The sequence below is a fragment of the Leucoraja erinacea genome, unplaced genomic scaffold, assembly GCF_028641065.1.
Source record: "Leucoraja erinacea ecotype New England unplaced genomic scaffold, Leri_hhj_1 Leri_538S, whole genome shotgun sequence".
NCBI classification, from domain to species: Eukaryota; Metazoa; Chordata; class Chondrichthyes; order Rajiformes; family Rajidae; genus Leucoraja; species Leucoraja erinaceus.
In genome coordinates this window covers 1-100947 of record NW_026576441.1, presented here as the reverse complement: position 1 = coordinate 100947, position 100947 = coordinate 1, and the positions used below count along the sequence as shown (strand labels likewise).

The 100947-nt window shown below is 50.4% G+C and overlaps 3 protein-coding genes and 1 long non-coding RNA gene across 5 annotated transcripts; 3 read left to right on the top strand and 1 right to left on the bottom strand.

Moving 5' to 3' along the window:
• The first annotated feature begins 17586 nt into the window (after positions 1–17586).
• On the top strand, positions 17587–21920 carry LOC129694083 (uncharacterized). Of its 2 annotated transcripts, none has more exons than XR_008722952.1 (3): positions 17587–17693; positions 18921–18991; positions 21713–21920. It is a non-coding gene; the product is annotated as an uncharacterized LOC129694083 (long non-coding RNA). The 2 variants fall into 2 exon arrangements; XR_008722951.1 differs by lacking the exon at positions 17587–17693 and adding an exon at positions 18465–18535.
• Positions 21921–33288: 11368 nt separating this feature from the next.
• LOC129694085 (mucin-5AC-like) lies at positions 33289–51656 on the top strand. The gene is made up of 9 exons (XM_055630811.1): positions 33289–33626; positions 37739–37834; positions 41989–42084; positions 43123–43218; positions 43805–43900; positions 44969–45061; positions 45597–45692; positions 50554–51322; positions 51458–51656. The coding sequence occupies exons 1-9, from the start codon at positions 33473–33475 to the stop codon at positions 51654–51656; spliced, it is 1695 nt and encodes a 564-aa protein (XP_055486786.1). The 5' UTR covers positions 33289–33472.
• An 8585-nt stretch (positions 51657–60241) lies between these two features.
• LOC129694084 (zinc finger protein 335-like) lies at positions 60242–90905 on the bottom strand. The gene is given in 10 exon segments (XM_055630809.1): positions 60242–62140; positions 65456–65743; positions 73403–73504; positions 73935–74040; positions 77932–77975; positions 78757–79029; positions 83056–83164; positions 84085–84195; positions 84197–85617; positions 90767–90905. Coding segments are annotated over 9 exon segments (3681 nt in total). The 5' UTR covers positions 85495–85617; positions 90767–90905; the 3' UTR covers positions 60242–60790.
• Positions 65743–82377, top strand: LOC129694082 (zinc finger protein 239-like). Its single transcript, XM_055630808.1, has 3 exons — positions 65743–65900; positions 72894–74132; positions 78651–82377. Exon 2 carries the CDS (start codon positions 73005–73007, stop codon positions 74091–74093), a length of 1089 nt encoding a protein of 362 aa, XP_055486783.1. The 5' UTR covers positions 65743–65900; positions 72894–73004; the 3' UTR covers positions 74094–74132; positions 78651–82377.
• Positions 90906–100947: the final 10042 nt, after the last annotated feature.

Below are 100947 nucleotides of genomic sequence, written 5' to 3'. Positions count from 1 at the left end.
TATCTCCTCTTCTCTCCTCTCCTCCATTCACCACTTCCGCATCCTCTCCAAGTCCCCTCCCCTTCTCCATCCATTCTTCTCTCCCCCTCTTCACTCTCTATCCCTCTCCCCTCCTTCCTCTCCCTCCTCACCCCAGCCTCCATGTCTCTACCCCTCTTCTCTCCCTCTCTATCCTATCCTCTCCCCTCACCTACCCCCTCCCCATCCCTCCCTCTATCTCCAGGACAAGGGTCTCCTGTGAGGCAGCCGGGCCGGCCAGTGATGGCGTTCTCAGGAGCCCTGGGGCTGGGCCTCTTTCTTTAAAACTCCCCTCACGATAAGTTCAGATGCCTACATGGTCGACACGAGGTCCAAGGAGGTCTTTGTAACTCTCCTTCGTGCTCGAGAGTAGTCCCCGCGCGTATCGAGGCCTCAGCTAGGTCACGGCGAATTTTTCAACATGCTGAGTTAAAAAAGGTGGCCATGGAAAACATCGTGGCTTTAGTCAAAGTAGGTCGTAGTAGGTCGGCATGTTGTTCGTAGGTAATCGAGGGTAGTCGAAGGTAGTCGTAGATAGTCTTCAACAGTCGAAGAGGTCGAAGGAGGTCATCTTCACTCTCCACTATTCAGTGTCCAATTTTCCCGAAGCTAATCCAAGCTGGTCTTCAACATACTCGAAGAGGTTGAAGGAGGTCTTCCACATAGTTGAAGGATGTCTTCAGCGTGAAAATGTTTCAAACTTTCCTAAACTCTTCTAAACTCACCAATTAGGTTGCCGCAGTGGGACAGGCCCTTTACTGACATGAGACAACATGAATCTGTATTGAGTTACTACCCATCAAACACTACAATACCCTCTCCTCTCCTCCACTCTCCTCCCCTCCCCTCTCCTCACGTCTCCTCGCCTCTCCTCCACTCTCCTCCCCTCCCCTCTCCTCTCCTCACATCTCCTCTCCTCTCCCCCCTTTCTCCTCCCATCTCACCCGCTCTCTCCTCTCCTCTCCCCCCTTTCTCCTCCCATCTCACCCGCTCTCTCCTCTCCTCTCCCCCTTTCTCCTCCCCTCTCCTCTCCCCTGCTCTCTCCTCTCCTCTCCACTACTCTCTTCTCCTCCCCTCTCCTCTCCTCTGCTCTCTCAGTTTCAGATCAGATCAGATTCAGATTTAGATTCAAAGATTCAGATTCAACTTTAATTGTCATTGTCAGTGTACAGTACAGAGACAACGAAATGCAGTTAGCATCTCCCTGGAAGAGCGACATAGAATATGATTTCAATATATGGGTGGGTGATTGGCAGTCACCGAGGTACGTTGTTGAGTAGAGTGACAGCCGCCAGGAAGAAGCTGTTCCTCGACCTGCTGGTTCGGCAACGGAGAGACCTGTAGCGCCTCCCGGATGGTAGGAGGGTAAACAGTCCATGGTTGGGGTGAGAGCAGTCCTTGGCGATGCTGAGCGCCCTCCGCAGACAGCGCTTGCTTTGGACAGACTCAATGGAGGGGGGAGCGTGGAACCGGTGATGCGTTGGGCAATTTTCACCACCCTCTGCAATGCCTTCCGGTCGGAGACAGAGCAGTTGCTATACCATACTGTGATGCAGTTGGTAAGGATGCTCTCGATTGTGCTGTCCTCTCCTGTCCTCTCCTCTCCTCTCCTCCCTTTCCCCTTCCTTCCTCACTTATCTTCTATCCCCCATATCTCTCCCCTTCTCCTCTGCTCCACTCCCTTCCTCTTCATCTGCTGTCCTCTCCTCCACTCCCTTCCTCTTCATCTGCTGTCCTCGACCCTCCTCCCATCTCCCCCATCTCCTCTCCTCTCCTCCCATCCTCTCAGCTCTCTCCCTCTCCCACTCCTCCCCCCTACTCCTGCCCTGTCCCCACTGTCCCCCTGTCCTCCCCTCCCTTTTCTTCTAGACACTAGCACCTAGAAGCCTAACCAGCAGAACAGCAACTGTGTCTGCTTACCAGTGCCGTGCAGCCCCCGGACAAGCCCAGCAACCGCCACCATCAACGAGAAGCCGAGTCTGCGAGATCCAGCGCCGGTGATAACTTCAGGACAGACACATCGGTAAATGGTGCAGATCTGATGCGGTCAACTTAACTAGCCGGAGGTCTACCATGTGTCCATGCGTCCATGTCTACCATGCGGTCAACTTAACTAGCCGGAGGTCTACCATGTCACTAGTCATACGTCATGTAACCAGCAAAGCCAGACCGTGAAGCCAGTTGGGTGAGTGGGCAAATGCATGGCAGATGCAGTATAATGTGGATAAATGTGAGGTTATCCACTTTGGTGGCAAAAACGGGAAAGTAGACTATTATCTGAATGGTGGCCGATTAGGAAAAGGGGAGATGCAGCGAGACCTGGGTGTCATGGTACACCAGTCATTGAAAGTAGGCATGCAGGTGCAGCAGGCAGTGAAGAATGCGAATGGTATGTGGGCGTTCATAGCAAAAGGATTTGAGTATAGGAGCAGGGAGGTTCTACTGCAGTTGTACAGGGTCTTGGTGAGACCACACCTGGAGTATTGCGTACAGTTCTGGTCTCCTAATCTGAGGAAGGAGATTCTTGCCATAGAGGAAGTGCAGAGAAGGTTCACCAGACTGATTCCTGGGATGTCAGGACTTTCATATTGAATATTGAATTGAATATGTATTCCATGTTATTTGAACCTCAGTGAGGCTCAAACGAAACTTAGTTTCCACAGCCATACAAACAGAGACAATTTATACAGGCATACAAACAATTGAATTTACACAAACGTACATCACAGTGAACCTCCTCCTCACAGTGAGGGAAGGCAAAGTCTTTTCACTCCCCTGCACCATGTGTCTCCAGATTTTGAAGACCCAGGCGGACGATGATGTCCCACGACCATTAAGGCCGCGTGGGGTGATGTACGGTCCCACTCCGGGTCTAAATGTCACAAAGCTGGAGCCCCCTGCGGCTGCTGGAATGTTCCGGGTCGTTCCAACCCCGCGACATGGGCCGGAGAAGTCGCGTTGCGGGAGAAAAGCGGTCTCTCACCCGGACCCACGCGAGCTCCCGATGTTCCACCGGACCCACGAGCTCCCGATGTTCCACCGGACCCACGAGCTCCCGATGTTCCACCGGACCCACGAGCTCCCGATGTTCCACCGGACCCACGAGCTCCCGATGTTCCAGTCCACCGGACCCACGAGCTCCCGATGTTCCACCGGGCCCACGAGCTCCCGATGTTCCCCCGGACCCGCGAGCTCCCGAGGTTCCAGTCCACCGGACCCACGAGCTCCCGATGTTCCAGTTCCACCGGACCCACGAGCTCCCGATGTTCCAGAGTGGGCGGAAAGATGGCAGGTGGATGTTCAATGCTGATAACGATGTTGACAGTCCACCGGACCCAAAATAGAGTCCACCGGGGACCACGAGCTCCTGATGTTCCATCCACCGGACCCGTCCCGATGTCCCACCGGACCCACGAGCTCCCGATGTTCCAGTCCACCGGACACACAAGCTCTCGATGTTCCAGTCCACCCGGACACGCGAGCTCCCGATGTTCCAGTCCACCAGATCCGTGAGGTCCCGATGTTCCAGTCCACCAGACCCGCGAGCTCTCGACCCACGAGCTCCCGATGTTCCACCAGACCCACCACCCCCCCACCCGACGTTCCAGTCCACCCGACCCACGAGCTCCCGATGTTCAAATCCACCGGACCCACGCGCTCCCGATGTTCCACCGTACCCACGAGCTCCCGATGTTCACCGGACCCACGAGCTCCCGATGTTCCACCGGACCCACGAGCTCCCGATGTTCCACCGGACCCACGAGCTCCCGATGTCCACGGACCCGACGAGTTCCCGATGCTGTTCCCCACCGGACCCACGAGCTCCCGATGTTCCAGTCCACCGGACCCACGAGCTCCCGATGTTCCACCGGACCCACGAGCTCCCGATGTTCCAGTCCACCAGACCCACGAGCTCCCGATGTTCCAGTCCACCACCGGACCCGGACCCACGAGCTCCCGATGTTCCACCGGACCCACGAGCTCCCGATGTTCCACCGGACCCGCGAGCTCCCGATGTTCCAGTCCACCGGACCTGCGGATGCAGCTGGAGCCTCTGAGCACCGGGGTCGTGCCGCAGCATTGAGCCACCACCGCTCCCCGATGCCGGCCAGCCCCACGATGATGAGTCTGCAGCTCTGCGACAGGAGCCCCCAGGTTGTTCCGGCTGGAGGCCGCTCCACGGTGCTAGGCCCCAACGACAACGGAGACCCCTACAGGAAAATGGTTGGGTCTCCCGTGCAGGGAAGAAAATTATCCCCCCCCCCACCCCCCCCCCATACACAGTTAAAAACAGGATTAAAAAAACAAAAACTATATTTAGCTCGACAAAAAATTTAAAAAGACAGACAGGCTGAAGGGGCCGCTGGAACACGGAGTCTCCCCGCCACAAGTCTGTTCGTATTGGTGGAAATGTCCCAGCCTCGATAACAATCAGCATGGGAGCACCTCAAGGCTGCGTGCTCAGCCCCCTGCTGTACTCACTCTATACCCATGACTGCGTAGTGAACCACAGTGCGAACTCCATCATCAAGTTCGCTGACAACACCACTATTGTGGGGCGTATCACTGATGGGGATGAGTCAGAATATAGAAGAGAGATCGAGCAACTGTCCATATGGTGCCAGCACAATAACCTGGCCCTCAACACCTGCAAAACCAAGGAACTGATTGTGGAATTTGGAAGGGGGAGGATGGGGACCCACAGCCCCATTTATATCAAAGGGTCAATGGTTGAAAGGGTCAAGAGCTTCAAATTCCTGGGCGTGCACATCTCTGAAGATCTTTCCTGGTCCGAGAACACTAACGCGATTATCAAAACAGCTCATCAGCGCCTCTACTTCCTGAGAAGATTACGGAGAGTCTGTTTGTCAAGGAGGACTCTCTCTAACTTCTACAGGTGCACAGTAGAGAGGCATGCTGACCGGTTGCATCGTGGCTTGGTTCTGCAAATTGAGCGCTCTGGAGAGGAAAAGACTACAAAAAGTAGTAAACACTGCCCAGTCCATCATCGGCTCGGACCTTCCTTCCATCGAGGGGATTTATCGCAGTCGCTGCCTCAAAAAGGCTGGCAGTATCATCAAAGACCCACACCATCCTGGCCACACACTCATCTCCCTGCTACCTTCAGGTAGAAGGTACAGGAGCCTGAAGACTGCAACAACCAGGTTCAGGAATAGCTACTTCCCCACAGCCATCAGGCTATTAAACCTGACTCGGACAAAACTCTGATTATTAATAACCACTTTCTGTTATTTACACTTTATCAGTTTATTAATTCATGTGTGTATATATTTATATTACGGTATATGGACACATTTATCTGTTTTGTAGTAAATGCCTACTATTTTCTGTGTGCTGAAGCAAAGCAAGAATTTCATTGTCCTATACAGGGACACATGACAATAAACTCACTTTGAACTTGAACATGAACCGTCTTATGAAGAAAGACTGGATAGACTCGGCTTGTACTCGCTAGAATTCAGAAGATTGAAGGGAGGTCTTATGGAAACTTACAAAATTCTTAAGTGTAGACAAAAAAGCTGGAGAAACTCAGCGGGTGCAGCAGCATCTATGGAGCGAAGGAAATAGGCAATGTTTCGGGCCGAAACCCTTCTTCAGACCGAAAAGGTTGCCTATTTCCTTCGCTCCATAGATGCTGCTGCACCCGCTGAGTTTCTCCAGCTTTTTTGTGCACCTTCGATTCTCCAAGATCTGCAGTTCCTTCTTAAAATTCTTAAGGGGTTGGACAGGCTAGATGCAGGAAGATTGATCCCGATGTTGGGGAAGTCCAGAACAAGGAGTCACAGTTTAAGGATAAGGGGAAAGTCTTTTAGGACCGAGATGAGAAAAACATTTTTTTTCACACACAGAGTGTTGAATCTGTGGAATTCTCTGCCACAGAGGGTAGTCGAGGCCAGTTCATTGGCTATATTTAAGAGGGAGTTAGATGTGGCCCTTGTGGCTAAAGGGGTCAGGGGGTATGGAGAGAAGGCAGGTACAGGATACTGAGTTGGATGATCCGTCATGATCATATTGAATGGCGAATGGTGCAGGCTCGAAGGGCCGAATGGCCAACTTCTGCACCTATTGTCTATGTTTCTGTGTTTCTATGTTTCAAAGCCAGCCCGTGAAGCCAGCTGGAGAGGTCACCCACCGATGCACCGGAGTCCAGAGACAGTCAAGTCAGAATGGGGAATCCATCGCAGAAAATGCTGGACTTTATGAATTTACTGCATTGTTTATTGATAACTATAATTTAGAGCAGTGGTTCTCAAATGGGGGTACGTGTACCCCTGGGGGTACGTGAAGGCACTCCAGGGGGTACGTGAGATTTTAAAATATAGGCCTACATATACAGGGCGGGGCCCAATTGGGAACAATTTTGTTGGGCCCCAGGTTCCCAGCCAAGGTGTGTCAGCCCAGTTATTTAGTATATATTATGAAATTGTACACTAGGTGCTATGGATTATACACTGTGTGAATCTCTCCTGCTCCCACCTGTTTGACTGTCAGTAGCTCCACTGGCTGCCAACCTAATTACCATTAAACTGCATTATGTGATTGGACACAATGCCCTTGGAGACAGCGGCTGATTGGACGGGAGGAGACCTATTTGTTGATTGGACGGGTATTTTAAAGCAAGCTGGTTGGTGATTGGATGCAACCCCCTTAGAGACAGCGATTGATTGGCCGCCAAATAAAATGGTCAAATCTGTAACAAAAATCGCTGGTCGGTGCGAACTCAGTGACTATGTGGTTGTATCTCCAAACTAAACAGTATAACATACAGGTACAGTGGACTGTCTGGTTGTATCTCCAAACTAAACAGTATAACATACAGGTACAGTGGACTGTCTGGTTGTATCTCCAAACTAAACAGTATAACATACAGGTACAGTGGACTGTCTGGTTGTATCTCCAAACTAAACAGAATGAACAGTATAACATACAGGTACAGTGGACTGTCTGGTTGTATCTCCAAACTAAACAGTATAACATGCAGGTACAGTGGACTGTCTGGTTGTATCTCCAAACTAAACAGTATAACATACAGGTACAGTGGACTGACTGGTTGTATCTCCAAACTAAACAGTATAACATACAGGTACAGTGGACTGTCTGGTTGTATCTCCAAACTAAACAGTATAACATACAGGTACAGTGGACTGTCTGGTTGTATCTCCAAACTAAACAGTATAACATACAGGTACAGTGGACTGTCTGGTTGTATCTCCAAACTAAACAGTATAACATACAGGTACAGTGGACTGACTGGTTGTATCTCCAAACTAAACAGTATAACATACAGGTACAGTGGACTGTCTGGTTGTATCTCCAAACTAAACAGTATAACATACAGGTACAGTGGACTGTCTGGTTGTATCTCCAAACTAAACAGTATACAGTGGAGGATTGTATACATACAGGTACAGTAGTCTGTCTGGTTCTATCTCCAAACTAAACAGAATAAATAACATAGCAAGGTGTGGTGGACTGGCTGGTTGACAAAACCAAAAAATCTAAACCCACTTATAACATACAGGTACAGTGGACTGTGTGTAAAAAAACATCTCCAAACTAAACAGTGTAACATCATACAGAGGACAGTGTACTGTGGATGAGTTGTATCTCCAGAAAGCTAAACAGTATACATTACAGGTACAGTGGACTGTCTGGTTGTATCTCCAAACTAAACAGTATAACATACAGGTACTGTGGACTGTCTGGTTGTATCTCCAAACTAAAACAGTATAACATGGGGTACAGTGGACTGATTAGAGAGGGGATTAATCAAATGGAAAGGAATAACATACAGGTAGGAGTGGACTGGTATGGTTGTATCTCCAAACTAAACAGTATAACAAACAGCTACAGTGGACTGTCTGGTTGTACAGGCAAACTAAACAGTATAACATACAGGTTGGAGATGGATCAAACTGGAAATTGTATCTCCAAACTAAAACAGTATAACATGACTTCAATCTACAGTGGACTGTCTGGTTGAATCAAATTGGCAAACAGTATGACATACAGGATACAGTGGACTGTGGATGCGGTTGTATCTCCAAACTAAACAGTATAGGATACAGGTACTGTGCACTGTTTGGGTTGTATCTCCAAACTAAACAGTAGTAACATACAGGTACCATAATGGTTGAGTTCTGTCTGGACATGTATCTCCAAAAACTAAACAGTATAAAAGGTACAGGTACAGTGGACTGTCTGGTTGTATCTCCAAACCTAAACAGTAAAATACAGGTACAGTGTGAAATGCTGGTTGTATCTCCAAACTAAACAGTATAACATACAGGTACACTGGCAAAAGTTGGTTGTATCTCCAAAGAAGAAATCAGTAGGTAACACATACAGGTACAGTGGACTGTCAGGGATGTATCTCCAAACTAAACAGGATATGCGACAAACAGCAGTACAGTGGCATGTGGTTGTATCTCCAAACTAAACCAGTATAACATACAGGTTAGTTAGGACTGTCTGGATGTATCTCCAAAACTAAACAGTATAACATACAGGTACTGACTGGACTAGCTGGTTGTATCTCCAAACTAAACAGTTATTAAAACATATAGGTCCCTTGCAGTGGACAGTCTGGTTGTATCTCATGGGGAAACAGGATATGGCATACAGGTACTGTGGACTGACTGGTTGTATCTCCAAACTAAACAGTATAATATGGCAGTACAGTGGACTGACTGGTTGTATCTCCAAACTAAACAGTATAACATACAGGTACAGTGGACTGGTGTGGTTGTATCTCCAAAATTAAACAGCTATAACCCGACCAGGTAGGCTGTGGACTGTCTGGTTGTAGCTCCAAACTAAACAGTATAACATACAGGTACAGTGGGTAGATTCTGGTTGTATCCTGAAGATTGGCGGGCAGTATAACATACAGGTTTACAAGGGACTGAGAGACGAAATGGGGAATTACAGACCAAACTAAACAGTATAGGGGAAACAGGTAGAGTGGTGTCTGGATGGGATCTCCAAACTTGGACAGTATAAATCATTGGACAGGTACAGTGGACTGTCTGAAAGTAATCTCCAAACTAAACAGTATAATTTTCAGGTACAGTGGAACTGTAGCGTGGATCTCCAAACTAAACAGTGGAACATGTGGTACAGTGGACTGTCAGGTTGTATCTCCAAACTAAACAGTATTAGGATACAAACTACAGGGACAACATTGGGGGTTCAGTATTGATGTGGATAGAACAAAAAACAGGAATCTCCAGTACTAAACAGTATAACAAACAGGAAGCAAAGAGTAGGAGTAAACGGGTCATTTTTCACAATACAGGTACAGTGGGTACCCCACTGTCTGGTTGCTATCTCCAATACTAAATGAGTATAAGGGATACAGGCAATACTCCAAGTTTGGATGACTAAGCTGGGGGGCAGTGTTAGTGTGAGGAGGATGCAAGACTGCAGGGTGACTTGTAGTGGGTGAGTGGGCAAATGTTTGGCAGATGCAGTATAATGTGGATAAATGTGAGGTCTGGTTTGTATCTCCAAACAGGAAAGCAGTATATTATACAAATGTGGCCGATTGGACTGGGGGGATGCAGCGAGAGAAACTAAACAGTGGTACACCATCAGGTACAGTGGGCATGTCTGGTGCAGCTCCAAAAGAAACAGAATGGTATGTTAGCTTTACATTGCACTGTCTGGTTGAGTATAGGAGCAGAGAGTATCTACTACAGTTGTACAGGGTCTGTGGTTGTATCTCCAAACTGGAGTATTGCGTACAGTTTGTGGTCTCCAAAATCTAAAGGAAGGACATTATTGCCCAGTGGACTGTCGGAGTGCAGTATCTCCAAACTAAACAGTATAACATACAGGTACTGTGGACTAGTCTGGTTATATCTCCAAACTAAACAGTATAACATACAGGTACAGTGGACTGATTGGTTGGATCTCCAAACTAAACAGTATAACATACAGGTACTGTGGTTTATACTCTCTAGATTTTAGAAGATTGTAGAGGGGATCTTATAGAAAGTTACAAAATTCTTAAGGGGTTGACAGTGGACTAGATGTAGGAAGATTGTTCCCCAAACTAAACAGTATAACACACAGGTACAGCTTAAGGATGGTTGTAAATCCAAACTAAAACAGTATGACATACAGGTTTTTCACAGGACTGTGAATCTCTGGAACTCTCTGCCACAAGGGTAAACAGTATTCAACATATAGGTACAGTGAGTTTGTGTGGTTTGTGGCTAAGGGGAACAGGGTAACATGGAGAGAGGTACAGGGATAACGGGATACTGAGTTGTATCTCAGCAAACTGAATGGCGGTGCAGGGCTCGAAGGGCCAAATGGCCTACTCCTGGTTGTATCTCTAAACTTTCAGTATAACATACAGGTACAGTGGACTGTCTGGTTGTATCTCCAAACTAAACAGTATAACATACAGGTACAGTGGACTGTCTGGTTGTATCTCCAAACTAAACAGTATACACCGCGGGGCTTGTTTTCACAGAGGCCCAGGGAGCCGTTGGTGAGAGGGGAGGAGTACCTGCGCTGGAACCAAATCGCCAACGTTCCAGAGAAGGAGTCTGGGGGAAGCCTCTGATTGGTTTATATTTTTACATTTCTGCCTTTAGGTTAAGGATTCTGGGAGTTAAGGGTACAGTATTTATTAGTAAAGTTTAAAGGATAAAGTGCTGTGTTTTTTTTTAATATTTAATATAGTTAAATTGGGAGTGGGATATGTCAGTGGAGATTGGCCCCGTGGTTTGCTCAGCCTGCAACATGTGGGAAATCAGGGATATGGTCGGTGTCCCTGGTGACTACGTTTGCAGGAAGTGTGTACAGCTGCAGCTCCTGGCAGACCGCATTGAACGATTGGAACTGCGGCTGGATTCATACTGGAGCATCCACGATGCTGAGAAAGTCGTCGACAGCACGTACAGCGAGTTGGTCACACCGCAGGTAAAAGGTAAGAGGACAGAAAGGGAACGGGTGGCCAATAGTCAGCAAAGCAGTAGGCAGGTAGTGCAGGAGTCCCCTGCGGTCATCTCCCTCCTAAACAGTTATACCATTTTGGATACTGTTGAGGGAGATTGCTCATCAGGGGAATGCAGCAGCAGCCAAGTTCATGGCACCATGGGTGGCTCTGCGGCACATGAGGGGGTTGAAAGAGTGGAAGGGCAATAGTAATAGGGGATTCAATTGTCAGGGGAATAGATAGGCGTTTCTGCGGCCGCAAACGAGACTCCAGGATGGTATGTTGCCTCCCTGGTGCAAGGGTCAGGGATGTCACTGAACGGCTGCAGAACATTCTGGAGGGGGAGGGTGAACAGCCAGTTGTCGTGGTGCATATTGGCACCAACGATATAGGTAAAAAAAAAGGGATGAGGTCCTACAGGATGAATTTAGGGAGCTAGGAGATAAGCTTAAAAGTAGGACCTCAAAGGTAATAATCTCTGGATTACTACCAGTACCACGGGCCAGTCAGAGCAGAAATAGGAGGATATTGCAGATGAATACATGGCTTGAAAAATGGTGCAAGGGGGAGGGATTCAAATTTTTAGGGCATTGGAACCAGTTCTGGGGGAGGTGGGACCAGTACAAACAGGACGGTCTGCACCTGGGCTGGAATGGAACCAATGTCCTTGGGGGGGTGTTTGCTAGTGCTGTCGGGGAGGATTTAAACATATGGCTGGGGGATGGGTGCAGGAGCAGAGAGACAGAGGGGGGGGGGTAAAATGAAGGTAGAAGCAAGAGGTAGCAAGGTGAAAAGTAAAAGTGGCAGGCAGACAAAACCAGGGCAAAAATCAAAAAGGGCCACTTTTCAACATAATTGTATAAGGGGTAAGAGCATTGTAAAAACAAGCCTGAAGGCTTTGTGTCTCAATGCAAGGAGTATTTGTAATAAGGTGGATGAGTTGAACGTGCAGATAGCCATTAATGACTATGATATAGTTGGGATCACGGAGACATGGCTCCAGGGTGACCAAGGCTGGGAGCTGAACATCCAGGGATATTCAATATTCAGGAGGGATAGAGAGAAAGGAAAAGGAGGTGGGGTAGTGTTGCTGGTTAGAGAGGAGATTAACGCAATGGAAAGGAAGGACATTAGTTTGGAGGATGTGGAATCGGTATGGGTAGAGCTGTGAAACACTAAGGGGCAGAAAACGCTGGTGGGTGTTGTGTACAGGCCACCTAACAGTAGTAGTGGAGTTGGAGATGGTATCAAACAGGAAATTAGAAATGCTTGCAACAAAGGCAAGCAGTTATAATGGGTGACTTCAATCTACATATAGATTGGGTGAATCAAATTGGCAGGGTGCTGAGGAATAGGATTTCTTGGAATGTATGCGGGATAGTTATCTAAATCAACATGTAGAGGAACCAACGAGAGAGCTGGCTATTTTAGACTGGGTATTGAGTAATGAGGAAGGGTTAGTTAGTAGTCTTGTTGTGCGTGGCCCCTTGGAAAAGAGTGACCATAATATGGTTGAGTTCTTCATTAGGATGGAGAGTGACATTGTTAATTCAGATACAATGGTTTTGAACTTAAAGAAAGGTAACTTTGAGGGTATGAGACGTGAATTGGCCAAGATTGACTGGCAAATAATTCTAAAAAAGTTGACGGTGGATATGCAATGGAAGACATTTAAAGACTGCATGCGTGAACTACAAAAATTGTTCATCCCAGTTTGGCAAAAGAATAAATCTGGGAAGGTAGTGCAGCCGTGGATAACAAGGGAAATCAGGGATAGTATCAAAGCAAAGGATGATGCGTACAAACTAGCCAGAAAAAGCAGCATACCGGAGGACTGGGAGAAATTCAAAGACCAGCAGAGGAGGACAAAGGGCTTAATTAGGAAAGGGAAAATAGATTATGAAAGAAAACTGGCAGGGAACATAAAAACTGACTGCAAAAGTTTTTATAGATATGTGAAAAGAAAGAGATTAGTTAAAACAAATGTAGGTCCCTTGCAGTCAGAAACAGGTCAGTTGATCATGGGGAACAAGGATATGGCGGACCAATTGAATAACTACTTTGGTTCCGTCTTCACTAAGGAAGACATAAATGATATGCCGGAAATAGCAGGGGCCCGCGGGTCAAAGGAGGTGGAGGAATTGAGTGAAATCCAGGTTAGTCGGGAAGTGGTGTTAGGTAAATTGAATGGATTAAAGGCCGATAAATCCCAAGGGCCAGATAGGCTGCATCCCAGAGTACTTAAGGAAGTAGCTCCAGAAATAGTGGATGCATTAGTAATAATCTTTCAAAACTCTTTAGATTCTGGAGTAGTTCCAGAGGATTGGCGGGTAGCAAACGTAACCCCACTTTTTAAGAAGGGAGGGAGAGAGAAAACGGGGAATTACAGACCAGTTAGTCTAACATCGGTAGTGGGGAAACTGCTAGAGTCAGTTATTAAAGATGGGATAGCAGCACATTTGGAAAGTGGTGAAATCATTGGACAAAGTCAGCATAGATTTACGAAAGGTAAATCATGTCTGACGAATCTTATAGAATTTTTCGAGGATGTAACTAGTAGCGTGGATAGGGGAGAACCAGTGGATGTGGTGTATCTGGACTTCCAGAAGGCTTTCGACAAGGTCCCACATAAGAGATTAGTATACAAACTTAAAGCAAATGGCATTGGGGTTTCAGTATTGATGTGGATAGAGAACTGGCTGGCAAACAGGAAGCAAAGAGTAGGAGTAAACGGGTCCTTTTCACAATGGCAGGCAGTGACTAGTGGGGTACCGCAAGGCTCAGTACTCGGACCCCAGCTATTTACAATATACATTAATGATCTGGATGAGGGAATTGAAGGCAATATCTCCAAGTTTGCGGATGACACTAAGCTGGGGGGCAGTGTTAGCTGTGAGGGGGATGCTAGGAGACTGCAAGGTGACTTGGATAGGCTGGGTGAGTGGGCAAATGTTTGGCAGATGCAGTATAATGTGGATAAATGTGAGGTTATCCATTTTGGTGGCAAAAACGGGAAAGCAGACTATTATCTAAATGGTGGCCGATTGGGAAAGGGGGAGATGCAGCGAGACCTGGGTGTCATGGTACACCAGTCATTGAAGGTAGGCATGCAGGTGCAGCAGGCAGTAAAGAAAGCGAATGGTATGTTGGCTTTCATGGCAAAAGGATTTGAGTATAGGAGCAGGGATGTTCTACTGCAGTTTGTACAGGGTCTTGGTGAGACCACACCTGGAGTATTGCGTACAGTTTTGGTCTCCAAATCTGAGGAAGGACATTATTGCCATAGAGGGAGTGCAGAGAAGGTTCACCAGACTGATTCCTGGGATGTCAGGACTGTCTTATGAAGAAAGACTGGATAGACTTGGTTTATACTCTCTAGAATTTAGGAGATTGAGAGGGGATCTTATAGAAACGTACAAAATTCTTAAGGGGTTGGACAGGCTAGATGCAGGAAGATTGTTCCCGATGTTGGGGAAGTCCAGGACAAGGGGTCACAGCTTAAGGATAAGGGGGAAATCCTTTAAAACCGAGATGAGGAGAACTTTTTTCACACAGAGAGTGGTGAATCTCTGGAACTCTCTGCCACAGAGGGTAGTTGAGGCCAGTTCATTGGCTATATTTAAGAGGGAGTTAGATGTGGCCCTTGTGGCCAAAGGGATCAGGGGGTATGGAGAGAAGGCAGGTACGGGATACTGAGTTGGATGATCAGCCATGATCATATTGAATGGCGGTGCAGGCTCAAAGGGCCGAATGGCCTACTCCTGCACCTAATTTCTATGTTTCTATGTTTCTATAACATACAGGTACAGTGGACTGTCTGGTTGTATCTCCAAACTAAACAGTATAACATACAGGTACAGTGGACTGTCTGGTTGTATCTCCAAACTAAACAGTATAACATACAGGTACAGTGGATTATCTGGTTGTATCTCCAAACTAAACAGTATAACATGCAGGTACATTCATTTAAAATTAAAGTCAGTGATGATTTCACATGATTTCTTACTGTGTAAAGCTCAATATCTGACCAATTTCTGTTTAACACGTTTGGTCTGCCGTGAGCATTTTTCTCTCCCAAAACAGTTCATATCTAGCAAACCGATGATAAATATTTGTATTTTTAATTTTTAGCAATTTCTGCTTTTATTTAAAATTAAGTTAATGATTTCTTTTTGAGCACAGATCTTTACTATGATCCCAAAAGAGGACATTTTATGTTGATAATTATTTTTATGTGCACAAATCTTCATTTAAAATTAAGTTAATTATTTATTTCTTTTTTTTAGTTATATCTTTTTTATTTCCAAATAGTTCAAGAGAGACCACTAAAATGAGCAGTGTTTTGCACATTTATGGAGTTTTAAATGGTTCATTTTATAGTTTTAAATGGTTATATGGTCACTGTTTTCACTACATTAGTTTGAATCACTACATTTTAGTGATGAGAAATATTTGCAATAAATTTAGTCATGGATTATTAACATTTAAAATGTTCGAAATAGTTTTTTTTCAAATGTTTGAATTTTGTATGTGTTTATCAGTTCCAAAGTTTAATAAATCAGACACTGATGGCACAGTGCTCTGTTTTAAGTCTTTTTTCTTCAACCAAAAATGCTTTGCGCTGGTTAGGGGGTACTTGGCTGAAAACATATTTCACAGGGGGTACATCACTGAAAAAAGGTTGAGAACCACTGATTTAGAGGATATATGCGTGCATTGCATGTATATGGCTGGAAATGTATTAGTATATTATTATATTAGTATATTATTAATATTAGTGTGTTGGTATAAATCGATTATTATATTAGTATATTATTATATTGGTATATTAGTATAAATCGATTAGTATAAGAGAATTATTGGTAGTGAATTTACTTGAAAACTGCTCAGTGATACTGTAAAGGAATTAAGTCAATTGCAGAGAACATTGTGTAAGAGGATGGCACATTGTGTACCTGAGTTGCAACAGTTTAACCATGGCTAATACAATAGTTGGGAATGTGCCTCAGTTACAATCTGGTTTTACTTTTTAGGAATGGAGGATTGGTTTACTTCAAACAATGTCACTTCAGAAGAGAAGAAAAGAGCATTGTTCCTTACAGGTTTAGGAAGCAAGTGTTATCACACCCTACGTGTGTTTCTGCAGCCAGTAAAGCCCGCTAGTAAAACGTACGAGGAATGTAAGCAGCCGTTAATTGTTCATTTCTCACCAAAACCAACATAAATAGTGTAAATATATCGGTTTTATATATGTACACAAGCAAATGAAACAATCCCTCAGTTCCTAGCAAGGCTTCGGCAGTTCAGTGATGGGTGTAATTTTAAGGAACTGGAGAATATGCTAAGGGATAGATTGGTGGTAGGATGGGTTCACCAAAATTAACCTTTGAGAACTCAGTCAATATGACGACAGCGATGGAGGTTGCTAAACAAGATGTAGAACAGATCAAGAAGATCGGAAGGCCTCAAGATGATGCTATCACCGTCCATCAGCTTCAAAGGAAGGAGCCTGGACTAAAGTAGACAAGGAGTCCACCAAGGGCATCCAGAGTCAAGGTTCAATTCTCCAAGAAGTGCTGGAGATGTGGGGGAAGCCATGAGCCAGCGACGTGTACATTTAGAGATGGGAGGTGCTCCATGTGCTTGGGAACGAGTCACTCCAACAGCCAGTGTGATGCTGTTAGAGTTTACCAGCAGAGGAGGGGACAATTCCAGAAAAAGGCAAAACAAAAGGCTGAGCATCTTGGAAGATGAATTGATCAACAAGTTGACAAACTCTGACCCGGATACAGCCACTGTGATAGTGAACGGCAGCGAGGTACAACTAGAAGTTGACACTGGAGGTCCATGGACTCTCGTACCAGAAACAGTCTTCAGAAAACTCAGTCAGGACCCCAGAAGATGGGGGTGGATTCCACATTTATCTCCTGGATATACAACTACCTGACGGGTCGACCACAGTTTGTGAAGCTGGGGGACAGTGTCTCTGGCACAGTGGTGTGCAATGTTGGAGCCCCACAGGGAGCGGTCTGGCCCCATTCCTCTTCACCCTCTATACAGCAGACTTTAACTATAAGTCTGGCACATCAAGAGTCAAGAGTCAAGAGAGTCAATTTAATTGTCATTTGGACCCCTAGAGGTCCAAACGAAATGCCGTTTCTGCAGCCATACATTACACACAAATAGACCCAGACACAACATAATTACAATTTTACATAAACATCCATCACATAGTTGTGATGGAAGGCCAAAAAAAACTTATCTCTCCACTGCACTCTCCCCCCCCCCTGATGTCAGAGTCAAAGTCAAAGCCCCCGGCTGGCGATGGCGATTGTCCCGCGGCCATTAAAGCCACGCTGGGTGGTGCGAGGTCGCACACCGGGTCTTGTTGTTGGAGCCCCCGGTGTGCGCTCGCAAGTACCCGCGGCCATTCCAGCCGCGCGGGGCAGTGGTGCTAAGCCCCGCTCCAGGAGCTCTTCGACCCCGCAACACGGGCGGGAGAATTCTCCGTTGCAGGAGCCCCGAAAAGCAGTCTCTCTCCAGGGATCCGCGGGCTCCCGGCGCCGCTGTCCGCAGACCCGCAGCAGCAGCCTCCGACTCAGCAGCGGCATCGGCAGCAGCAGCAGCAGCAGCGGCAGCAGCAGCAGCAGCAGCGCTCCTCCACCGCTCCGGTCTCGGCCAGCTCCGCGACGGCGACGGTGAGGTGAGTCGGCACCTGAGTCCCCGGCTTCTTCCTGTTGGAGGCCGCTCCTCGTTGCGGCCTCAACGACAACGGAACCCGACGAGAAAAAGGTCGGGTCTCCAGTGCAGGGAGAGATTTAAAAAGTTTCCCCCCCCCTCCCCCCCACCCCCACCCCCCCCACACACACACCCCAACAAAAAATAACAAAAACTACATTAAAACACAGACAGAAAATAATAAAAACGCGGACAGACTGCAGAGGCCGCTGCTGGCCAGAGCCGCGCCGCCTACCGGATGCCGTGTACATAAATATGTACACATGCCGTGTACATAAATATTCAGATGATACAGCGATTGTGGCATGTGTAAGGAACGGGCAGGAGGAGGAATACAGGAACTTGACCAGTTCCTTTTGAGCCTGGAGTGAAGAGAACTGTCCCATCCTGAACACAACTAAGACTAAAGAGATGGTGGTTAACTTTGGCAGGTCCAAGCTCCCCCTTCAGCCGGTCAACGCTGCTGGGGCAGACATTGAGGTGGTGCAGACATATAAATACCTTGGAGTGCACCTTGATAACAAACTGGACTGGTCTGTCAACTGTGACTCCCTCTACAAAAAAGGCCAGAGCAGACTCTTTTTCCTCAGAAGGCTCAAATCCTTCAATGTGTGTAATGACATGCTGCACATGTTTTACAACACTGTGGTTGCAACTGTTATTTTCTACGCTGTTGGCTGCTGGGGCAACAGCATTAGTGCAAAAAACAACAAGAAGCTGGTCAAACTGGTTAAACGAGCTAGCTCAGTGCTGGAGGGGAGAGTAGACTCTGGGATGGATGTGCTTGAGAGGCGTATGAGGCACAAGGTGCAGGTCATCCTGAAAAACCCCGGGCATCCCCTCCATGTAATTCTGGAGAGTCAAAAGAGCACTCGGAACAACAACCAGCTCCTCTCCCTGCCCTGTAGAACGGAGCGGTTCAGGAGATCCTTCACCTCTGCAGCCATTAGATTTTATAATTCAGACCGCTAGGCTTAGGGGGATGCATTTTGCAATTTTTAATTTTTAACTGTTAATTATTGGTCTTTTTAAATATTTATTGCTCACAGGTCGTGTCCACAGTGTATTCTATGTATTTTCTGTCTGCGCTCGTTTTGAATCTGTGGGTTTGTTGGTTGGGGGCTTCTGGACATCTGAATTTCCCTGAGGGGATCAATAAAGTATTTATTATTATTATTATTATTATTACTAGATCCCTGCAGCCTCAAGCGGAAATCCTACACAGATGAGAAGATAGACATTTACGGACAAGCAGCGGTACAGGTACAGCTCAAACCTCACACAAAGCCAGAAACGCTGACCCTAGTGGGAGTAAAGAAAGGTGCAAGCCTAATGGGGAGAGACTGGTGAGGAAGTACCCTGGATTGCTGTCAAATATGGCCAGCCAGAACATGATATAGATGTTGATATAGTTGGGATCACGGAGACATGGCTCCAGGGTGACCAAGGCTGGGAGCTGAACATCCAGGGATACTCAATATTCAGGAGGGATAGAGAGAAAGGAAAAGGAGGTGGGGTAGCGTTACTGATTAGAGAGGAGATTAATGCAATGGAAAGGAAGGGCATTAGTTTGGAGGATGTGGAATCGATATGTGTAGAGCTGCGAAACACTAAGGGGCAGAAAACGCTGGTGGGTGTTGTGTACAGGCCACCTAACAGTAGTAGTGAAGTTGGAGATGGTATCAAACAGGAAATTAGAAATGTGTGCGACAAAGGCAAAACAGTTATAATGGGTGACTTCAATCTACATATAGATTGGGTGGGTGAATCAAACTGGCAGGGGTGCTGAGGAAAAGGATTTCTTGGAATGTATGCGGGATAGTTATCTAAATCAACATGTAGAGGAACCAACGAGAGAGCAGGCCATTTTAGACTGGGTATTGAGTAATGAGGAAGGGTTAGTTAGCAATCTTGTTGTGCGTGCCCCCTTGGGCAAGAGTGTCCATAATATGGTTGAGTTCTTCATTAGGATGGAGAGTGACATTGTTAATTCAGAAACAATGGTTCTGAACTTAAAGAAAGGTAACTTTGAGGGTATCAGACGTGAATTGGCCAAGATTGACTGGCAATTAATTCTAAAAGGGTTGACGGTGGATATGCAATGGAAGACATTTAAAGACTGCATGGATGAACTACAAAAATTGTTCATCCCTGTTTGGCAAAAGAATAAATCAGGGAAGGTAGTGCATCCGTGGATAACAAGGGAAATCAGGGATAGTATCAAAGCGAAGGATGATGCGTACAAATTATGTATACCGGAGGACTGGGAGAAATTCAGAGACCAGCAGAGGAGGACAAAGGGCTTAATTAGGAAAGGGAAAATAGATTATGAAAGAAAATTGGCAGGGAACATAAAAACTGACTGCAAAAGTTTTTATAGATATGTGAAAAGAAAGAGATTAGTTAAAACAAATGTAGGTCCCTTGCAGTCAGAAACAGGTGAGTTGATCATGGGGAACAAGGATATGGCGGACCAATTGAATAACTACTTTGGTTCCGTCTTCACTAAGGAAGACATAAATAATTTGCCGGAAATAGCAGGGGACCGCGGGTCAAAGGAGTTGGAGGAATTGAGTGAAATCCAGGTTAGCCGGGAAGTGGTGTTGGGTAAATTGAATGGATTAAAGGCTGATAAATCCCCAGGGCCAGATAGGCTGCATCCCAGAGTACTTAAGGAAGTAGCTCCAGAAATAGTGGATGCATTAGTAATAATCTTTCAAAACTCTTTAGATTCTGGAGTAGTTCCAGAGGATTGGTGGGTAGCAAACGTAACCCCACTTTTTAAGAATGGAGGGAGAGAGAAAACGGGGAATTACAGACCAGTTAGTCTAACATCGGTAATGGGGAAACTGCTAGAGTCAGTTATTAAAGATGGGATAGCAGCACATTTGGAAAGTGGTGAAATCATTGGACAAAGTCAGCATGGATTTACGAAAGGTAAATCATGTCTGACGAATCTTATAGAATTTTTCGAGGATGTAACTAGTAGCGTGGATAGGGGAGAACCAGTGGATGTGGTGTATCTGGACTTTCAGAAGGCTTTCGACAAGGTCCCACATAAGAGATTAGTATACAAACTTAAAGCACACGGCATTGGGGGTTCAGTATTGATGTGGATAGAGAACTGGTACACCAGTCATTGAAAGTAGGCATGCAAGTGCAGCAGGCAGTGAAGAAAGCGAATGGTATGTTAGCTTTCATAGCAAAAGGATTTGAGTATAGGAGCAGGCAGGTTCTACTGCAGTTGTACAGGGCCTTGGTGAGACCACACCTGGAGTATTGCGTACAGTTTTGGTCTCCAAATCTGAGGAAGGACATTATTGCCATAGAGGGAGTGCAGAGAAGGTTCACCAGACTGATCCCTGGGATGTCAGGACTGTCTTATGAAGAAAGACTGGATAGACTTGGTTTATACTCTCTAGAATTTAGGAGATTGAGAGGGATCTTATAGAAACGTACAAAATTCTTAAGGGGTTGGACAGGCTAGATGCAGGAAGATTGTTCCCGATGTTGGGGAAGTCCAGGACAAGGGGTCACAGCTTAAGGATAAAGGGGAAATCCTTTAAAACAGAGATGAGAAGAACTTTTTTCACACAGAGAGTGGTGAATCTCTGGAACTCTCTGCCACAGAGGGTAGTCGAGGCCAGTTCATTGGCTATATTTAAGAGGGAGTTAGATGTGGCCCTTGTGGCTAAGGGGATCAGGGGGTATGGAGAGAAGGCAGGTACGGGATACTGAGTTGGATGATCAGCCATGATCATATTGAATGGCGGTGCAGGCTCGAAGGGCCGAATGGCCTCTACTCCTGCACCTATTTTCTATGTTTCTATGTTTCTATGAAAGGTAACGATAGGACTCAAACAACAAATCTTTTTACTTATGGTCACATGATGTTACTTTGAAAAATGAAAAGATATATTTGAGGATGTTGATTAATTTTACTTTTCATTCCTTTTCTGTTTTATTTTTCCTCTTTCAATTGAGTTCAAGACGCTGAAAAGCCTGAAGCAGGTGAATCACCTCAAGAGGCAGTTCCTGATGGTGAAGCAGATGAGTCGGCCCCAAAGAGACTGCTTCGATCCATGACAAGTCATAGTCAACAAACAGCAACTGTCGAGCACACTGACCGCAGGCATGTCCTACCAGCGCATTGCATCATTTGTAAAGGTTCAAAGTACACAAAATAAATAAACTGTGGATAAAAATGATTATATAAAGTTTTATTTTAATGTGGATCATTTCACTGTTTATTTGGTCAAATTATTTAAACAATGAGTGATTTACTTATGATAATGGCGTGCCAGTAAATGACTGCTACAATCCACCCACCGATTCACACATACATACATACGCACATCCACACACACACACATCCATCCATACGCACACTTCCACACACACACATACGCACATCCACACACACACATCCATCCATACGCACACTTCCACACACACACACACATACATACATACGCACATCCACACACACACACATCCATCCATACGCACACTTCCACACACACACATACATACATACGCACATCCACACACACACACATCCATCCATACGCACACTTCCATGCATGCAAATACACACATACATGCACACATAAATCCGCACACACATACACACACATCCATTCACATGCAGACATACATGTGCACATCCAAACATACATGCACACATACATCCATCCACACGTACATACACACTTATATCCACAGATACACGTTTGAAAGGCATAAACAGACACACACACAAACTAGAGATAAACAATGCAACACTTTTAGGGTTCTTTTAGGTTAAAAGTAATAGCCCTCATTTGCAAAGGCACCATGGGGGGGGGGGGGGGGCTATAACATAAATATAAACTCATTGTAGCTTAAAATGAATATTCATCGAGTAAACATCAGACCATTCGATTCTTGGCCAGGATGTGACATTTACATCAGAAATAAGACAGGTCTCTTACAGGTCTGGCACTGCCCCAGTCCCACTATGGCCGTCACCCCCACTCTGCACACTGGCAGTCAGTGGGGTTCAGTAAAGGGAGGAACCCACAAGAACTGCCCTAACCCATTAATTAGGCTGGTTCAGGAGCAGGACATCTGTGACAGTGTCATTAAAAAAACATTCACAATTATATTCATCATATTATTTTTATATAATATAATTATACTTAATTATATATGATTACATTCATATTTACAGGTTACATATATATATATATATAGATATATTGGTATAATCTAATAATATATAGTTTAAATGGACTGCAACACAGAAATAGGCTGCCCATGGTGTAACACAGGCATTGGCCACTAGATGGCGCTTATTTTCCCAATCTCATTTTCTAATTAGTTTAATTAATTAATGTGCAGCTTTTGTCACTGACGAGTTATGACTTCCGTCTAAATTATATTTCATCTAAATCTGTGGCAGGGCAGCGACTCGTCACCTGCTGAACCTTATCATCATTGTTGGAGCAGCTCGTGAAGCCTCGCGCGCTCATTCCAGCTGTGGGTTTACAGAGTCACAAGCTGCTCTCCCTCTCTATCTCTTCATGGCCCAGCCCAGCCCAGCCCAGCCCCACACAGCCCAGCCCAGCCCAGCCCAGCCCAGCCCGGCCCAGCCCAGCCCAGCCCAGCCCAGCCCAGCCCCACACAGCCCAGCCCAGCCCAGCGCCCGGCCCGGCCCGGCCCGGCCCAGTCCAGCCCGTCCCAGCCCAATACAGCCCAGCCCAGCCCAGCCCAGCCCAGCCCAGCCCCGCCCAGCCCCCCACACAGCCCAGCCCAGCCCAGTCTCCCCAGCCCAGCCCAGCCCAGCCCCACACAGCCCAGCCCAGCCCAGCCCCACACAGCCCAGCCCAGCCCAGCCCAGCCCCGCCCAGCCCCGCCCAGCCCCACACAGCCCAGCCCCAGCCCAGTCTCCCCAGCCCAGCCCCACACAGCCCAGCCCAGCCCAGTCTCCCCAGCCCAGCCCAGCCCAGCCCCACACAGCCCAGCCCAGCCAGCCCCACACAGCCCAGCCCAGCCCAGCCCAGCCCCACACAGCCCAGCCCAGCCCCGCCCAGCCCAGCCCAGCCCGCCCAGCCCAGCCCAGCCCCACACAGCCCAGCCCCAGCCCCAGCCCCAGCCCCAGCCCAGCCCAGCCCCACACAGCCCAGCCCAGCCCCCCAGCACAGCCAGCCCAGCCAGCCCCACACAGCCCAGCCCAGCCCCCAGCCCAGCCCAGCCCAGCCCAGCCCAGCCCCACACAGCCCAGCCCAGCCCAGCCCCACACAGCCCAGCCCAGCCCAGCCCAGCCCAGCCCAGCCCCACACAGCCCAGCCCAGCCCAGCCCCACACAGCCCAGCCCAGCCCAGCCCAGCCCAGCCCAGTCTCCCCAGCCCAGCCCAGTCTCCCCAGCCCAGCCCAGCCCCCAGCCCAGCCCAGCCCAGCCCAGCCCCACACAGCCCCAGCCCAGCCCAACCCCAGCCCAGCCCAGCCCAGCCCAGCTCAGCCCAGCCCAGCCCAGCCCAGCCCAGCCCAGCTCTCCCTCCACCCCCTCAACCCCCCGCCTCGCTGCCCGCACCATGCCAAGTATGCACGTACCCGCTCACTCCAACCGCCCCCACCCCCACTTCACCTCTCCCCCACCCTCCCCTCCACTCCCCACACACCCACCCCCCCTCAATCCCCCCTCCCCCTCCACTCCCCCTCCCCCACCCTCCCCTCCACTCCCCACACACCCCCACACACCCTCTCCCCCACCCTCCCCTTCCACTCACCCCCTCCACTCCCCACACACCCCACCCCCTCCACTCCACCCCCCCTCCCCCCCCCCACACACCCTCATTGTCTCTCCCCTGTTTTCCATTCTTCTCCGGATGTTAAAGCCCCCGCCGGACGATGGCAAGTCCCGCGGCCGTTAAAGCCGCGCTGGACGATGGCAAGTCCCGCGGCCATTAAAGCCGCGCTGGGCGATGTAAGGCCACGCTCCGGGTTGTTTTCAACTCCTCAACTCCGGCGGGAGAAGTTGCCGTTGCGGGAGCTCTGAAAAGCGGTCTCCCACCAGGGACCCGCGAGCTCCCGATGTCACTGTCCACCGGGCCTGTGGCTGGAGCCTCCGATGCTCCGAAGTCAGGTCGCAGCCGCGCGCCACCACAGCTCTCTCCGCTCCGAAGCCGGCCACCTCCACGATGGTGAGTCCGCAGGCTCCGTGACTGGAGCCCCCAGGTCATTCCGGTTGGAGGCGGCTCCACGGTGCCAGGCCCCAACGACAACGGAGACCCAACAGGGAAAAGGTCGGGTCCCCCGTACAGGGATGAGATTTAAAAGTTTCCCCCGCCCCCCACATAGACACAGCTACAAACAATATATAGGTATGTTGCAAAGCCTACCTGAAGCGTCGCTGAAAATCTGTCCCAGCCCGTGTGCGCGATTTTGGCGCCGCTTAGAGGGGGGCGGGTTTAAAACGCGATTTTCCCTAGGCTGTTCCAATCGAGGATGTTCAGCCTAGTTAATTATTAACGGAAAATCGCTGGAATATTCCGGCGCTTTAGCTATTATTAGTTTTAAGGGCTTTATATAATTGTTGTAGTAGTTTAAAAATGAACCTCTAAACCCGCGACCACCGGCAACCAGCAGGGTCTCATACAGGGGACAACAGAAGGTAGGCTGTTTATTTTTACATTAAAAAGGGCTTCTTAAGATCCCTTTATACAAAGTTTAATGTTGCGAGTAGCTCATTTGGGCCCATTATATCCCGCAGTATTTTTCTGGGCATTTGAAGGCACAAATCTACCGCAATGTGAACGTTCTAAACCAGCGCGTTCACAGGATCCCACTAGAAAGCTGATTTAAATGGACTTTAATTTACAGCAATTGAACACTAAATTCCTTCCATTGGCCTATAAATTAATGTAAATGAGATTTTAAAATCATGTTTTATTGTGAATTATTTGTGAATATTATTTGGACACTTAGGCTATTTAAAAATGTTAATCATTTATTAAGAAATAGATAGATGTTTAGATCTAGTAATTGAAGTTTGAAATTAGCTCCAATTGGGTAACTAACTAATTATATGCTTTAATTTCAGGTCATCCAAGTAAGATTATTTTATATTTGTTTCAGAATGCTTCAATCTATAATAACTGAAAATTTCATTCAGTTCTCTTAATTTTTAAGAAGGTTATGGGCTTTTGACTGTCCACGATCACAGCTTTTTTGTTATATCCATAGAAAATCAATAGGGAACAAGATGCTAATTTCCGAGTATGAAAATGGCCATAACTTTTTAAATACTTGAGATATGAAAGTGAATTAGGTGTCAAATTAAACTTCTTGTTATGCTTTATCTGATGGGATAAATTGCAGACTTGATTTTTTAAATCTCAAAATTTTGTAACATTGCTACAATATATAAACTACCTCCCTCTTCTATCCCCTCTCCTCCTCCCCTCATAGACTCCCTCCCTCCCTCACCTCTCCCTCCTTCACCTTTCCCCTACCCTCAGTCACTTCCTACCCTCACCTTTCTCCTATCGCACTCCCCCACTAAACACAATGTTTAAATAATATTTCCCCCACTCACTCCCTCTCCTTACAACAATACAACAAATCTCTCTTTGCACTGTGGAACATTGTTGATTAGCAGCGAATGTAAATGAGATCCCATTGTGACGTCATAGCTGGAACCTGCCGGAACCTGCCAGCAGCATCCGCCAAGTTATTGGTCTCAAACTGGGGTTTTGTAAAGTTAAAAATGTTAATAACTTGTAAAATATAACATCAACCGGAACAAAACCTGATACAAACAACAACGGGACAATTGTGAGTAAGGTGGTGCAAAACTTGTAGTGCTGTCCGGTATCATATTGGCAAAGGTCCAGGAGCACATGGATACACTTACATAGAAACAAACAAGATGAGAGTTTTAGTAATATATATACGAGACCAAGTGGGACCCATTGGGCAACGCAATATTCCACCACTCACCCATTCCCCCGACACAACCCGTTTCCACCACTCACCCATTCCCCTGACACAACCCGTTTCCACCACTCCCCCATTCCCCCAACACAACCCATTCCCCCAACGCAATATTCCACCACTCACCCATTCCCCCAACACAACCCGTTTCCACCACTCACCCATTCCCCCAACACAACCCATTCCCCCAACGCAATATTCCACCCCTGACACCACCACTCACCCGTTCCCCCGACACAACCCGTTTCCACCACTCACCCGTTTCCCCAACACAACCCGTTTCCACCACTCACCCGTTCCCCCGACACAACCCGCAATATTCCACCACTCACCCATTCCCCCAACACAACCCGTTTCCACCACTCACCCATTCCCCCAACACAACCCGTTTCCACCACTCACCCATTCCCCTGACACAACCCATTCCCCAACGCAATATTCCACCACTCACCCGTTCCCCCGACACAACCCGTTTCCACCACTCACCCGTTCCCCCGACACAACCCGTTTCCACCACTCACCCATTCCCCCAACACAACCCATTCCCAGGGCTGCCAACTCTCACACTTTGAGCGTGAGAATCACGCCCTCAAGCAAACTCTCACGCCCTCACGCTGATCAGAAGTTTCTCACGCTCTGTGGTGAGAAATTCTGTGATCAACAAAAATGTCAAAACTCGGATAAACTGCATGGTCCGCGGGTGTTGGAGAGCCGGGGCTGCGGGAGGGATGGGAGCAGTGGGCGGGGACAGATGCGGGGAGTTGGGGCTGAGGGAGGGATGGGAGCAGTGGGTGGGGAGTTGGGGCTGGTGAGTTTGCGGGGCTGACGAGTATTTGCGCGGCTAGCGAGTCGCTCGCTGCAGCTCTGGTCACGGAGCGCTCCGGACAGTGCGAGAGTCCCGGGCCGTCGGGGGCATCGGAAGCTTCACTGCCGCGAGAGTCTCTGTGCCGAAGGGACAGACTCTCAAAGGGAGGTGGAGAGAGAGAGAGAGGGGAAGGAGACAGGGAGACGGGGGGAGTGAGAAGAGAGAGAGGGGTGAGAGGGAAGAAAGAGGCAAGAGAGGGGGGGAAAGGGAGGAGAGGGTTGGAGAGAATGGGAGAGACAGGGGGAAGAGAGAGGGGTGGTAAAAAGAGAGAGGGGGAATAGGGAGAGAGGGGGAAAGAGAAACAGGGAAAAGAGAGACAGATGGGGGGGCAAAGAGAAAGAGGAGATAGAGACAAAGAGAGAGGGGAGAGTGAGCGAGGGGGAGCAATGTGGGAGAGAGATATGTGGGAGAGAGAGAGAGAGAGAGGGAGAGAGAGGGGGGGAGAGAGAGGTGGAGAGGAGAGACAGAGAGGGGAGAGTGTGGTGGAGAGAGAGGGGGGAGAAAGAGAGGGAGAAAGAGAGAGAGAGAGAGGGGAGAGAGAGGGAGAGAGACACAGAGAGAGAGAGAGAGAGAGAGAGATAGAGAGAGAGAGAGAGAGAGAGATAGAGAGAGAGAGAGAGAGAGAGAGAGAGAGAGAGAGAGAGAGAGAGAGAAAAGAGAGAGAGAGAGGGGGGGAGAGAGAGGGGAGAGATAGAGGGGGGAAGAGAGAGGGGGGTTGAGAGGAGAGAGAGTGCATCCTGGAGGACAACCAGTAGCTGCTGGAAGTAAGTACCAAGCACTGGGTAGAAACGGTGGAAGGTCGTGGACTACAAATGGGGGTGGGTGGTGAAAGCATCCTGCTTGCCTGCTAGATTTTCACTTACTGTAACTGCAGGAAAAATGTTCCCGATGTTGGGGGAGTTCAGAACCATGGGTCACAGTTTCAGAATAAAGGGGGGGCCAGTTAGGACTGAGATGAGAACAAACTTTCATCACGCAGAGAGTTGTGAATCTGTGGAATTCTCTGCCACAGAAGGCAGTGCAGGCCAATTCACTGGGTGTTTTCAAGAGAGAGTTACATTTAGTTCTTGGGGCTAACGACATTAAGGGATATGGGGAAAAAACAGGAAAGAGGTACTGATTGTAGATGAATAGCCATGATCACATTGAATGGCAGTGCTGGCTCGAAGGGCCGAATGGCCTATTCCTGCACCTATTTTCTATGTTTCTATGCTTGAGTATATGGCAATAAAACTCGATCACTTGATTTTGAATCATTCATGCATGGTGGAGGTATAATGTAGTCATAGAGTGATACAGTGTGAAAACAGGCCCTTCGGCCCAACTTGCCCACACCCGCCAACATGTCACAGCTACACTACCTGCTTTTGGTCCATATCCCTCCAAACCTGTCCTATCCATGTAGCAGTCTAACTTTTTCTTAAATGTTGGGATGGTCCCAGCCTCAACTACCTCCTCTGGCAGCTTGTTCCATACACCCATCACCCTTTGTGTGGATAAAGTTACCCCTTAAAAAGTTACCTCTTAAAAATACTTCATACAAAAAACATTGAAATCATACTTCTACAGGGCACTAAAACATGATTTTAATACATTAAATTTCAAAAGGTTCCTACCCTGGGAGGGTGAACACCCTTCTTCCACACCCTCTCCCCACTCGGTTGCTCCACTCCCTCACCGGGTAACCCCAAGGCCAGCAATCAGTGATCGCACAGCCTCCCCCCTTTCAAAAATGCTCCAATCCAATTTAAAGCATATATATTGTATTCAAGTGTAAGTTAAAAGACTCGCTGCAGTATGCACCATATTGCACAATTCCAATGGAAACATGCAAATGTTCAGTACCAATGGGAGGGGGACACCCCCCTAACCCCCGCCCAGGTCGTTACGCTCCATCGGGCTTGGTCTCTCGCAATTTCTCACTCCCAACTCTCACCCAATGTTGACAGCCCTGGATTCCCCCAACGCAATATTTCACCACTCACCCATAGCCCCCTATTATGCAGGCATGTCTCATTTGCCCTCATTCTCCAACACTGCCTCCCCTTCCTCTGCACCCTCCCTCTTCCCTCTTCCCTCTTCCCTCTTCCCTCTTCCCTCTTCTCTCTGCTCTCTCTTCCTCCATTCCCTCCCTCACCACTCCCTCCTTCACCTTTCCCCTACCCTGTCACTCCTTCCCACCCTCCCTCCCTCCATCACCCCACTCCCTCCCTCCCTCCATCACCCCACTCCCTCCCTCCCTCCTCAGGTCCCAGTCCCACAGTCCCGACTGCCTGAGCCAATCCACCGGGGCCTGACCCCTACAGTCCCCGTCACTGCCCCCACCCCGTCACTGCCCCTCCCCACCCCCGTCCCCTCCCCCACCCCGTCCCCTCCCCTCCCCCCCCCCCGTCCCCCCCCCCTCCCCCCCACCCCGTCCCCTCCCCTCCCCACCCCCGTCCCCTCCCCTCCCCACCCCGTCACTGCCCCACCCCGTCCCCACCCCCACCCACCCCCGTCCCCACCCCCACCCACCCGGTCACTGCCCCCACCACGTCCCCCCCCTCCCCTCCCCCACCCCGTCCCCTCCCCCACCCCGTCCCCCTCCCCTCCCCACCCCGTCCCCTCCCCTCCCCCACCCCCCCCGTCACTGCCCCTCCCCTCCCCCACCCCGTCCCCTCCCCCTCCCCCATCCCTCCCCCTCCCCCACCCCGTCCCCTCCCCCACCCCAGTATCTGGTCATGGGAGGGAGGTGAGGAGCGAGTGGACAAGAGGGGGAGAGGGGTGAAGGAGCAGTGGGGGGAAAGTTGGGGTCTAGGATGGGGACAGAGGGAGCGGGGAGTTTACAATGAAATGAGGGCAATGAGACGGAAGGTGTGCGTGGAGTAACGGCTGGAATGGAGGGAGAGGGGAGTGGAGTAGAGTGGTGCAGGAGAGGGCTGGACAATTGGGGTCACCAGACACCGTTGTCACCTTGTACATCAGTCTCCTTCCATCCCGCAGAGCTGCAGGATTATTTCCCCACTACACCCACTGTCTGTCCACACTTTATTACAGATCCACACTCCGTACCAACTGGGGAATCCCAGGAAACACCAGCCCAACCCCAGGAGGATTTGTCCACCGTCCCAGAACCAGGTACAAGCTCAGGTATCGATGGAGGGAGGGGTAGTTGGGACAGTGGGGGGGAGAGTAGGGGAGGGTGACTCAGGAACGTGAGGTTGGGGTGGGAGAAGGTTTGAAGTTGGGGGAGGAGAGAGCGGGGCAAGGGGAGGTGAGGGTGGGGGAGGAGAGAGGGTGGGGTGGGGGAGGAGAGAGGGTGGGGGGGAGGTGAGGGTGGGGTGAGGGTGGGGTGGGGGGTGGTGAGGGTGGGGTGGGGGAGGAGAGAGGGTGGGGTGGGGGAGGAGAGAGGGTGGGGTGGGGGAGGTGAGGGTGGGGTGGGGGAGGAGAGAGGGTGGGGTGGGGGAGGTGAGGGAGGGGTGGGGTGGGGTGGGAGGGTGGGGTGGGGGTGGTGAGGGTGGGGTGGGGACAGGAGGGAGTGAGAGATAGGGGTGGGGTCAGTGTGACACGGGGGGAGATGAGGTGTGGAGGGAGGAGAGAGTCGAGGAGGGACAAGGAATCGTGGCTGGACCATATTTGAGGTGTGTAATGTTCAAGGCAAGATGTGTGACCTGTGAGACGTGGTGTGTGTTGGTGTTAGCACCGACTGCTGACTCTTCGTATCCACATCCCACTTCCCTCCTCACCAGCCATCTTGTGCGTTTTCACTTTCTCACCCTCCGTGCCCCCCCCTTCCCCAAGATCCATCGCCAGACATAACTCAGGAACCCCAGGGAACAACGACTGGAGACTGTGGTCAGGGTTTGACCAGTGACCCAGCAGGGTCTGCAAGCTATTAGTGGTGGGGAGTATGACACATAGAACAGGCCATTTGGCCCCACAATATCCACGCATGATGCCAAGTTAAACTGGCCCCTGGATACACACATCACTCCAGTTCCTGGAACATAGTGGAACATAGAACAGGACAGCACTGGAACAGGCCCATGGGACCACAATGTACATGTCTAACATATTGCCAAGCTGAACTATGTGTAGAACCAAAAGGTTAGAGCCCCATCAAAGCTCCATATAACTGCAACATAACATCCTGACTCTTATACTCACTGCCCCAAGCGATGAAGGCAAACATACCATATGCCTCCTTTATCAATGCATCTCCTTGTGTTGCCACGTTAAGGTTGTTACTGACTTACAACCTCTATATCTATGCTCTTATTGACATTAATGCTATATTTACCCCTTATATTTGACCTCCCAAAGTGCAGAACCTCATACATGCTTAGATTAAAGTCCATTGTGCTTTCTGTGCATATTTCTGTAGCTAATCTATCCTGCTGTATACTTTAACAGCCTTCCTCACCTCCACCAATGTTGTTTGGGGAAATCAAACGAGGGAGGGGGCTTCACAGTGACTAGTAGGGGCCTGGGAAGTGTTATAGACCAGTGTGATCTAGGGGTGCAGGTACATAGTGCTCTGAAAGTGGTATTGCAGGTAGATAGGGTGGGCAACAGGGCTTTTAGTTCAGTGACCTTCATCAGTCAAGTTATTGAGTATAAACATTTAGATATTCCTTTGCAGTTGTACAAGATGTTGGTGAGGCCACACTTGGAACATCATATCCAGTTTTGGCCCTAGGAACCCTGTTCTAGGAATGACATCACAAAGTTGGAAAGAGTGTGGAGAGAATTTACAGGGATGTTGCCAGGGCTCAAGGGCCTGGGCTATAGGGAGTTGATTGGGAAAGCTATGACTATTGCTTAGAACGCAGGAGTTTAATGGATATTCTTATTGAGGTGTTTAATCTTGATAGGAAGTGATAAGTTCAATGCTCATAGTCTTTCAGCCAGAAAACTGCAACAGAGGATACTATGGGTGGGTAATGGAATGAGCTGTTAGAGATGGTACATGAGGCAGGTACAATAACAACATTTATACGCCACATGAACAGGTACATGGACAAGAAAGATTTAGACTGATATGGGCTAAAGAGGGGCAAATGGGAGACATTTAGATGCGTTGAGATGGACAAGTTGGGCAGCTGGGTCTGGTTACGTGCTCTGATCTATGATTCTGTGGTCAGTCATTCACCCCAACTCAGAGTGGGGGAGTCAGTGGAGTGAGACATGTTTTGGAAGGAGAGTGGGTGAAGAGAGACTGGATGATACAGTATCGGACCGTGCTCTAGTAAATGGAAGGACCATGTAGAATCCTGATGACAGAGGGGAAGAAGCTGTTTCTGAGTCTGGTGGTGCGTGCTTTCAGGCTTCTGTAATTTCTGGCCTGACGGGTGTGGGGAAAAGAAGGAATGACCAGGGTGGGAAAGGCCCATGATTATTTTGGCTATTTTCCTTGTGTAGTGGGCAGTGTAGATGGAGTCAATGTTGGGATATCTGGTCTGTGTGACGGACTGGGCTGCATCCACAACTTGCTTCAATTTATTGTGCTATTGGGCAGAGCTGTTCACAAACCAAGCTGTGATGTAACCCCACAGTATGAGACCTATGGTGCATCTGTAGACGTTGGAGAAAAGTCAAATCTCCTCAGACTCCTGAGGAAGTGAAGACATTGATGTGGGTTTTTGGACTTTGCTCCCATGTTGTTGGTTCATGACAAATTGTTGGTCATATTTCTGGTTAGGAACTTGAAACTCTGACACATTTCTGGAGGAGTGGGTGTGCGGGAGAGTGCGGGCTCGCTGGAGAGGGGGAAGGAGAATGATGGGGAAGAGGTGAAGGAGAGGAGATGGGCAGAATGATATAAAGGCAGAGAGACTAATGGAGAGCAATGATTAATGCTGAGGGGAGCAGAACAATGACACAGGTGAGGGCTGGACAGCCGTTGTGTTCACCAGAGATTGGCGATGCCGTGTACTTCAGTCCCCATCCATCCCGCAGAGCTGCAGGATTATTTCCCCACTACACCCACTGTCTATCCACACTCCGTGGAACCCCAGGAAACAACAGCCCAACCCCAGGAGGATTTGTCCACTGTTCCAGAACTAGACACAACCTCAGGTATCGATGGAGGGGTCGTGATACAGTGGTCAAAGTAGGGGAAGGTGACTTGAGCAGAGGGTCTGGAGGGGGAGCTGTGGGTGGAGAGTGTTTGGAGTTGGGTGCAGGAGGGGTACATGGATGGGGGAGCTGGCAGGAGAGACTCTGCAAAGAGATGGGCCTGGAATCTGTTGGAGTGAGTGGAATCAGATTCATACAGCTTGGAAACAGTGCTAACTTGCCCACTCAACCTGTTCAACCTATTTCCCTCTCAGTCTAATCTATCTTCTATCTCTCTATACATAACTAAACCTCTGATCTTGTGCTCTTCCGGTTTGCGGCGTTTTTCAATTTGTACCAAAACGGTACGAGATAGCGCTACTATTTTTTGCCAGGTTACTCATTGTTCTCCGGTGCTGCGAGAGCAACAAGTTCCCTTCTGATCGGTGGTAAATTGTAAAAGTTATCAAGGTTTAAATATCTTGAAAACCGCGCGTGCGTAATTTCCTTCAGTCGGATCCACACAGATTGGTCTCTTCTCCTGTCAGTCAATGCCACGGTCAGGATAGCGACGCCCCCTTCCTGCCCCACCGGCGGCAGCTTGTCCCGCCTCACTCACAAACTGGTGAGGAGTGGGGAATAGAGGGATAGTCGGGGGTAGGGAGCGCAGAGCAGTTATGGAGGGAGGGAGTGACTGAGGGTCGAGGAAAGGAGAGGGAGGGAGAGTGAGGGAGGGATTGGGGGAGGGGAGGACGAGAGGGGATAGAAGAGGAAGGGGAGGGAGTGCTGGGGATGAGGAGAAATGAGCCATGCCTGCGTAGTTGGGGGCTATAGGTAAGTGGTGCAATATTACGTTGGAGGGACGGGTTGCGTTGGGGGATCGTGTGTGTGGTGGAATATTGTAATGGGCAGCGGGTTGCGTTGGGGGACCAGGCCTCCCGTGTGACAGGGTCCCACTTAGTCTAGTTATTTTTTTAAAGTAGTGATCATACCTGCCTTAACTACCTCCTCCTGCAGCTTGTAACAAATACCTACCACCCTTTGTGTAAAAAACCCCTCTCCTTAAACCTATTTCCTCCGATTCTGCATTTCCCTACTCTGGGAAAAGACTGCATTTCCCCGAACTTTTCCTCTCATGAAGTCCTAGTCGGCTCAACATCTACCTCTGGCTCAGGCCCTCGAGTCCTGGCATTTTTGTCTAAAATCTTCTCTGCAACATCAGTAGTTGGGATGTGCCCTGGGTGGAGGAGTTTCAAACAGTGAGGGGGGGCAGGTCTTGGAGAGAGGGATAGGGGGGCAAGTAGATATATTGGAAATGAGTAAGTATAGAAGAACGGAATGATGGGTAAGGAGGGAGTGGGTGACTGGTGATTGAGGGTGGAGGAGGAAAGAGAGTGGAGAGGTCGAGGAGAATGTATTTGATGACTGACTGATGCTTCCAGTCCTTTAGTTCCTGCAGACCTACTAGATTATTCCCTCCACTAGACCCACTGTCTGTCCACACTTGATTACAGATCCACACTCCGTACCAACATCAGTAGTCGATGGGCCGAATTGCCTCATTCTGTTCCATGACGTAACCTCCCAAAGTGCAGAACCTCACACATGTTCAGATTAAAGTCCATTAGTGCAGAAATTCAGCCCAACTCAGAGTGGGGGGGGGTCACGTGGAGTAAGACATGTTTCGGAAGGAGAGTGGGTGAAGAGAGACTGGATGATACTTCCAGTCCTTTAGTTCCCAAACACTTTTTCCAATCTGATGACCTGTTGTGGTGTTACTACACTCCCGTTTCTCTGTTCCATTATTCCAGATCACCAGATGTCCACAGGGGAACAGACCCAGGAATCATCGACTGGAGAATCCACCCAGGAACCGTCTTCTGTCCCAGTGGGAGACACATCCTCAGGTACCAAGTCCTCTCACATGTTATTGCTTGTCCTCATTAACCCTACAGCCGGTTTTTGGAGAGGGCGGTAGTTTGTTCAACAGTGGACAATAATCCCCCTTGGATTGATAGACACAAAATGCTGGAGTAGCTCAGCGGGTCAGGCAGCATCTCTGGAAAAAAGGAATAGGTGACGTTTCAGGTTGAGGCCCTTCTTCAGACTTCATCCTTGGATTGAGGATGGTTGAGGATGTGGCGCCGACACACAAGAGGCCGAAGCAAAGAAGTTGAAGCTAAAGAATCTAATAGAAACGAGGCGGAAACGCCAATGAACCGAATGGCTGCGTCGCCCAAAAGCAAAGTTACCGAATGGCCGCTCTGTCGAAACGCCACCTACCCGAATGGCGGCGTCGCCTACAGGCCAACGGACCGAATGGCCGCTCAACAGAAACGTCCAATAATGGACATGACGTTGCCGGGGGGCGGGACTTGTCAGCGATTGGTCCAGACCCCCATGTCCATCACATCACTTTGTCCCAAACCTCCGCTTCACCCGACCCACAGCCCGGGGAGGCTGGCCGTGGGAGAGTGGGGGCTGCCCCGAGGGATGCGCACCTTCCGCCACTTTCAACTTGGTGCTTGGGTTCAGACTGTCCAGTTACATATGGCTTGTGTGGGAAAATGAACCCCATGCTCCCGTCTCCCCCTTCTCTCTCCCCTCTTCTCTCTCTCCCCCTCTGTCTCTCTCCCTTCTCTCTCCTCCTCTCTCTCCCCTCGTCTCTCTCTCCTCCTCACCTAGATGGTAATAAATAAACCGTCTGTTCCCGCGGCCGGGGTGAATCACCCTGGTGTGGAGGTTGGGGTCCGATCGCGGTGCATCGAGGTCAGTGACTGTGGGACTCTCCCGCCGGTGGAGACAAAGGGGGAGAGAAGGGGAGAGAGAGAGAAGGGGGAGAAGGGGAGAGAGAGAAGGGGGAGAAGGGGAGAGAGAGAGAGAGAAGGGGGAGAGAAGGGGGAGACGGGAGTGTGGGGTTCATTTTCCCACACAAGCCAAAGGTGACTGGGCAATCTGAACCCAAGCACCAAGTTGAACGCTGTCGAAGGTGTGCATCGGTCGGGACAGCGTTACTCCAGCACTTTGTGTTTTTCTTTGTAAAGCAGCTCCTGCAGTTCCGTGTGCCTCCATATGGGTTTAATGGGCAAGGGAGTTTAAGTGGTTAGTGGGGTGGGTTGCAGGCTTCAAGGAAGGGTTATAACTTGGGGTTGTGAGCAGGGGTGGGTTTTCTCTGAGGATCAGACCAGGGCAGAGCAACAGCTGAGGGGTTATGGGAACTAAGGAGGCAAAATGGTGCAAAGAATGAGAAATGTAAGATCAGTGGGATGGGTAATGAGTTGTGGTAGTGGTAGGTGAGTGGTGCAATATTACGTTGGGGGGACGGGTTGCGTTGGGGGACCAGGCCTCCCGTGTGACAGGGTCCCACTTAGTCTAGTTATTTTTTTAAAGTAGTGATCATACCTGCCTTAACTACCTCCTCCTGCAGCTTGTAACAAATACCTACCACCCTTTGTGTAAAAACCCCTCTCCTTAAACCTATTTCCTCCGATTCTGCATTTCCCTACTCTGGGAAAAGACTGCATTTCCCCGAACTTTTCCTCTCATGAAGTCCTAGTCGGCTCAACATCTACCTCTGGCTCAGGCCCTCGAGTCCTGGCATTTTTGTCTAAAATCTTCTCTGCAACATCAGTAGTTGGGATGTGCCCTGGGTGGAGGAGTTTCAAACAGTGAGGGGGGGCAGGTCTTGGAGAGAGGGATAGGGGGGGCAAGTAGATATATTGGAAATGAGTAAGTATAGAAGAACGGAATGATGGGTAAGGAGGGAGTGGGTGACTGGTGATTGAGGGTGGAGGAGGAAAGAGAGTGGAGAGGTCGAGGAGAATGTATTTGATGACTGACTGACACAGGGGGCAGGGCAGAGAGGGAGAGGAGGGTGGAGGGAGAGAGGGAGAGTGCGAGATCAAATGCAGCTCTGTCGGAGAGAGGGTTGAGTGGGAACATAGAAGTGTGGTGAGGACTGTGTTTCAGGAGTGGGCATTGTTGAAGGCCAGATACATCACCTGTGGGACTTGGTGTGTGTTAACATGGACTGGTGACTCTTCATCTGTGCAGCTGTCTTCTCTCCTGATCAGCTGTTCAATGTGTTTTTACTCTTTCACCCTCACTGTCCCACCTCTACTCTCTTCTTCCAGATCCACCATCGGACACGACTCAGGATCCCCAGGAGGCAACGACTGAAGGCTCTTGTCAGGGTTTGACCAGTGACCCAGCAGGGTCTGCAAGCTCAGGTATCATTATATCTCCACGTGGGGTTTAGTTTTGATAAACAGTGAGCTGCCCAGCGAGTACGAGCATGATCCAACACACTAGGGTCAAACATATGACCGCAAAACGGGGAACGAGAATTGGAAGAGCAAATATGTAAGGAGATAGCAGATATTAGTAGTAAGCACAAGGTAGTGATTGTGGGAGATTTCAACTTTCCACACATAGACTGGGAAGCGCATTCTGTAAATGGGCTGGATGGGTTGGAGTTTGTAAAATGTGTGCTGGATAGTTTTTTGCAGCAATACATAGAGGTACCTACTAGAGGAGGGGCAGTGCTGGACCTCCTGTTAGGAAATGAGATGGGACAGGTGGCGGAGGTATGCGTTGGGGAGCACTTCGGGTCCAGTGATCACAATACCATTAGTTTCAATATAATTATGGAGAGGGTCAGAACTGGACCTAGGGTTGCGATTTTTGATTGGAGAAAGGCTAACTTTGATGCGATGCGAGATGATTTAAAAGGAGTGAACTGGGACATTTTGTTTTATGGGAAAGATGTAGAAGAGAAATGGAGGACATTTAAAGGAGAAATTTTAAGAGTACAGAATCTTTATGTTCCTGTTCGGTTGAAAGGAAACAGTAAAAATTGGAAAGAGCCCTGGTTTTCAAGGGAAATTGGACATGGACAGGGTCTCTGGCCGTGTGAGGCAGTGGCTCTACCAGCCGCTCCACTGTCGCCCAGTAATTGTACCCGAGGACGTGCAAACTCCCACACACACAGAGCAGAATAGGTCAGGGTGTCTGGCGCTGTGTGGCAGCGACTCTACCAGCTGCTCCACAGTTCCCAATAAAGCAACGGTGGCGCAGCGGTAGAGTTGCTGCCTTGCAGTGAATGCAGCGCCGGAGACCCGGGTTCGATCCCGACTACGGGTGCTGTCTGTACGGAGTTTGTACATTATCCCCGTGACCTGTGAGATCATCGGTTTCCTCCCACACTCCAAAGACGTGCAGGTTTTTAGGCTAATTGGCTTGGTGTAAATGTAAAAATTGTCCCTAGTGTGTGTTGGATAGTGTTAATGTGGGGATGGCTGGATGGTACGGACCCGGTGGGCCGAAGGGCCCGTTTCTGTGCTGTATCTCTAAACTAAACAAAAGTTACCTGGAGTATTGCGTACAGTTTTGGTCTCCAAATCTGAGGAAGGACATTATTGCCATAGAGGGAGTGCAGAGACAGTTCACCAGACTGATTCCTGGGATGTCAGGACTGTCTTATGAAGAAAGACTGGATAGACTTGGTTTATACTCTCTAGAATTTAGGAGATTGAGAGGGGATCTTATAGAAACTTACAAAATTCTTAAGGGGTTGGACAGGCTAGATGCAGGAAGATTGTTCCCGATGTTGGGGAAGTCCAGGACAAGGGGTCACAGCTTAAGGATAAAGGGGAAATCCTTTAAAACCGAGATGAGAAGAACTTTTTTCACACAGGGAGTGGTGGATCTCTGGAACTCTCTGCCACAGAGGGTAGTTGAGGCCAGTTCATTGGCTATATTTAAGAGGGAGTTAGATGTGGTCCTTGTGGCTAAAGGGGATCAGGGGTTATGGAGAGAAGGCAGGTACAGGATACTGAGTTGGATGATCAGCCATGATCATATTGAATGGGGGTGCAGGCTCGAAGGGCCGAATGGCCTACTATTGCACCTAATTTCTATGTTTCTATCTTGTTCGGAAAAAGAGGGAGATCTACAATAATTATAGGCAGCATGAAGTAAATGAGGTGCTTGAGGAGTATAAGGAATGTAAAAAGAATCTTAAGAAAGAAATTAGAAAAGCTAAAAGAAGATATGAGTTTGCTTTGGCAAGTAAGGTGAAAGTCAATCCAAAGGGTTTCTACAGCTATATTAATAGCAAAAGGATATCGAGGGATAAAATTGGTCCATTAGAGAGTCAGAGTGGACAACTATCTGCAGAGCCAAAAGAGATGGGGGAGATATTGAACAATATTTTTTCTTCGGTATTCACCAAGGAGAAGGATATTGAATTATGTGAGGTAAGGGAAACTAGTAGAGTAGCTATGGACACTATGAGGTTCAAAGTAAAAGAAGTACTGACACTTTTGAAAAATATAAAAGTGGATAAGTCTCCAGGTCCTGACAGGATATTCCCTAGGACATTGAGGGAAGTTAGTGTAGAAATAGCAGGGGCTATGACAGAAATATTTCAAATGTCATTAGAAACGGGAATAGTCCCCGAGGATTGGCGTACTGCGCATGTTGTTCCATTGTTTAAAAAGGGGTCTAAGAGTAAACCTAGCAATTATAGACCTGTTAGTTTGACTTCAGTGGTGGGCAAATTAATGGAAAAGATACTTAGAGATAATATATATAAGCATCTAGATAAACAGGGTCTGATTAGGAACAGTCAACATGGATTTGTGCCTGGAAGGTCATGTTTGCCTAATCTTCTTGAATTTTTTGAAGAGGTTACTAGGGAAATTGACGAGAGTAAAGCAGTGGATGTTGTCTATATGGACTTTAGTAAGGCCTTTGACAAGGTTCCTCATGGAAGGTTGGTTAAGAAGGTTCAACTGTTGGGTATAAATGCAGGAATAGCAAGGTGGATTCAACAGTGGCTGAATGGGAGAAGCCAGAGGGTAATGGTGGATGGCTGTTTATCGGGTTGGAGGCAGGTGACTATTGGGGTGCCTCAGGGATCTGTGTTGGGTCCTTTGTTGTTTGTCATGTACATCAATGATCTGGATGAAGGTGTGGTAAATTGGATTAGTAAGTATGCAGATGATACCAAGATAGGGGGTGTTGTGGATAATGAAGAGGATTTCCAAAGGCTACAGAGTGATTTAGGCCATTTGGAAAAATGGGCTGAAAGATGGCAGATGGAGTTTAATGCTGATAAATGTGAGGTGCTACACCTTGGCAGAACAAATCAAAATAGGACGTACATGGTAAATGGTAGGGAATTGAAGAATACAGTTGAACAGAGGGATCTGGGTATAACCGTGCATAGTTCCTTGAAGGTGGAATCTCATATAGATAGGGTGGTAAAGAAAGCTTTTGGTATGCTAGCCTTTATAAATCAGAGCATGGAGTATAGAAGCTGGGATGTAATGTTAAAATTGTACAAGGCATTGGTGAGACCAAATCTAGAGTATGGTGTACAATTTTGGTCGCCCAATTATAGGAAGGATGTCAACAAAATAGGGAGAGTACAGAGGAGATTTACTAGAATGTTGCCTGGGTTTCAACAACTAAGTTACAGAGATAGGTTGAATAAGTTAGGTCTTTATTCTCTGGAGCGCAGAAGGTTAAGAGGGGACCTGATAGAGGTCTTTAAAATGATGAGAGGGGTAGACAGAGTTGATGTGGACAAGCTTTTCCCTTTGAGAATAGGGAAGATTCAAACAAGAGGACATGACTTCAGAATTAAGGGACAGAAGTTTAGGGGTAATATGAGGGGGAACTTCTTTACTCAGAGAGTGGTAGCGGTGTGGAATGAGCTTCCAGTGGAAGTGGTGGAGGCAGGTTCATTGGTATCATTTAAAAATAAATTGGATAGGCATATGGATGAGAAGGGAATGGAGGGTTATGGTATGAGTGCAGGCAGGTGGGACTAAGGGGAAAAAACATTTGTTCGGTACGGACTTGTAGGGCCGAGATGGCCTGTTTCCGTGCTGTAATTGTTATATGGTTATATGGGTATATGACTCTGTAAGGCAGCAACTCCACCATTGCACCAGCGTGCAATGCAAGAGGGAGTTAAAGTTGTTAGTGGGGTCAGCCGTGTACCACAGTGTCCTTCCATCCTGCAGACCTACTAGATTATTCCCTCCACTAGACCCACTGTCTGTCCACACTTGATTACAGATCCACACTCCGTACCAACATCAGTAGTCGATGGGCCGAATTGCCTCATTCTGTTCCATGACATAACCTCCCAAAGTGCAGAACCTCACACATGCTCAGATTAAAGTCCATTAGTGCAGAAATTCACCCCAACTCAGAGTGGGGGGGTCACGTGGAGTAAGACATGTTTCGGAAGGAGAGTGGGTGAAGAGAGACTGGATGATGCTTCCAGTCCTTTAGTTCCCAAACACTTTTTCCAATCTGATGACCTGTTGTGGTGTTACTACACTCCCGTTTCTCTGTTCCATTATTCCAGATCACCAGATGTCCACAGGGGAACAGACCCAGGAATCATCGACTGGAGAATCCACCCAGGAACCGTCTTCTGTCCCAGTGGGAGACACATCCTCAGGTACCAAGTCCTCTCACATGTTATTGCTTGTCCTCATTAACCCTACAGCCGGTTTTTGGAGAGGGCGGTAGTTTGTTCAACAGTGGACAATAATCCCCCTTGGATTGGTAGACACAAAATGCTGGAGTAGCTCAGCGGGTCAGGCAGCATCTCTGGAAAAAGGAATAGGTGACGTTTCAGGTTGAGGCCCTTCTTCAGACTTTACCCTTGGATTGAGGATGGTTGAGGGAACCGCTGTAGAAATGCTGCCTACCCGCTGAGTTACTCCAGCACTTTGTGGCTTTCTTTGTAAAGCAGCTCCTGCAGTTCCGTGTGCCTCCATATGGGTTTAATGGGCAAGGGAGTTTAAGTGGTTAGTGGGGTGGGTTGCAGGCTTCAAGGAAGGGTTATAACTTGGGGTTGTGAGCAGGGGTGGGTTTTCTCTGAGGATCAGACCAGGGCAGAGCAACAGCTGTGGGGTTATGGGAACTAAGGAGGCAAAATGGTGCAAAGAATGAGAAATGTAAGATCAGTGGGAGGGGTAATGAGTTGTGGTTGTTTAGGTTTATTGTTGTCACATGTGGTGAGGTTCTGAGTGAGGGGTGGCAGGTCTTGGAGAGAGGGATAGGGGGGCAAGTTGATATATTGGAAATGAGTAAGTATAGAAGAACGGAATGATGGGTAAGGAGGGAGTGGGTGACTGGTGATTGAGGGTGGAGGAGGAAAGAGAGTGGAGAGGTCGAGGAGAATGTATTTGATGACTGACTGACACAGGGGGCAGGGCAGAGAGGGAGAGGAGGGTGGAGGGAGAGAGGGAGAGTGTGAGATCAAATGCAGCTCTGTCGGAGAGAGGGTTGAGTGGGAACATAGAAGTGTGGTGAGGACTGTGTTTCAGGAGTGGGCATTGTTGAAGGCCAGATACATCACCTGTGGGACTTGGTGTGTGTTAACATGGACTGGTGACTCTTCATCTGTGCAGCTGTCTTCTCTCCTGATCAGCTGTTCAATGTGTTTTTACTCTTTCACCCTCACTGTCCCACCTCTACTCTCTTCTTCCAGATCCACCATCGGACACGACTCAGGATCCCCAGGAGGCAACGACTGAAGGCTCTTGTCAGGGTTTGACCAGTGACCCAGCAGGGTCTGCAAGCTCAGGTATCATTATATCTCCACGTGGGGTTTAGTTTTGATAAACAGTGAGCTGCCCAGCGAGTACGAGCATGATCCAACACACTAGGGTCAAACATATGACTCTGTAAGGCAGCAACTCCACCATTGCACCAGCGTGCAATGCAAGAGGGAGTTAAAGTGGTTAGTGGGGTCAGCCGTGTACCACGGTGTCCTTCCATCCTGCAGACCTACTAGATTATTCCCTTCACTAGACCCACTGTCTGTCCACACTTGATTACAGATCCACACTCCGTACCAACATGAGTAATCGATGGGCCGAATTGCCTCATTCTGTTCCATGACATAACCTCCCAAAGTACAGAACCTCACACATGCTCAGATTAAAGTCCATTAGTGCAGAAATTCACCCCAACTCAGAGGGGGGGGGGGGGGGGGGGGGGGGGGGGGGGGGGGGGGGGGGGGGGGGGTGGAGTAAGACATGTTTCGGAAGGAGAGTGGGTGAAGAGAGACTGGATGATGCTTCCAGTCCTTTAGTTCCCAAACACTTTTTCCAGTCTGATGACCTGTTGTGGTGTTACTACACTCCCGTTTCTCTGTTCCATTATTCCAGATCACCAGATGTCCACAGGGGAACAGACCCAGGAATCATCGACTGGAGAATCCACCCAGGAACCGTCTTCTGTCCCAGTGGGAGACACATCCTCAGGTACCAAGTCCTCTCACATGTTATTGCTTGTCCTCATTAACCCTACAGCCGGTTTTTGGAGAGGGCGGTAGTTTGTTCAACAGTGGACAATAATCCCCCTTGGATTGATAGACACAAAATGCTGGAGTAGCTCAGCGGGTCAGGCAGCATCTCTGGAAAAAAGGAATAGGTGACGTTTCAGGTTGAGGCCCTTCTTCAGACTTCACCCTTCTATGCCTCCATATGGGTTTAATGGGCAAGGGAGTTTCAGTGGTTAGTGGGGTGGGTTGCAGGCTTCAAGGAAGCGTTATAACTTGGGGTTGTGAGCAGGGGTGGGTTTTCTCTGAGGATCAGACCAGGGCAGAGCAACAGCTGAGGGGTTATGGGAACTAAGGAGGCAAAATGGGGCAAAGAATGAGAAATGTAAGATCAGTGGGAGGGGTAATGAGTTGTGTTTGTTTAGGTATATTGTTGTCACATGTGGTGAGGTTCTGAGTGAGGGGGAACAGGTCTTGGAGAGAGGGATAGGGGGGCAAGTAGATATATTGGAAATGAGTAAGTATAGAAGAACGGAATGATGGGTAAGGAGGGAGTGGGTGACTGGTGATTGAGGGTGGAGGAGGAAAGAGAGTGGAGAGGTCGAGGAGAATGTATTTGATGACTGACTGACACAGGGGGCAGGGCAGAGAGGGAGAGGAGGGTGGAGGGAGAGAGGGAGAGTGCGAGATCAAATGCAGCTCTGTCGGAGAGAGGGTTGAGTGGGAACATAGAAGTGTGGTGCGGACTGTGTTTCAGGAGTGGGCATTGTTGAAGGCCAGATACATCACCTGTGGGACTTGGTGATGGCAAGGGGAGGAGGTAGGGAGAGATGGCTACGGGGGAGAGAGAGGGGTGAGATGGCAGGGGAGGGGCCATGAAATCAATGGGATTATGCTGGACAGATTGCAATGTGTAACGGATGGAATGATGGAGTGGAGGGAGAGGGATGGACAATTGTTGGGGTCACCAGAGACTGGTGTTGGCCGTGCACTTCAGAGCTGCGGGATTATTTTCCCTCTACACCCACTGTCTGTCCACACTTTATTACAGATCCACACTCCGTACCAACTGGGGAATCCCAGGAAACAACAGCCCAACCCCAGGAGGATTTGTCCAAGGTCCCAGAACCAGATACAAGCTCAGGTATCTGACGACATTGGTATCTCCAAGATGATGGCATTTTTAAAGTGGAGATTTACAGTTTCTGATTACAAAGTTGGTCAAAGGTTTGGAGGGGAAGACAGGAGAATAGGGTTGACAGGGAACGATATATCAACCATGAGTAGTCGATGGGCCGAATTGCCTCATTCTGTTCCATGACATGAATTTATGGACATGAGATTGAGGATGAAGTGGAAATAAGTGGAGAGCTTGAGGAGAATATATTTTGTAGACAGACCGACGCATAGGGCCAGGGGCTGAATGCTGAAGTCGGAGAGAGTCAGAGAGAGTGTGAGAGTACTCTACAAGAGCACGGCTTTACAAGGGAGCGAGGCGTAGACCGTGTTCGAGGAGTTTGTAATGTTGAAGGTGAGACGTGTGACCTGTCCGTGACCCTTGGTATATTGTGGTGTTAGCATGGACTCTTTGTGTCTGCAGCCGACTTCCCACCTGATCTGCTGATCATTGTGTTTTCATCTCTCACCCTCCCTATCCCACCTCCATTCTCTTCTTCCAGATCCACCATTGGGCACAACTCAGGAACCCCAGGGAACAACGAGTGGAGGCTCTGGTCAGGGTTTGACCAGTGACCCAGCAGGGTCTGTAAGCTCAGGTATCAGTGGTGGGGAGAGTGAAACACAGAACAGTACAGGAACAAGCCCATTGTCCCACAATATCCGTGCCACAGATAATGCTGTTAAACATATCTCCTCTGCCTGCACCTAATCCATATCCTTCTATTCATTGCATGTCCACTTGCCTAAACAAAATACTCGTTGACAGCCATTACCTCTGAAACTCAAAGCCCTGACAGATGAAGGCAAGCAAACCATATGCCTTTCTATCATTGCCACTTTGAGGTTGTTATAGACTTGGACCCCAAAACCCCTCTGCACATCAATGGTCTCAAGGGTCTCGCTATTAACCATAATTTCTCGTTATATACGGATTCCAAAGGTCAACACCTCACACTTACTCGGACTAAACTCCATCTGCCATTTCTCTGCCCATTTCTGTAGCAAATCTACACCCACTGAATACTTTGACAGCCTTCCTCACCATCTGCACCTTCACCAAATGTATCATCTCTACACATTTACAAAAGACACAAAGTGCTGGACTAACTCAGCAGGTCAAGCAGCATCTCCGGAGAACATGGACATTTCCCAGTGAAACTCCAACGTCAGATGTGGGCTAACCTAATAACTGCTGCCCCCATTTTAGTCTCCCTGGTGTCGGTCTAATAGTGCTGTAATGTCCTTTGCCCCAATTTAATATTTCCCCCAAGGTCCAGACACACCTATTCATAACTCTCTTAAAACTGTGATCACTTTCCCAAAATGCTCTCCCACTGAAACACCAGGCGAGGCTCATTTCCGTGCTGCAGAGCTGCAGGATTATTTCCCCACTACACCCACTGTCTGTCCACACTTTATTACAGATCCACACTCTGTACCAACTGGGGAACCCCAGGAAACACCAGCCCAACCCCAGGAGGATTTGTCCACTGTCCCAGAACTAGACACAAGCTCAGGTATAGATGGAGGGATCATTGGAGCAGTGGGGGATGGGTTGGGGAGGGGAACATGAGATGAGAAAATAAATCAGGAAAGGTAGTCAAAGGTCAAAGGTCAGGAGATCAGAGTGCATCCGTGGATAACAAGAGAAATCAGGGATAGTATCAAAGCGAAGGATGAAGCGTACAAATTAGCCAGAAAAAGCAGCCTATCGGAGGACTGGGAGAAATTCAGAGACCAGCAGAGGAGGACAAAAGGCTTAATTAGGAAAGGGAAAATAGATTATGAAAGAAAACTGGCAGGTGTGGCGGCTCCTAAGGGTCGTCCCATTATACTGCCGAACCCCTCGGCACAGGAGTGGTGCAGTCCGGAGGCGGTCCTTAGCCGGAGGGTATAAAAGGCAGGGTTTGGGTGCCATCTTGGCCTGGTTTCGTCTTCCCCTGAACCGGGAGGAAATACTAGAAATTCTCAAACTGCGGACTACTTGCCTCATTTGAGACCCACGCACTACACAGGGAACATAAAAACTGACTGCAAAAGTTTTTATAGATATGTGAAGAGAAAAAGATTAGTTAAAACAAATGTAGGTCCCTTGCAGTCAGAAACAGGTGAGTTGATCATGGGGAACAAGGATATGGCGGACCAATTGAATAAATACTTTGGTTCTGTCTTCACTAAGGAAGACATAAATAATCTGCTGGAAATAGCAGGGGACCGGGGGTCAAATGAGATGGAGGAACTGAGTGAAATCCAGGTTAGCCGGGAAGTGGTGTTGGGTAAATTGAACGGATTAAATGCCGATAAATCCCCAGGGCCAGATAGGCTGCATCCCAGAGTACTTAAGGAAGTAACCCCAGAAATAGTGGATGCATTAGTGATAATTTTTCAAAACTCTTTAGATTCTGGAGTAGTTCCTGAAGATTGGCGGGTAGCTAATGTGACCCCACTTTTTAAAAAGGGAGGGAGAGAGAAAACGGGGAATTACAGACCAGTTAGTCTAACATCGGTAGTGGGGAAACTGCTAGAATCAGTTATTAAAGATGGGATAGCAGCACATTTGGAAAGTGGTGAAATCATTGGACAAAGTCAGCATGGATTTATGAAAGGTAAATCATGACTGACGAATCTTATAGATTTTTTCGAGGATGTAACTATTAGAATGGATAAGGGAGAACCAGTGGATGTGTTATATCTGGACTTTCAGAAGGCTTTCGACAAGGTCCCACATAAGAGATTAGTATACAAACTTAAAGCACACGGCATTGGGGGTTCAGTATTGATGTGGATAGAGAACTGGCTGGCAGACAGGAAGCAAAGAGTAGGAGTAAACGGGTCCTTTTCACAATGGCAGGCAGTGACTAGTGGGGTACCGCAAGGCTCAGTGCTGGGACCCCAGCTATTTACAATATGTATTAATGATTTAGACGAGGGAATTGAATGCAATATCTCCAAGTTTGCGGATGACACGAAGCTGGGGGGCAGTGTTAGTTGTGAGGAGGATGCTAGGAGGCTGCAAGGTGACTTGGATAGGCTGGGTGAGTGGGCAAATGTTTGGCAGATGCAGTATAATGTGGATTAATGTGAGGTTATCCACTTTGGTGGCAAAAACAGGAAAGCAGACTATTATCTGAATGGTGGTCGATTAGGAAAAGGGGAGATGCAACGAGACTTGGGTGTCATGGTACACCAGTCATTGAAGGTAGGCATGCAGGTGCAGCAGGCAGTGAAGAAAACGAATGGTATGTTAGCATTCATAGCAAAAGGATTTGAGTATAGGAGCAGGGAGGTTCTACTGCAGTTGTACAGGGTCTTGGTGAGACCACACTTGGAGTATTGCGTACAGTTTTGGTCTGAGGAAAGACATTATTGCCATAGAGGGAGTGCAGAGAAGGTTCACCAGACTGATTCCTGGGATGTCAGGACTTTCATATGAAGAATGAGTGGATAGACTTGGTTTGTACTCACTAGGATTTAGACGATTGAGGGGGAATCTTATAGAAACTTACAACATTCTTAACGGGTTGGACAGGCTAGATGCAGGAAGACTGTTCCCGATGTTGGGGAAGTCCAGGACAAGGGGTCACAGTTTAAGGATAAGGGGAAATCTTTTAGGACCGAGATGAGGAAAACATTTTTCACACAGAGAGTGGTGAATCTCTGGAATTCTCTGCCACAGAAGGTAGTTGAGGCCAGTTAATTGGCTATATTTAAGAGGGAGTTAGATGTGGCCCTTGTGGCTAAAGGGATCAGGGGGTATGGAGAGAAGGCAGGTACAGGATACTGAGTTGGATGATCAGCCATGATCATATTGAATGGCAGTGCAGGCTCGAAGGGCCGAATGGCCTCTACTCCTGCACCTATTGTCTATGTTTCTAAAGTTTGTCTGACTGACAGAAAGCAAAGAGTGTAAATAAAGGATGTCTTTTCTGGTTGGCTGCAAGTGACAAGTGGTGTTCCACAGTGGCCAGTGTTGATTCAACTACTTGCCATGTTGTATGTTAAAGATCGGTATATAGAATTGATGGCATTGTGTCTAAGTTGGCGGATAATATGAAGATAGGCGGAGGGGCAGTAGTATTGAGGAAGCAGGGTCTCTGTAGAAGGACTTAGACAAGTTGACAGGTTAGGGAAAGAAGTGGCAAATGGAATACAGAACAGTAAAGTGTGAGGTCATGCACTTTGGTAGAAGGAATACTGTGAATGTTTAGAAATGGTGAGAGGATTAATAAATCTGAAGAAAGCGCTGGAGTAACTCAACGGGACAGGCAGCATCTCTGGAGAGAAGGAATGGATGACATTTCTGGTCGAGACCCTTCTTCAGACTGATAATAAATCTGAGTTGGGAATTTGGAATGCTGATGCAGGATTCCCAATAGATTAACTTGCAGGTTGAATCGTTAGTAAGGAAGGCAAATGCAATGTTAGCATTCGAGAGGATTCGAATGTTAAACAAATTATATAATGCTGAGGCTTCATTAATGGTCAGACCAGTGGAATAATGTGGGCACTTTTTGGCCCCATATCTGAGGAAGGATGTGCTGGCTTTTGAGATGCTCCATATGTTTATATCAGTGATCCTGTGGATGATAGAGGATGAGGAGTGTTTGCTGGCACTGGGCCTGTAGTCACTGGAGATTAGAAGGACAAGGGGGATCTCATTGAATCTTACCCAATAATGAAAGGCCCAGGCAGAGTGGAAGTGGGGAGAGGGAGAGTCTAGGAACAGAGGGCACATCCTGAGGATAAAAGGACGTAGCTCTAGCATGGAATTGAGGAAGAATTTATTTAGCCGGAGGATGGTGAATCTGTGAAATTCATTGCCACAGACGGTGCTGGAGGCCAAGTCATTGAGTATTTTTAAAGCAGAGGTTGATAGCCTATTGATTAGTAAAGGCGTTACAGGTTACAGGGAGAATGCAGGGGATGGCGATGAGAGGGGACAATGCCATGATGGATCTAGGCCGATGGGCCGAATGGCCTAATTCTGCCCCTATGTATTACGGTCTTCTGGTTGTTTGTTTGGGGGTGGATATTCCTCCTTCAGATATTGGTGATGTTTGTGGTCTTGGTGACACCTCCCCATCTCTCCAGCCTTTTCCTTTTTCCCCGCACTCCTCAATTCTCTGCCAGATCTGCAGTTGGACACCACTCAGGCACACAAAGGGAACCATGACTGGAGACCCTGGTCCCAGTTTGACCAATGCCCCAGCAGGGTCTGAAAGCTCAGGAATCAAGATTGGGATCATTGATGGGAACGGTGCTCCCCATGGTCAGTCCTGAAGCTGGTCCCCACTCGGACTGTCCAGTCAGAGGTTAAGGAGGGGGAGTCACTGGGAGAGACGGGGTCAGCGAACGGCCGAGGTTTCTCTAGAGGTTGAAGTCATCCATTTCCTGCCCGTCCTGGTGGCATATTTACATGATTCCACTCTCACTCTCCCATCTCTTCACTTGTTCCAGGACCCGAGGGTGCCGGAACTGAGGCGCACAAAAAGTCAACAACCAGAGAGCCCAGCGGGACACCGTCCACTGCCCCAAAGGAAGAGACTTGTTCAGGTATCGGTCTTGTGTGTGGTGGGGTCGCCAATCAGAGTCAGTGTCCAGTGTCACCCCGTGTGGTCATCAGTCAGGGCCCAGTGTCCAGTGTCACCCCGTGTGGTCATCAGTTGGTGCCCAGTGTCCAGTGTCACCCCTTGTGGTCATCAGTTGGTGCCCAGTGTCCAGTGTCACCCCGTGTGGTCATCAGTCAGGGCCCAGTGTCCAGTGTCACCCCGTGTGGTCATCAGTCAGGGCCCAGTGTCCAGTGTCACCCCGTGTGGTCATCAGTCAGGGCCCAGTGTCCAGTGTCACCCTGTGTGGTCATCAGTCAGGGCCCAGTGTCCAGTGTCACCCCGTGTGGTCATCAGTCAGGGCCCAGTGTCCAGTGTCACCCCGTGTGGTCATCAGTCAGGGCCCAGTGTCCAGTGTCACCCCGTGTGGTCATCAGTTGGTGCCCAGTGTCCAGTGTCACCCCTTGTGGTCATCAGTCGGGTGCCCAGTGTCCAGTGTCACCCCGTGTGGTCATCAGTCAGGGCCCAGTGTCCAGTGTCACCCCGTGTGGTCATCAGTCAGGGCCCAGTGTCCAGTGTCACCCCGTGTGGTCATCAGTCAGGCCCAGTGTCCAGTGTCACCCCGTGTGTGTCAGTGTCCAGTGGTCATCAGTCAGGCCGTGTGGTCCCAGTGTCACCCCGTCAGGTGGATCCCGCTGTCCTTGTGTTGTCTGGGTTCCTGCCCTTGTCTCCACCATCATCGCTCTGTCACGGACTGGGTCCCACGGGCCTTGTCTGCTCACATAGCCGAGTGATGGATGCTCTACCACTTCCAGCCCCCTGGCTGCTGACGGAGAAGGAGTCGAGAGGTTGATCAGCGAGGCACAAGTGCTGTTCATTGGGGCCCAGGGATCGCCCGAGGACATGAAGGTCTATCTCCAGGAGGTGAGCGTTTACCCGTCGCTAACCCGCGGCTCGACAACTGTGTTCACAGTGACTCTCACCCTCCCGCCTCACTCAGTGACTGTCAGCTGATGAACGCACCCCAAACAGTCTCCCCCCCGTCCCGTCAGTCATCCCCCGTCCCATCAGTCCCTCTCTCCAGTCTCCCCTGACCCCAGTCTGTCTCCCCCCTGACCCCAGTCAGTCTCCCCTGACCCCAGTCTCCCCTGACCCCCCCCAGTCTGTTTCTCCTGACCCCAGTCTATCTCCCCTGACCCCAGTCTGTCTCCCGACCCCACTCTGACCGCAGTCTCCCCTGACCCCAGTCTGTCTCCCGACCCCACTCTGACCCCAGTCTCCCCTGACCCCAGTCTGTCTCCCGACCCCACTCTCTGACCCCAGTCTCCCCTGACCCCAGTCTGTCTCCCGACCCCAGTCTGTCTCCCCTGACCCCAGTCTGTCTCCCCTGACCCCAGTCTATCTCCCCTGACCCCAGTCTGTTTCCCCTGACCCCAGTCTGTCTCCTCCCGACCCCAGTCTGTCTCCCCCTGACCCCAGTCTGTCTCCCCTGACCCCAGTCTATCTCCCCTGACCCCAGTCTGTCTGACCCCAGTCTGTCTCCCCTGACCCCAGTCTGTCTCCCCTGACCCAGTCTGTCTCCCCTGACCCCAGTCTATCTCCCCTGACCCCAGTCTGTTTCCCCTGACCCCCAGTCTGTCTCCCCTGACCCCAGTCTGTCTCCCGACCCCACTCTGACCCCAGTCTCCCCTGACCCCAGTCTGTCTCCCCTGACCCCAGTCTCCCCTGACCCCATCTCTCTCCACTGACCCCAGTCTGTCTCCCCTGACCCCAGTCTGTCTCCCCTGACCCCAGTCTATCTCCCCCCTGATCCCAGTCTGTCTCCCCTGACCCCAGTCTATCTCCCCTGATCCCAGTCTGTCTCCCCTGACCCCAGTCTATCTCCCGACCCCCAGTCTGACCCCAGTCTCCCCTGACCCCAGTCTGTCTCCCCCTGACCAGTCTCCCCCTGACCCCAGACTCCCCCCCTGACCCCAGTCTGTCTCCCCTGACCCCCCCAGTCTGTCTCCCCTGACCCCAGTCTGTCTCCCCTGACCCCAGTCTGTCTCCCCTGACCCCAGTCTGTCTCCCCTGACCCCAGTCTGTCTCCCCTGACCCCAGTCTGTCTCCCCTGACCCCAGTCTGTCTCCCCTGACCCCAGTCTCCCCTGACCCCAGTCTGTCTCCCGACCCCAGTCTGTCTCCCCTGACCCCAGTCTGTCTCCCCCCAGTCCCCCCCCCAGTCTGTCCCCCCTGACCCCAGTCTATCTCCCCTGACCCCAGTCTGTCTCCCCTGACCCCTCTGTCTCCCCTGACCCCAGTCTGTCTCTTGACCCCAGTCTGTCTCCCCTGACCCCAGTCTGTCTCCCCTGACCCCCAGTCTGTCTCCCCTGACCCCAGTCTGTCTCCCCTGACCCCAGTCTATCTCCCCTGACCCCAGTCTGTCTCCCCTGACCCCAGTCTATCTCCCCTGACCCCAGTCTGTTTCCCCTGACCCCAGTCTGTCTCCCCTGACCCCAGTCTGTCTCCCCTGACCCCAGTCTGTCTCCCCTGACCCCAGTCTATCTCCCCTGACCCCAGTCTGTTTCCCCTCGACCCCAGTCTGTCTCCCGACCCCAGTCTGTCTCCCCTGACCCCAGTCTGTCTCCCCTGACCCCAGTCTATCTCCCCTGACCCCAGTCTGTTTCCCCTGACCCCAGTCTGTCTCCCCTGACCCCCTGTCTGTCTCCCGACCCCACTCTGACCCCAGTCTCCCCTGACCCCAGTCTGTCTCCCCTGACCGCAGTCTCCCCTGACCCCAGTCTGTCTCCCGACCCCACTCTGACCCCAGTCTCCCCTGACCCCAGTCTGTCTCCCCTGACCCGTCTCCCCTGGGATTCTTTCCCCTGACCCCAGTCTGTCTCCCCTGAATCCAGTCTGTCTCCCCTGACCCCAGTCTATAGATCCCCTGATCCCAGTCTTGTCTCCAAGTGTAAACTTGTGGACCGTTCCCCTGACCCCAGTCTATCTCCCGACCCCAGTCTGACCCCAGTGTGTTCCCATCTGTCTCCCCTGACCCCAGTCTGTCTCCCCTGACCCCAGTCTGTCTCCCCTGACCCCAGTCTATCTCCCCTGATCCCAGTCTGTCTCCCCTGACCCCAGTCTATCTACACCCCAGTCTGACCCCAGTCTCCCCTGGACCAGTGGGTCTCCCCTGGACTCCAGTCTCCCCTGACCCCAGACTATCTCCCCTGACCCCAGTCTGTCTCCCCTGTATCTGTGGACCCCAGTCTGTCTCCCCTGACCCCAGTGGTGGACCCCCAGGATCCTGACCCCCAGTCTGTCTCCCCTGACCCCTGGTCTGTCTCCCGACCCCAGTCTGTGTCCCCTGAGGGATCTGTCTCCCCTGGTGAGGGTTCCCGCTGGTGTCCCCTGACCCCAGTCTATGGAGTTCCCTTGACCCCAGTCTATCTCCCCTGGACCCAGTCTGTCTCCCCTGACCCCAGTCTGTCTCTTGACCCCAGTCTGTCTCCTGGTGACCCCAGTCTGTCTCCCTTGACCCCAGTCTATCTCCCCTGACCCCAGTCTGTCTCCCCTGGTGATGGGTCTGTCTCCCCTGACCCGTCTCCCCTGACCCCAGTCTGTCTCCCGACCCCAGTCTGTATTAAGGGGAGGGACTCCTCCTGGTGTCTCCCCTGGGTTCTATCTCCCTTGACCCCAGTCTATCTCCCCTGGAGTTGGTGTGGTATCTGTCTCTTGATCTGTCTCTGGACCCCCTGGTGATGGGTTTCTGGTGGTGTTGTGGGGATGGAGTCCCGCCGCCCTCAATCAGTCTCCCGCCCCCTCTCCACCCAGTCTGCCCCCGACCCCATGGAGTTTCTGGTCATTCTTTGGGGGAGGGATCCTCCTGGTGGGTGTATCCTGCTGGATGGAGGTGTGAAGGAGGGGTGGAATATTCCCCATGGTGGTTAAGGGGGGGAGGGATCCTCCTGGATGATGGAGTGGTGGTGTTGGAATCCTTTGTATTCAGGTGGAAGATGTTTCTTAGATCCACTGTGGTGGGGGCTTGCGCTCATGCAAGTGTAAACTTGTGGACATTCCCCTGGGTGGTGAGTTCCCACATTGTGTGGACGAGGGGATTTCCATGGTGGGTGAGGAAGGAGCTTCCCCTGGTATTAGAGCAGGTGGTGTTACATCCAATCCTGTGCTTGGACAGGGGGAGGCAGGACCTTTACACAGTTTATGAGAGAGGTGATTTGGAAGGTATGTGTGGTCCTGGTGTTATGGGGATGGAGTTGGTGGTGTGGGGAGGGATCCTCCTGGTGATGGGTTCTGCTGGTGTTGTGGGGATGGAGTTGCTGGTATTAAGGGGAGGGAATCCCCTGGTGTTTAGTGACGGGTTCTGCGGGGGTGAAGGAAGGATTCGTGCTCCTCCATCATGTGCCCCAGCTCTATGCCGTGATCCCACACATTGTGGTCTCACCCTCACCATCCACTGCTCTGCTCCACAGTTACGTGAGATACTGAGGAAGCAGCTCTACTGTAAATAAGTCAAGCCCAAGGATTAACAGACCGGAAAACGGAAGAAGTGGGGAAGCAGCTGAGCAGATCCTGCATTCGGATCATCAACAGAAGATTGTGCGAGTGTGGGGTGTGGGGTGGGCTGTTGGGCAGTGTGGGGTGGGCTGTTGGGCAGTGTGGGGTGTGGGGTGGGCTGTGGGGGCAGTGTGGTGTGGGTGTGGGGGGGTGTTGGGCAGTGTGGGTGGGTGTGGTGTGGGGGGTGTGGGTGTGGGGTGTGTGGGTGTGGGTGGGTGTGTGGGTGTGTGGGTGTGTGTGTGGGTGTGGGTGTGGGTGTGGGGTGGGTGGGTGTGGGGTGGTGGTGGTTTTTACAGGAATCCAAGCTAATATTGTCGATGACAGATCCTCTTTCATTCTGTCAATTACATGGTTGATCATTTCTCAATGACGTGATTGAATGTAATCATGAGTTTAATTCTATGACCTATTCCTGTAATGTCTCAATATTTCTGACGCTACAGTTTGTTGAAGAAGAATATATTTCTATTTGTTTGTTACGCTGTAAAGCAACTTTAATTTACTAATGTTATTAAAAGTAAAACAATAAAGATACAAAGTAAATCCACGCACGTTCTCAGTTAACTTGCTGATAAAGGAGAAGGCTGGAAATCTACTGCAAATGGCCACAAACCTGGTGGTGCTGCTGAGTGAGGAGGGGTATCTAGGGTACAGGATGATGGTGAATAGTTGGTCAAATTGTCAGAGCAATGACGATGGAACATAATGCTGACCATTCCTGTGTGTGTCCTGCCTTTTGATTCTCCCAGCCTGTGAGCTGATTCAATGAGGGAGGATTAATAATGGTGGAACATACCTTTGGGCCTGAGATACGTGAGAATCACCCACACACCATATAACCATATAACAATTACAGCACGGAAACAGGCCATCTCGACCCTCCTAGTCCGTGCCGAACACGTATTCTCCCCTAGTCCCATATACCTGCGCTCAGACCATAACCCTCCATTCCTTTCCCGTCCATATAACTATCCAATTTATTTTTAAATGATAAAAACGAACCTGCCTCCACCACCTTCACTTGAAGCTCATTCCACACAGCCACCACTCTCTGAGTAAAGAAGTTCCCCCTCATGTTACCCCTAAACTTCTGTCCCTTAATTCTCAAGTCATGTCCCCTTGTTTGAATCTTCCCTACTGTCAGTGGGAAAAGCTTATCCACGTCAACTCTGTCTATCCCTCTCATCATTTTAAAGACCTCTATCAAGTCCCCCCTTAACCTTCTGCGCTCCAAAGAATAAAGACCTAACTTATTCAACCTTTCTCTGCAATTTAGTTGCTGAAACCCAGGCAACATTCTCTGTACTATCTCTATTTTGTTGACATCCTTCCTATAATTGGGCGACCAAAATTGTACACCATACTCCAGAATTGGTCTCACCAATGCCTTGTACAATTTTAACATTACATCCCAACTTCTATACTCAACGCTCTGATTTATAAAGGCCAGCACACCAAAAACTTTCTTTACCACCCTATCTACATGAGATTCCACTTTCAGGGAACTGTGCACAGTTATTCACAGATCCCTCTGTTCACCTGCATTCTTCAATTCCCTACCATTTACCATGTACGTCCTATTTTGATTTGTCCTGCCAAGATGTAGCACCTCACACTTATCAGCATTAAACTCCATCTGCCATCTTTCAGCCCACTCATCCAACTGGCATAAATCTCTCTGTAGACTTTGAAAATCTACTTCATTATCCACAACCCCACCTATCTTAGTATCATCTGCATACTTACTAATCCAATTTACCACACCATCATCCAGATCATTGATGTACATGACAAACAACAGTGGACCCAACACAGATCCCCGTGGCACCCCACTAGTCACTGGCCTCCAACCTGACAAACACCCACCACCAACCTTTGGGAGGTTAAATGAAAGGGGGAGTGTGCCGTAATTACAAGACCCTAAACACCATTCATATGCAGAAGGATCTTGTAGTTCAAGTTCATAGCATGTGGAAGGTGACAGCACAAGTAGATAGTGTGGTAAAGAAGGCGTATGATGTGCTTGTCGTTATTACTAGTGGCATTGAGTCAGAAAGTTATCATGCTGCAGATTTGCTTCAAGATTTTATTGTATGACTAGACCAAGTGCAGACCCGTTGGCTCTGTTCCCCCAACGTGTGGTTGCGGGGGAGGGGGGCTGGTTGGGGGGGTATACACGCACTAACTACCCCCCCGCACACACACTAACTACCCCCCTTGATATTATATTTATATTATAACCCTATTATTAATTTGCTCCTTTTACCCCATAACCGCCCTATCTACTGACGCATAACCCCCAACTCGCAGGCACGTCTAGAGAGGGGGGTGGGGGGTAGAGAGTGAGAGCAGAGAGAGAATGGGGAGAGACAAACAGAAAGGGGCAGAGACAGAAGGGCAAGAGACAGGGGGAGAGGAGGTGCAGGAGAGGAGGATGGGGGAGGAGGAGTGAGTGGGATGGGAGGAGAGGGGGGGGGGAGGGGGGAGGGGGAAGGGAGGGGGAGGTGAGAGGGAGGAGGGAGATGGGGTAGGGGAGAGAGGGGGAAGAGTGTGGAGGGAGGGGGACATGGGGTAGGGGAGAGAGGGGGAAGGATAGGGGGAGGGAGAGGGGTGGGGGCAGTCCATCTATTCCCCACTCCCTATCACCCCCACTCCTCTCCCTCTATTCCCACTCTCCTCCTCACCTCCCCCATTCCCCCCTCTCCCACCCTACTCTCCCTCAATCCCCCAACTCCCCCTCTTCACCTCCCCAGGATCTCGCCTGTCCTCCGGATCTGCAGAACTTGCTCGTTCAGAGAGGAACACAGAACAGGGAGGAGTGAGAGAGCCAAATGCCAGCTCGCGTCGGGGCAGGGCGGGGGGTGTTGATGTAAGTCGGCCTCGTGACGCCCACAGCCGTTGATAACTGCCAGCTGACAACAACCCTTTAAAGCTGCTAAAGCAAGACGTGTTTGCCCAGGAGCGAGCGTTCACAGCAACGAAGCACCAGCTTCTGACTCTCTGGAAACCCACAGCTGGAATGAGCGAGCAGGGGATGGGAGGGCGCGTTAGGTGGGCGGGGCTTTGCGAGCTGCGCCGGCTGTGAGGAGATAGTTCAGCAGAACCTATGTGGAGAAATTTAGCGTTTGAGGAATCGCTGCCCCAAGATCTGTAGAACAATGAAGCTACACCGGAATGCAGCTGCAGAATCTTTGTTCTGCAGAATTTTCTCGATATTTAATTCACAGCGGCGGGGGTGCGGGGTGGGGCCAGGATGCGAGTGAGCCTGGATTGGTCGGCATGTGGGCATTGTGACGTCAGCAGCTGGTGAGTGGTGTTTAGATTTGAAAAATCGAGTTTTGTGATAAATTTTATTGAAAATGTGGGGAAATAATTGAGCAACGAGTGGATTTCTGAACTCATAAGTTACACACACACACACACACACACGCGGATATCATGGAGAGGTGGCTGCAGTAAAACTGCTCACCAGTGCTCCGACTTCACGCCAGAATTAGCCGAATGTGCAGTAAACAACTTTTGTTTACTTTTGTTAGAGACTATTCTATGAAAATATTCTATCAACTTCATGCATACCAATTATTTCATTAGTAATAACACACTATTCGCTTATCTTAATCTTGTTCAACAACAGATAGTTAATGCTGACACCTTATTTCTTTCTAAGTTATATTTTTCAGAGCTCTAGTATAAATCAACCATCCCTATTAACCCTTTTCTCACACAAGTTAAACACAATACAAGGGAATCTTGACATTATTCCATCTCATCTTTCAGGCGGACTGCGCCACCATCCCCTCTCCAAGCCAATCATTAGCCTCCCATTTACTGCAACGTATGTATGCTACTAGTGGTAGGAGGCGCGGGTGATCTACTATAACTCCTCACAGAAGGGAAAACAAGCTTTGTTATCTCCTCTACTATTTCATGTTTACATTTACCATCCACCCTTCAACACATTCGCAGACATGAGGTAATACGTCTAATCTTACTTTGCTGATTCCCACGTACCTCTTCTGCAACTGATCAAGCGAGAGATGCCAATTGTCACATCCAAAACACCCTTCTTTACCTTGTTCAATTCCTATCAAAATTAAATAAGGAAGGATATTAATTTTTCTTCCATTTACCTCCTTGTGGATCTTTATGATCAACACATAGTAAGGTGCAGCAGGCAGTGAAGAAAGCCAATGGTATGTTAGCTTTCATAGCAAAAGGATTTGAGTATAGGAGCAGGGAGGTTCTACTGCAGTTGTACAGGGTCTTGGTGAGACCACACCTGGAGTATTGCGTACAGTTTTGGTCTCCAAATCTGAGGAAGGACATTATTGCCAAAGAGGGAGTGCAGAGAAGGTTCACCAGACTGATTCCTGGGGTGTCAGGACTGTCTTATGAAGAAAGACTGGATAGGCTTGGTTTATACTCTCTAGAATTTAGGAGATTGAGAGGGGATCTTATAGAAACTTACAAAATTCTTAAAAAAACTTGGACAGGCTAGATGCAGGAAGATTGTTCCCGATGTTAGGGAAGTCCAGCACAAGGGGTCACAGCTTAAGGATAAGGGGGAAATCCTTTAAAACCGAGATGAGAAGAACTTTTTTCACACAGAGAGTGGTGAATCTCTGGAACTCTCTGCCATAGAGGGTAGTTGAGGCCAGTTCATTGGCTATATTTAAGAGGGAGTTAGATGTGGCCCTTGTGGCTAAGGGGATCAGAGGGTATGGAGAGAAGGCAGGTACGGGATACTGAGTTGGATGATCAGCCATGAGCATATTGAATACCGGTGCAGGCTCGGGAAGGGGCCGAAAAGCCTACTCCTAATCCTAATTTCTAAGTTTTTCTAGAAAGGATTTAAAAACTACGGGTGCAGCATTAATGGAGTTACAAAAATGGAGTTTCGGGCCGTCTGATTCTCCATCTGAAGAAGGGTTTCGGTTGAAACCCGTGCCTATTTCCTTCGCAAATAGATACTCCTGCTGCATGAGTTTCTCCAGCTTTTTTGTGTAACGCAAATTCTCCAGCATCTGCAGTTCTAATCAACAGATAAGGAAGCTTGTTTTTCTTACAACAGCGAGTTCACTGTGTTCTGTGTGGAAGTTGTTTGTTGGATTCCATACTCCAACGCCTGTATCTTGGAACTATCTAGATGCCTCACTTCTATCCAGATGCCTGGCAGACATGTTGAACAGGTACTTTAGATCTGTCTTCACAAACAATCTCCCAGATGTATTAGTGGCCAGAGGACCTAGGATGACGGAGGAACTGGCAAAGGCCTTGCCACATAGTGGGCAGGCGAAGGGCCGCTGGCCAGTGTGGACTCGCCGGTGCTCCATCAGGTGGTCAAGGCGGGACGGGAGGGGCAGGGGAAGCGATGCTCACTGCTGTGGGCACGCTGGTGCTGCGCAGGCTGGACATGCGGGTGAAACCCTTACCATACTCAGCTCACACAAAGAGTCTCTCAGCGATACAAAGGGTGTATCCACTGATGCACCCGCAGCCCCCGTGCGCTCTTGAAATGCTTGCCGCAGTGGGAGCAGCCGCTCGCCGGCGTGAGCCCGCCAGTATTGCCGCAATTCCCGCAAGTTGTCAAACGACTCACCGCAGTACGGGCAGTCGTATGGCTGGCCACTGGTGTGCACTGCTGAGACAGGGCGTTGGAGGCCCAGGCAAAGCGTTCTCTCCACACACCGGGCTGGGGACGGGACGGTCACCGGCATGCACCCGCTGGTGGGACAGCAGCTTGGAGGAGCGGGTGAAGCCCTTGCCGCACTGGGCGCAGGTGTAGGTATGCTCGCCGGTGTGGGTGCGCTGGTGTTGCAGCAGGCTGGTGGAGCGGGTGAAGCCCTTGCCACACTGGACGCATGTGTAGGGGCGCTCGCCGGTGTGAGTGCGCTGGTGCAACAGCAGGCTGTAGGAGCGGGTGAAGCCCTTGCCACACTGGACGCACGTGTAGGGGCGCTCGCCGGTGTGAGTCCGCTGGTGATCCTGCAGGCTGTTGGAGCGGTTGAAGCCCTTGCCACACTGGGCGCAGGTGTAGGGGCGCTCCCCGGTGTGGGTATGCTGGTGCTCCAGCAGGTTGCTGGAGCGGGTGAAGCCTTTGCCGCACTGGGTGCAGGTGTAGGGGCGCTCCCCGGTGTGGGTGCGCTGGTGTTTCAGCAGGTTGTTGGAGCGGGTGAAGCCCTTGCCACATTGGGCGCAGGTGTAGGGGCGCCTGCCGGTGTGGGTGCGCTGGTGCTCCAGCAGGTAGCTGGAGCGGGTGAAGCTCTTGCCGCACGGGGCGCAGGTGTAGGGGCGCACCCCAGTGTGGGTGTGTTGGTGCTCCAGCAGGGTGTAGGAGCGGGTGAAGCCCTTGCCGCACTGAGAACAGGTGTAGGGGCGCGCCCCGGTGTGGGTGCGCTGGTGCTCCAGCAGGCTGTCGGAGCGGGTGAAGCCCTTGCCGCACTGGGAACAGATGTAGGGACGCTCGCCGTTGTGGGTGTGCTGATGCCTCAGCAGCTTGCTGGACTGGGTGAAGCCCTTGCCGCAGTAGCTGCAGGTGTAGGGCCACTCCCTAGTATGCAGGCAGCTGTGTGTCTTCAGGTCCTTGGACGACTTGAAGCCTTTGCCACAGTCGGAGCAGGTGAAAGGCCGCTCGCTGCTGTGCACCAGCTGATGCCCCCGTAGCCCCGACAACCGGGCAAAGCTCTTGCCACAGGTGGAGCAGCCATAGGGCTTCTTGCCCGTGTGCACCCGCCGGTGGATGTCCAGCTCACTCGGGCACTGCCAGGCCTTGCCACACACGTTGCACTCACAATGCTTCTCCTTGTTGTGCCCTGCCATGTTGTCCTCCATCGAAGCCTCTTGAAGCTCAGCCTGCTCACCGAGCTGATGGGGGGGGCTCACCGGCACCCTGGCTGCCCTCAATGGCCGGTCACATCCCCATCTCTCTGTCCACTGCAACTGCTCCTAAATCCTGCAGGAGGGAAACACATAGGGACAAGGTGGAAAACAGGACATTATTAACACGTGAGCATTGCAAGTGCTTGAAGAGGGGGGGGGGGGGGGGGGGGGGGGTGGGGAGAGAGGGGCAGGGGGGCCGGGGGGGAGGGGGGGAGAAGGGGGCAGGAGGGCCGGGGGTGAGGAGGCAAGTGGGAGAAGGGGGGGCTGCACCGACCTGTGTCGCCGTGTGTCTGGACACCCCTGTGTGCAGCCACCCCACCCTGCACGACTGCCCCACCCTCAGACGTACCCCCCCTGCCCCGTGACGTACCCCCACCCTGCACAGACGTACCCCCACCCTGCACAGACGTACCCCCACCCTGCACAGACGTACCCCCCTGCACAGACCCGTGATGTACCCCCCCCACCTGCACAGCACAGTACGTACCCCCCACCCTGCACACGTGCACAGACGTACCCCCACCCTGCACAGACGTACCCCCACCCTGCCCCGTGACGTACCCCCACCCTGTACCCCCACCCTGCCCCACGTACCCCCACCCCACCCTGCCCCGTGACGTACCCCCACCCTGCACAGACGTACCCCCCACCCTGCCCCGTGACGTACCCCCACCCTGCACCGTACCCCCACCCTGCCCCGTGACGTACCCCCACCCCTGCCCCGTGACGTACCCCCACCCTGTACCCCCACCCTGCACAGACGTACCCCCACCCTGCCCCGTGACGTACCCCACCCTGCACAGACGTACCCCCACCCTGCACAGACACAGACGTACCCCCACCCTGCACAGACGTACCCCCACCCTGTACGTACCCCCACCCTGCCCCGTGACGTACCCCCACCCTGCACAGACGTACCCCCACCCTGCACAGACGTACCCCCACCCTGCCCCGCCCCGTGACGTACCCCCACCCTGCACAGACGTACCCCCACCCTGCACAGACGTACCCCCACCCTGCACAGACGTACCCCCGTACCCCACCCTGCCCCGTGACGTACCCCCACACTGCACAGACGTACCCCCACCCTGCACAGACGTACCCCCACCCTGCACAGACGTACCCCCACCCTGCCCCGTGACGTACCCCCACCCTGCACAGACGTACCCCCGCCCTGCAGACGTACCCCCACCTCCCACCGCCAGGAGGCGCTGCGGCCCGCTGACTAGAGACCAAAGATTATAGAGTTTAAGAAGGAACTGCAGATGCAGGAAAATCGAAGGTAGACAAAAAAGCTGGAGACACTCAGCGGGTGCAGCAGCATCTATGGAGTGAAGGAAAAAGGCAACGTTTCACACTGAAGAAAGGTTTCGATCCCGAAACGTTGCCTATTTCCTTCGCTCCATAGATGTTGCTGCACCCGCTGAGTTTCTCCAGCTTTTTTGTGTACCAAAGATTATAGAGATCTTTGCTAGAGACGGTGCATCGTGGCCTCCCGCCGCCAGGAGTGGGGAAACAGACCCAACGGGTCTGCACTTGGTCTAGTGGAATTTAAACTGGAGGCGGTGGAGGGAGGGATTAAACCAGAATGGATTATTGGGAAGAAAGAGCTACTTTAAATGTAGTTGCATCTGGTTGGGTAACTTTAGTTTGGGTGGAGATTATTCCATGCTTTAATTGTGCGGGGGAAGAATGAATTGCTGTACACATCTGTCTTTGTAGCTGGGATCACAAATTGGATCAAATGCCCCTCGGCCTCGTCTGCTCCTAATTGGTTTGGGTTTGGTGTAGGTCTTGTAAACTATGTCGAGCTGACCATTTAACATCTTGTAAAAACAGGTGAAACGGTGAAGAGCTTCACATAGAAACATAGAAATTAGGTGCAGGAGTAGGCCATTCGGCCCTTCGAGCCTGCACCGCCATTCAATATGATCATGGCTGATCATCCAACTAAGTATCCTGTACCTGCCTTCTCTCCATACCCTCTGATCCCTTTTGTCACAAGCTCCCTCTTAAATATAGCCAATGAACTGGCCTCAACTACCCTCTGTGGCAGAGAGTTCCAGAGATTCACCACTCTCTGTGTGAAAAAAGTTCTTCTCATCTCGGTTTTTCCCCCTTAAAGCTGGATTTCCCCCTTATCCTTAAGCTGTGACCCCTTGTCCTGGACTTCCCTAACATCGGGAACAATCTTCCTGCATCTAGCCTGTCCAACCCCTTAAGAATTTTGTAAGTTTCTATAAGATCCCCTCTCAATCTTCTAAATTCTAGAGAGTATAAACCAAGTCTATCCAGTCTTTCTTCATAAGACAGTCCTAACATCCCAGGAATCAGTCTGGTGAACCGTCTCTGCACTCCCTCTATGGCAATAATGTCCTTCCTCAGATTTGGAGACTAAAACTGTACGCAATACTCCAGGTGTGGTCTCACCAAGACCCTGTACAACTGCAGTAGAACCTGCCTGCTCCTATACTCAAATCCTTTTGCTATGAAAGCCAACATACCATTCGCTTTCTTTACTGCCTGCTGCACCTGCATGCCTACTTTCAATGACTGGTGTACCATGACACCCAGGTCTCGCTGCATCTCCCCCTTTTCCTAATCGGCCACCATTTAGATAATAGTCTGCTTTCCTGTTTTTGCCACCAAAGTGGATAACCTCACATTTACCCACATTATACTGCATCTGCCAAACATTTGCCCACTCACCCAGCCTATCCAAGTCACCTTGCAGCCTCCTAGCATCCTCCTCACATCTAACACTGCCCCCCAGCTTAGTGTCATCCGCAAACTTGGAGATATTGCCTTCAATTCCCTCATCCAGATCATTAATATATATTGTAAATAGCTGGGGTCCCAGCACTGAGCCTTGCGGTACCCCACTAGTCACTGCCTGCCATTGTGAAAAGGACCCGTTTACCGTGTCTTCCCTCCTTCACTCACTGACATCTCCCCCCCACGGCTCGGGCTCGGGCTCCACGGGTCGCCGGCCCTCGGGGAGGAGGAGGAGGAGTTGGGGCCGAGCTGCGGCGACTGATCCCACCTGAGCTCCCGGCGCTGAGCGGACGCCTCGTCCCGTCGACACACCGGCCCATGTGACAATAAAGTTGAATCAAAGAATCACAGTGAGACGCTGCCTCCCCCCCACCCACCCACGTGACAACCGTTGCTAGGGCGGACGGGCGGCTCTGATTGGCGGACGGCGCTGTCTGTCGGAGGGGCGGAGCTACGGCCTGACCTATAGGATGCGGTGATCTGTGGCGGTGGGCGGGTCGTGGTCCTGATCACGTGAGGCGGGCCGGTGACGTGTTGTGGTCACGTGAGGCGGGCCGGTGACGTGTTGTGGTCACGTGAGGCGGGCCGGTGACGTGCGGTGGTCACGTGAGGCGGGCCGGTGACGTTTGTGATCACGTGAGGCGAGCCGGTGACGTAGACCTGATCGCCGGCCGGCGGGAGGAGCAGCGGGAGCCCAGGTGGGAGCAGCAGCCGCCGCCGCCGCTCGGCCCCGCGTCCTTTCCTCACCCCCTCCTCCCTTCCCGAGGGTGATCCTGCCGCCGGCGGCCCCGAGGAGCCGGAGCCCGGAGCCCGAGAGCCCGAGACGTGCGGGCGGTGAGGGAGGGAGTGAGGGAGGGAGGGAGGTTGGTGGGCTGGGCGCCCTCTGGGCGCCCCCTGGCGGCGGGAGGCCGCGGTGCAAGGATACAAGGATGGAATTAAAGGGAAAGAGAATACAGGAAAAGTTAAGAAAAACATCAGAATTAACGGAGGTAGACAAAACAGCTGGAGAAACTCAGCGGGTGCAGCAGCATCTATGGAGCGAAGGAGATAGGTAACATTTCCGGCCGAAACCCTTCTTCAGATTGACGGGACTGAAATCTGAGGAAGGGATAGTATACAAGATACAAGATACATTTATTTGTCATTTGGACCCCTTGAGGTCCAAACGAAATGCCGTTTCTGCAGCCATACATTACAGACACATAGACCCAAGACACAACATAATTTACATAAACATCCATCACATTGCGGTGATGGAAGGCCAAATAAACTTATCTCTCCCCTGCACTCTCCCCCCCCCCCCCCCCCCCCCCGATGTCCCCCCCGATGTCAGCAAAGCCCCCGGCTGGCGATGGCGATTGTCCCGCGGGCCATTAAAGCCACGCCGGGTGATGCAAGGTCGCACACCGGGTCTTGGTGTTAGAGCCCCCGGCGTGCGCTCGCAGAGTCCTGCAGCCATTCCAAGCCGCGTGGGGCGGTAATGTAAGGCCCCGCTCCAGGAGCTCTTCGACCCCGCAACTCGGGCGGGGGAAGTCGCCGTTGCGAGAGCCCTGAAAAGCGGTCTCCCTCCAGGGACCCGCGGGCTCCCGGTGCCGCCGTCCACAGACCTGCCGTTGAAGCCTCCGACTCTCCGGTCGGGCCGCAGCAGCAGCAACAGCAGCGCTCCTCCACCGCTCCACCCGCTCCGGACTCAGCCAGCCCCGCGACGGTGACGGTGAGTCGTCGGCACCAGAGTCCCCGGTCTCTTCCTGTTGGAGGCCGCTCCTCGTTGCAGCCCCAACGATAACGGAAAACCCGACAAGAAAAGGTCGGGTCCCCGTGCAGGGAGAGATTTAAAAAGTTTCCCCCCCCCCTCCCACCCCCCCCCCCCCCCCCCCACACACACACCCCAACAAAAAATAACAAAAACTACATAAAAACATAGACAGAAAATGTCTATAGTATGGCCATGTGAAATAGGAATGGACGAGAAAGGTGAGAGGAGTAATGAATGTACAAATTGTAAGAAATAAAGTGGACGAGCTTGAGGCTCAGTTAGAAATTGGCAAATATGATGTTGTGGGAACTACAGAGACATGGCCAAAGATCTTATAGCAGAGCTCTGCTATAAGATCTTTGGACATGGCTGCAAGAGGGCCAGGGCTGGGAACTGAATATTCAAGGGTATACCTCCTATCGAAAAGACAGACAGGTGGCAGAGGGGGTGGGGTAGCTCTGTTGGTGAGGAATGAAATTCAGTCCCATGCAAGGGGTGACATTGAAACAGGAGATGTAGAGTATGGGTAAAACTAAGGAATCGCGAGGGTAAAAAGACCCTCTCAGGGCTCTCGCTTAACTTTTTTTCCCTGTTGCCAGCCGGGCAACCTTGGCAGCTTTTTAGGTTGCCAAATGACAGTTTAGGTGGTCATTTAAGATGGCTTGCATGACGCGTGCTCGGACGAATTGCGTAGTTACCAGTCGGAATTATGCTCAATGAAGCATTCACATATTATTTCTGCTTCAAATAAAGTCACAAACTAACATATTCACCAATCAAGACATGATATATACCACAATGACATGCAGCAAAATTATAATATGGTATCTCAACTCTTTTTACACATTGCAATTAATGCAATTTTTATTATTTCTTTCCACTTCCAAACAAAAATGTGGTTGGATTATTTAGCGTATGATCAACCTGAACCTTGATAACATATATGCTTAACCATGCACACTACAGATTGATGCAAGCATGTTTTCTGTGAAGGACCGAAAATTATCATGACATGGCCATAGCATGGGTCGTTATTGCTATTGGTACAGAAACACTCTCCTTCCCACATAATTTATCCACAACAAAATATGGGTTAGAAGGAATTTTCTAAAGGCATTTTATGATAATAGCTGTTAAAACTGACTATACCCATCTGACAGGTTAAACATTACACTAACTAACAAGAGATGGCCAAAGGACATAAATGCAGCAATGTTTGGTAATACAGGTGCACAACCTTTTATCCGAAAGCCTTGGGACCAGACACTTGTCGGATTTCGGACATTTTCGGATTCCCGAATGGAAGATTTTTAGCGTAGATTAGGTAGGTAGCGCGGGCGGCTTGAAAAGTCTGGAGTGGCTGCCTCCTCCCCGGAGACCGGGGAATCATTGTAAATCATTGCATAAATGTTAGTCAGTTAGTTTGGAGGGATTTTATGTGGTGGGGTGGGTGGGTGAAGGGGGAAACTTTAATTCTTAGTCCCCTACCTGGTCGGCGACTCCCAACATCGCGGAGCTGGGGGCTCCGTCCGGCCGCGGGCGGCGCCGGTTGGAGCTCCGACCCCGGCAACTCGACCCCTGGCTGCGAGGCGCTCCAAATCCAGCGCCGCCCGCGGTCGGACGCCCGCAGCCCCAGCTCCGCGAATGTTGGGAGAAGGCGGCCTCAGCGCCCTGGAGCTTACCGCACAGCGACCCGGTAAGGCATTGCCCGCTTCCCGCTGGTATCCCAGCGCTGCGACGCCGCCGACTCCCAACATTTGCGGAGCTGGGGCTGCAGGCGTCCGGCCGCGGGCGGCGCTGGATTTGGAGCGCCCCGCAGCCAGGGGTAGCGTTGCCGGGGTCGGATCTACAACCGGCGCCGCCCACAGCCCCAGCTAGGAGTTGGCGGCCACAGCGCTGCGGAGCTTACTGCACGGCGACCCGGTAAGGCATTGACCGCTCCCCGCCTCTCCGACCAGGTAGGGGACTAAGAATTAAAGTTTACCCCTTCAACCCCCCCTTCACATAAAAGCCCTCCAAACTAACTGACTAACATTTAAGCAATGATTTACAGATGTTTAAGTGTCTCCCCGGTCTCCGGGGAGGAGGCAGCCGCTACAGTAGTACAGACCTGGGTTGACCGTGGGTCGTTTCGGGTCAAGTTTGGCGCCAAACGCGAGCTTTGGTGTGCAGACGACATCCTGGAAAAAATGGCTGGTTTTCAGAGTTTTTCGGTTTCCGGAACACCGGATAAAAGGTTGTGCACCTGTATATATTTAAAGGTGTCAAGACGCCACATTACCAGACATTCAGATTAGATGTATGTGGCAATGAAGATACTCAGTTTGTAAGCACCATTTAAAAAAAAATTGTTGATAAACGCTTTTTCCATCATTCCCACTTCAGAATTAACGTTAAAATTTCAACTGAAATATCTCCTGACCAAATTTGTGATGTATATGACTGACTGTAGAAGTAAAACCTGGATAAATCCAACGTATAGTTGTGAATGTTACTCATTAAATAACTACAGTACTGATACTCCATATTAAGAGCATTGATTTGCCATTAAAATGAATTCTGTAATAACGTGTCAGTGACAATCGAACACTGCGGTTTTAATGTTTCACGTGTTCACAATTTAATTAATCCATCTTTATGGATTAAAACAAATAATAACATTAGGAATTAAAACATATTTGATTGCATTCCGTTATCAAACATAGTTAATGTTACCTCTGAAGACATTTCCAGCACAATAGGGTCGGGAGGGTGTGTGAATCAGTGCAGGATGGATAGATGGTGGTGGTGGGGTGGGGGGGGCCTGAGAAGGCAATCGGTGCGGATTTGATGGATTGAGGCAGGGGAATTAGTGCATGTTGGTTGGAGTAGGTAAAATTGTGAGGGGAGAGTGCGGGGAATGTCAGTGGGGTTGAATGGGGATATCTGTGCAGGATGGATGGGGGGGTATCTGAGCAGTGCAGGATGGATGGGAAGGGGGGTCAGTACAGAATGAATTGGGGGACCAGTGTAGGATTGATGGGGAGTGGCAGGAGAATCAATGCAAGGTGGCTAGGGAGATCAGTGCAAGATGAATAGATGGGGGCGGGGGATGTCAGTGAGGACTGAATAGAGGCAGCAATGGGGATCAGTGCGGGATCGAGAGGAGGGGTCTCAGGATAAGGGGAGTGAGGGGGGGGGGCGTACGAGAGGAAGGGGCAGAGGAGGTGGGAAGGAAGGCCAGCGCTCCTCGGACAACACCTGTCAGGCACGGAAATCGCAACCAAAATATGGAGGGGACCGCGGACAGAAGTCTTGGCGGCCGCGCGCGCATGCGAACACGCGCGAGGCTTCGGAGGCTTCTGTGAACCGTAATTTCAACTCAATCCAGTGCTAAATGCAGCTCAACTGCCTGTCTCGCCTAGAGCCCTGTCTGGATTGAGACAGTTGGTTAACCTGGCGGAACAGGCAGAGTGAGCTGGGCTTTGCGCTGGCTGTGGGCCTGGGGGCACCGCGCCCGTCTGACTCTCACCGCCTCTGGCCAACCCCCGAGGGGGGGGGCTCTCGGGGGGGGCGGACGGTCCAGGGGCTGTTAGGCAGCGATTGCAGCGCCAGAGACCGGGATCGATCCTGGCTGAGGTGCAGGGCTGTCTCCCTCCTCCAATCACCGCGCTCTATCCTCAGTCTCCCCCCCCCCCCCCCCCCCCCCCCCCCCCCCCCCCCCCCCCCCCCCCCCACTTCCGCATCTCTACTTCGACCGACACCTCCCTCCTCCAAGGGTCTGTTTTGGAAGCGCCGTTGGCGGAGTGGCAGCTACGGCCTTTATCGGGCGGGGCGGGGCGGGGTGCGGGAGGAGGAGGAGATGGAGCCGTCGCCGCTGCTGCTGTGCGGGGCCCGTCATTCGCTCCGACCCATGTCACGCCACACTGAGCATCTTTCCCACAACCGTCGCCAACACAAAACGTCACGTTACTTTTCTCCAGAGATGCTGCCGGACCCGCTGAGTTACTCCAGTTTTTTGTGTCTATCTTCGGTATAAACCAAGTTGCCAAGCCGGGCAAAATGACTCGCCGTTTAGGTTGCCCGGCGGCACTTTGAGTGGTCAGTGGCACCCGGGCAACCGTTAATTTCAAGCCCTGCTAATGGGACTTATCTACAGGCCCCCAAACAGTAGCCTGGACATAGGGCACAAGTTGAATCAAGAGTTATAATGGCATGTAGTAAAGGTAATGCTACGGTTGTTATGGGAGATTTCAACATGCAGGTAGACTGGGAAAATCAAATTTGTACTGGACCCCAAGAAAGGGAGTTTGAGCAGTGCCTCCGAGATGGATTCTTCATAGAGCAGCTTGTATTGGAGCCTACTAGGGAGAAGGCAATTCTGGATTTAGTGTTATGTAATGAACCGGATTTGATAAAGGAACTTGAGGTTAAGGAGCCATTAGGAGGCAGTGACCTTGATATAATAAGTTTTAATCTACAATTTAGGAGGGAGTAGGGTAAATTTGAGGTGTCATTGTTACAGTTCAGCAAAGGGGACTATGGAGCCATGAGGGAGGAGCTGGCCAAAGTTGATTGGAAAGATACACTAGCAGGGATGACAGTAGAACAACAAGGCCAGGCATTTCTGGGAATAATGCAGAAGGTGCAGGATCAGTTCATTCCAAAAAGGAAGAAAGATTCCTATGTTTCTAAGGGAAGTAAGAGGCGACCGTGGCTGACAGTGGATTCAGTAAAAGAGAAGAACTATCACATAACAAAGATGAATAGGAATCCAGAGGATTGGGTAACTTAAAGAGCAACAGAAAATAACTAAAATGACAATACGGGAAAAAAGATGAGGTATGAAGGTAAGCTAGCCAAGAATATAAATGACGATAGTAAAAGCTTCTTTGGGTATGTGAAGAGAAAAAAATTAGTTAAGACAAATGTGCGTCCCTTGAAGACAGAAATAGGTGAATTTATATGGGGAGCAAGGAAATGGCAGACGAGTTGAACAGGAACTTTGGATCTGGCTTCACTAAGGAAAACACAAACAATCTCCAAGATTAACTAGTGGCCAGAGGACCTAGGGTGACGGAGGAACTGAAGGAGATTCACATTAGGCAGGAAATTATGTTGGGTAGACTGATGGGACTGAAGGCTGATAAATCCCCAGAGCTTGATGGTCTGCATCCCAGGGTACTTAAGGAAATGGCTCTAGAAATTGTAGACGCATTGGTGATCATTTTCCAATGTTCTATAGATTGAGGATCGGTTCCTGTGGATTGGAGGGTAGCTAATGTTATCTCACTTTTTAAGAAAGGAAGGGGAGAGCAAACAGGGAATTATAGACCAGTTAGCCTGACATCGCTGGTGGGGAAGATGCTGGAGTCAATTATAGAAGATGAAATAGCGGCACATTTGGATAGCAGTAACAGGATGGATTTACGAAGGGGAAATCATGCTTCATTAATCTTCGGGAATTTTTTGAGGATGTAACTATGAAAATGGACAAGGGAGAGCCAATGGACGTAGTGTACCTGGACTTTCAGAAAGCCTTTGATAAGGTCCCACATAGAAGATTAGTCAGCAAAATTAGAGCACTCCAGCAATCTGTATTATCTGAATGGTGTCTGAATGAAGTTAAGAAAATGGTAAGTATGATATCTGAGGGTCCTTGTTCATCAGTCACTGTAAGTAAGCATGCAGGTACAGCAGGCAGTGAAGAACGCTAATGGTATGTTGGCCTTCAGAGCGAGAGGAGTTTAGGAGCAAGAAGGTCCTACTGCTGTTGTAGATGGCTCTAGTGAGACAACACCTGGAGTATTGTGTGCACTTTTGGTCTCCTAATTTGAGGAAGGACATTCTTGCTATTGAGGAAGTGCAGCATAGGTCCACCAGGTTAATTCCCGGGATGGCGGGACTGACATATGATGAAAGAATGGGTTGTCTGGGCTTGTATTCACTGGAATTTAGAAGGATCACAGGTGGCTGCGTGTGAACGGGTGATTTTCCTCCCCACCCCCCCTGACCCTCCACTCCCCCCTGACCCTCCACTCCACCCCCCCCCCCATGAACCCATCACCCAATTCTCCCTTACCCCCTCCCCCCCCTCAAGCATTAATTCGATTGTGTGTCAGACGACGGGGCTCGCTGTTGGCTTCTGTTGACGTCCAACATGTTGACAGAATTGTCGCCCGATGCGTCACCGAGCGCATCGCGTCGTCGCTTCCAGGGATCGCCACGAGGAGGCTTCTGTCTTGATCCCCGAACACTAGTAATGTCCTGTTTGCCAGCTTGTTGACTCTCTGTATTCCCCTCCTGCAGGGTTTAGGAGCCGTTGCTGTGGACGGAGAGACAGGGACGTGAGCGGCCTATTGAGGGCGGCCAGGGTGCCCTGCTCGGTGTGCGGGCTGAGCTTCGAGGGGCTGAGCTTCGATGGAGGACCACATGACGGGGCACAACAAGGAGAAGCGTTGTGAGTGCGACGTGTGTGGCAAGGCCTGGCAGAGCCCGTGCCAGCTGGAGACCCACCGGCGGGTGCACACGGGCAACAACCTGAAGGTGCACAGACGCCTGCACACTGGGGAGCGGCCCTACACCTGCAGCGACTGCGGCAAGGGCTTCAACCGCTCCCACGACCTGCTAAGGCACCAGTGCACCCACATCGGCGAGCGCCTCTACACCTGCGCCCAGTGTGGCAAGCGCTTCACCCACTCCACCAACCTGCTGAGGCACCAGCGCACCCACACCGACGAGCGCCCCTTCACCTGCGCCCAGTGCGGCAAGGGCTTCACCCGCTCCAACAACCTGCTGGAGCACCAGCAGGTGCACACCGGCGAGAGGTCCTTTGGTTGCTCCGACTGCGGCAAGAGCTTCAAGTCGTCAACATACCTGAAGGTGCACAGGCGGTTGCACACCAGGGAGCGGCCCTTCACCTGCAGCGACTGCAGCAAAGGCTTCAAGTCGTCCAAGGACCTGAAGGTGCACAGGCGCCTGCACACCGGGGAGCGGCCCTACACCTGCAGCGACTGTGGCAAGAGCTTCACCCGCTCCAGCGACCTGCTGGTGCACCAGCGCACCCACACCGGCGAGCGCCCCTACACCTGCGCCCAGTGCGGCAAGGGCTTCACCCATTCCAGCCACCTGCTGAGGCACCAGCGCACCCACACCGGCGAGTGCCCCTACATCTGTGCCCAGTGCGGCAAGGGCTTCATCAGCTCCACCAGGCTGCTGTCCCACCAGCAGGTGCACGCCGGCGACTGTCCTGACCCCAGCCTGGTGTGTGGAGAGCGCTTTGCCATGGCCTCCCAAGCCCTGTCTCACCAGCACGTGCACACCAGTGGCCAGCCCTACGACTGCCCGTACTGCGGTGAGACGTTCGACAGCTCGAGAGGGTTGCGGCAGCACCGGCGGGCTCACGCCGGTGAGCGGCTGCTCGCGCTGCGTCAATCGTTTCAAGAGCACACGGAGGCTGCGGGAGAACCAGCGGATACACACTGGCGAGAGACCCTTGGTGTGTGCTGAGTGTGGCAAGGCTGTGGCAGCACCAGCGTACCCACAGCGGTGAGCGTCCCTTCCGGTGGTAAGGGCTTCACCCGCCTTGACCACCTGCTGGAGCACCGGCGAGTCTACATCGGCCAGCGCCCCTTCACCTGACCCCCCCCCCCCCCCCCCCAGTGCAAGGCCTTTGCCCGCTCCTCCAGCCTGCTGGCACATCGCGACGTGGCTAGATTAGCGCTGATTAGGTAGACACAAAATGTTGGAGGGAATAGGTAACGTTTAGGGTCGAGACCCTTTTCAGTCTTGACACCCATTCCTTCTCCCCAAAGATGTAAGTTGGGCTGAAGGGCCTGCTTCTATGTTGGGTGACTAGTGTAGATGGGCAGGTTGGCCGGTGTGGGCAAGTTGGGCTGAAGGGCCTGTTTCAGTGCTGGGTGACTAGTGTAGATGGGCAGGTTGGCCGGTGTGGGCAAGTTAGGCTGAAGGGCCTGCTTCTATGTTGGGTGACTAGTGTAGATGGGCATGTTGGCCAGTGTGGGCAAGTTGGGCTGAAAGAAGGGCCTGTTTCCGTACTGAGTGACTCTGACACATTCAGCTCCGTTAAGTTTTGTAAATTGGAGGTCAAGACCGCTCTCTAGTTGGCAAGAGGACGGTTCAGTCAGGTCTGCCAACATTGGGTGAGAGTTGGGAGTGAGAAATTGTGGGGGGGTTTAGAAATAGTAAGTGAGGTAAACAAACATAATAGTTGAGTGGCAAATGATAACAGTGCTACCTTCCCAATATTTAACTGGAGAAAATAATGGGTTATCGGGGCTGTATGTTGTGACAGACAGCCTAACATCTTGCATGTCATTTTAATATTACACTTATCCCATACGCCTGGATATTCCAGATGAATAAATTAAGGTTTTGTCAACTAATTACAAATCAGGCTAATTACCAATCAATCACATTAACCAACTCCAAAAACACAGTGCTGAGCATTGGGATCTAGACATCACGGACATCTGACCTCAGTTCCCCGCTCACATATGGCAGTGCTCTCTGCCTGAACCAGGGACCACAGAGCGTTTTTGAAAGTAAGGGGGCTGAGCGATCACTGATCACTGGCCTTGGCAGTAACCAGCGAGGGAGTGGAACAACCGAATGGGGGGAGGGCGTGGGAGGGATGTGATCCCCTCCCATGGTAGCGACCTTTGAAATTTGATGTATTAAAATCATGTTTTAGTGCATTGTAGAAGTATGATATAGGGAGGTTGCACGTAAGGTCACTGGGTCATAGGGCTTGACGCACGGAGCCGCTCAATCCATCTGGAGGACATCCGTCACTTCCGGTATATGTTATTATTGCAAGAAACGCATACTTTCCTACCTGTTAAAAACCACCAAAATTATGAATTTTTGCGCTAAAAAAAATTGTGGAAGTCGGGGTAAGTGTGAGAGACATGTACCCAACTTTAGAATTCCAAAAGTGAAGTGAAATGAAGGTAAAGAGAAGCGAGAGCTGAAGGGGCAACAACAGCTAAAGTGCTTGGTAAACATTGGCTGTGCAGATATCGGAATTGTAAATATTGGGAATTGTCGCGTTTGCTCACTGCATTTCATAGAAACATAGAAATTAGATGCAGGAGTAGGCCATTCGGCCCTTCGAGCCTGCACCGCCATTCAATATGATCATGGCTGATCATCCAACTCAGTATCCCGCACCTGCCTTCTCTCCATACCCTCTGATTCCCTTAGCCACAAGGGCCACATCTAACTCCCTCTTAAATATAGCCAATGAACTGGCCTCGACTACCCTCTGCGACAGAGAGTTCCAGAGATTCACCACTCTCTGTGTGAAAAAAGTTCTTCTCAACTCGGTTTTAAAGGATTTCCCCCTTATCCTTAAGCTGTGACCCCTTGTCCTGGACTTCCCCAACATCGGGAGCAATCTTCCTGCATCTAGCCTGTCCAACCCCTTAAGAATTTTGTAAGTTTCTATAAGATCCCCTCTCAATCTCCTAAATTCTAGAGAGTATAAACCAAGTCTATCCAGTCTTTCTTCATATGACAGTCCTGACATCCCAGGAATCAGTCTGGTGAACCTTCACTGCACTCCCTCTATGGCAATAATGTCCTTCCTCAGATTTGGAGACCAAAACTGTACGCAATACTCCAGGTGTGGTCTCACCAAGACCCTGTACAACTGCAGTAGAACCTCCCTGCTCCTATACTCATCAACAGTAAGGCATTATTTGTGTTTTTTCTTGATTCCTTTGGTATCTAAAAAGTCTCAAGTGATAAATCTGGCTGTAAATTATTAGTCAGATGCGTTTTCATTTTGTATGTAAAAACCAACTTGAGAACCATGGGCGATTTAAAAAATTTACAGCCAGATTTATCACTTCTGGAATTTTTTAGATGCCAAAGGATTCAAGAAAAAACACAAATAATGCCTTAGTTGATGAAATGCAGTGAGCAAACTGCCAATGTTCACCAAGCACTCTGGCTGTTGTTGTCCCTTCAGTTCTCGCTTCTATCTACCGTCATTTCTCCTCACTTTTGGAATTCTGAAGGAGGCTAAATGTCTCTCACGCTTATCCCGATTTCCATAATTGTTTACAGCACAAAAATTGACATTTTCGGCGGGTTTTAACGGGCCCGCTACGCTGGAAACAATGGTCAGTGTCTACCTGCGGTTCATCTCGTGTACTCCACTTGGCGTAGCGTAGCAACAGCACCTATAAATGTTTTTTGTTTGAAGTATTTTTAAGGTAACTTTTTAAGGGGTAGCTTTTTCCACATAAAGGGTGGTGGGTGTATGGAACAAGCTGCCAGAGGAGGTAGTTGAGGCTGGGACTATCCCAACATTTAAGAAACAGTTAGACTGATCCATGGATAGGACAGGTTTGGAGGGATATGGACCAAAAGCCGGTAGTGCGTCAGTATAGCACAATGGGCTAAGAGTTCGGCTGGCGACCGGAAGGTAGCCGGTTCAAATCCCGCTTGGAGTGCATACTGTCGTTGTGTCCTTGGGCAAGACACTTCACCCACCTTTGCCTGTAATGGAATGTACGGCGGCAGGCGCGGGCACACCGCGACGCCCTGTGTCTCCCTTTCAAGGGAGATGCTAAAAATGCATTTCGTTGTCTCTGTACTGTACACTGACAATGACAATAAATTGAATCATTTCATTTTTTTTTTTAGTGTAGCTGGGACATGTTGGCGGGTGTGGGCAAGTTGCGCTGAAGGGCCTGTTTTCACACTGTATCACTAAGACTACATTATACCTCCACCATGCACGAATGCTTCAAAATCGAGTGGTCGAGTTTTATCACCATATAATCAAGCATAGAAACATAGAAAATAGATGCAGGAATAGGCCATCGGCCCTTCGAGCCAGCACTGCCATTCAATATGATCATGGCTGTTCATCTAAAATCAGTATCTCTTTCCTGTTTTTTCTCCATATCCTTTGATTTCGCGAGCCCCAAGAGCTAAATGTAACATCCAGTGAATTGGCTTCCACTGACTTCTGTGGCAGAGAATTCCACAGATTGACAACTCTTTGGGTGAAGAAAGTTTGTCCTCATCTCAGTCCTAACTGGCCTACCCTTTATTATTAATCTGTGACCCCTGTTTCTGAGCTTCCCCCAACATCGAGACCATTTTTCCTGCAGTTACAGTCAGTGAAAATCTAGCAGGCAAGCAGGATGCTTTCTCCAACCACCCCCATTTGTACCCTGGTTCAATTTATCTATACCCGTCGTAATCTTGTTTACCTCAATAAGGTCTCTCCTCTGCCTCCTATACTACTCCTCGCCTTCACTCTTCTGCACTCATTCCAACTGAATATTGACCTAGAGTTGGAAGCACCAACTTTTCTGCCGCTGCCTGTTCGGGACGGTACAACAGTAGACCAACCTGAAACACAAAATGATGGGTGCATTCAGCCAGGCAAGCCGCAGCAGTGGGAAAAGAAACCATCAAACATCTTGGCTCAGGGACTCGTCCTCAGAACTCTTCTTGTGCGAGTCACTGACCCAAGATTCAAGTAGGTGAGGGGTTAGGGTATGAGTGGGAGGGGTGTAAAATGGTTGGGAGTAGAGAGGGCTGCGGAGTTGGAGGAGGTTGAACGGACGGGGTGAGAGGGGGAGAGGTTGAGATGTGGGCGATGAATGCCGGACTAAATGCGTTATGCGTGAATATACTTTCTACCCGGAACAAGCTCAAGTGGATGAGCTTGTAGAGCAGTTAGAAATTGGAGAGAGAGGGCCAGAAAAGTGGGAGGAGAGAGAGACAGGCTCTTAGGAGTGGCATGATAGGGTCGAGGGAGTGCAAGGCAACTGGAAAAGAGGGTTGGGGAAGTGGGGAGAGGTGTGATGTGAAGGTACACAAAAATGCTGGAGAAACTCAGCGGGTGCAGCAGCATCTATGGAGCGAAGGAAATAGGCGACGTTTCGGGCCGAAACCATTCTTCAGACTGATGTGGATGGGTGGTGGCGAGGGGGTGATGGAGAATTGAATAACTTTATGAATACATTATACCTTCTTGTCACATGTACCCAGGTACAGTAAAATGTCTTATTTTATAAACAGGCAGTACAAAATGTCACGTTTTGGTGCCGACAAAGTTGGAAAAGTACCGAAGTTGGCAACCCCCCACCGCACCTCATCCCCGTCGTTCTTGGCGCCTCATCTCCACATTATTCTTGGCATCCATCTCGTTCTCGACGTCCACCTTGCTCACGGATCCATCCTCGCTCTCGGTGGCGCGGTTACCGTAGATGCTAATGGCCGGGGGCTGACTCTGAGATTGCGGTGAGTTAGCGGACTCTGCCGTCAGACTACCGGGGAGCTGCTTGCCGGGCCACTCCTGGCGATGTGAGGGAAGTACCGGGTAGAAGAGAAGAGAGAGGGGACCACGACAGCCGGGGTTGAGGGGGCTACAGAAGCCGACATTGACCGAGACGGACGACTGGGGTGAGAGAAGGACAGTGGACTGATGGGAGAGAGGACACGAGGAGTGGGGAGTGAGGGTTGAGTTCTTCATTAGGATGGAGAATTACATAGTTAATTCAGAAACAAGGGTTTTGAAATTAAAGAATGGTAACTTTGAGGGTATGAGACGGGAATTGGCCAAGTTAGACTGGCAATTGATTCTTAAAGGATTGACGGTGGATATGCAATGGAAGGCATTTAAAAGAATAAATCAGGAAAGGTAGTGCATCCATGGATATTAACGCAATAGAAAGGAAGGACATTAGCTTGGAGGATGTGGTATCGATATGGGTAGAGCTGCGAAACACTAAGGGGCAGAAAACGCTGGTGGGTGTTGTGTACAGGCCACCTAACAGTAGTAGTGGAGTTGGGGATGGTATCAAACAGGAAATTAGAAATGCGTGCGACAAAGGCAAAACAGTTATAATGGGTGACTTCAATCTACATATAGATTGGGTGAATCAAATTGGCAGGGGTGCTGAGGAAGAGGATTTCTTGGAAGGTATGCGGGATAGTTATCTAAATCAACATGTAGAGGAACCAACGAGAGAGCAGGCCATTTTAGACTGGGTATTGAGTAATGAGAAAGGGTTAGTTAGCAGTCTTGTTGTGCGTGGCCCCTTGGGCAAGAGTGACCATAATATGGTTGAGTTCTTCATTAGGATGGAGAGTGACTTTGTTAATTCAGAAACAATGGTTCTGAACTTAAAGAAAGGTAACTTTGAGGGTGAGTTGATCATGGGGAACAAGGATATGGTGGACCAATTGAATAACTACTTTGGTTCTGTCTTCACTAAGGAAGACATAAATAATCTGCCGGAAATAGCAGGGGACCGCGGGTCAAAGGAGTTGGAGGAATTGAGTAAAATCCAGGTTAGTCGGGAAGTGGTGTTGGGTAAATTGAATGGATTAAAGGCCGTTAAATCCCCAGGGCCAGATAGGCTGCATCCCAGGGTACTTAAGGAAGTAGCTCCAGAAATAGTGGATGCATTAGTAATAATCTTTCAAAACTCTTTAGATTCTGGAGTAGTTCCTGAGGATTGGCGGGTAGCAAACGTAACCCCACTTTTTAAGAAGGGAGGGAGAGAGAAAACGGGGAATTACAGACCAGTTAGTCTAACATCGGTAGTGGGGAAACTGCTAGAGTCAGTTATTAAAGATGGGATAGCAGCACATTTGGAAAGTGGTGAAATCATTGGACAAAGTCAGCGTGGATTTATGAAAGGTAAATCATGTCTGACGAATCTTATAGAATTTTTCGAGGATGTAACTTGTAGCGTGGATAGGGGAGAACCAGTGGATGTGGTGTATCTGGACTTCCAGAAGGCTTTCGACAAGGTCCCACATAAGAGATTAGTATACAAACTAAAAGCACATGGCATTGGGGGTTTAGTATTGATGTGGATAGAGAACTGGCTGGCAAACAGGAAGCAAAGAGTAGGAGTAAAACGGGTCCTTTTCACAATGGCAGGCAGTGACTAGTGGGGTACCGCAATGCTCAGTGCTGGGACCCCAGCTATTTACAATATATATTAATGATCTGGATGAGGGAATTGAAGGCAATATCTCCAAGTTTGCGGATGACAGTAAGCTGGGGTGCAGTGTTAGCTGTGAGGAGGATGTTAGGAGACTGCAAGGTGACTTGGATAGGCTGGGTGAGTGGGCAAATGTTTGGCAGATGCAGTATAATGTGGATAAATGTGAGGTTATCCATTTTGGTGGCAAAAACAGGAAAGCAGACTATTATCTAAATGGTGGCCGATTGGGAAAGGGGGAGATGCAGCGAGACCTGGGTGTCATGGTACACCTGTCATTGAAAGTAGGCATGCAGGTGCAGCAGGCAGTGAAGAAAGCAAATGGTATGTTAGCTTTCATAGCAAAAGGATTTGAGTATAGGAGCAGGGAGGTTCTACTGCAGGTGTACAGGGTCTTGGTGAGACCACACCTGGAGTATTGCATACAGTTTTGGTCTCCAAATCTGAGGAAGGACATTCTTGCCATAGAGGGAGTGCAGAGAATGTTCACCAGACTGATTCCTGGGATGTCAGGACTGTCTTATGAAGAAAGACTGGATAGACTTGGTTTATACTCTCTAGAATACGCAATACTCCAGGTCTTGCTACATCTCCCCTTTTCCTAGTCGGCCACCATTTAGATAAAAGTCTGCTTTCCTGTTTTTGCCACCAAAATGGATAACCTCACATTTATCCACATTATACTGCATCTGCAAGGGACCTACATTTGTTTTAACTAATCTCTTTCTTTTCACATATCTATAAAAACCTTTGCAGTCAGTTTTTATGTTCCCTGCCAGTTTTCTTTCATAATCTATTTTTCCTTTCCTAATTAAGCCCTTTGTCCTCCTCTGCTGGTCTCTGAATTTCTCCCAGTCCTCCGGTATGCTGCTTTTTCTGGCTAATTTGTACGCATCATCCTTCGCTTTGATACTATCCCTGATTTCCCTTGTTATCCACGGATGCACTACCTTCCCTGATTTATTCTTTTGCCAAACTGGGATGAACAAATTTTGTAGTTCATACATGCAGTCTTTAAATGCCTTCCATTGCCGTCAATCTTGGCCAATTCACGTCAAGAAGGAGATAGCTGAGATCCAGGGTGTGGGGGAAAATCATAACCAAAGTATATGGAGTTGGTTTAATGGATGGGGCTCCTTTTGGGGTCTGGTGTGGCATTATGGGACTATTATTGTGATAATTATAATTGTTGCTGCATTGCTTCACTGCCTGCCACCATGTATTCACCAATGTCTGGCTTCTTGCTGCATTATTTGATAGATTGATTGATACAATCAAAAGGGGGGAATGTAAGAGCTAGTGCGGACCCCGCCATCTTATTTAGCTATTTTATTCATGTTAGCTGCAACCTCCATTTTGTGAATAGATTGCTGGTTAAATTTAAAGATTGATTACAGAAGTCTGCAGAAGCTTGTGAACATGACCTTCACTAACTAAAAGGAACAGAGATAACGGCCGTTCCCTAGCATCTCGTTTCTTTGCCATATCAGTGTTCAGTCTGGAGGTTGCAATGAATACAATAGTGCTTTCTTGCCTATGCAGCTGGACCATGTATCTCTATACTCCCATATCTTTTTAAAGTTAGTTTGAAGGATTTCATTGTATGTAACTGAGCCCTTTGTTCACTTATGCCTACTAACCATGTGTCTAATGTTGTTTTATCAGTATAAAGATACTTGTATTTTCTCTGTCTAGTCTGTAGAGTTGTAGCATCTTGCGAGTGTGTATCTAAGTGCACACTCCTGGCTGTCCTATTTCACCTGGGTGACATAATAAATGTTTGTTCAACGAGACCTTTGACTGAGTTATTATTCTACTCATCAAGTCTCACAAACTTTAACAAACGGGTGAAGTGTCGGAAGTGTCGGTCAGCGGATAAACGGGAAGGCAGCGAGGGTCAGCGGGTCCGGTTAGTCGGTGAAGGTCAGCGGCAACGGCCACGGGAAGGTCGATGACAGCGGCATCATCAGTGGTCCAGGCCCGAGATCGGTCAGGAAGGCGGTGAGTGTTGGTGCTGCTTCTCTTGGCAGCAATGGTGTCGCAGGGCTGTCAGTTCCGCCTGTCCCTTATTCCTCCAAGCTGGTTTCCTCCCATTCCCCTTTCTCCCCCAATCTGGCGACCTCCCATCCCTTAACCCCCAAACTGGCAACCTCCCATCCCCCTTACTCCCCCAATCTGGCTACCACCACGGGCCGTGGGTCGGCAGCGCCCACACACACGGGGCCGGGTGGAGCGGGGCCGCAGCTCCGGGCAGTGGACACACGGGGATGTAAACCTGGCAATGTCCCCGTCAGCTGCAGCAGAGTTGGGGCCAGTCTGGTCCCTCTGCCTACCCAGTCACTGACCACGCTGCACCAGCACTGGCACCACGACCCCCCTACCAGGGTTTCACCCCCCCCCCCCCCCGACCCACAAACAGGGATGATTCACCCACCCCGACCCGCACATGGGGTGATTCACCCGGGTACCGGGCTGTCTGTAGCCCCGTCACTGTGTTTCAGCCGCCAAACACCAAACTTATTGCCAAGTGCAGGAACTATCCTTGAAGTAGTGGGGAGGTGTCCGACTGCCCTACACCTACAGATATGCATGGAGGCGAGAATAATTTCTTATCATTATGGAGATGGTTGGCATTTTCCTTCATTATTGATAGCACAAGACAAATTCCGAAGAACACAGTGAGATCAAGAAAAACCTGCTTTATTTGTTACGCAAGGCACAAATGTGTTGAGACTTTCTTTTGTGCAGCTAATCCATTATTTGTCTGTCATATCTTGCAGTACAAATCATCAATCTCTTCATAAAGGCAAGAGTGGGCATGTTGCTGTAGAAACTCCTCATAGGAAAGACCCTTGTAGGAAAGGAAATATTTCCTAATCTAATCAAATTTGGAGTATTGCATACAGTTCTTGTCACGCCATTGCAGGACTGATGTGGAGGCTTTGGGGAAGGTGCAAAGATGGTTAACCAGAATGGTTTAAAAACAAGGAACTGCAGATGCTGGTTTACAAAAAAGGACACAAATGCTGGAGTAACTCAGCGGGACAGGCAGTATCTCTGGAGAGATGGAATGGGTGATTGAAGAAATGGCCCGTAACGTTACCCATTCCTTCCAGCATTTTGTTTCAACCTAAACAGCGCCTATCTGTCCATATGGCGGTGTGCCAGCAGGCTGGAGGAGCGGGCAAAGGTCTTGTCACAGAGCGGGCAGGTGAAGGGGCGCTGGCTGGTGTGGACTCGCCGGTGCTCAAGCAGGGGGTCAAGTCGGTCAAAGCCCTTTTCACAGGATGGGCAGGGGAAGGGACGTTCACCGCTGTGGGTACGCCGGTGCTGTCACAGGCTGGACATGTGGGTGAAACCCTTGCCACACTCAGCACACACATAGGGTCTCTCTCCGGTGTGTATCCACTGGTGCTCCCGCAGCCCCCAAGTGTTCTTGTTATAGTGGGAGCAGCTGCTCGTCAGCGTAGGTCCGCCGGTGCTGCTGCAAACCCTACGAGCTGTTGAACTACTCACCACAGTACGGGCAGTCGTAGGGCTGGCCACTGGTGTGCACGCGCTGGTGAGACAGGGCATGGGAGGCCATGGCAAAGTGCTCTTCACACGTTGGGGCAGTCGCCAGCGTGCACCCGCTGGTGGGACAGCAGGCTGTCGGTTCGGCTAAAGCCCTTGCCGCATTGGCCGCAGGTGTAGGGGCGCTCACCGGTATGGGTGCGCTGGTGCGCCAGCAGGGTGCTGGAATGGGTGAAGCACTTGCCGCACTGGGCGCAGGTGTAGGGGCGCTCGCCGGTGTGGATGCGCTGGTGCTCCAGCATGTTGCTGGAGCAGGTGAAGCCCTTGCCGCACTGGGCACAGGTGTAAGGGCGCTCGCCGGTGTGGGTGCGCTGGTGCTTCAGTAGGCTGCTGGACAGGGTGAAGCCTTTGCCGCACTGGGAGCAAGTGTAGGGGCGCTCGCCGGTGTGGGTGCGCTGATGCTGCCGCAGGAGACTGGACTGGATGAAGCCCTTGCCGCACTGGGCACAGGTGTAGGGGCGCTCGCTGGTGTGGGTGCGCTGATGCCTCATCAGGCTGCTGGACTGCGAGAAGCTTTTGCCGCACTGGGAGCAAGTGTAGGGGCGCTCGCTGCTGTGGGTGCGCTGGTGCTCCAGCAGGTGACTGGACTGGATGAAGTCCTTGCCGCACTGGACGCAGGTATAGGGGCGCTCGCCGGTGTGGGTGCGCTGGTGCTCCTGCAGGTAACTGGAGCGGGTGAAGTCCTTGCCGCACTGGGAGCAGGTGTAGGGGCGCTCGCTGGTGTGGGTGCGCTGGTGCTCCAGCAGTTGACTGGAGCGGGTGAAGTCCTTGCCGCACTGGACGCAGGTGTAGGGGCGTTCGCCGGTGTGCGTGCGCTGGTGCACCAGCAGGTTGGAGGAGCGGGAAAAGCCCTTGCCGCACTGGGCACAGCTGAAGGGGCGCTCGCTGGTGTGAGTGCGCTGGTGCTCCAGCAGGTGACTGGGCTGGGTGAAGCCCTTGCCGCACTGGGCGCAGGTGTAGGGATGCTCGCCAGTGTGGATGCGCTTGTGCACCAGCAGGCTGCTGGAGCAGGTAAAGCTCTTGCCGCAGTCGCTGCAGGTATAGGGCCGCTCCCCGGTGTGGGTGCGCCTGTGCCTCTTCAGATGCGGCGACGACTTGAAGGCTTTGCCGCAGTCGGAGCAGATGAATGGCCGCTCACTGCTGTGCACCCGCTGGTGCTCGTGCAGCCCCGACCACCATGTAAAGCTCTTCCCACAGGTGGAGCAGTCGAAGGGGCGTTCTCTCGTGTGCACACGCCGGTGGGCCTCCAGCCGGCTCGGCTGCTGCCAGGCCTTGCCACACACATCACACTCATAACGCTTGACCTTGTTGTGCCCAGTCATGTGGTCCTCCATCGAAGCTCAGCCCGCACACTGAGCAGATTGGGGGGCTCACCGGCACCCTGGCCGCCCTCAATGGCCGCCCTCAATGGCCGCTCACGTCCCCGTCTCTCTGTCCACAGCAATGGCTCCTAAACCCTGCAGGAGGGGAACACAGAGGGTCAACAAATGGCAAACAGGACATTACTAATGAATAACTTTACTAGCACATATTGGGTGCATTTATGGCGGAGGAAACTGTTATATAATTCTGCACGGCACAGTGGCGCAGCTGCTGCCTCACCACCAGAGACCCGGGCTCGATCCTGACTACGATCTCTGTCTCTCTCTCTCTCTCTCTCCCTGTCTCTCTCTCTCTGTCTCTCACTCTCTGTCTCTCCCTCTCCCTCTTTCTCTCTTTCTCTCTCTCTCTCTGTCACTCTGTTTCTCCCTCTGTCTCTTTCTCGTTGTCTCTCTCTCTCTCTTTCTCTGTCTCTCACGGTCTCTGTCTCTCTCTCCGTGTCTCTCACTGCTTCTGTCTCTGTCTCGCTCTGTTTCTCTCTGTCTGTCTCTCTCTCCCTCTCTGACTCTCCCTCTGTCTGTCTGTCGCTCTCTCTCTCTCTCTGTCTCATAGAAACATAGAAAATATGTGCAGGAGGCCATTCGGCCAGCACCGCCATTCACTGCAATCATGGCTGATCGTCCCCTATCAATAACGCTTATCTGCCTTCTCTCCATATCCCTTGATTCCACTAGCCCCTAGAGCTCTATCTAACTCTCTCTTGTCCATCCAGTGTTTTGGCCTCCACTGCCCCTTGGGGCAGGGAATTCCACAAATTCACACAACTCTGGGTGAAAAAGTTTTTTTCTCACCTCAGTCTTAAATGGCCTCTTTATTCAAAGACTGTGGCCCCTGGTTCTAGACTCGCCCAACATTGGGAACATTTTTTCCTGCATCGAGCTTGTCCAGACCTTTTATAGTTTTATATGTCTCTATAAGATCCCCCCTCATCCTTCTAAACTCCAGTGAATACAAGCCTAGTCTTTTCAATCTTTTCTCATATGACAGTCCCGCCATCCCAGGGATCAATCCCGTGAACCTACGTTTCTCCAGCTTTTTTGTGTAACCCGTGAACCTACGCTGCACTGCCTCAATCACAAGGATGCACTTCCTCAAATCGGGAGACCAAAACTGGAAGCAATACTTCAGATATGGTCTTACCAGCCATATATACTTGTGGAATTCCCTGCCAATTTGGTCCCTGTCCCTGTCCCTGTCTCTGTCTCTGTCTCTGTCTCTCTCCCTGTCTCTGTCTCTGTCTCCCTGTCTCTGTCTCTGTCCCTGTCTCTGTCCCTGTCTCTGTCCCTGTCTCTGTCCCTGTCTCTGTCTCTGTCCCTGTCTCTGTCTCTCTCCCTGTCTGTCTCTGTCTCTGTCCCTGTCCCTGTCTCTGTCTCTCTCTCTGTCTCTGTCCCTCTCCCTGTCCCTGTCCCTGTCTCTGTCACTCTCCCTGTCCCTGTCTCTGTCCCTGTCTCTGTCTCTCTCCCTGTCCCTGTCCCTGTCTCTGTCCCTGTCCCTGTCCCTGTCCCTGTCTCTTTCTCTGTCTGTCTGTCTCTGTCTCTGTCTCTGTCTCTGTCTCTGTCTCTGTCTCTGTCTCTCTTCCCTGTCTCTGTCCCTGTCTCTGTGTCTCTCTCTCTGTCTGTCTGTCTGTCTCTGTCTCTGTCTCTGTGTCTCTGTCTCTGTCTCTGTCCTGTCTCTGTCTCTCTCCCTGTCTCTGTCTCTGTCCCTGTCCCTGTCCCTGTCTCTGTCTCTGTCTCTGTCTCTCTCCCTGTCCCTGTCTCTCTCTCTCTCTCTCTCTCTGTCCCTGTCTCTGTCTCTCCGCTCCCTATCACTGTCTCTCTCTCTGTCTGTCTCTGTCTCTCTCCTGCCTCACTGCCTCTCTCCCTGTCTTTGTCCCTGTTAGTGTCCCTGTCTAAACAGGTTTGTTTTGGGGATTCTTTAGATTTTCTATGTGACAAGTAAATATATGTGTGTGTCTGTCTCTGAGTCTCTTTCTCTCTGTCTCTGTCTCTGTCCCTGTCCCTGTCTCTGTCTCTCTCCCTGTCCCTCTCTCTCCTGTCTCTGTCCCTGTCTCTGTCCCTGTCTCTGTCTCTGTCTCTGTCTCTGTCTCTGTCTCTGTCTTTGTCTCTGTCTCTGTCCCTGTCTCTGTCTTCTCCTCTCTGTCTGTCCCTGTCCTGTCCCTGTCCCTCTCTGTCTCCTCTGTCCCTGTCTCTCTGTCTGTCCCCTGTCCCTGTCTCTGTCTGTCTCTCTCTTGTCTCTGTCTGTCTTGTCCCTGGTCTCTCTGTCTCTGTCTCCCTGTCTCTGTCTGTCTGTCTCTGTCTCTGTCCCTGTCTCTGTCTCTGTCTCTGTCTCTGTCCCTGTCCCTTCTCTCCCTGTCTGTCCCTGTCTCCCCTGTCCCTGTCTCTGTCTCTGTCTGTCCCTGTCTGTCTGTCTCCTGTCCTGTCCCTGTCTCTGTCCCTGTCCCTGTCTCTGTCTCTGTCTCTGTCCCTGTCCCTGTCCCTGTCTCTGTCTCTGTCCCTGTCCCTGTCGCTGTCCCTGTCCCTGTCTGTCTCTGTCCCTGTCTCTGTCTGTCTCTGTCCCTGTCTCTCCCTTTGTCTCTGTCCCTGTTCCTGTCCCTGTCTCTCTCTTTGTCTCTGTCCCTGTCCCTGTCCCTGTCCCTGACCCTGTCCCTGTCTCTGTCTCTGTCTCTGTCTCCCTGTCTCTCTCTCTCTGTCCCTGTCCCTGTCCCTGTCCTCTGTCTCTGTCTCTCTGTCCCTGTCCCTGTCTCTGTCTGTCTCTGTCCTGTCTCTCTCTCCCTGTCTCCCTCCCTGTCTCTCTGTCCCTGTCCCTGTCTCTGTCCCTGTCTCTGTCTCTGTCCCTGTCTCTGTCCCTGTCTCTGTCTCCCCTGTCCCTGTCTCTGTCTCTCTCCCTGTCCCTGTCTCTCTCTCTCTGTCTCGTCTGTCTCTCTGTCCTCTCTGTCTCTCTGTCTCTCTGTCTCTCTGTCTCTCTCTCTCTGTCTCTGTGTCTCTCTGTCTCTCTGTCTCTGTCTCTCTGTCCCTGTCCCTGTCCCTGTCCCTGTCTCTCTCCCTGTCCCTGTCTCTCTCTCCCCTGTCCCTGTCTCTCCTCTCTCTGTCCCTGTCCCTATCTCTCCCCCTCCCTCTCGCTGTCCCTGTCCCTGTCTCTCTCTGTCCCCTGTCTCTGTCCCTGTCTGTCTGTCCCTGTCCCTGTCTCCCTGTCCCTGTCCTGTCCCTGTCTCCTGTCCCTGTCTCTGTCCCTGCCTCTCTCCCTGTCCCTGTCTCTGTCTCTCTCTCTGTCTCTGTCTCTCTCTGTCTCTGTCTCTGTCTCTGTCTCTGTCTCTCTCTGTCTCTCTCCCTGTCTCTCTCCCTGTCTCTGTCTCTCTCTCTGTCCCTGTCTGTCTCTCTCTCTCCTGTCCCTGTCTCTGTCCCTGTCTGTGTGTCTCTGTCCCTGTCTCTGTCCCTGTCTCTGCCTCTGTCCCTGTCCCTGTCTCTCTCTCTGTCTCTGTCCCTGTCCTGTCCTGTCCTGTCTCTCTGTCTCTGTCTCCTGTCCTGTCCCTGTCCCTCTGTCCCTGTCTCTCTCCCTCCCTGTCCCTGTCTGTCCCTGTCTCTCTCTGTCCTTCTCTGTCCCTCTCTCCCTGTCCCTGTCTCTCCTGTCTCCTGTCCCTGTCCCTCTGTCTCTGTCTTCTGTCTCTCTGTCCCTGTCCTTCTAATCTGTCCTGTCTCTGTCTCTGTCTCTCTGTCTCTGTCTCTGTCTCTGTCTCTGTCTCTGTTGTCTGTTGTTCTGTCTCTCTCTGTCTGTCTCTGTCCCTGTCCCTGTCTCTGTCCCTGTCTCTGTCCCCGTCTCTGTCCCTCTCCCTGTCCCTGTCCCTCTCCCTGTCCCTGTCTCTGTCTCTGGCCCTCTCTCTGTCCCTGTCAATGTCCCTGTCCCTGTCCCTGTCTCTGTCCCTGTCTCTGTCCCTGTCCCTGTCCCTGTCCCTGTCTCTGTCCCTGTCTCTGTCTCTGTCCCTGTCTCTCCCTTTGTCTCTGTCCCTGTTCCTGTCCCTGTCTCTCTCTTTGTCTCTGTCTCTGTCCCTGTCTCCGTCTCTGTCCCTGTCACTGTCTCTGTCTCTGTCTCAGTCTCTGTCCCTGTCCCTGTCCCTGTCCCTGTCCCTGTCCCTGTCCCTGTCTCTGTCCCTGTCTCTCCCTGTCTCCCTGTCTCTCCCTGTCCCTGTCCCTGTCCCTGTCCCTCTCTCTCCCTGTCCCTGTCCCTGTCCCTGTCCCTGTCCTCTGTCTCTCTCCCTGTCTCTGTCTCCTGTCTCTCCCTTCTGTCTGTCTGTCTCTCTCTCTCTCTCTGTCTCTGTCTCTCTGTCTCTCTCCCTGTCCCTCTCTGTCTCTGTCTCTCTCCCTGTCTCTCTCTCTGTCTCTGTCCTGTCCCTGTCCCTGTCTCTGTCCTGTCTCTCCCCCTGTCTCTGTCTCTGTCCCTGTCTCTCCCTCTCTGTCCCTGTCTCTGTCCCTGTCCCTGTCCCTGTCTCTCTCTGTCTCTGTCTCTGTCTCTCTCCCTGTCTCTGTCTCTGTCTCTGTCTCTCTCCCTGTCCCTGTCTCTCTCCCTGTCCCTGTCTCTGTCTCTGTCTCTGTCTCTCCCTGTCCCTGTCCCTGTCTCTGTCTCTGTCTCTGTCTCTGTCTCTGTCTCTGTCTCTGTCTCTGTCCCTGTCTCTGTCCCTGTCCCTGTCTGTCTCTCTGTCCCTGTCTCTGTCTCTGTCTCTCTGTCCCTGTCCCTGTCTCTGTCTCTGTCTCTCTCTGTCCTGTCTCTGTCTGTCTGTCCCTGTCTCTGTCTCTGTCCTGTCCCTGTCTCTGTCCCTGTCCCTGTCCCTGTCCCTGTCCCTGTCCCTGTCCCTGTCCCTGTCTCTGTCCCTGTCTCTGTCCCTGTCCCTGTCCCTGTCCCTGTCTCTGTCCCTCTCTCTGTCCCTGTCCCTGTCCCTGTCTCTACCCCGTGTTGTTGCGGCCCGGCTCCGCCAACCCCAGTCCCGGTCACTGTGAGTCTCCCGGTGCGAGGCCGCAGATTGGAGCCGCCGCCGGCACCGAATCCCCAGCGATGCGCTGCCCGCCCGGTGCTGACCCCTGACCCCTGACCCCTGACCCACCGGGGCCGCCCTGACCCCTGACCCACCGGGGCCGCCCTGACCCCTGACCCACCGGGGCCGCCCTGACCCCTGACCCACCGGGGCCGCCCTGACCCCTGACCCACCGGGGCCGCCCTGACCCCTGACCCACTCACTCAGTGAATGAAAGGCGCGGACGATACAGAGCGATATCACTCCGTGATGGCAGCCAGCGGTCCTCCAGGCGGGCGGGCGGATGACAGATGGTCCTCCAGGCGGGCGGGCGGATCACTGATGGTCCTCCAGGCGGGCGGGCGGATCACTGATGGTCCTCCAGGCGGGCGGGCGGATCGCAGATGGTCCTCCAGGCGGGCGGGCGGATCACAGATGGTCCCCAGGCGGGCGGATCACCCTGATGGTCCTCCAGGCGGGCGGGCGGATCACAGATGGTCCTCCAGGCGGGCGGATCACAGATGGTCCTCCAGGCGGGCGGGCGGATCACAGATGGTCCTCCAGGCGGGAGGGCGGATCACTGATGGTCCTCCAGGCGGGCGGGCGGATCGCAAGATGGTCCTCCAGGCGGGCGGGCGGATCGCAGATGGTCCTCCAGGCGGGCGGGCGGGCGGGCGGATCGCAGATGGTCCTCCAGGCGGGCGGGCGGATCACAGATGGTCCTCCAGGCGGGCGGGCGGATCGCAGATGGTCCACAGATCCAGGCGGGCGGGCGGATCACAGATGGTCCTCCAGGCGGGGGGCGATCACAGATGGTCCTCCAGGCGGGCGGGCGGATCACTGATGGTCCTCCAGGCGGGCGGGCGGATCACTGATGGTCCTCCAGGCGGGGCGGGCGGATCACTGGGCGGGGGCGGGCGGATCACAGATGGTCCTCCAGGCCAGGCGGGGTGAGCCGACCGCCGATGGTCCTCCGGGCCGGTCCTCCAGGCGGGGAGATATCGTCCCGTGTCCTTCAAGAGAGAGGAAAAAGTGAAGTGTGCGAGGATAGAACCCCTAGACGACCAAATTGGTGTCGCCAAAGAGTGAGTAAATAAAAGAAAGAAAGGAATAGAGAAATAAAAAGACAAAAAATAAAGAAAGAGAAAAGTGATGATATACCCCGCGGGCTGGCGGTGCAGTCACTCACGGCCGGTGGGCTGGCGGTTCACTTAGTCACCCCCTGCTCCCTTAACCCCCCCCCCCCCCAACACCCCCACTATCCCCCCCCCCCCCCCCCCCCACCCATCCCTCAAACCCTTCCCCTCCCCCCCCCCCCCCCCCCCCCCCCCACACATGCAGTCCACTCCCCACAACATCCCCACATGCACTCTTAGTGGCTCTCCCACAGAGCATCCATTCCTGCCCATTAGGTTCCCATTGTGATGAAGAACACGCAGGCATGAAAAGTGGAAAAAAGGATTTATTAAAGTTTAAAATGTGAATTACTCTTAAAATATAAGAACAATTTAAATGTTAAAGACGAGAATTATTAAGTTTTTTGTTGTGTCTCTTGTTGCTGCTCATTGCACCTTTATGTCTCTTTGCTGGCAAACGTCCTGCAGCCGAGGGAGGGGGACGGCTTTAGGGGGGGGCTCTCGTGGGCTGATGAGGGAGGGGCGTGTCCTGCAGCGGGGGGTTTGAGGTGGCTTCAGAACAGGGAGCGTCCTATAGCCAGGCGGAGGACAGCGTCTTGAGATGGGGGTTGGCAGTGGGTGGGGGGGGGGGGGGGGGGGAGGACAGTGAGTGACCTACTCATGGCTGCTGGACTCACTCAGTGCCTTGGGACTAACTCATGGTCTCTGGGCTGACTGACTCACTCATGGCCTCTGGACTGACAGGCTGAATCGTGGCTTGTGGACTGACTGACTTATGCCCGACTTCTTGAGTCACGTCCAACTTTTGTAAACTGAAAACTGTAACATCCACATTGAGGAACAGCTTTTTCCTGATAGCCATCAGACTACTAAACAACAAATAAGCTCTGAACTACAAAAAATAATATTATTTGTTATTTGTTGATCACACACACACCCTTGACCTCATACAGCCACTCACACACACACAGACTAACACACACACTCGCACATAGTCTCACACACACACTCCCAGACTCACAACACATATATACACACACAGACTCGCACACATATATACACTGACACACACACAGACTCACACACATATACACACTCCCACACACACAGACGCACTCACACTCACTCACACATACCGAATACTAAAATGCCACGTAACTTAAGAACGTGGTAAACATACAGTGTGTAAACCGAATGATTCAAACGTTTAAAGCCTCCTGTAGAGGCTGCTACTGCAGAAGCAAATACGTGCATTAAATAACGTCCAACAAACACACTCACCATAGACAGAGCAGTCAGCTGTCTTGAATTATTCAAGGGTGTCTTCACTCTGTGCCTTCTGCACTCAACGCCATCTTGCCGCTAACCGGAAATTACTTCATTGGCGCCATCTTGCCACTAAGCGGAAGTCACAGAATGAGCACCAATTTTGCAATTAAACAGTCTGATCTAATAAAATGTTAATTCGCACTTTATCCATCCGAAAACTGTTCCAATGATTTTAAAAGCCAAGCCAATTTGGCAAACACTTTGCAAGCATTTCGGAAGAGCCTTTAAAAGCCAAGCCAATTTGGCAAACACTTTGCAACCACATCGAGGGGACTCACCGTGGAGTAGACGTGCGTTCAGTGTTATTCGCAGCTAAGAGAGCCATGACCCTCTCGCTTCCTCTGTCTCGCAGAGACTCAGTGAGGCATGACATTTCCGGGTTTTATAGTCCCTCCCCCCACCGCAAACGGGGGCAGCAGAGAGAATGGCGACATTTTTTAAAACATTAATAACTCTCGGATGTTTTATCGATGGGAAAACTCCTCTGGTCCAATCCGGCGGAAATGAACTCTGAGCGAGGTGGCCAAAAATGACGGCCGTAAGTGGCGGCGTTCTCTCAGAAATCACAAAACAGAAAGTCGAAAGCGGTCAAGATCTTATAGTTCTTGTAATATAGATATGGGTGGCAGAGAGAGAGGGAAATATGGAAGATGAGCGTACAGAGGAAGGGAAAAGGACTCGTGTTAGTTAATGAGGTGGTGGGCAATGTGCACACCAGGTTGGGGAGTGAAGGGATGATGATGCACGCTCATCTCCTAACTCCTTGTCCCATATTTTACTTAAAACAAATGTAGGTCCCTTGCAGTCAGAAACAGGTGAATTGATCATGGGGAACAAGGTCATGGAAGACCAATTGAATAACTACTTTGGTTCTATCTTCACTAAGGAAGACATAAATAATCTGCCGGAAATAGCAGGATGGAGGAACTGAGTGAAATCCAGGTTAGCAGGGAAGTGGTGTTAGGTAACGTGAATGGATTAAAGGCCGATTAATCCCCAGGGCCAGATAAGTTGCATCCCAGAGTACTTAAGGAAGTAGCCCCAAAAATAGTGGATGCATTAGTGATCATTTTTCAATACTCTTTAGATTCTGGAGTAGTTCCTGAGGATTGGAGGGTAGCAAATGTAAGCACACTTTTTAAAAAGGGAGGGAGAGAGAAAACGGGGAATTATAGACCAGTTAGTCTAACATCGGTAGTGGGGAAACTGCTAGAGTCAGTTATTAAAGATGGGATAGCAGCACATTTGGAAAGTGGTGAAATCATTGGACAAATTCAGCATGGATTTATGAAAGGTAAATCATGTCTGACGAATCTTTCGAGGATGTGACTAGTAGAGTGGATAAGGGAGAACCAGTGGATGTGTTATATCTGGACTTTCAGAAGGCTTTTGACAAGGTCCCACATAAGAGATTAGTATACAAACTTAAAGCACATGGTGTTGGAGGTTCAGTATTGATGTGGATAGAGAACTGGCTGGCAGACAGGAAACAAAGAGTAGGAGTAAAACGGGTTCTTTTCATAAAGGCAGGCAGTAACTAGTGGGGTACCGCAAGGCTAAGTGCTGGGACCCCAGCTATTTACAATATATATTAATGATTTGGACGAGGGAATTGAATGCAACATCTCCAAGTTTGCGGATGACACGAAACTGGGGGGCAGTGTTAGCTGTGAGGAGGATGCTAGGAGGCTGCAAGGTGACTTGGGTAGGCTGGGTGAGTGGACAAATGCATGGCAGATGTGGATAAATGTGAGGTTATCCACTTTGGTGGCAAAAATAGGAAAGTAGACTATTATCTAAATGGTGGCCGATTAGGAAAAGGGGAGATGCAACAAGACTTGGGTGTCATGGTACACCAGTCATTGAAAGTAGGCGTGCAGGTGCAGCAGGCAGTGAAGAAAGCCAATGTTATGTTAGCATTCATAGCAAAAGGATTTTAGTATAGGAGCAGGGAGGTTCTACTGCAGTTGTACAGGGTCTTGGTGAGACCACACCTGGAGTATTGTGTACAGTTTTGGTCTCCTAATCTGAAGAAAGACATTCTTACCCTAGAGGGAATACAGAGAAGGTTCACCAGACTGATTCCTGGGATGTCAGGACTTTCATATGAAGAAAGACTGGATAAACTCGGCTTGTACTCGCTAGAATTTAGAAGATTGAGGGGGGGATCTTATAGAAACTTACAAAATCCTTAAAGGGTTGGACAGGCTAGATGCAGGAAGATTGTTCCCGATGTTGGGGAAGTCCAGAACAAGGGGTCACAGTTTAAGGATAAGGGGGAAATCTCTTAGGACCAAGATGAGAAAAACATTTTTCACAGAGAGTGGTGAATCTCCGGAATTCTTTGCCACAGAAGGTAGTTGAGGCCAGTTCATTGGCTATATTTAAGAGGGAGTTATATGTGGCCCTTGTGACTAAAGGGATCAGGGGGTATGGAGAGAAGGCAGGTACAGGATACTGAGTTGGATGATCAGCCATGATCATATTGAATGGCGATGCAGGCTGGAAGGGTCGAATGGCCTCTACTCCTGCACCTATTTTCTATATTTCCCTTTTACCTTCCCACCCCACCTCACCATGGTTTTACATTTCACAGTTCTTGTCCTTATCCAACACGTTTTATCACTTTCACCTTTAGTCTTTGGCACTTACTCCGCCCATCTGCCCATCACCTACTAACCTATACCCATCCATCGCCTGTCAGGCAGTGCCCAACCCCCACCTCATTTCCAGCTCTCCCCCGTATTTCAGACTGAGAGCTCCCGACCTAATTAGTCATCTGTTTAAGAAGGAACTGCAGATACTGGAAAATCAAAGGTAGACAAAAGTGCTGGAGAAACTCAGCGGGTGCGGCAGCATCTATGGAGCGAAGGAAATAGGCAACGTCTTGAGTCTGAAGAAGGGTTTCAGCCTGAAATGTTGCCTATTTCCTTCACCCGATTAGTCATCTGTCCATTTCTTCAGAGGTTGTCAAATCCACCAATTTCCTCCAGCACTGTATATTTACTCATGATTCAAGCATGGGGTGGCATGGTGGCGCAGCGGTAGAGTTGCTGCCTTACATCAGAAACATACTTTATTAGCCAAGTATGTTTTGCAACACACGAGGAATTTCATTGACCATACACTCATACCAATAAAAAGCAAGAGACCACACAAAATACATTCTAACATGAACATCCACCACAGTGGCTGCTCCACATTCCTCACTGTGATGGAAGACAAAGTTCAATCTCTTCCCTTCTCGGGCCTCCCGCGGTCGGGGGGCCTCAAGCCTTCTGTTGACAGGGTGATCTTGACTCCTGTAGCCGGCGTTCGGGTCGCCCGTATCGGGGGATCCTGTATCGGGGGGGGGGGGGGGGGAATTTCAGCTCAGCTCCCCCTCACCGGACGATCTACCCAGTGTCAGGGCCAGTCGAACCTTCTGCATTCTTTGGAGCTTCCCGACATTGGTCTCTACCCGAGACTGCGAGCTCCTCGATGTTGAAGTCCACAGGCCGCGGTTGGATCGTTGATCCCCAGCAAGGGATCGCAGGCTCCGATGGAAAGTCCACGTCCACGCGGTGGGGCTCAAAGTCAGTCTCGAGCAAGGCCGCCAGCTCCATGATGTTAGGGCACAGTGGCGTATTTTACTTTTCTCTATAACAATGTCTCTCTGGCTTTGGTCTGTAAGCAGATGGTGTGAAGGTAAGAACCCGTTTAGAATCCTCAGGCTTCATGGGGATAAATCTTTGGGAAAGATTAACCCGGAGAATACCGGGTGGGAGACAGTCCCCAATGGCCAAGTCTAAAAACAAAGGCACTCAGCAAATCAGGTACCAGAAACATAAATGGACAAAGGACATTTCAGGTCTGGACCCTTCACACAGATGAAGTGGGGTGGGGAAAGCTGGGAGAGGTGAGAGCAGGATAAAGTCTGGCAAGTGATGGGTGGATACGGAGGAGGGGTGATTGGCAGATCGGTGGAGTAAGTGACAATGAAAAGAGACAAATATTATCAGATCAGCAGAAGAGCATTGAAATGCAAAGCCAGAGGGAGGGATATGGGTGGAAGGGAAAGATGGAATTATGGTCATGGGGATGGAAGTTGAGCGTACAGAGGGGAAAGGAGCAAAGTTACGGAGGTGCTGGGGAAGTGTGCACAGCAGGGTGGGGGGGGCAGGGAAAGAGGGGGCTCCCCAGGTACGCTCATTTCACATCACCGTCCCATACCTCCCTGTCCCATTATAATTACACATCCCACTGGCTTTACATTTCACACCCCACCTTCTGACACATTCCCTCTGCTTGTCACCTCTAGCATTTGTCACTTATTCCACCCATTTACAAATCACCACATCCCCTCACCTGTATCCACCCTTCATTTGCCAGACTTCTCGCCCACTCACCCCCCTTCCCAGCTTTCTCCCCCTACTCCAGTCTGCAGGCTTCTGATCAAATACATCTGCCCATTTGCTCCACAGATGCTGCCTAACACTCAGTACCTTTTTGTTCAAGATTCCACCACCCCCCGTGGATTACATGAACTTTCTCCAAAAAAAATTGGAAAAGCCATCATTATAAATCAGAGCAATGAGTATAGAAGTTGGGATGTAATGTTAAAATTGTACAAGGCATTGGTGAGGCCAATTCTGGAGTACGGTGTACAATTTTTGGTCGCCTAATTATAGGAAGGATGTCAACAAAATAGAGAGAGTACAGAGGAGATTTACTAGAATGTTGCCTGGGTTTCATCAACTAAGGTTACAGAGAAAGGTTGAACAAGTTAGGGCTTATTTCTTTGGAGCGCAGAAGGTTAAGGTGGGACTTGATAGAGGTTTTTAAAATGATGAGAGGGATAGACAGAGTTGACGTGGAAAAGCTTTTCCCACTGAGAGTAGGGAAGATTAAAAAAGGGGACATGACATGAGAATTAAGGGACTGAAGTTTAGGGGTAACATGAGGGGGAACTTCTTTACTCAGAGAGTGGTAGCTGTGTGGAATGAGCTTCCAGTGAAGGTGGTGGAGGCAGGTTCGTTTTTATCATTTAAAAATAAATTGGATAGTTATATGGATGGGAAGGGAATGGAGGGGTATGGTCTGAGCGCAGGTATATGGGACTAGGGGAGATTATGTGTTCGGCACGGACTAGAAGGGTCGAGATGGCCTGTTTCCGTGCTGTAATTGTTATATGGTTATATTATATGGTTATTTAATTTAACACATTTATCCCCATTAAAGTGAAGAGGGTTAGAGAATAGGTGCCTTACCTTCCTATCACATCCATAAAGACCAAATCCAGGGTAGACTTGAAAGTTATACTGAAAAAAATAAAAAAGCCATGTCGTAACATTTTAATGTTTGAAAATGTTCCAACGTCCTTCTCTACAAATCGACAAAGTGTTGGAGTAACTAAGTGGGTCAGACCGCCCTGGGTGAGAAGATTCTAGTCCTCAAGGTAAAACCACATGGCCAATGCCTGGAGAAGTGTCTCCAACCACGACCGTTGCGTCTCTGCAGTAGCGACTCCTACAGTTTGGACCTTGATTAAGGTAGGCTAATATTTACACTGAAATTCTTAAAGGTCTGAAGAGTCCCAACCTATAATTACCAATCCATGTTCGCCAGCGATGTTCTCTGCAACTGGATCCTCAACTTCCTCATTCACAGACCACAGTCTGTTCGTATTGGTGGAAATGTGTCAGCCTCAATAACAATCAGCACGGGAGCACCTCAAGGCTGCGTGCTCAGCCCCCTGCTGTACTCACTCCATACCCATGACTGCGTAGCCAGTCACAGTGCGAACTCCATCATTAAGTTCGCTGATGACACCACTATTCAGATTCAGATTCAGATTCAATTTTAATTGTCCCCATTGTCAGTGTACAGTGCAGAGACAACAAAATGCATTTAGCATCTCCCTGGAAGAGCGACATAGCAACGATTTGAATAAATAATAATAAGTGTCAGGGGGGGGGGTGGTGATTGGCAGTCACCGAAGTACGTTGTTGAGTAGAGTGACAGCCGCCGGAAAGAAGCTGTTCCTCGACCTGCTGGTTCGGCAACGGAGGGACCAGTAGCGCCTCCCGGATGGTAGGAGGTGTAAACAGTCCATGGTGTGGGTGAGAGCAGTCCTTGGCGATGCTGAGCGCCCTCCGCCAGACAACGCTTGCTTTGGACAGACTCAATGGAGGGGAGCGAAGGAACCGGTGATGTGTGTGGAAATTTTCACCCACCCTCTGCAATGCCTTCCGGTCGGAGACAGAGCAGTTGCCATACCATACTGTGATGCAGTTGGTAAAGATGCTCTCGATGGTGCAGCGGTAGAAGTTCACCAGGATCTGAGGAGACAGATGGACCTTCTTCAGTCTCCTCAGGAAGAAGAGACGCTGATAAGCCATATTGATCAGAGTAGAGGTCTTATGATTCCAAGAAAGGTCATCGGAGTATTTGACTCCCAGGAACCTGAAGCTAGAAAAATGTTCCACCTACACGTTTTCAACCTCCACGTATTGTCGGGGCGTATCACTGATGGGGATGAGTCAGAATACAGAACGAGGAGATCGTCGAGCAACTGTCCATATGGTGCCAGCGCAAAACCAAGGAACTGATTGTGGACTTTGGAAGGAGTAAGAGGGGATGCCACAGCCCCATTTATATGGTTGAAAGGGTCAAGTACTTCAAATTTCTGGGCGTGCACATCTCTGAAGATCTTTCCTGGTCCGAGAACACTAACGCAATTATCAAAAAAGCTCATCAGCGCCTCTACTTCCTGAGAAGATTACGGAGAGTCGGTTTGTCAAGGAAGAATCTCTCCAACTTCTACAGGTTCACAGTAGAGAGCATGCTGACCGTGCATCGTGGCTTGGTTCGGCAATTTGAGCGCCCTGGAGAGGAAAAGACTACAAAAAGTAGTAAACACTGCCCAGTCCATCATCGGCTCTGACCTTCCTTCCATCGGAGGGGATTTATCGCAGTCGCTGCCTCAAAAAGGCTAGCAGTATCATCAAAGACCCACACCATCCTGGCCACAAACTCATCTCCCTGCTACCTCAGGTAGAAGGTACAGGAGCCTGAAGACTGCAACAACCAGGTTCAGGAATAGCTACTTCCCCACAGCCATCAGGCTATTAAACCTGGCTCGGACAAAACTCTGATTATTAATAACCACTTTCTGTTATTTACACTTTACCAGTTTATTTATTCATGTGTGTATATATTTATATCATGGTATATAGGGTGATTTCACGAATATAAGGTCACTGGAGCGTAGATCCGCACCCACATGACCGAAATCTCAAGTGGAGGACATGCTAGACATCCGGTACATGTTAGTGGATGGGAAAACACGCACTTTCCCACCCGTTAAAAACATAGAAAACGGCCAGTTTTTGATCTGCAATTTACTGTGCCAGTCGGGTGTGACCGTGAGGCACAGCTACCCTAGATTTACAGTTCAAAAAAAAGATAGAAAATAAGGTAAAATTAAAGAGGGAGCTGAAGGTGCCAAATCCAGCGGAACAAGTGAACAGCTGACATTAGCCGTGGAGATTTTAAAGGTCCAAAATATCGGGAATTATTGCGTTTTCTCCGCTGAATTTCATCAAAAGTAAAAGGCAATTATGGACTTGAGACGTGGGTGCAGATCTACGCTCCCGCTGACCTTTCGAGTGAAATCACCCTATGGACACCACTGATCGGTTCTGATAGTCAATGCCTACTATGTTCTGTGTGCCTGAAGCAAAGCAAGAATTTAATTGTCCTATACAGGCACACATGACAATAAACTCACTTGAACTTGAACTGAACTTGAACTTGAACTTGAACTTGAACCTTCCGATGTCAAACTAGTACTTTGTCCATCTTTGATGTAAAACTGTTACATCCGGGCCGGCATAGACTACAAACATGGCCGCCGCTCCAAATTACAACAACACGCGGCACCGTCAGGTCAGCTGCAT

Coding starts and splice junctions, on each gene's coding strand:
- LOC129694085 (XM_055630811.1), top strand. CDS start 33,473: ATGCCGTGTACTTCAGTCCCCATCCATCCCGCAGAGCTGCAGGATTAT. Junction 42,085..43,122: donor AGTGGGAGACACATCCTCAG/GTACCAAGTCCT, acceptor CTCTTCTTCCAG/ATCCACCATCGGACACGACT. Junction 45,062..45,596: donor AGAACCAGATACAAGCTCAG/GTATCTGACGAC, acceptor CTCTTCTTCCAG/ATCCACCATTGGGCACAACT.
- LOC129694082 (XM_055630808.1), top strand. CDS start 73,005: ATGGAGGACCACATGACGGGGCACAACAAGGAGAAGCGTTGTGAGTGC.